Here is a 144,179-nt window from a genome sequence, read left to right as displayed (position 1 = left end):
GACACTTGTGAGCACCCTTAACTGTTGTATGTCATATTTTGTCATATTTCTACACTTAATCAGCTGATAGTGAAAAATTAAGAAGACAGAAATGCCACGAGAAAGTCAGAAAAATAAAATTATAGCTTCTTTATGTGAAAATCATGCATTGGCTCTATTAGGAGTTGAATCAAGTGAGTATTTGCATACATTTCTTCATTAAATACAAATATCTATACTTTGCCAGGTGACGAAGAAGACGAAGCTATTGAAAGTTTTTTGATCAGTATGAGCTGTTTGCTGTGTGCTAAGGAATCTTGACGAAAGCAGATTCAATCAGATGCTTCGTGTTCGCCCGGAGGAATGCGAACGTATCTTAGAATTAATTAAAAATGACGCTGTTTTTAAGACAAGTTCAAGTACTTCACAACTTCCAATCGAACTGCAACTCAAAATAGTGCTGTATCGGTTGGGATCTTCCGGCGATGGACAATCTGTTCGAAAAGTGGCTTCCTTATTTGGTGTGGATGATGGACGCACTATTAAAAATGTAACGCAACGAATTTTTACAGCCATATTGCGATTAAAAAATGAGTTTTTATACTGGCCCAATGAAAGAGAAAGACTGGAAATTGTGTCCGCAACTTCGAAAGAAATGCCAGGGTGTGTGGCTTACATCGATGGTTCCGAAATAAAATTAGCTGAAGCACCAGTTATGCAGCATGAAATTTACTATTCTCGTAAACGTCAATATTCTGTAAAACTACAAGCGATTTGTGACTATAAATTGCGCATAAGACAGGTGACGATTGGTTACCCAGGCAGTGTACATGACGCGAAAATATTTTCAAATTGTTCACTAGCAAAGCATCCGGAACGATTCTTGTCGACATCACAGTGGGTCGCGGGAGATAGTGCCTATCCACTGAAACCATATTTAATAACGCCCTTCCGGCAAAACAGTGTTGAACATAGAAAAGAAGAAAGGGATTTATTCAACGCGTATTTTTCCAAATACCGTGTACGAATTGAGAATTGTTTTGGACTTTTGAAAGAGAAATTCGGTAGTTTAAAGGAGCTTAAATTTAGAATGCTTTCAACGTCAAATAAGAAGGAATGCAATGACTGGATTATGGTGTGTTGTATTCTTCACAACATGTTATTCAGTTTCGATATAGATAATCAAAACAACAATGAAGTTTTGATGCCTCAATTCCCTTTATCATCAGAAAATAATATGAGAAATTGCTTGCTTCGTTATATACAAAATCAAAATATTAAATACTTATACACATATGTATGTATATGCATTTGTACTTTAATCATACAAGTTAATAAAAATGCATGATTATTTTGCTTAATTATAATCCAACTATATTTTTGATTTTGGTTCTTTTATTTTGGGTTAGGTACATTTATCATTTCATTTTCGTATTCTTCAAAAGGCACTAACTGTTAATATCACAACAAAACTTATAACATAAAAACTTCATTTAAAACATAAAAAAACATATACTTAATAATAAAAATAAATGTATAACAAAAGTGAACTAAAAATGTAGTGCATTGTAAAATTATTTATATTTGAGCCTAAGCTCTTCCATTGCTAACCTCTCCTGCTTTTGTAATTTCATTTTTTCAATTTCTAATGTCATTTGCAACCACATAAACATCAAAATATTTTCATATTTCATTTATATTCAACTTTGGCTAATTGAGCCTTAGTCGCCTGCCCCACACCACACCCACACCCATCACTAACACGCACACTCACCACACTCACCTCGACATCACCACACTCCACATCAACACCACCCACACGCGCGAGCGCAGGATCCACACACTAAAACACACACCACATCTCTCCACTGAAAAAGGGTCCGCTTTGCACAAGCCAGTTCAGATTCGACCACCTTTTTGAATCCACGTCGCTTGTCCGCCACCGCTACACAGCTCGATCCACCTCCATACTTTTAAAATCCGCAATTGACGTTTAGTTTAAGTTGAAATTGTGTTAGAGTAAAAGTGCATTTAGATTTGTTCAAAAAAAAGGGAAAACCCACAAATCCAGGGAAAATTTCGATTGTGAGAACGCCTACAAATCGAGTGCTACTATTATAATACATATAGTGTTAAGACACAAGTGTGAATCCCGATTTTTTTTATTTAAAAGGAAAGAAAGCGATCAAGTGGTAAGTGAAGCGGGCAGTGAACCCAACATTGGTCCTTCGAGCCGCAAAGAACGGCACTATTGAAAAAAAAAAAAAGAAAAAATCAAATTTGTGACATAAACATATAGACAAAAGGAGGTTAACTTACACAATTCGTGCAGTGAGGCGACATATACATACATACATACACATATACAAAATTTAGTGCAATTCACTATATACAAAAAAAAAAAAACAATTATTGCAAGTGAAATCAAAGTGCAGTGACAAATACATACATACATACAAAAAAAAAAAAAAACAGTTGAAAACGGATTATACAAAACGGTTTCGCACCGTTGCATCAAAATCAAAAAAAAAAATTTATATCAAAATCAAAATAGTTTTATGCTAATACAAACATTTTAAATCGCGGGTGAAACACAAAAATATAGCGTGTGAAATATATAAATACATATAAAATATTCTAAAAATTGTGCAAAAAACCACTAACGTGTAATTACCAAACCAACAAAACTAAACCCATAAAAGATTGTGTGGCAAAGGCCAAAAGTTAAATGAAAATAAAACAAAAAAAAAAAATCCTCAAAAACCAGGCGCGAAAAATAAAAGTGGCACAAATATCAAGACGGGCGCGTTTAATGATAGTGCAATAATCGGGCGCGAAAACAATAAAAACTTAATTTAAACAAAAAGAACAAAATTTAATAATAAATAATAAATAAATAACATTAAAAAAAAAAAGAGGAAAGGAAACCATCAGCGGCAACAGCGCAACAAGAAGCAGTTCAAAAACATAAAAACCGGAAGGAAACGGATCACAGGCATCGGCATATCATACACACATATGTATGTATAAATATTAATAAATATCAATTTCTACAAAATTGCACATATTCCAATGTGTACTTAGGTGCATACCTGCATCTTACCAATTTTCTTCTCCCGCGTCATTCGTATTGTAAAATCATACGTACAGACATACGGCATACAGTTTGCCTTTGACTGTATTTCCTACGTTTAAACTAAAACTATTTCAAACTTTCGGGAATTAATTTGCAACTTTAATAAAACTAAACGGAGCGCTAATTGCAATTACAAATATTTTAATTTAACCCCCAAAAAAAATATATACGGTCAAATCAAAAAAAAAATAATAATAATAATAAAAGACAAAACCAGCACATACTTTATATACATACATACATACGTGTTGGTATCTCTAATTGTTCTCACATACATATATCCAAAGGCCAAATCGGCATATTTCAAGCAATACCTCTTGTTCTTGCTAAAGCACAAGCAAGCAGGATTGCAAACGGAAAAAATCTTTTATATACAAAGGTCATTAACCCTTTTCCCTTTCCTTATTATCGCCCGTATACGCAATTATAAACGAACGAGTGCGAAGCAATAAATAAAATAGAAAGAAAACAAAACAAACTAATAGCACAACTATTAGGGATAACGAAAACGAAACACTCGCTCGTTAGTTCGGCCATTGCGTATACGGATACAACAAAAATACAATTTTATAATAAGGAAAACGAAATACGCGTTCGTTATTAGATACTTGTGTATACAACAACCATACAAACCGCGTATCTTAAAGATTCAAACGTATTTATTACTACCATAAATACACTGAGAGAAGTTTCTTTCTGTCTCATATTTTCAATTTTTACCTATTATCTAAATGAACGGATATTCTAAGGAATCTAAATCGATTCAATATCTAAAAGTACAAAAAATTATTTCTGAAGAAAAGAGCCCATGTACACCTGCTGAAGCTACACGCTCAAAGCAAGGTGCTACAAAGCAAAAAAAAAATTAAAGACATTTCATATACTAAGTTTATCGCTGAGAGTGACAGTTTAATTCGATACTGCACTCGATTTTCATCTTCACCGATTCAGGACAATTCTGAATCGGTACTAGAAATCAAAAAAGAAAATCTAGGCAATTTCTGGACACGTCTCCAAGCTGCGTATGACGCAATTCTAGAATCTGACGAATCAGATCTTCCGGAAAATTTTAAATCCTCGGCTTGCTCCAAATACGAAAACTGTTTAGACCAGTACGAGGAAACGAGAGCTATGATCTCTGATCAATTGAGATTAATAAAAGCAATTGCACCTACTCCACAACCGAGAGTAGAGCTGCCTCCAATTCAAAGCCAAGAGGCGAGTTCCGGCATTCACCTTAAAGTGCCAGCATGCGATACAGAAATATTTCATGGAGGTTATGAACAATGGCCGTCCTTCCGGGACATGTTTACGGCCGTGTACATAAAGCATCCTAAATTATCTCAAGCGCAAAAATTGTATCACCTCCGATACAAAACAAAAGGTCAAGCAGGCGCAATAGTAAAACAGTTCACTCTTAATGACGAAAATTTCAATTATGCTTGGGAAGCTTTAAAAGCGCGCTACGAGAACGAAAGAATATTAGTCGACAAACAAGTCACAATATTAATGAATTTACCAAAAATTCAGAAAGAAACAAGTGAAGAATTTATAAAACTTCAATCCACTGTTTCAAATTGCTTGTCGGTTCTAGCGACACAGAATATTCCCACAGACAATTGGGACCCCATACTGGTAAATATATGCTCCGCGGCATTACCGGAAAAATCTTTGCTTCTGTGGGAGCAATCGCTCTCCTCACGAAGAAAATGCCCAACGTGGCAACAAATGAATGATTTCTTAACTACCCAGTATGAAATTGCGGAAAGGGTAGATAAAAAAACGGTCAGAACTAAAAACGTTCAACACGACCTAAATCGAAGTTTTATTAGACCCCAAGCTAATAACAACCACAATTTAAACAGAAGCTTCTTTAAAAACCTATCGTTCACATCCGAACAATATAAACAAACGTCATGCGAACTGTGTAAAGGAGGGCACAAGCTGAAAGCTTGCGAAAAGTTTAAAAAACTTAATATCAATGAAAGGAACAAGTTTGTCAGAGCAAAAAGGCTCTGTACAAACTGCTTGTCCCACTCACATAATCTCAATAATTGCGAAAGCAAATTCAATTGCGTATATTGCCACAAGAGGCATCATTCAATGTTGCATTTCAATAACTTTCCTAGCACACCCCAAAGTAGCGCTTTCTCCAAAAGAGCCACGGGTTTAGTTGCAACCGCAACTCTCGAAACACAAAATCCCGAAATTTGCCAAGAGACACCATGCTGCTCAAAGGCTTTAAAAACACAAACGCTTCACAGCGAGAATCAAAGTAGGGTACTACTACCCACTGCAGTTATCTCCATCGAACACCGAGGAGAACTTTTCAAATTGAGAGCTCTAATAGACCAAGGATCACAACGATCATTCATAGCGTCTAGGGCACAAAATTGGCTAAAACTACCAACAAAACAAGCCAATTATGAAATTACGGGAATGGGCGGAAGAGTAGTACAAAACTCAAATAAAATCTGCCCCATTACCCTGATTTCCCCCCAAGCGGATAAGCGCATTCAAGCAGAAGCTATAGTCTTACCGCAACTTACGAACATGCTTCCAAGCTATCATATAAATAGCAAGCATTGGCAAAAGGTTACACACGAACTGCAACATCCCCGCTCAAATAGATCTTCTATTAGGCAGCGACCTTATACCTCAAATTATTCTAGAAGGGGTTGAAAAAATTTCAAACACCCTTCTAGCTCAAAATACTATATTCGGTTGGATACTAAGTGGACTAGTGACAGAATCAGTTACCACCATGACAACTCAAGTGGAAGAAATATCCAATGAATTTCTTAATTCACAATTAAGGAAATTTTGGAAATTTGAAGAACTCTCCCCCATTTCAATTACAACACCAGAAGATCAGTATTGTGAAGACTTTTACAAAGCCACAACTACTAGATCAGGAAATGGTCGGTATGTCGTACGACTACCATTTAAACAACAATTTCCAGATACACTCGCCATAGGTCACTCTCGCACCTCTGCAATACAGCAGTTTCTAAGTATGGAGAAAAACCTGCTTAGAAAAGGTGAACTCAAACAACATTATGATGGAGTCTTAGAAGAATAATATTTAGATAAGGCAAATATCACTCATTCTACTTGCCACACCATGCAGTAGTAAAGCCTGACAAAAAACCATTAAGGTTAGAGTTGTCTTTAATGCCTCGAGATCCACTAGCTCGGGGAATTCCCTAAATGATATTCTATTTACGGGACCCACACTCCAACCAGACTTAATGCTCCTCATATTAAATTGGCGTGTATACAAATACGTTTTCAATGGCGATGTTGAAAAAATGTATCGACAAATAATGGTACATAAGGATGATCAAGATTTTCAGCGGATTATTTTCCGAAAATCTGCCAATAGTCCATTACGCGACTTTAAATTAAAAACAGTTACCTTTGGCGTAAACTGTGCCCCATACCTCGCCATTCGTACACTCCACGAACTGGCAGAAGACACAAAGTCAGAGTTTCCTCTGGCAACACAAGTCTTAAAAACACATACGTATGTAGACGACATCCTATCTGGGAGCCACAGCCTCTCACAAGCATACGAGTCCTTATCACAAGTGATAAAAGCCCTCAACACCGCAGGGTTTCCTTTAAAAAAGATCACCGCTAATCACCCAAGTATCTTAAAAAATATACCAAAAGAAAATTTGTTGGACACTAATTTCCTTATCTTTGAAAAGGAAAGTATAACAAAAACACTGGGCATCCAATGGAATGCGATATCGGACCAGTTCTCATACACGACAGAGTCCATAACCGCATTATCCGCCATAACAAAGAGGCAAATTTTATCCTCAATGGCAAAACTTTTTGACCCCGCAGGATGGCTTGCGCCAATTATGATACAAGCGAAAATCCTGATTCAAGAATTATGGCTAGATGGAACAGACTGGGACGAACAAGTGAAACCTCTTCGCTTAGAAAAATGGTCCCAGTTCGCTAATAATCTGACCGACATTTCGCAGATACAAATTCCACGGTGGGTAAACTATTCCCCCGAATACAAAGTGGAGCTACACGGCTTCTGCGACGCCTCTGAAAAGGCATATTGTGCCACTATATATGTGCGCACACAAAGCGATATTGCAACAACAAGCCACCTACTAGTGGCAAAAGCAAAAGTTGCTCCTCTAAAAACCATAAGTCTACCACGACTTGAACTCTGTGGCGCTCTGCTACTAGCAAAGCTAGTTTCCATGGTGCAGACCCACTTAAACATGGCAAAATATGAATTATACCTCTGGTCCGATTCCGAAATAGTTCTAGCCTGGTTAGAAAAGCCACCACACGCGTGGAAAACATATATTTCTAATCGAACGTCCCAAATACTTGATCTAGTAGGATCAGCCACTTGGCGGCACGTAGCCAGTGCTGACAATCCTGCCGATCTTGGGACAAGAGGGTGCAAACCCCTTCATCTCGCCACCACCACCCTCTGGTGGAGTGGCCCCCGATGGTTAACAGAATCTCCCGATTCTTGGCCACAATCGCCAATGCGCAACATAATTGCCCCCAAAAGTCGAAAAATCGACACCTACCACACAATATTGGAGGATAATGACATCCTTGAACGATTTTCATCGTTCCCCCGAGCACTCAGAGTAGTCGCCTATATGCTCAAATTCATAGAGCAACTTAAACTTAAAGTTAAAGGAGTAACTTACACCCATTGCGATACATTGACGCACCAGGACTTACAAAAAGCAAAGGTCGCGCTTATCGCCTCAACGCAAACGCGCTACTTCAGTCGCGACATATCGTTACTAAGAGAATCGAAGTCAATTGACAAAAAGAGCTCACTCTTAGTACTAAACCCATTTCTTGACACGAAAGGTGTGCTTCGTGCCAATGGTAATGCAAGCCTGACTTACAACGAACGCCACCCCATCATAATACCTGAGAAGTCTCCTTTTGCCACATTACTCCTGAATTACATCCATATATTAATGTTGCACGCAGAGCAGCGCCTCATGCAACATATGGTACGCCAAGAGTATTATATTCCCCGTCTTAAGCCCCAGATCAAGAAATGCATTTTCATGTGCAAGATCTGCACTATGCATAAGCAAAAAATGCGAACTCAGATTATGGCAGCACTTCCACCTGAACGCTGCAATTTCGCTCTGCCTTTCACGACTACCGGTGTCGATTTTGGTGGGCCTTTTCAAATAAAGGCGTCCATGCTAAGATCTCCCACTCTCATGAAAGGCTATGTGGCTGTCTTTGTATGTTTCACGACAAAGGCAGTACACCTTGAGCTGTGTACTAATCTGACGACGGAGGCTTTTCTCGCGGCATTTGCTCGTTTCGTCGCTCGACGTGGCTTCCCCTCCAAACTCATGAGCGATAATGGCAAAACATTCATAGGAGCCCAAAGAGCCACAGAAAAACAGTTTGTGGATTTCTTAAAACAAGTGTCCCCTGATATCGTACAAAAGTACGCCCCTCAAGGTATCAATTGGCAATTTATACCTCCAAGCGCTCCTCATATGGGTGGTTTATGGGAATCAGCTGTAAAGAGCTTCAAATCTCATTTCAAGAAGCTAGCCGGCAGCTATAAATTTAACTATGAAGAATTCACGACGTTATTAGCTAAAATTGAAGCCGTTCTCAACTCACGGCCGCTCACAGCATTATCGCAAGATCCCTCCGACTTCACAGCCCTAACTCCAGGGCATTTCTTAAAAGGAGCACCCATTCTGGCCACACCTGAGCCAGGCGTGGAGTCGCTTTCCTTATTAAATAGATGGGAAAGAATTAAAATTCTCCATCATAATTTCAGTAGCCGATGGAAAGAAGACTATATAAAGGACCTCCACAAGAGGTACCGGTGGAAAAATATAGAAAATGCGCCAAAAGTTGGAGATTGTGTCCTGATTCACGACGATTGCCTGCCACCTACCGAATGGCGGCTGGGCCGCATAGAGAAGCTTTATCCAGGCTCCGACGGTCATATTCGCGTAGTCGATCTCCGTACGCAATCCGGAAAGTTAACAAGACCGCTCGTCAAGTTATGCTTCCTACCGATCGCCGATAACCGCGAAACGAAAACCGACAAACCGCTAAAATAAACCGAATATAAAAACAAAATTAAATAAAAATTTATATAAATACATATATACATATATACTATATTTAAAATCACTCACAAAAGTAGTCGATTAATCTAACGACCCACTCATGCCGCATAACGTGGCAGCCATGCTCATATGTCCTATATGCAACCAAATTCTAATTGAAATAACCCTCTTCCAAACAGATCAATATGGATGCAGACATGCCAGCAGCCCCGACACCAACCACTCGTTCGGCTGTCAATGTGCCACGCCAAGCGGCTGCCCCAGTTGCAGCGCCCCGAGTGCCTCGGAGTGGAACGGCCGCATTGCCGTCAACACTCGCGCTTGTCGCCGACCCACAACGCCGTAGATGTCCCCTATGTCGTCGACCCCACCGGCTGCCACAATGCGTCATTTTTAAGGGATTGTCACCTCAACAACGCCAGTTGGTCGTGCAGGCGCACGGCCATTGTCTCAATTGCCTGACGCCTGTCCACCAAACTCACGAGTGTACGTCGGGCAATCTGTGCCAAATTTGTATGCGCCCGCATCACACTATGTTGCACCGTACACCTCGGAATGACACCAGCCAACCTCCTGCCGGCCGCAACCGCGGCGCAATACAATGACCGCCATTAAGCCGGGATGCACGGCCCCGTCGAACCATAAGGCCATCGTCCTCCCGCGCCCGGCGGCCACATAATGGGGCGTCCACACGACACCAGCAACAACGACCGCGTCCGCACCGCACCTCAGGCCTCAGCAGCTTCGTAGCCACTCTGCAGCAGCTTCAGAGAATTCTAGGCTGAAATATTCGCCTAGGGGGGCCGGGATGGCTAAATGAGCCCTAGTCGCCTGCCCCACACCACACCTACACCCATCACTAACACGCACACTCACCACACTCACCTCGACATCACCACACTCCACATCAACACCACCCACACGCGCGAGCGCAGGATCCACACACTAAAACACACACCACATCTCTCCACTGAAAAAGGGTCCGCTTTGCACAAGCCAGTTCAGATTCGACCGCCTTTTTAAATCCACGTCGCTTGTCCGCCACCGCTACACAGCTCGATCCACCTCCATACTTTTAAAATCCGCAATTGACGTTTAGTTTAAGTTGAAATTGTGTTAGAGTAAAAGTGCATTTAGATTTGTTCAAAAAAAAGGGAAAACCCACAAATCCAGGGAAAATTTCGATTGTGAGAACGCCTACAAATCGAGTGCTACTATTATAATACATATAGTGTTAAGACACAAGTGTGAATCCCGATTTTTTTTATTTAAAAGGAAAGAAAGCGATCAAGTGGTAAGTGAAGCGGGCAGTGAACCCAACAAACTTAATTTACCTGAATATCGTGGTTTCCTTCCATATTAATAACGAAATTTATTAATTTCAAACACTTAAATGTCAATAATAAGAAAGTAAACAAATACAGCTGATAGAATAGCAAACTCAAGAAACATACCACGCAGTGTTGTATCAGTCATATTTTAATTTTGCATGTGAAACAACAACAGTGTTGATATGACAGTCATAAAAAAATATGACAATATGACGATATGACACAGTATGACACCTTGTGAATACGCTAATTATTTATTTTTTCATGGTCTGGAACTCCAGTTATGAAGCTGAATATACTGCCTCGGAAATTTAATGCTCGTTTGTGTCTGCTTGTTAATAACTGATCCTTTAGTGCTTCTATCCTTTGTATGAGCATCGTATCTGCTATTTGCTCATTGTTGTGGTGTTCTTTTATGGATGTTGTTATGGTTCATAATAGTCTAAGATTGTCGTTAAATTCACTATGTGGAATAAATAATCTTCTTCGTTGTATATGTAAGATGGGTCTGTTTGTGTTAGAATATATTGCTGTCTGCTGCTAATGTCCTGACTTGTGCGTTCGATGTTGAATGATGCACTGCTGTGAATATATGTTTAATTTGTAGCTTTTTCATTAGTGCTGTTGTGCCGACGCCGCTGAAAATATTTTCGTTATCTGTCATTAGTTCGGTACAGTTGGGGAATATTTATGTAATGACTTCTTCTATTATTTCGTGGAATTGTCGCTTCGTGTCGAGTTTACGTAAGAATGTGTATTTAGAGTAGCGACAAATGCTAGATAAGTATCTCGTGCCGCGTATTTGGAATACGAGTATGTCCATTTGTATAGATGTGCCAGCTAAATTGGGTATTGGCGTTGTTCCGATTACGTGTTTAATTGGTTTTCTTTCATATTTGTTCTTTTTTTAGTTTGCACAGTGTCTGACTATTTTTTCTGTATCTTTTCTTAGTATTGGCCAATAAAAAGTTTCTGTAATTTCTTGATAATTATTTTTAGCGTTTCTGTGCGCTCTGGTATGTGTGTATTGTAATATATTTTCTTTATCTGTTGGGTCTGTTATGTCTTTTAGTTTGTGTTGAGTAAACACTTTTGCGTATGTATCGAATGTGAGCTTTATGTCTTTCCTCACGTCGTACCATGTTTTTAGGTCTGCGTGGAAAGCTGTGGTTCGTTTAGGTTTCATTAATTTTTTTAATGTTTCTATTAAGTATTCTTTTGTTTGAAATTTAATCGTAAACCGTTCGTATTTGGGAAATGGCGTGTTCGCTTCTAAGTTATTTTCTTTTTCGTGAATTATTTCAATTTGTGTTTTAAAGGAATTAAATGGTGTTTTCACTTGTGTTATGTGTCTTAATTCAGACGATTCTGTAGAGGTCGTAGACGTATCTGATGTGGTATTAATTTGACCCGATAGTGCATCGGCTACGACATTTTCTTGTCCCGGTTTATATTTTAATTTCGCACCATATTCTTCTATTAGATTTTTCCATCTTTTCAATTTGGTGTTTGGGTTTTTTTCTGATATTGAAAAAATTAATGATTGATGGTCGGTGTAAATCGTTAAATCTGCTATACCGTACAAGTAGTTTCTTAGTTTCTGTAATGACCAAACTATTGCTAACATCTCCTTTTCATTCGTGGAGTAATTTTGTTCTGTTTTTGTTAGAGCTCGTGATATGAACGGGTTTTTTCCTTGGCTTAAAACTGCTCCTATAGCGTAATTGCTAGCGTCTGTGGTTAGGTCGAATCCTTTTTTGAAGTTTGGTTGGTATAATTCGATTTTTTATTTCTTTATTGTATTTATAGCATCTAGTACATTTTTATCTAGTTTTATTCTTACATTGGAGCTTTTATTCTTTGAAATGTTGCCGATTTCTCCTCTCAAATATATTGTCAGTGGTTTGCATATGTGTGCGAAGTTTTGCACGAATTTCCTATAATAGGAAGCTAGGCCTAAGAATGAGCGTAGGTCCTTTAAACTTTCAGGGGTTTTATACCTATCTATTACCTCTATTTTTTCAGGGTCTACTGTTATTCTACCGTTTTTTATTACGTGTCCTACGAATTCGGTTTGGGTTTTCGGGGGTGTTGAATATATTAGGACATCATCGATGTATACGTACGCGCATTTACCAATGTATGGTCTGAGAATGTCATCCACGCATCTTTGAAATGTAGATGGTGCATTTTTTAAGCCGAATGGGAGTCGTAAAAATTCATATTTAGCTCCGTTGATGGAGAAGGCTGTTTTTTCCCTATCTTCTTCCCTAATTAGAATTTGGTAGAACCCTGACTCTAAGTCTAGCGTCGTGAAGTATCTTGCTTCTCCTAAGTTTTGTAGAGTCATATTGATATCTGGTATCGGGTACCTATCCTCAATAGTAATTTTGTTTAACTTTTGGAAATCTATAACCATTCTCTTTTTTGGTTTTCCTTCCTCATCTAATCCTTTTTTAGAGACTGTCCATATCGGGGCATTGTATGGGCTTTTGCTCTCTTTTATTATACCGTTTGCTAATAATTTATTTATTTCCTTTTTTACGAAATCTTGATCCGCGTATGGATATGGATATTGCCTAACCCATACAGAATCATTAGTTTCTGTTCTAATTTCAGCTTTTATTGTAGTTGTATACGGTAAGTTTTCGTTTCTATAATTATTTTTCATTAAATCTTTTATGCCATTTTCGAACTGTTTCTCGCCTACTGTATAGTTTACTTTTGCACTTTTTGAGTGATTTGACACCTTAGTAAACATTATTGAATACTTGAAAAGATCTATCTTTGCCTTCATTTCCTTAATGAGTCATCTCCTAACAGGATATCAAAGTATTTTAATTCATTTATTTCTAGAAATTCTAAGTCGAATCCTACTAGATTAATTTTTCTTTTATGTGTTATTTTTGAACTACCATGAAGTGTAGTTGTATTAATTATTTTTCCTAATGGTATACTTTTTGCGTATTTATAATTTTTGCTTACGTAACTACTGGTTGCACCTGAATCGATCAGTATGTGCATGGACTTACCATCTGGTGCGGTTCTCTGGAGTGTTGGTAGACCGTGGTACCTTATAAAAAATGTTCTTCTTCAGTGCAGTTGCTGTTTGGTTCGTTGTAGAGTGACTGGATTTCGCTTCTTTCATTGTTGATTTGGTTCACTCGCTGCGCTTTGTTGTGGGCGTTAGTGACTGTTTCGTCTCTATAGCTTTTGAATTGGTTGCCAAATGTTTGGACTGCTTGTCTGAAGGGATTGAAGATTGGTTGCTGTCTTGGTTGGACTGGTCGGTTGTTTGGTAGTTGTATGTTTCTTTGATGTGTAGGTCGTCGGAATCGTGTTGAGGAATTTATTTCCATAGGTTCTACTCTGGGTTGTTGGATCCTTTGAGGAAATGTGTTCCTGTTGTTTACTGTATAATTGTGTTGCGGATGTGGTCGCATCTTGGGTATGTATTCTAGGTGTTGATAGCCGACATCATGTTGCATAGTTCTGGCTATATCGTGAGCTTCTGTGAGTGATGCACAGTATCTGGAGTATAATGCGTTTTTGATTGAGGAACTTCTAATGCCGGAGATGTATGTTCTCGTGGCTTTTAATTGTGCTTCTTTATTATGTGATGCTAGGACAGCTTCGTTTTTATACGTCATTTCTAACTTGGACAGGATCAGGTTTAACGCTTGATTCACTTGATCGTAGTATTCATATAGTGATGAATTTCCTTGTTGTAACCTTCTCATTTCATCTTCCAGGACATACAGTGGTGGTTGGTCGGCATAGGTTATGTCAAGCCGATCGATGATTGCATTAAAATTAGTTCTGGTGTTATTGTTAACCAGGACCTGTGATGCACTGCCGGTTATTTTCCCTAAAATTATGATCACTGCTTGAGCAAATAAGTTTGTTCCTCTGAATTGCATAATGTTATTCATGTGAGTGGTCACTATTTTTCTCCATGGTCGATATTCTTTAGGATCGCCGCTGAATGTTCCTATTAGTTTGAACATGTTTAAATCTATCTCCTGTGCATTATTGTATACACATACGTCGTCCTCTTCCTCCGCTTGAGGAGTTAATGTTGGATTAGCTAGTTCCATTGAAGCTATTTTTCGCTGTAGTTCGGTGACTATAGTATGGAGTGCTTGAATTTCGCCGTTAATTTTTAAGGTTTTAACTTGTTATTAAATTTTCACTTTTTATTTATTTTATTTGCGTTGACTTGAAGGATAAAGGTTATCCTTTTACTTTTTATCAGGAGCCACACGCGTAAGGATTTTATTCACTGAATCCTTTTTTGGTGTGTGTCCCACGTTGGGCGCCAATTAATAACACTTGGGTTATTTTAGTCAAAAAAATATTTTAGTTCTGCATTGACAGATGAACGTTCTTTATTTGGTAATCTTCAAAATACAAAAGACAAAGCGTGTATGGTTATGCTTCTATTTATACTAATGAGTAATCTACAATACATATAATTTGTTGTTCTTGATAATGGTGTTTAGTTTAGTGTTATCGCGTACTTTGGACATTGACCCATGTGATAGTGATGTGCTGTAAGTTACATGTGCTTTAACTCATGCGTGCACATTTTGAGGCAGGGATAATGGGATGCCCAACTTATTCCAGTGTGAGAGCGCCTCAAAATAAGCGTTTTTTATAACATTTTCCATTATGGCCAGATCGAACAAAATAAGATTTTTTGGGCATTTTAAATTAAAACACCCAACATTTATTACGATTGCAAATTATTATATATTGGACTTTTAATATATGACGAAACTACTTAAATCCTTTTTTATGGTTTTATGGTATATTAAAAAAACTGACTTTTGATCTTTCAATACTTAATAAGGTGAATTAAGCCTGTTAGTTCTCAATTATCAAATGTTGTTAATCATTTGTAATTGAAAATTAATTCTATTATGCATCAAATTACAAAACGTTTCATGAAATATATTTAAATTTCGCATTTTCTTTGATTTTCATTGTTTTAAATTTTTATTAGCCATCTTGAACAGCGGCAACAAATTCCTCCGTTTACATATTTTTTTGGTAAGATTTCAATCTGGCCATCGCTCGTTTCAATTGCTAAACGTCAAAACCTCCCCAATCCAGTCAACTGTCAAAGTTTAGGTGGTTTTGACGTTTAGCAATTGTTCTCTCACTTCCAGTGAGAAAGGAGTTGGACATCTCTTTATCTCTGTTTTGAGGGCTAACAATTGTAAAACTTCCTAACAATTGTAAGTTTCTTTATAACTACATACCTTAAATTAATAAAATGTAAGACAACTAATAAAAAGTTTACATATGCTGCCAGAGTTTTCCTGATATAAATACTTTTCCCCACATTCCATACTAAATTTATGTACTAAATTTTCTTTTTAAATTTTGGACACTGTTTTCACTCGCTGATAACATTTTCTGCAGATTTAAATTACAATAACTTCAGTTTATGAACACTGTTTCTTCGAACACATATGCACAAATGAGGGCTCAGCACACACCTATTAGCATTTGTATTCTATTTGTGTGCTTAGACACTTTCAATTAATAATGCCATACCGTGTACATATATACATATAATTTTACTTGATGAATATAAAATTTTATTTTTTTGAAAATATGTGTTCCCGAAGCTAATATACCCTACACAGGTGCATTTCTTTTAGTAACTATGTGTTCAGTTTGTATAGCTATATGCTATAGTAATCCGATCTGAACAATTTTTTCGGAGATTATATTATTACTTTAAGCAGTAATCCATGTCAAATTTCGTGAAGATACCACGTCAAATGTTTTCCATACAAGCCCTTGATTGCTATATATTTCTTCGTATATTACATTATTACCTTAGAAAATAACCTGTGTCAACTTTTGTGAAGATACTTTGTCAAATGTGAAAGTTTTCCATACAAGAACTTGATTTCGATCATTCAGTTTGTATGGCAGCTATATGTTATAGTGGTCCGATATCGACAGTTCCGTCAAACGAGCACTTTCTTGAAGAGAAAATTACGTTTGCAAAATTTCAGAACGGTGTCTTATAGCCCTGACAGACGAGCAAAATTAATGCGCCTTAAACAACGCTAAAGCGCATTGCAATTTTATGGTGACAGACGGCAGACTTGTGCATTTAGACAGCTGATAGTGAAATTTGTTCATTTATTAAAAAAAAAATGAAACAATAGTGTGCGATAAAGCTAAGAATATTGGAAAAATGGATAGCAAACTGTGCGTTGTTTATTTTCCGCCATCTAAAAATATTAAAATTTGTTTTTGTTAATATACTTGCACATAATTTAATTAGCAATATAAAAACTGTTTACCTCTGAAGCTGTAAACACAAACAAGGCGGCAGATTTCAAACGACATCTGTCAAACAATAGCAAAAATCTGTAATTTTTAACCAATGTTGCCTACTAAATACAGCCAAATGCACAAAATTCTTGTGCATTACAAACTTGCATTCACATGGGTCAAATGTGCAAATAAATGTAACTTAAGCCCGCTAATGCATATTAGCGCTGTCGTCTATCAGGGCTATTAAAAACTGAGGGATTAGTTCGTATATAAGTATACCGACAGACGAACGGACAGACAGACGGACATGCCTAAAATGACTCAGCTCAACATACTGATCTTTTATTTATACACTTTATAGGGTCTCCGACGCTCCATTCTGGGTGTTACAAACTTCGTGACAAACTTAATATACCCTGTTCAGGGTATAATAAATAATAATGCGAAACTGTAAAACCTGCAATATATTTTTATCTATTTTGTTCACACAACCGTAATATACCGAAATGAAGTAAATTTTCGTTCTTTAATTTGTGTACAAAGTCAGTATTTCCGCAGCCATTCTGCGATTAAAATCAAGTTTTGTAGGAATGTAATTTATTTCTTCGGAACTTTTTATGCCCTTCCTTCCCTAAAACGATATTCCCTTTATCTAGCCCTCGTTCGCACTTTGATAACTTTGCAGGCTAAAAATTTACCCATCCCTACGTTAAACTATTTGTTACTTTTGTTCAGAGAGTGGAAAAAAATTAACACATCGCCATTTGATGTTCAGTGAGTTTTCGCGGTAATCAATTGCAAATATGGCATGCTGTCACGCTATTTGGATTTTTCAAGGAGAAACGTGTCAGCTGATTGCTCTCTCACAACGCAGGGTTGCCAGTCTCGATATACTGCAGTAATTATAAAAATTGTCTTCAATATGTTTGAAATTTTCTTTAACTAACTCAAAATCAGTGTCGAATGCTACTGTTTACAAATATATAAACTATTTTTAATAGTTTGTTTTCAGTTTTGATATTTTATATTATGAAAAATGTAATAATGTGTACAAAACTATACATGCGTATTGAGCAATGGTATCATTGTTCAAATGAAAACAAACAAAGATGACTGATTTCTACGGGCTCAACTTTTGACACATTTTGCATCAGGAATAAAGGGATGTCCAACTTATTCCAGTGTGAGAGCGCTTTAAAATTAGCGTTTTTTATAACATTTTCCATTACGGCCAGATTGGACAAAATAATACTTTTTGGGCATTTAAATTAAAATACCCAACATTTAGTACGAATAAAAATTACTATGTAGTGATTAATTAAAATATATAGAGAAACTACTTTAATCTTTTTATGGTATGTTAAAACAACTGACTTTTGACATTTCAATACCCAATAAAAGGATTTAAGCTTTTTAGCTCTCAATCAATGAATGTTTTTAATAATTTTCTATTGAAAATAATACTATGATGCTTGACATTACAAAATGTTTCGTTAAATGCATTTAAATTTCACAAGTTCATTTAGTTTTCGTTGTTTTACATTTTTAATAAGTGGTTTTGAAGGATGCAACAAATCCCTCCGGTAACAGGTAAAGGTAACAAATACTCTTGTTAGTGAATAGGTTACACATAACATATACGTTTGCGAATAGATCACCTATGTGTTATACGTAACAAAAATATTTGTTACCCAAATTTCTGTTAGTCTTATTATTTTGGTTAGCAGTTTGTTACCTAAGTGTTATTATTAACAGCCATATAATAGGTTGTCAAAAAAGTCTTGCGGCATATTTATTGAATTTTTTTATTTATTTATTTGAAATGAATTTTTGATGACTCATGACCCAGCTCTTGACCGATGCTACAGCTGCTGCTATGCCGGTCTCTTTCGATCAATTCAGCGATTTTATCGCAATTTTCGACGACAGGCCTTCCGGAGCGTGGCTCATCTTCGACCACCTCTACACCAGAACGAAAACGTTGAAACCATCGTTGTGCGGTGGAAATGGAAACTGTATCGGGTCCATAAACTGCACAAATTTTATTGGTGGCTTGAGATGCATTTTTGCTTTTATCGTAGTAGTACTGTAAAATATGCCCTATTTTCTCTTTATTTGCTCCATGTTTGCGACGCTATAACTCACGAACGACTTAAAAGAAACAATCAATATCAATCAAACACATGTTAGCACGTGAAATGAGCTTTCCAAAAAGGTATAGCATGACCCGATGCGACGAATAAAACTATAAGTACGCGCCTTCAGCGCCAACTAGCGAAAATACCGCAAGACTTTTTTGACAACCTTATATATAACCTCGATACGTTGTTTTATTCTGGTAATTTGTTAGTTGATACTTCGTTAAAACAGGGGATGTTCGAGTGTCAATCACTGCGGCAATATTGCAGAGCATCATGTTCGACGCAAAAATGTAGCGACTTTTGCAAATGTCAAACGTTCGAGGGACTCAAATTTCGACATTTCTTGCGCGCAAAAGTGACAAAATCGGCATCAACAAAATTTATTTAAGAAATGAGGCAAGCGAAATCGCTCTTTATTTTTGTTTTTTAAATATATATCTGGAGGATAAAATCGAATTGTTTTAAGAAGTTTTGCGATTTTACGATTTACAGAGTAAAGCTTAGTACGCAGCTCTCAAGAAACGTAAAAACTTCATATAAAAAAACGCTTAAGAAACGGTCAAGAAACTTTTCTGCGATAAATTTACTTGTGCTAGTACGCAGCTCTCAAGAAATCTAGTACTAATTTTTAACGATTTTTTTCAGTAAAATGTGAATATGGCAAATCTGGTTTTGCGAAGAAACATCAAATCAACAATTGTTTCATGAACGAAATTCGAAGTAATCGTCAAATTCATCTTAAATTAGTTGAAATCATTATTATGAATTATATTCCATTTTGAAATGTTGTATAAAACCTACCAATCAGCAACATTTCTTAAATCTCAATGAAAATATTTATGTTACCATGCACATACACACATATGTACATATTACGCACAAAGCTTGTTTTCTTTGTTTATTTTCTCTTGTTCTTCTAATATAGATCATTCACAATGCGTAACCAGCTGTCAAAATTACTTGAGAAATAATGTATTTTTTTCTTGAGCAATTACTTGAGAGCTGCGTACCAACCTTAACGAATTAACAAAGCTGGTCTAAATACCCCTATTTATTACACTTTTGTTACTTCTAAGAGTAACGCTTTTGTTAATTCATAGGTTGGCCTATTGGTTACCGTTTTGTTACCATAACCAATATCAATTCTTATAAACAAAGTTCAGTATTTTTTATAAAATTTGCTTTATTAAATTGTAAAAACATATTTACTTAAACTAATTGGTAAAATTAATAAATACCATATATGTGTATATAAGGATATGTCGGAGCGCTACTATTTGTATTTTGTAGTCAACTGTATATGCATGCCAGAGCGTCATTTAAAATATGCGACGCATAGGTGCCATATATTTCGGTACTTTGGATTGTAAATGCGCAACTAATAAAGCCCATACACGACAAAAAAGTGCGTTCGATCGGTATGAATTCGTTTGCCCATACACGACACACAAATCCATTTTGCGTTCGTTCTTCACAGAGTTAACATGTGCGACAGGCAAGCGGAACATTTCTTCGAATTTATTTCTAATGTAGCACTTTCATCGATTTCTTTGTATTTCTATAATAAGTTATTCCAATTTTTATTTTTCTGAATTTTATTTTTGTATTTATCACTTTTCATTTGCCAAAGTGCCACTTCATTTTTTATAAGATCAATAAATTCTGATACGAAATTTTTAGAAGCTTTAAACAATTGATTTTTTTTTGCTTAAATCTCTTAAAAAATTATCTAAGAATATGTCCCAAAGTTATAGATGTTTATTCGAAATATTATAGAAGCTAGAAGGGAAATAGTGACCCAGCGTCTAGCAGATTTTAAAGCGCGATGTCTCAGTTTTTCATGTTTACGATTGTTCTTAATTGGCGGGCAAAGTTGAAATTGGGGCAAAATTGTGTTTGGCAAAAAATTATCTTCTATTTAAACGAAAAAAAAACTAAGAAAGTCAAGTTTGAACATACTTTTAAACAACATAAAGTAAAATTTTTTTGGTCAAAAACCCCTTTTTCAATTTAAAAAAAAATTGTAAAATTTTACTTGTTTTGAATTTTCTTAATTTAACTAGAAGATAAATGGTTAAAAAATATGAGCCTCTTCGAATTTTTTGTTTCCGATAGAAATTGCGACCTGCATCCTGCCCGCCGTCCGGAAAATGCACATGCGAGATGCAATGGGGCAATTGCTTCCCAAACGCAGAATATCACAGATTTCGTATGCAAAAAATTTGTGAAAGATGTTCAAATATCTATAAAGCCTAGAAATTTCGCTTAAATCAATTATTTCTTTCCCTCCCAAAAAAATCCTCAAAAAATTCGATTTTTTGAAACCTCTAAAGCAGGCTCCCCCCTTAACACTTGCCATTGTTGGTCCGCGATTTACACAGTTCGGCGACTCGAGAGAAATGAGATTTTGTGCGCTCACAACGCCATACACGGCACACATATGCGCGCACCGATCGTAAAAAAATCAAACATTTTCGCGAACATGGATCGGTACGCGCACAAGCCCATACACGAGTAAACCGCATGCGCACACATACCGATCGAACGCACTTGTGTGCCGTGTATGGACACTTTAAGAATAGTAGCAGGAATAGAGAAACTGTTACTAAGTGAAGTTTGATCGTATTCTGCGAACAAAGAGAAGACAGGCAGGAACTGTTAGGTACTTTTAGAGCAGTGGTCGGCATGAGAGGATCTGTCACTGTGTTGGTGAGCACGAAAAAAAAGTAGCCCAGTGAGAAATTGGAATTAAAATTAAGCATCTAATCTAAATAATCAATAGTATAATGAAAATTAACAAAATGTCTTTTAAGGATATATTCCCTATTATCTTTAAAACAGTGTTCGGCATTTCATAGCAAAATTTTGCAAACTAACTTCACACGTACGCTTACGCTCTATCGTTCAGTCGTTGTCGAGCCAGCAACGAATTAACATCACGCAAAACCAAATACGTCCTGCGAGAAATATTTTATGATTCTAAATGCCTTTGGTGCCATGCAATGCCTTTTATGTTGTTAATTTTCATTATACCATTGATTATTTAGATTAGATGCTTAATTTTAATTCCAATTTCTCACTGGGCTACTTTTTTCGTGGTCACCAACACAGTGACAGATCCTCTCATGCCGACCACTGTTTTAGAGTAAAGAAGCTATGTGTCCTCGCAGAATCAGTTCGAAAAGTGACATCGACAGAAGCAGAACTTACTGTGCTTTAGATTTAAAATGTATAAAGTGAATTTACTTTAGTAAAATAAAAGTGTAAGGTGCTATTAATTCAATTTTATAAATATATCATTTTTAACATAAATATATATAACTTTACAAGTTATATAAACAGAACACAAAACGCAGGTATAGGCATAACTTTTAAACAGTAACAATATTAATTTTTTTCCATAATTTTTGGTCTTTTCTACTACTGTTAGCTCTTTGTAAGTATCTGTAATACTTTTCTTAATTTTCTAGTTACATACACACATCCAAAAGCCATCGCGATCCTTTGCCATCTCAGCCAGAATAACGCCGCTGATAAAGGCCATATTTTTTCTTTGAAGTGGATCTTCAAGATGAATTTTAAATTTCTTCAATTTATAATATTCTTTACTTTTTTCTCTGTTACATTTTTTCATTTGCAACTACTTACCTTGTCCTTCAAATTCTTATTGCCGTAACACAATCATTAGCTTTGTACATTGTGAAAAAAATCACAGGGAAGTTGTAATGAAACTCCCAGCGTAAGCGATATTAAAAAAAAATATATATTTTGCTAAGTTGGTACTACTGTCCTTAATTACTATGCCACATAATGCCAAATATGACACCATTTTGTTTACAGCAGCTGCTTAAGTCGGTACACCTCGGTAGTGCATTGCGATTAATACAATGGATAAACAAAAGAATTTGTCTCAAATTTTATATTTATATTTTTTATAGTAGGAGGAAGCATCGGAAGCCCAAGTACGGAACTTTAATCCGCTAAACCTAACTCCCAACTCAAGAGTCTCCCACGTAAACACCGATTAAGTATTACTTCGGACAGGACATTTAAGTCTCCTCTATTGTGCGGACTGACGGTCGCCTAATCTGTTGAAAAAATCTTAGTTTTGTCACTATGGCTGCTGTCGCTTCGTTGACAGCTCTCCATTTACCAGTCAATTGACACATGAGTGTCGTTAAATTATCGACCGTAAAACTACCACCGAGTGTGGCTTTTAGTTTTTCCCTTGTATTTGAGAGTAATAAAGTAGTACATGTTCAGAGTCTTCTATATACTTTGTACACGTCGGACAGTACGGGCTAATGTCAGTGTGGAATCTGAAAAGGCAGTTTCTAAAACACCCATGTATTTGGGTCGGATGAAAGTCTAGGTCACTATGTCGTCTGTCTATCCACGTGTGGATGTCCGGTATAAGTCGATGTGTCCAGCGCCCATTGGATGAGGAATTCCACCGCTCCTGCCACATTTTAGTGCTCTTGTTCCTTTCCTCTGTCCTAACCGATACTCTTTTAGGCGCTGATAGCTGATATAATCGCTCTAGTTCATCTCCCTGGATGTCAATGTGTGGTATACTGGATAATACTTCTGCAGCGACGGTTGATATAGTCCGGAAAGTACTTATTAAACGAATCGCAGAAAGCACTGTGTACTGCCATTATTTGTTTACCATACGCTTTTATATTCATTGCCTGTATCCATACTAATGCTGCGTACAGTATTACGGAACTCATTGTTTTCGCTATTAAGAATCCGCAGCTGGAGTGCGCACAGCCTGTATTGGTCATCATTCTTGATAGAGCATTATAAATTTTAGTTGCTTTACTGGAAGAATACTCCAGCTGTTCCTTAAATTTTAATTTGGAATCCAATATTACTCCCAGATACTTCAGCTGCGGCTGTGAAGTAATCTCACACTTCCCTATAGTGAGCTCTATTTCTTCTTCTACCTTCCTGGTGCTTATGAGTAAAACTTCAGTTTTTTGCTCCGCCAATTCCAGACTCACAGAAGAGAACCAATACCGTAGATCATTTATGCACTCAGTGCTTTGTTTCTTTGGTCGACTAGTTGTTTTGCCACTGCTACCACCATGAGATCGTCCGCATATGCTATTACTTTCACATCTTTTGGTTGCTGCCTTCTTAGCACCGCGCCATACATGAGGTTCAATAATACCGGGCCTAATGCTGACCCTTGGGGTACTCCACTCGAGATATAGTAGCTCTTAGCTCCTTCGTTCGTATCATAAATCAGCCGTCTATTTTTAAATTAACTCGTTATAATGTTTATGAGGTATTCTGGGGCGCGATTACAATGGTAGCTGTTTCAGCATATTAGTTGTTCCGATATATTCTAAAATTTTAATGGTTATTTTTAAGATAATTCCAAAATTTTTTACAATGTTTTCATAAGTTTGGTTATTTATGACAGTATTATTTACAAATGTTAATAAATATGTTCCAATCAATGTTTGATTGTCTACAATATATTTTCCTGAAACTAATATCGCTCCTTGTTTTTTTCTTTTAATTTTTTACATTTTCCTTGTTTTTTGTTTAAAGTTTCTGAATTTTCTGTTTTACAATTTTGAATATTAAAAAATTTATTGTTACAATATGTTATGTTCTGGTCAATAATAAGCTTACCATCTAATTGAGCTATGGCTCTAAAATCATAGTACTTACATGTTGGTTATATTTTAAAGTATTTTATATAAATTATAATTATGTCCCCTTTTTGAGCTATTTTAAATTTAGAAATTCCTATTAAATCTGTTATGGTCATTATACCGTCTTGGTAATATGCCATATTTTTTAGTTCATCACAATGTAAAATTGTTGGATTTAAATTTCCAATTTTACCAAAAGTTAATAACATATTGATTTCGTTTTCCTTTAATTTTCCTGTTTGTGGTATTACCTTTAATATTATTTACTGTGTCAGTTAATTCTGTTATTATTTTAAAAACTTCTGCATTTGTTGTTCGTCCAATTTGTCATTAATTTATACAAAGTCATCATGGTCTGGTGTTCCAGCTATCTATTTCCAAAGCGTTTCCAATTCATTTATACTCCTTTTTTGCCTAAAATGGTTCTTTTTTAATTGTTCTAATAAAGTTTCAATTATCAAAATTTCAGATTCTGTGTCCTGTGTAATAATTCCTAGGCTGTCATGATTGTGTTCGTTATTACTACAAAAATTTCTATTTTCGTCTTATATTATATTTTCAAAATAAGATAAATTAGTAATACGAAATAGGTCCCCGTATTCCTCATAAACGGAAACATCTCCATTTTCGATAAGTACGTAGTCCTGTCGAGTATAGTCTATAACAGTGTTTCCCAAAGTGGGCGATAACGCCCCCTTATGGGCGCTGCAGGTATCAAGGGGGCCGGTAAGAGACCCAGAAAGAAAATGGGGGCGTTGTGTAGAGGCCTGGGGGGTTATTTGTAATTTTATTTAGCTAGGAGGCCTCTTAGACAACGACTACATGAGCTCTTGACTCTCAACAACAACTTGTGAACATCAACTAATATGAATTAAAAGATTGATCAAACTCGGTTCAATATTTCTCTCCGCGTAGTTCATATATCTATCCTATTTTATTGAAAATAGAAAAAATGAAAATCATGTCAATCGGTCGCTCCGTTTCATAACGGGGCATCTCGACAGGATAGAATTTATAGAATACTAACTGTCAAACGTATTGCTATTGCCATTGCCAAATCTGTATGTGAGCATTTGCTATCATAATATAATCATTTGCCCAAAGGTGTAGGGTAGGTAGGTTCGAGCGGATGTAGCGAATGCTTTGAGCTCTTTAATAATTTATTTTATCACTTGCGAAATGACGTCGGGTAGGTAGCTGATGTAACGCACGTTTTGGGCTTTTGAGCTCCTTAAATCTTTTATGTGGAAAATAAAAAAAGGATCTTTATGCTTTCTTACAAATGTATTTCTGGAAAAAATAAGATAATACGAAAAGGAAAAAAATCCTATTTTACAAATGTATTTCTAGAAAAAATAAGAATTCATATTTTTGGACTACTATATAATAATTGTGCTTAAGCATTCCTATATAAACAATGTAATATTTATTTTATATTCATTTGTGGTTTTGCGCGCAATAGATGAGCATTACTTACGCCTCCTTTACACTACTAGCGAAGTTAAACGTATTTCTCAAAGCAAAACAATGTCGGAAGTAAAAAAGAAGAGACGGCAATACTGTGTGGAATACATTAAATTCGGATTCATTGAAAATCCCACAAACCCATCCTCGCCTTTGTGTCTTCTATGTCAACAAACGAGGAAATAAAAATCAAGTTCAAAAATGGTTACCAAGAATTTTGGCTACAAAAACCGATCTCGCAATTGCACCCTGGATTGTGGTCAATCGTTCAACGATTCTTGATAGCATTCCCATCGTCATATTTGTGTGAACGTGGATTTAGTGCTGTGAGAACACTGCTTACTAAAAATAGAAATCGTTTGCTTGTTACCGAACGTGGCGACTTGCGACTGTTCTTGAGTAAATTGGATCCTGATATTAACAAACTTATTAAACATCATCAGATTCATCCTTCACATTAGTTTTTATATATGGATCGATTATTTTAGTTTTATTTTTAATAAAATATTCTCTGTTTTAATACTATAAAGTTGTGTTTCAGTAATTATTCTTATTGGCAGGTGGAGCCCGTAAGAGTTAACTTGAGACCTAAGCGCCGTCGTATGTTACATACTGCGCTTAGGTTTTAAAGTGCTGGTTATAGTAAAAGTTTCGTTTAGAATTTTCCGTTAATATACATATATATGTAGGTCACAATATTTAATTTGAAGTTATAGTGGTTTTTAAATAGGTAAAAAAAATGGGGGCGCTAAAAAAATATTTATTCTCAAAGTGGGCGGTAGACAAAATAAGTTTGGGAACCACTGTTTTAGATGATTGCTATTTTTGCAGATGTTTGTCGTTTTTGAGGGCGACATATTTACATGTGAACGCATATAATATTTGTGTGAGAATGTCACACGCACATACATATGTACAGATGTATGTACATATATGTAGAACAGCGCGCGCATACTATATTACTGATAAATGATAATCAGGGGTGATAGTTGTCGGAATCAGAATTGAAACCGATCAAAAAAAGCAGTAGGTGTCATGAATTCAGACATTATTGGTTTGATATTCGAAACAGAATTTATATCGGTTTTGGGTGTCACGGAAACCAATTTTATCCGTTTTGCTGTCAGAAACAAAGCAAGAAGATAATCGCACACAGATTTGAAATGCAAGTTAAGAAATCAAGTTATTTAATTGTTACAAATTAATTTATCTTTTTTTCTATAGGAGAAAACTTAAGAATAAAACACGTAATGTTTTAATTATTGAGTTTTGAAAAAAAATGCGGATATTTAAGGTGGGAGCCTGCTTTAGAAAGGCTAAAAAATTGATAATTGGTTAAAGCGAAATTTCAAGGGTTTATAGATATATATTTAAACATCATCCGAAAATTGTTTGGATACGAATTCTTTGATATTCTGCCTTAGGGAACTAATTCCTCGATGCATCTCGCATGTGCATTTGTCGGACGGCGGGCAGTTGCAGGTTGCAATTTCTATCGGAAACAAAAAATTCTAAGAGATTTGTTAAAAACTTATGTTCAAGTTAAACTAAGAAAATTTCAAAAACAATTGTAAAATTCTAAAAAATTTTTAAAATTTTAAAACAAGTGGCCAAAAAAATGTTACTTTATGTTGTTTAAACATATTTTCAAACTTAACATTTCTTAGTTTTTTTTAGTTTAAATAGAAGATAATAATTTAATGCCAAAGATAATAAACTTTGCCCCAAAAATCGTAAAAATGAAAAACCGAGAAATCGCGCGTCAAAGTCTTCGCTTTTTGCCCATACATTTTAAAGAGATTCAAGCAAAATAAAAATCAATTAGTTTGAAGATTCTAAAGCAGTTTTCTCCCTTGAAGAAGATTTACAAAACGTAATAAACGTAACTTAACACCCAAATGCCTCTTTATTCATTCACTAAATGTTATCTCTTAAAATCTTCCTTTAATTCGGAACTTATTAAAAACTTTAAAGAGATTGCTTCCAAATGTATTCATTTGCAAGTTTTGTCACATTAGTAAACAGCTGGTTCGAATATTGGTTTTGCGTATGTTCGAAAAGACGAAAATCCAATGATTCTGTGACACCATTGAAAATCAGAATTGGTTTGTAATTCTGACAGCTAAGCAATCCTGTCTTGGATTTCACAACACCCCTGGATATCTTGATTTGAACTATGTATGTACTTTCGTACATATCTGCAGGATAGATGTATATGAAAGTTTTAAATGACAAAATGTGTGATTTACATATATTATTATTGTAATATACTTATGTAATAAATTTTTATAGTATTATGATATTATGATAATATATCATACATATACATATATAGCATATATACATGTGTATGAAATTATATTACAAATATTATCAAGGATAAGAAATATTTAAAAACTTTCTTTTATTTGCACATTGTTTACAAATATTGCTTGGAGAATTGCATAATTTAATAATAATGTTATCAATGTTACATGAATTCAAAAAATTCGCAAAATTATATTCATATCAATTGATATGACGGCATGTAAACGTATAAAAATATAAGTCAAAAGGCCAACATGCGTCTGTAACAGCAATGTATATTTCTGAGCATAATTTTCATTGAATTCTCAGCTCTGTTCACTCATTTCTGTTAAAGTTTCTCCTGCCGAGCCAAAAGTGGTGAAATCCACTAATAGAAAATTCATGGCTCTTGACAGTTCACACGCTTGTCCGTAGTTGGACCTTCTCTATAATACACGTCGCTTACACGTTTGCTAATAGGAAGAAATGTTTAGCGTTGTTGTAGAATCGGAATCAGAATTGAAAACGTTAAAATAATGTAGTAGGTGTCATGAATTCAGATATTATTGGTTTGCTGTTCGAAACAAAAATTGCCACAGAAACCAAAGAAAATCAAGAGGATAGTCGGTGACAGATTTGAAATGTGAGTTCAAAAATTAAGTCATTTTATGGTTACAAATTAACCTATATTCATTTATTATACAGGAAACATAGAAACATTTTTTTATTTACTTTTTATTACTTTAAAACGATCGCAAATTTGGTGTGGGATTCGTGATGGGAGAAACATCGTCACCTAGTACTGTCATTCACCCGGTGGATGAAGGTCTAGCCACAATCCGCATCAAAGCGAAGTTCTTCAATATATCGCTGATTTGCGCCCACGCCCCGACGGAAGAAGAGGACGATGTGACCAAAAATACCTTCTATGAGCGCTTGAGAAGGTATCTTTGGCACAACAGTCGGTAAATTCAGTCTCTACGAGGAAGCATCCCCAAATTTGTTGAGGCTGATCGACTTTGCCGGGTTACGTAATATGGCAATCTATAGTACTAGTACAGCAAAGAAAAATCACCAAGCTACCTGGCCGTCTACGGATTGAAAAGCACCAACCACATCGATCATGTTGTGATAGGCGGAAGACACGTCTCCAGTTAGATGTGCGTGCGCTCCGAGGTCCTAAATTTGATTCGGACCACTATCCTGTGCAGCCAAGATACACACCCGCCTCTGACAAATAGCCGAACGATTTTATACTCCATTTGCACTACTGCTCTCTGAAAGTATTCAGCATGCTGTGGGACGGCACAAGCTCCTTACGTACATCTTCAACCGAAACTATTGGTTTTCGGAAAATGCAAAAGAACAGCTGGTACGATGAAGAGTGCTGTTTCGCAGTGGAGAGAAAGCAGACTGCTTACCTCGCAATGTTACAATCGACCAGAACACGTGCGGAATGGGATAGATACCGAGAGTTGAAGAGGGAAGCGCGATGCATTTGTAGATAGAAAACGAAAGAGGCCGAAAGGCAGAAAAAAACAAGGCATGAGCATGAAATGATGTGGCGACTAACAGAAGGTTTCAAGACTGGAGCTTACTCTTGTAGAACCCCCGGAGGTGATCTAGTGACTGATGCCCAGAGCTTACTTAAATTATGGAGGGAACACTTCTCCTGTCTGCTGAATGGCAAGGAAAGCATAACGCAGGAAAAGGCGAACTTCATCCCTCAATCGATGAGGATGGAGCAGACGATCCATTTCACGACCATGAAGAAGTTTGAATAGCAATTACCCGTCTGAAGAAAAACAAAGCGGCGGGGGCCGACGAATTGCCGGCCATACAATTCAAACACAGCGGCGAAGGACTGATAAGGAGAATGCATCAGCTTCTTTGTAAAATATGATCGGACGAAAGCACATAATCTGCGCCAACTACCGTGGGAACCGTATTGTGTGAAGGATTAAACCGTCAACAAACTGATTGGACCTTATCAATGTGGTTTTAAACCAGGAAAATTAACAACTGACAAGATATTCACCAAGGGACAAATCTTGGAAAAGACCTGTGAAAAGAAAATCCACACCACGAAAAGGAGCTGCCTTTATGCCGTGATGTCTGAATTTGGTATCCCCGCAAAACTAATACGGCTGTGTAAACTGACGTTGAGCAATACCAAAAGCTCCGTCAGGATCGGGAAGAACCTCTTCGAGCCGCTCGATACCAAATGAGGTTTTAGACACGGCAACTTCCTTTCTTGCAACTTCTTCAATCTGCTCTTGGAGAAAATAAAACGAGCTGCAGAACTAAATAGAGAAGGTTCTATCTACAGTCATAACTTGGAATTTGTAGGTAATTTCGTCTATCTTGAAACCAGTATTACAATATAGAATACAGCAACAATAATGTCAGCCTTGAAATCCAACGCAAAATAACTCTTGTCAACAGTTGCTACTTCGGACAAAGTAAGCAATTGAGAAGTAAAGTGCTCTCTCTGATGAGTCGATGTAACAAGTTTTCGAGAAAAACGTTCTGCGGAATATTTATGGTACTTTGCGCATTGACAACGGTGAATATCGCATTCGATGGAGAGCTGTATTAGTTATACGGCTACATTGACATAGTTCAACGAATTAAAAGACAGCGGCTACACTGGCTAGGTCATGTCGTCCGAATGAATGGAAACAATCCAGCTTTTAAAGTACTATATTCGACGCAGTACCCACTAAGGGAAGTAGAGGAAGAGGAAGACCTTCACTTCACGTTGGAGAGATCAGGTGGAGAAGGACCTGACTGCTATTGGTAACTCGAATTCGCGCCAGATTGCTAAAAGAAGAAACGACTGGCGCGCTGTTGTTAACTCTGCTATAGCCGCGTAAGCGTCGTCTACTTCAATAAAGATGTCAATTTTTATACTCTTGCAACCAGTTGCTACAGAGTATTATAGTTTTGTTCACCTAACGGTTGTACGTATCATCTAAAACTAATCGAGATTGATATAGGGTTATATGTATATAAATACTCAAGGTGACGAAAGATATTGAAATCCGATTGACTGTCCGTCCGTGCAAGCTGTAACTGGATTAAAAATTGAGATATTTTGATGAAGCTAGATGAGCGTAATCGAAAACCTACAAGGTGCCATAACTAAGAACTAAATTAGGATATAAAGTTGTAATTTGGTACAGAGGTTCGCAGTAGAATGGGGCACCTGTGGAAAGAAAATTTTGAAAAAGTGGGCGTTCTTATAAGTTTAATGTACATATCTCCTAAACCACTAAAGCTAAACAACCGAATTTGTTCAGCATGTATATTACAAGAATTCCTACCAACAGTGTGAAAATGGACGATCGGATGAAACACTCGTTCACTCCCCATATAACGGTACTTTTCAAAACAACTAAAAGCGTAATAAATAAATAACTAAATGCACCAGAGACCCAAAAATTTGCTGTCGGGATGGTATAACAAGGCTTTATAGGAACCGGGATAAAATTGGACGATCGGCGTGGCACCGCCTACTTTTTGGTGGAATCCCGTTTCTCGGGACTCGACTGACCGATTTCGACAAAATTTTGTATGTGGTATTTTTTCATATTTCTATAGCACAGTTTTAAATTCCACTTGATTCTTTTACTTTCCAGTACACAAACCAAGAAGCAATAAATATAATGGGATTAAACTTTGCACGAATAATGCTTTTAGTGTATGCCACCTTATGATGAAAAATTGTTCAAATCCAACAAAAACTGTGCCGAGCCCTTAGATACCGAATATTTGGATACCAGTTCCTATAGTTGACTTTTGATTAAAAATGTGTGTGATATATGTATATAGTAATTCAAATTCAAGGATAGTACTTCTCTGACAGTGGTATGTCTGTATGTTAAAAACGGCTTGAATCGGGACAATGCCTCCCACTGTCAGTATAGGAGTAATGTATATATAAAATGCTTGGATTTCGACCCTCAGGTGACGTTTTACACCCTAAAGTATTTCCCTGGCTTTGATTCTTGTAAGTTGCTAGAGTATAATATGTTCGGTGTCATCCTAAGTTAGGAATAGCTAATTTCGGGAGTAATCGAATATTTCATTCTTTCTAAACTTTTCAGAATAATAATATATTGTTTTTAAATTGGTAAAACTTTTACCGAAATGTTTCAATTGATGAAACAAGTTTATGGCGATGATTGCCTATCCCGTAGCAGAGTGCACGAATGGTTTCAACGTTTTCAAAGTGGTCGTGAGGACATATATGACGATCCAAATGTGGGCCAATCAAAACCTGTGATCACCGGAAACTGTGAGTGAATTCATCAATCAGCCGAAATCATCATTGAAACTCCTGGAAACGGAATTGAACATCTCCAAAATATCGATTTATCGCATTTTTACCGAACATTTGGGCTTACGAAAGGTGTGTGCACGGCTTGCACCGGCATACTGGCCAACGAGCTAGAACACTCATTCGACATGCTTTTTGACCGTGCAAAAAGCTGTATTGAAGCAAGGGACTATTTTGAATAAAATAAATTGATTTTGCCGAAAAAAAAACCATTTGTTGTGTTTTTTTTTTACTGTTTACTTTGGAACGCACCTTGTATATCTTCATATTAAGCCCTAAACCAGAAACTTTTTGAGAAAACTTGTACACTTTTTCCACAATTTCACTGATTTTTTCATTAAAAAAAAAATGCCCTTATTAGGAAAATACGCTCTCTCTATGTTATATATCGGCAAACATAATGGGTTGTCAAAAAAATCTTGCGGTATTCAGCGATTTTATCGCAATTTTCGACGACAGGCCTTCCGGAGCGTGGCTCATCTTCGACCACCTCTACACCAGAACGAAAACGTTGAAACAATCGTTGTGCGGTGGAAATGGAAACTGTATCGGGTCCATAAACTGCATAAATTTTATTGGTGGCTTGACATGCATTTTTGCCTTTATCGTAGTAGTACTGTAAAATATGCCGTATTTTCTCTTTATTTTGCTCCATGTTTGCGACGCTATAACTCACGAACGACTTAAAAGAAGCGACAATCAATCAAACAAGTGTTAGTGCGTGAAATGAGCTTTCCAAAAAGGTATAGCATGACCCGATACGACGAATAAAACTAGAACTACGCACTTTCAGCGCCAACTAGCGAAAATACCGCAAGACTTTTTTGACAACGTATTATGAGTTACATATATGATTATCGATCAAATTTGATACTGTGGGTGAGGTATATTTCGAATTCACCTACCTCAAAGGTTGGGTAAGAATGCCAAAAATATTTACATTAAGCGAATTTCTTTATTATAGTTGGAATGGCTTAGGAGATATGTACATTAAAATTTATACATATGTACATTAAACGTCATCCTAATCATTTATATAGCACTTTTTCTGGCAACACTGCGTAGTTTGCACTGCAGATTTTATGCTGTCTTATACCCTTGCATGAAACTGATAAGAACTGCGCATTTGAAAATTTGCATTTTACTCTCACAAACGTGTTATAGTATAAACGAAAGAAATTTATTAATTGGGAATAGCTTTAAAGTCAACCAGATTGTTCAAAAGTTTTACGCAATCTCTTTCCACTAGATCCTAACAAAAAACTTAAGAAATTAAAAAAAAAAAATACCGGTAAAAAATTACTTTGTAGAGTCACAGTTCTCGTCTTATTTTGGTCATTGCACCAAACGGACAACTATCGACTGTTACCTTAATTGTTTTTATGTTTTTATTCCACTTTTTATTTGCTATATCAATTAATTAAAATTTATCAGATGTCTTGATTACAAATTAATTTATTTACCATATACAATACATATTTAAATTAAAAATTATAATTCCTAAAACTCTTGTTTATCATTTTTTATCTGACATAAAAGTGAGGTAAAATTAATCAACTTTTACAACGCTATAAATCTTTCGTATAAAAAAAAAACACGCCATAAAACCTATCGTTCCAGTAAGTAAGAAGAAAAGGAACACCATAATACAAGTATAACCAAAGTACAAGAACATTGACGCACCATCTTTAATAGACAGTTTAGTTAAAAAGTAATGACAACAGTAAAAGAAAAGATAAGCGGCAGTAAATCCAGACGTTAAAAAAGATCGCCACCACCAGTGATAATCCTCTGCACAAAGATGAAAATAACATAGTAAAACTGTAGTTTCTGAACATGTTATAACCAATATTAGGAAAACAAGAAATAAAAAACCGAACATATAATACATTTGACTGGACCAAATTGAGCTAAGGATGAAAAATAACTGTATAAATATACATCCAAAAGGTAAAACTCCTCCCATGATAATTCCCGGAATTGGTTGTGTATAAATCGATTGATCTGGAATCTGACGTGGAATCTGATTTGTTCGAACCGGATGCTCCAAAGCCTAAAAGAATAAAAAAATATTAACTTCAATTTAAATTTAAAAAGATTTTGTATTAGTTCAGTGTTATTAATTCCATATAAAAACTATTACACTTTACAACACTGGGTATTGGACCAACTCACGGAAAATTCGTATCAAGAATTTCGTGTGAAATGTTCGAATTTCGATTATGATATTGGGAACTTCGGCAAGCTGTCACATATGGTTTTGTTTTCATTTGGTGGTATTGAAATTGTAAACTTATAATTATTTTTGGTTTTAATAATATATTTGATTGATACTTAGCGTTCAAGGTGTAGGGACGTGTTTTGTAATTCGCTCCGTGTAATCAAATTTTGCAAAAGTAAACAAATAAAAATAATAAGATAAAAACAAAAAATCTAATAAAAATCGGTGCACAAAAATTGTTAATAATAATATAAACAAATAGTGTACAAAACAAATAGATAAAAAACAAAAAAAAAAAATAATAATAATGAGTGCTTCGCAGCCTCAACAGCAAGGCCGTAGGCATTCCTTAAATGCCTACTTCAGATTTGTTGACCCAACAACTACTGGCAATAAAAAGGGTAACGGCGATGATGAGTCATCGCGACGATCAGCAGAAAAGGGAACGCAGCAAAGAACGCAGTCAGCAGAAGCAGCAGAAAACAACAGTCGGGCAACAACAGATGCGCTGACAGCAGCCAGTCTGCAGGTACCAGCAAGCGCACAGGCAACGAAGAAAATCACAACGCAAGGTGAGAACGTAATAAAAAAAAGGCCCGTCTGTACAAACAGGCATTGACGGCTACGTCAATATAAAAAGGAAATTAAGTCCTTCAAAGGCAGCGGTCAATCAAAGCGGCACACCAAATAAAAATAAAACGGAAGTTTTAAATGACAACAGATTTGCCCTACTAACCAATGGTTCAGACGACGATGCGAAGCGTACCACCACAGTCGTTAATGCCAAACCACCTCCAATATATTTGCGCGAACGTAGCAGTAATACTCTTGTTGCGAAATTAAGTGAAATTGTTGGCACCAACAATTTTCATATAGTGCCTTTGAAAAAAGGCAATATAGACGAAACAAAAATTCAGTCATACACTGAAAAAAGTTTCATGGAAATAGTTAAATTTTTGTCAAATAAAAACAAAAATTATTATTCGTATCAACTCAAGAGCTCTAAGGGCCTAGTTGTTGTAATCAAGGGTATAGAGTCCGCCGTAGACTCTAGTGAAGTCAAAGAAGCATTGGAAGAATGCGGTTTTGGAATTAAAACAGTTGTAATTGTATTTAATAGAAACAAAGTACCTCAGTCAATGTTTAAAGTTGAGTTGCCGAACTCAAATCAACTAAAAAAAAAATGAAATACATCCAATATATAATTTGAAATATTTGCTGCATCGTAGAGTAACTGTGGAAGAACCACATAAAAGAAACGGTCCGGTACAATGTACTAACTGCCAAGAATATGGGCATACTAAATCATACTGCACTCTACGCAGTGTTTGTGTGGTATGTGGTGATTTACATCCCACTTCTAAATGCACCCAAATGCACTAACTACAGGGGTTTTCCTGTATATCAAGATTTGAAATCGAAGTTGTCACAGGGCATTCAAGCACGTCGTAACCAAATGTTACAAACACCCCGTAGTTAAATTATAGCAACCTCAGAGAAAAGTTCAAATCCTATTACTTCTATCAATAATAATATGCAAGGAAGCTATGCTAATGTGGTGAAGGGCAACACTGTGCAAATGCAACTGCCGCAAAATCCTCCAAATGGAGGTATTGAAACTATGATTATAAATCTTACACAGTGTATGACACAATTTATGTCTAGCATGCAAAACATGATCCAGGATTTAATAAAATCACAAAATCAAATGCTGCAAAATTTATTAAGTAAAAAATGAGCTTACTCATTTAACAAATAAAAATAATTTCAATATATCGGGATTTAGACTCTATGTCACAAATCATCCAGATGGAAAAGCGCATGGTGGTACGGCAGTGTTGATTAGAAATCGTTTAAGCCACTATGCCCTAGAATCTCATGCTACACCACAGTTACAAGTTACAACAATATCACTCAAAAATCGGGGTTGTGACTTAAACCTTACGGCTGTATACTGTCCACCTCGTTTTAAAATTACAGAAATCGAGTTTAAAGACTTTTTGGAACACTAGGTCAAAGATTTCTTGCAGGTGGAGATTATAACGCAAAACACATGTCCTGGGGCTCACGTCTTATTAATCCGAAAGGACGACAGTTGTACTACACTATTATGAATAAGCACAATAAGCTGGATATAATATCTCCTGGTAAGCCGACATACTGGCCCAGTTAAGAAAAGAAGAAAAATACCAGACTTAATAGATTTTGCTGTAGTCAAAAATATTGATAGATCGCTTATAACAGCTGATACATGTACAGACTTATCATCTGATCATTCTCCTGTACTAATAAAGCTATACGAACATCCCATGATATTTGAGCCAAAAGTTTCTGTAATATTATATAAAACTAACTGGTTGAAGTATAGAAAGTATATCAGCAGCCATATCAATATACAGAAAGAGACATTGATGAAAATATAAGAGAAATCTGCTGTACGAAAGTTAAAAAAAGCGCTTAAACACTAAGAAGTACACAACACTGAAAATTATACCAAGAAATTGTGTCCAAATTCTAGCAAGCAAAACTCCCTTTGGAAAGCCCAAACGACTTTCAAGCCACCAGTAGATTCCAACATGCCTCTAAGACAGTTGAATAGTAATTGGGCACGTAGTGATGAGGATAAGACCAAATTGCTTTGCAAATCACTTAGAAAAGGTATTTAAACCCAATTGCCCAAGGAACAACTTTGAGTTGCCAACCTTGCCTAATACCGCAAACTAGTCGCATGTGTCTATCAGGACACTTCTGAAGTTACTCGAATAATAAAATAACTTAACCCATAAAAGTCACCAGGATATGATAATATTACCCCAAAAATGCTAATTGAGTTACCAAATATTGCCGTAGAAGTGCTCTCTTTGCTCTCCAATGCAATTCTTTATCTCGGACACTATCCTAATTCATGGAAAAGGTCGCAGATTATCTTGATAGACAAACCTGGGAAAGACTTAACACAGCCGTCTTCATACAGACCAATCAATCTTCTACCCTGTCTTTCTAAAATATTTGAAAAAGTGTTGCTATCAAAGATGCCTCCTTTCCTCCACGAAAATAATATAATACCAACGCACCAATTCGGGTTTCGTGAAAAACATAGCACGATAGAGCAAGTAAATAGAATTACTAACGAAATAAGAAAAGCATTTGAGCACAGAGAGTACTGTTCAGCTATATTTCTAGACGTGGCTCAGTCGTTTGATAAGGTATGGCATGAGGGCCTTTTATATAAGAATAAAAATATTTTACCTTCAGAATTGTATAAAACATTGGAGTCTTATTTAAAAAATAGAAAATTTATGGTAAAAGTGGGAGATTTCATATCTGATGAAAGACAGATAAGGGCTGGTGTACCCCAGGGCAGTGTTTTAGGTCCAACACTATACATCATATATACAGCAGATCTTCCAACAGCTAACAATGTATTAACTTCAACTTTTGCGGACGACACAGCAATAGTAAGCCGTAACAAATGCCACATAATAGCATCAAGAATATTAGCCAAGCACTTAAGGTTTGTCGAAGAATGGCTAGCCTGCTGGCGCATAAATGTGAATGAACAAAAGTGTAAGCATGTTACATTTTCGCTTAGACCAAAAATGTGTCCGGCAGTAAAAATGAATAATATTCTAGTACCCCAAGCGAATGAAGTAACTTATCTGGTATTCACCTAGATAGAAGACTTACGTGGAGAAAACATATATCTAGTAAAATAACTTGCATGAAGATAAGAGCTGCAAATTTAAATTGGCTATTAAATAAAAACTCCAAACTTAGCCTAGACAATAAAGTGCTTTTATATAAAGCGGTCATAAAGCCGATTTGGATTTATGGCATTCAACTGTGGGGTACGACTTATGCAACTAATATAGACATAATACAAAGGTCCAATCAAAAATGCTAATTAATAAAAATATCCATAAAGACCTTGGTATTTCTATGGTAAGGAAAGAAGTAGAAGACAGCAGAATTAAATATATATCTAAACTCCGTGATCACCCAAACCCTTTGGCTAATGCTTTGGTACATTCCTGCAATCAAACACGCTTTAAAGGAAGAGATATGCCCTCGTACTAAGGAGCAATGTATCACCAAAACAGCTCAATCACTTGTTTGAGCGTGTCTAGTTTTTAAATAGATTTAAGATTTTATAACTTATTGCTAGGCTTTTAAAACAAAAAGCAGATTCAATAAATAAAAAGACATTGAAAAAAAAAAATAATAATAATATATTTTATATATACTCTTTGATCGAATCGGATTTTCGGATGTACTAATGTATTTGATGGATTGAAAAAAACTTGAATGGCCTCATATTGGGTAGCAACTTGGAAATTGATAGTTACCTTTTTTCGTTCTGAAATTGATTCCGATTGCCCTTGCTTTAGGAAGAATGAAGTAATCATTCCAAATACATGCACTATATAATTGTTTTCTTTCACTAGTATATCCTCCTATTTTTGTAATTTCCACTTCGCCAAACATAAACAAAAAAATTTTCCATTCCAATCAATTGTTCGCAACTATGCTAAAAGTAAAACAGGGCCCGAATCGCGTCAGTCGTAAGCGAGCAAGTAATCGTATCGAGTGAAATTTCGTAACGTGTCGAGTGTACGGATCGTCGCACTCGATACGAAACGAATAGAAATTTTATGAAATAACTTCCCTGGTGTAGCTCTAAATGACATTTTCGAATAACATGAAATACGAAACAAAACAGGCGAAAAAAGTTTTTGAATTGGAATTGAACGTAAATATTCAAATTTATTATACGTTTATATATAAATTTTCTAAATTTAGTTTTTGCAGCAAAAAAAAAAAATAACCCTAAGCATATAATCAAAACAATGTGAAAATTGTCTGGTTTTTGTGTAATACATGCACTTATACAGCTACAAAATATACAAGTATTTACAGACATATTTACGTATTTTCTCAATTAACAGGAGATTTTGGATATTCTTTGGAACCATGGTGTTTGACACCATTTAGAAACCTTGAACTTGGTTCGTGCCAAGCACGCTGTATTGCTGAACGAACCATTGGTATACTGAAAGACCGATGGAAAATTCTCAGTAATGATACAAGAAGTCGGTATAGTAATACAATTTAAAAATTCGACAAATTGCAGATATTTTGTGAATGAAAACAATGAAACAGAAATAGATACGGAAAATGAGACTCAATTAACTAAAATTGGTCATCGAATTAGAGATCATATTACGTTGTCTTTAGATAATAATTGAACTAAACGTTCCAACAACATTTGAATTCATATTTTGCTTTAATAAACATATTTTCAATATAAACAGGAACTTGGAATTAACATATCGTATATATTGGTGTTTATTTCAGAACTTTTCTCTTTGAAATATCAAGCTCATGAGTTTTAATCTGCAACTCCACAGTTTTTTTTTTGCATATCTTTATTTGCAGCGATCTCTCCTTTTAAAGTAATTAGTTTTTCAATATTTTTATTGATTTGCGTTGCTTCGTATGCGCGTAAATTGGATTTCAAAAGAGAAAGCTTTTCGCTTTCGACAGTAGGCTTATTCTTCTTCCTCGCTATTAATAATCATCTCTACCAGCTCATTTAAAACTTCTTCTGACACTACATTTCCAAAAGATTAAACTATTGTCAACCCTTCTACTGCAACATCTATCCCCGTAGCTTGGAGGAGTTGCTCTTCTGCTACCTATACCTATTTTTGTATTTTATTATTATTTTAATCATCTATTATTTTATTTATTCAATTAATATTATATATTGATCTCACTTTTCTCCAAGATTTGGCATTTTTCATCGGTGGCCCGGCAGCGTTAAGTTTTAGCGTCAATGCATTCCATAGCTTATTTGCTGCAACTTTACCTTCTCCACAATTAGGGAAAATATTTTTTGTCAAGTCTTGATGCTGTAGTATAAAATCACTCATAAATTTTTTTTACGCATATTTATTCAATAAAAGAAAAATATCTCACATTTTGCCTCCGATTATTTTTAATTTAACTTTTTTTTTAATTTGTACTATAATGTTTCTCAGATAGCTAAGGAGTGAAATTCAATTGTTTCGTACAAACGAGAACACGTTATCGAATGAGAAAATTTCATATTTCGAAAGTGCGTATTCGATAGCGAGTACAACGATCCGAAAACAATATACTCGTACATACATATATATATACGAACTAGTCCTTCAGTTTTTCCGCTAATATCGGACTACTACTATATGGTAAACAAATTCCTCGATCAAAATAAAGTTCTTTTTACTTTCCAAAATTTGAACATATTTTCAAGTGAAACTACTTTTACTAGCTATTATCCAAACTAGGCTCTCAAAATCAAGTTCACCATTTTTAATTTGTCGAGTTATCTTCACAAAATGTTATACATATTATCGTCAAATGAATGGCTACTATCTCCAAACATATTGTTCCGAATGTTCTATAGAATAGAACCACTCTAGACTTTAGCTGCCTTAAAAACTGGCCAATTAAAAGCAAGTTGATGCACGGAAAACTTTTCTTTTTGAAAAGACATTTTCATTTGGCGTATACCCAAATCTAAAAATCTGAAAAAATTTTCAGATCGGAACACTATAGCAACTAGCTGCCATTCAAAAGATTGATCAAAATCAAGATTTTCGTAAAATATCTTTTTTCTTATTAAGGGTAAGGTTTTCATGGTGAAAAAATTACTCTTTGTGCGAATTTATTTCTTAAATATACGTTAAGTAATTTTATTCGGACCTTTTGTAATTTATTGAGCACTCTTTTGACAATATTTTCATTTCACTACTTAACCGATTTATTTCAAACTTTGTAGACATTTTTGGTATATAAAATACCTCCCTTCATAGTTTTTCAAATGTGTTTTTTACATTAAGGGTGTTTTCCACCAACAAAATGGCGGAATTTTTTAGTGGAAAATAGCAGTTTTCACTTTAGTCGATTTAAAAAAAATTATTGAACCAATCGTTACAATTCTTTAAAAACTTTCAAAATAGGCTCCTTCTGCGGCGATGCAGGGCTGCCAGCGCGATTTCCAAGCATTAAAGGCGTCACGGAATCATTGTCCGGAATAACCTTGAGAGCCGAGGTGCATGCTGCTTGGATCGCTTTTCATCGGCCTTTTCAGGCAAGGAAATAAAAGTCCGGGGCCTTATCTGGACTTGAGGGCGGCTGCGGAAGCGTTGGCATGCCGGCCTCGGTTAGGTAGCTGTTCACAAGAAAGGCGGCATCGTTTTCACTTTGTATTTGCTTATTTTTCCGGTCTTCATCACCGACCTCTTCACGGCCCTCCAGAAAGGCCTGGTGTCACCGAAACACACCACTTCTTGCTAAAGCAACATCATTGATCATATCAAACGTCTCTGTTGCGGATTTACCGAGTTTCACACAGAATTTAATCGCGTACCTCTGCTCTAATGAACGCTGCATTTTCGGCTTGCACCACTCACAGAAACACGTCGGCCGAGAATGTTTGTCCTACCTCTCCAGGTGCTCGGAGACAACTGACCAACATCTTGTTTCTTAGTTAGGAACGCACTCTCTACCGAATTCAGTTGGTGCGCGCACGCTCCGAAGTACAGCCGCGGCGGAAGAAAATCAGTTCTATTACTTTCCGTGTGCAATCCATCGAACGTGGCATAGGTGACCGCAGTAGGGGTGATGGTTCATCTCCCACGAATAGTGGAAAAAAGTAGCTGCGGGTGCGGAACGGGACGCTAAGTAGCAGGGTGTTAAACTACCGTCTGTTCTAAGAGAATCAGAGAGGTGAGTCGCTTTTCGAAGTCGTTATTGAATATATTGGAGGTCCTCGAACCACTCTAGCTTCAAACGCGATGGGACCTCAGATCTTAGACTGGGGGGTTCTAGAGGACCACTAAATCTCTGACCACAGGTACATTGCATTCAGTTTAAACGTTGCACGTCCGTATCGGACAACGTATAGGGACATTAGAATAACGAACTTGAACTTAATCTACAGAAAGCTCCGACTGGCCTTTCCAGGCGCGCCGGGGAAGTAATCCTTGCACTCTACCGACTCGGTGGATAAAAACGTCGAAGTCTTCAGCATGCTTCACTAGAGAACTCTTGTTCAATTACATTACCAAGCGGCAAAGGGAAACGTTTCTGTTGGATACTGGAATTCTCTTGCAGTCGTTTTTTCAACTAAGCCCGCTAAAATGGGACAAATAGCGAATGGGATTTGTACAAGGTTGGTCTGGTAATCATAACAAGTCATAACAATATTAACTTGCTCCTAGACACTCGCTTTCTGAGTAATCTTTCCCCTACCTTTGATTCATCGAGGAATGGGTAAGGAAGACATTGTTTGACGGTACGGCTGCAGGGAAGACATTGACAAAGGGTGCGGACTCTCACCAAAACCATAGTTAAGCCTACAATATTCTACGGTATTTTTGCTTGGTGTAAAACTCTGGAACTACACTCGCGAAAAAATTGGCGAGTGTTCAACGGGCTGTTCTCATCAGTCTTTGTGGTGCACCACGAACCACACTAACAATGACACTGAATATCGTGTTGCTTATAGTACCAGTGGACATAGCTACGACGTGTATAGCTGCGAAAACTGCTCTTAGACTCAGAGAATCTGGGTACTTAGAAGATTGTGAGCCTGGACACTCTGGACTCCTTGAACACTTTGATCTCATTCCAAAAACGACTCTTCTTTGCTTGCATACCTTCAAGGGAGGGAAGGACTCGCTGCAGAAGAGAAACAGTGAGCTTTTTTTTACAAATGGGTTAAAGAATGCGGGCAGAGTTAATGGAGGAGAATGTACAAAAGGTCCGTAACTACTCAATCCATATTTAAGAAATAAATACTATACACTGTAATAAACATTGAAACCGAAATTCAAATTATTACGGTCGCTACAGCATTTCTTCTAGAAAGAGAACAGAGTGGGGAACGAAGTAAGACTATCTTTAAACAAGCTTTTCTCAGATTGGTGGTTTCCACCCTGAAAGGAAGAATTTTGAAGATGTCTTGTTCCAATTTGGAGATAACATTTTTAACATCATTTTCTATCGCGCTATGGAAGTTTCTTTTCTATTTGAAATTTTCTTAACTTTTTCTACGAAAAACGGTCGAAAAAAGGGCCAAATTCGATACTTCTTGTTTAAACCGCCGCCAATTTGTCAAACTAAAAAAAAAATAACAACCTTTAAATATTTTTTTTTTTAGGTCAAAATTGCGGCCGCAATCGTGCACATCGTACAGGACCTTTTAGTGCCAATTTATATTTTTTTTTTACTTAAATTTCTTTCTTTTATTAATTCGTTTTCCATCTTTGTTCACAGCGTTTTGCGTGATCTTATTTTTCGTGTATCACAGTGCATCTCAAACTGCCCGCTGCATTGGTTGTGACCTCTGGTAGCCAGTTATTATCTTACTGCTTTTATTATTTATTTTGTATTTGAAGCCATTAGGCAGGAGCGCAATAATTTCAAGGTAATAGGCCGTTAACTAGAAACCCTATCAAATATTTTGGCATTATGAAATGTTGTTTCAATCATTTAAATACCTTAGTGACCAAGATAACCCAAAACCTTCCTCCAAACGTAAACGTCCATCTGATAAAGAGTTCACCGCATCTTCTTTTAAAAGAACGCCCCCTATAAACATTGACCACATTAATCTTTCTTTCCGGGTCTACAAGGAGACAAGCTTTCATCATCGCATGATCAGAATACAGATAAAGCTGTAACTGAAAATGTTAAATGAAAATCTTCTAAGGATCCGCCTCTGAATACCCTAAGTCTGTTACTAAAAATTTACTTGTAATACCACGAAAAAGTCAATTTTCATTTTAAGATTTGCTACAGTTGATGACATAAGGAATTTTATATCGTCAAAAAAACGAACGATACTAACATCCGAAAATTTAACTCCAAATACGACAGGAATATATCGTATTTTAAGATCGAAGTATTTATTATCAAAATTTTAGAGGTCTTAATACAAAAATAACTGAATAGTATTTAAATACCATTATTTGTAATTTTAAAATCATCGCTTTCACAGAAAATTGGCTAAAGCCGCACATTTTTGGTAATGAGATATTGAATAGGGAATTTGAAATCTTTAGATATGACCGGCTGAGCAGAATTTCTATTCAGCAGTGCCCTGTTTGCTGTACATTCTTTAATTGCATCAGAAGAAGTCGATATTTCTCATGCAGACTTTATTGAGCTTAAGTGCATTCGAATTGGCGTTAATAGTGGTCATATTTACTTAATATATCATATATACATACCTCCTCAGTGACTAATTCCTTGATTGTTTTGGGAGATTTCAATTTACCGCGTGTATCATGGAAAACTATTGATGATTACATCATTCCTTAGTAAACGCTTATGTTTTAACGAGTTTTTAGATGAAATGTCGAAGTTGGGTCTTAACCAAATTAATTTAATTTCAAACAAGTTTGGTAAGTTCTTAGATACTTTAATATTATCTGTCGTCCGATGTCATACTTTGTCTCTGGAAAAGGGACTCTTATCATAATAAAACTAATTTTAAGAAGATTAATTGCGAACTTTCTACAGTAACTTGGCCATATTACAGTGGCAATATTGAATTTTCTGTCTTCCATTTCAATGAAACTATTTTAAATTTATTTGAAAGGTATGTTCCGAAATGTGGTGTTACTCAAAGAATAAGTTCTAATTTGTGGTTTTGGTGAGCGTTATGTAAATTAAAAAAAAATCTCATGCTTTTGAACTAAAATAAAAAACTGGTTACTAGTTGACTAATCAAAATATTCTAAATTGTGTCACAATTTGCTGAACTTTACAAAGTATGTTATATTAATTAAATAAACAAAGCATAAATAATATTATACGTAATCCAAAATTGTTTCATGATTTCGTCAACTCCAAACGCAAGATTTCTACATTTCGGTCCGCTATGAAATATAAGCCTACCATGACCAGAGCCAATTACACAATTTCTAATACAATATGTTTGCTGAATTCTTTAACTCTAATTACTCTTTAAACTCTCCTTAAAATGTTTCGTATCAGCATTAGTTATGTCCGATTTCTGTAATTATTGCACTTACCATTTCCGAGATAGACGTCATATCAGTTAAATTTTTTTAAAACAATCACTTAATTATGGCCCAGATATGATTCCCCCATGATTCCTTAAAATATTTGTCAAATATTATGTATACCAATCGACGTCAGATTGTCGAGTATGGTGCTAAGCTATGTACTCGACAATCCAGCGGGTCCGCACCCGGAGTTTGACTCCTCTGAGACCCTCAGGGGCTACAGGGTCATCAAGTGCGCGGACTAGGCCTCCCTGGATTTCCTGACGGGTAGTGTTGCTAAAATCAGCAACGCCTTTGTAGGCCTCCAATTGAGGCTTATACCCGCCAGGGACATTCCAAAGAGACCTCATGCTCGCATTTGGTTACCCCCACTAGAGGAGCCAGGCGAAAAACTCCTGAGGTGTATCAAGCTGCAGAACAAATCTATACCTGGTATAGATGAGTGGCAGCTGATAAAGGAGGAAAAACCAAATATAGCCAGCAGACCAATACTAGTGGTCATTTGCGATGAGTCCATTGAGGCTCTCAAGAAGACTGACTACAAAATCAGCTTCGGTATTCGCAAGGCCAGGTTGAAAATCTTCCAAGGCGACAAAGCGGCTGACGAAGACGACACGGAAGAGGTCGACGACGCCAGCCAGTTGCTAAGGAATGTGGGCATCGAAGAAACCCGAGATGCCCAATAACAACCTTATATGCGTACAGATAAACCTGCAGCACTCGAAGAGTGCTACAGCGAATCTGATAACCCTTATGAACGAGGGCAGCATCGACATCAGCCTAATACAGGAGCCCTGGGTCAAAGAAGACAACATTAAAGGGCTAAACAGCAGCAACTATAACCTGTTTTACACACGGAACAAAGGTAAACCTAGGGCATGCATTCTTATCAATAACAGCATAAATGCATTTCTTTGTCCTAATTACAGCACAGCAGATATCATAGTGGTAAAGGTGGAACAGAAGGAAAAGCCCTTCTTCTTAGTCTCGGCCTACTTGGCCCATGACGAAGACATACCACCGACCCCGCTCGCCAGACTAGTAGAGGAGAACAGGAAAGAAGATGTCCTAATAGGGTGTGATGCAAACGCAAGGCACACTGTATGGGGTAGCACCAGCATAAACACCAGATGTGAGTCACTCTTGCAGTATATTCTAAATAGTAATCTAAGTATATGCAACAAGGGCGATAAGCCAACTTTTATTTTTCCAAGCTCTGATAGGTTTCCGGGGTGGAAGGAAGTGCTTGACCTCACGCTATCAACAGACACAGACAGTCTCGTTGTGGATAACTGGAGGGTATCCGATGAGCCTTCCATGTCGGATCACTCCTGGATACTCTTCAGCATCCGCGGGAGGTACAGTGCTCCTCTCACATACCGGAACCCTAGAAGAACAGCATGGGGAAAAATATACCAGAATAGCAACAAAATGCCTCGAAAAGGGAGGCAAAAAAAGTATCAGAAATCCTCAAGAACTAGATTCAGAAGTAGAGAAGTTGGAAAAAATCTTAACCATAACTTTCAATAAATCTTCTCCGCTAACAGTTTTGAAAAAGAGAAAGTCTCTCCCTTAGTGGAACAGTGAACTCAAGAATTTGAGAACACAACTAAGGAAAGCTTTCAATGAGAGTTTTAGAACCAAAATAAGGCAGCCATATAAAGATATTATGAAAAGATACAAAAAAGCAGTCAGGAAAGCAAAAAACGACTCTTGGCGATCTTTCTGCACATCGATAGAAAGTTGCAGAGAAACCGCTAGGCTGAGCAAAATGCTATCCAAAGATCATATTAATACTGCCTACATTAGGACGGAGGGAAGTGATTGGGCCTCCTCGGCAAAAGAGTCTCTGGAGGTACAAATTACAACACACTTCCCCGGGAGTCAGCAAACACCTTCAACGAGGGTTCAATCAGAACCACCGTTGAACGCAGCTGATTATCAAAGCCAAATAATAGACAAAAGCAAAATCAAGTATGCCATAAATAGTTTTGCACCATTTAAAGCGGCAGGTCCTGACGGGATTATGCCCATAATGTTGCATAAACTGGTAGAACCAATGGTTCAAAGACTTGAAAATATATACAAAGCTAGCATTCAATTATCCTACATCCCAAGAAGTTGGAAAAGAAGTAAAGTTGTGTTCCTTCCGAAACTTGGCAGAAGAACACACGAAAATGCCAAGGACTTTAGACCTTAAGCCTTACCTCCTTTATGCTGAAGGTACTGGAAAGGCTAATAGATCTACACGTAAGAACAATAATGGCGGAGAAGTTATCGAAGTCCCAACATGCGTACATAAAGGGCCGATCAACCGAAACTGCCCTTCACGAGGTGATAAGTGTAATTGAAAAATCACTACATCACAAACAATACACCATGGCTGCTTTTCTAGACATAGAGGGCGCCTTCAATAACATAGAAGTAAATGTGATAATTAACTCTCTGGCACATGGTGGCATAGATGACACTGAGAATAGGAAGATTATAGCTTCAAACGGCGCTGCAACACAAACAAGCTATGTGAGTAGAGGGACGCCTCAAGAAGGGGTCCTCTCTCCGCTCCTATGGGTTGTAGCGCTGATCGAAATACTACTCCAACTAAACGGTGGAGGAGTGAAAGCAGTGGCGTATGCAGACGATATAGTGTTGTTGGTATCAGGCATGTTTCCTTCAACAGTCAGCGAGATTATGGAAAAACCTATGGGCTAAAAACAATGGACTAGGAGTTAACCCGAACCAAACAGAACTGATGCTATTTACAAGCAGAACCAAAATACCTCAGTTTCAACTTCCGGTACTAAACGGTACAACACTCAGTCTATCCCCCACAGCTAAATACTTGGGGGTGGAGATCGACCCCAAATTGTCCTGGAAAATAAATATAGAAAAAAAATAAACAAAGCATACATGGCTTACTATACTTGTAAGAGAATCGTCAACAAGAATTGGGGCCTCAAACCAAGTATAGTCATCTGGATGTATACGGCGGTCATAAGACCTATACTTACATATGGAGCTCTGGTATGGTGGCCAGCGCTAAACAAACAATATAACATTAAAAAATTAAATGGTATACAAAGAGCAGCATGTGCGGGTGTTACTGGGGCAATCAGGTCATGTCCGACTGATGCGCTCAACGTGATCCTGCATCAACTACCAATGGACATTTTTATTCAAAAAACAGCAGCTATTGCGGCGCAAGAATGAAAGAATTGGGAGGTTGGAACCAGCAGAACTATGGACATAGTGTAATTCTAAACAAGCTCACCATTAATAAATCAGACTACATTCTCCCAAAGCTGGACTTCAATAGACACTTCCAGGTAAGGATACCATCTAGACGAGAATGGAGAAGAGGCTCAATAGAAGAGGAGGATGCCATCTCAGTCTATACCGACGGGTCAAAAATGGACTGCGGAGTAGGCACGGGGGTATTCTCCACTGATCTTGGCATATCTCTCTATACGTCTACCGAACTCGGCTAGCATCTTCCAAGCAGAAGTACTAGGCATAGAAAAAGCCTGCGAAGCTCTATTGGAAAACCACAGGAATATAAATAAAGCAACTATATTTACGGATAGCCAGGCGGCGCTCCTGGCCTTGTCTTCACCTATGACAAACTCCAGCACAGTACACAACTGCAAGAGAGCACTAAGCGCAATAAAAGACAAGCTCCAACTAAACTTAATCTGGGTTCCCGGCCACAGGAACATTTTCGGTAACGAAAAAGCGGACGAGTTGGCAAAGGCAGGAGCTTTCCTCAACGAATCCGAGGCGGAGATAATACCAAGTCCGCTAGGATCAATCAAAGGAGAGATCAATAGACAATTTCAACAAATTGCAAATAACAGGTGGAAAAACATCACAAAATGCGTCATAACTAAACAATTATGGCCAACATATGACAGGAAAAGAACCAACGAAAAAAGTATTTACAGAGTAACAGCTACCACAACAGGGCACTGGCCCTTTGGGGAACACGCATCCAAAATGGGTATGCCCTACAATGACATCTGCCGTGGCTGCGGAGTAGCAGGGAACAAGGAAACAATCATCCACTTTCTCTGTGAATGCCTCGCTCTAGCACAGATCCGACACAAAACACTTGGAATCCATCTAGCACCAAACCTTGAATGGATTTCCACTAAAAGCATATCGGACATAAGTAGTTTCATCGAAACCTCAAAATGGTTTGAAAGAGAAGGTGAAACGTAATAGCAGATACAGGAGGTTCTACGAACAGTGCATCAAAATGGCACATCAAGTGTTAATTGAGCCCGATAGGGCTGCACTCCTACCTACCTACCTACCTATGTATACCAACCCTTAACAAAACTATTTTATGCATCTCTTATAAAAGGGTTATTTCCATCAATATGGAAAAACTTATAAATAATTCCTTTGCGTAAGAGTGGATTCAGGACATTAATTGAAAACTCTGGGAGAATAGCAAAGTTGTCAGCAATACCTAAACTTTTTGAAGCAATTATAACAGACGAAATAATCTTCTGAATTTCTCTACCAAGTTTTTGTTCTCAGCACAGCAAGGAAATCTACAGTAACTAATTTGCTAGAATTTGTAACACATGTATCGGCGGGCTTTAGGGAGAATAAGCATACTGATATTATATACACAGATTTTAAATTAGAAATTCAATTAAAAAAATGGATCTTCTTGGTTTTCAATAAATTTATCTAAAATGTGTTGCTTCTTATCTTATTAATAGAACTCAACAAGTTATATTTAACGATACTTTTTCTAATTAAATTAATGTCCCTTCAGGGGTCCCTCTAAGTAACCATCTCGGTCCAATAATGGTATATCATCTGTTATTAAATATTCAGGAGTTTTATTATATCCTGACGATGTAAAACTTTTTAAATCATATACTTTAAATAGTGAAAGATGCCAGTTGCAAACAGACTTAAGCCACTTAGTTTCTTGGTGTGTTGGAATTTAAAACTTTAGCTTGCAGCAAGTTTGCAGTTTTGTTGATCTGGGAGTACCTATGGACACCAAACTCGTTACCATTAAAAAAATAATTGTATATACTTTTAATAAGTAGGTACTATCAGCAATGCTAAAGGATCAGTCATCTAACCTAACATGACTTATTTTCAATTAGCTCAGTTGATCTGTTATCATTTGAAAAAATAATTGTTTTCCATTTGTCGTTAATTTAAAGCTTATGTAAATAAATAAAACTAAAAAAAATTAGTAGGAAAGTATATTTCGTTGATACATTAAACTTAATCTTTGCTTTTTTAATGGCTATGACTACTATTATAAAACAATAATTTGTATTACATATTCATAAATATGTATTGCAATATAAGTATCGGTACACTGAAAAGAATAAAAAACATTATTGAATGTACAGGAAATTGTATTATTGTATGTATGTATGTGAAACTTGTGAGCAAGAAGAAATACTATACACCATATTGAATTAATTTTCATATCCGTTCCTAGAGTATTGTAAATTATATTAGCATATAAAAAAAAACAACTTCACCGAGTGATAGAGCATATGGGATGTCATAATAACGCTCAAAAAATTTCTTTAAAAAAACAAAGTAACCCACACTTTTCTCACAATAATACAAATGGTGTCGGTCAATATTATAATCTAAGAGCCAGTGGACGGAAGACCGCATGCATTTTACCTAAGCTGATATTTTGCTTAAAGATTCTCCCATACCTACCTTACATGAGATCGGGAGACACCAAGGCCAGTGGAGGTGAATATTTACCAGAGCTAACTTCACCCGTCGCCGATTCACAGTAAATCAAAAAATTTATTTAAAAAACAAAGTAGCCCACACTTTTCTCACAATAATACATGTACTGTTGGTCAAGAGCCAGTAGACGGCAGACCGCTTGTATTTTATCTAAGCTGATATTTTGCTTAAAGATTCTCCCATACCTACCTAAGATCGGGAGACATCGAAACTATTTTCAGAAAGATGTAGTTTGGTCATACTAATAAAGGGTAGAATGAATACAATGTCCAAAATTAAAAGCAGGCCATTTTGTTAGTTCTTAAATAGTGGCTGACGTTTTACAAGTTGGAAAAAATATTAAAAGGTATTTTAACTAATACGATATTTATAAATATTATTTTAATACGTTTCTCTGAAAACTACAACCAAAACTGATATTAGGTTGTCAAATATCTCCCTTCTGCTTTTTTGTTTCTTGAATTTCGCGGCTACATATAAAGCGTTACAGAGCTCGTATCTGGCAAAACTATATGTACATCTTTAAAAGGTCTTGACATAACCTACAAAACGGCGCTATGCATGATTAGTTTGGATATTGCGTCATAGTTATAGACTTGTAAACATGGAGTTCACTAATGCCGAAAATCGCGCTATTTTAAAGTTTTCCTTCGTTAAAGGCAAATCCGCTAGAGAAACTTTCCGTGAGATTAATGGTATTTTGGGGGATGGTACTCTATCACTTCGCACTGCGGATAAGCCAGCCGGCGGAAGACCTGTGACGACAAATACCGATCAAATCATGGAAAACATCGAGTTAGACCGGCATGTGGCATCTCGTGATATCGCCCAGAAGATGGGAGTTAGTCACCAAACCATATTAAACCATCAGTAGAAGGCTAGATACACAAATAGCTTGATGTTTGGGTGCCGCATGATTTTACGCAAAAAAACCTTCTGGACCGAATCAACACCTGCGATATGCTGCTGAAACGGAACGAACTCGACCCATTTTTGAAGCGGATGGTGACTGGCGACGAAAAATAGATCACATACGACAATATCAAGCGAAAATGGTCGTGGTCGAAGGCCGGTGAATTGTCTCAAACAGTGGCCAAGCGGGGATTGACGGCCAGGAAGGCTTTGCTGTGTTTGGTGGGATTGGAAGGGAATCATCCACTATGAGCTGCTCCCATATGGCCAGAGGCTTAATTCTATCATCTACTGCGAACAACTAGAGCGCTTGAAGCAGGCGATCGACCAGAAGCTTCCAGAATTGGCCAACAGGAAGGGAGTAGTGTTCCACCAGGACAACGCCAGACCACACACTTCGTTGATGACTCGTCAGAAGCTAGGGGAGCTCTGATGGGAAATTTTATCGCATCCACCATATAGCCCGGATATAGCGCGAAGTGATTACCACCTTTTCCTGACCATCGCGAACGCTCTTGTTGATGTAAAGTTGAACTCAAATGAGGCGTCTGAAAAGTGGCTGTGCGAGTTCTTCGTAAATAAGGAGGGGGGCTTCTGCGAGGGGGTATTATGAAGTTGCCGTCTAGATGGAAACATATTATTGAACGAAACGGCGCATATTTGAACTAAATCCGATCACTGTAACACTTTTTATAGAGCATTGAATAAAGAGCGAAAGGAAGATATTTGACAACCTAATATTTACCAGTTTATAACAATAAATGGTCAAAATAGTAATAAAAAAAACTCTTATTAATTTTCAAGATAATTTTATTTGTCAACACATACAGGGTTTTCCAATAAGAGTGATTTGATTTCTTTAAAAACTAAAATACAAATTTTAAAAAAATTTAAATATTTTTTTTATTTAAGGTATCGTCTCAATGTGAAATTTTCGAGAAATCGAAACATTCCTTCAAATTTTGAAATCGAAATTCAAATTATTACGGTCGGTACAGTGTTTCTTGTAGGAAAGGAACAGAGGGGAGAACATAGCGACTCCAATCTTTAAACACGTTTTTCTGTGGTGTTTTTTAAAACGGTTTCCACTCTCAAAAGAAGAGTTTTGAAGATGTCTAGTTCCAATTTGGTGAGAAGATTTTTAAGGTCCTTCGCTATCGCGCTATGGAAGCCTTTTTTACGAAAAATTGTCGAAAAAAGAGCTAAATTCGATATTTTTGTTCAAGCCGCCACCATTTTGTCAAATTAAAAAAAAAAAAAAAAGCAAAAAAAAAAAAAAGCAAAAAACAAAAAAGCTTCCATAGCGCGATAGCGACTTTCCTACAGATTAATATTCCTTTTGAATTTTTTATTTTAGATCAAAATTGCGGTCGCAATCGTGGACATCGTACAGGACCTTTTTTACGTGTCATTTTAACAAAATATTTAATTATTATATACCCAATAAATAAACATAAAAAATCTTTTTGTATTCGTCATGAATGTATTTATTTATAAAAAATGGGACCGATTATTTAATTTCAACATTAAAAAAAATTGCGAAAATCGCTGATTTTTCGGAAGGTCACACTGAAACGATCCCTTAAATTTCAGTCGTATGTCATGAATAGCACGTTCGATATTGACTTCTAAAGTTTGAACAGTTTGGTTTACTACTAAAGACCAATGACTTCAAATAACCCCACAAAAAGTAGTCTAATGGTGTTAAATCACAACTTCTTGGAAGACATTCAATGTCAAATTTTCTTGAAACAAGCGAATCTGCTTACATTTCTCGCAATAATTCGGTTGTTGCACTGCCAATTTTATGTACTGAATAATTTGTGGATTTTCTTCACACCAGAATCGGCAGTTTTGTTTATTTACCACACTACTCAGATGAAAGTTAGCCTTATCGGGGGTTCTTAAAAAAAAAAATCTTAAAAAAATCATTATCGTTTTCAACTTGTTCCAAGGAACAATTTTATACGGATGCAAGCCCAAATCTCTCACAATCCGACCGGTTGTGTAATCGAATCGTGCGCAATTTTGCTTCCAAAATCTTGGCAAGTAGTGGTTTATCGGTTTTACAAATTGCACCAATTTTCATAACATTGACCTTACTGATTTTTTGTTCCTTGAAATTTTCCACCCATTTTTTTTGAGTTTCATTTTTTAACTAGGCTGGCAAAATTATGAACACATACGATGAACACTCCAACAAAAATAGTGGGTCGGCTTTAGTATACCGTCCCAGGATTTCGGGAATAAAATGGGTATGGTCGGATAGAGGAGATTATCCAGATCAAGAATATATATAGTTATAGCCGCAGGAAGTTTGTAGTTTTCGAGATATTCGCGTTTAAAGTTGAAAATTTGCAATTTTTAATTACATATTTTCTATATATAAAATCAATTTTGCACTTATATTTTTCAATTTTATATACACTAACACATCACTAATTCATTTGTACACATTTATTTTATATAATACAGTGCAAAAATAGCTTTTAATATACATTTAACTTATTGTTGAATTATGATTATTTAAGAATAACAATTTAATTACAAACTGTCAAATAATCAGTGTTACCATACTAAAATATTTTACAAACTAACAAACATAATCGTTGATAAACAATAAAAAGTATATAAAAAACTTAAGAGGCCAATGTAAAAATGAGTTCTACGCGAAAAAAATTTGATACACCCCGGACCGACCAGGGTTATTTTTCTGAAGCACGGCCGAGGGCCGCCCACGCAAAAAGGAGTTCTACGCGAAAAAAATTTGATACACCCCGGTGCTGGACCGACCAGGGTTATTTTTTTTGAAGTGCGGACGAAAGCCGCCCACGCTAAAAGGAGTTCTACGCGAAAAAAAATTGATACACCCCTGACCGATCAGGGTTATTTTTCTGAAGCGCGGCCGAAGGCCGCCCACGCAAAAAAAAGTTTTATGCGAAAAAAATCTGATACACCCCGGTGTTTGACCGATCAGGGTTATTTTTTTTATAGGTTGTTGAATCTCGTATTTGGGGTATAATCTGTTTACTTTATTTCTTTCAGTTTATTTAAATCGTTGTTTTAGCCACCACTTACCTCGGCGCTAGGTCTTTCCGCACAAATTATTTAAAAATAGAATTTTATAAAAAAAACACAGCCTTTTCACCCACAACTAATTAAAAGCAAAACACAGTACGTTTGGGTTTTTTTTTTCTTTTGGTTTTTTTTCGATTTTATTGTCTTTTATTCACTGCCACTGCACTTTTGTAGACACTTCGATATAAAAATAATTGACGCTGCGGGATACGTTCGTTCGGTCCGAGATCAACGAAAAGAAGGGGAGATCGTCCTCCGGAGCGGTCGCTTTTGATTGTTTGATAGTGTAGAGTTGTGGTGTGATGTCAGCATGTGTGGTATATTCGTGTGTAGTAGTGTATGGTGTCTTTATTTGTGGATCGCGTAAGTGTGGTGTGTTGTTGTGTGGTGTGTTGTTGTGTGGTTGTTCAGTGTCGGATGTTTAGAGGAGAGAGCTAACTCATCTAGCCATCCCGGCCCCCCTAGGCGAATATTAGCCTAGCAGTCGCTGTAATTGCTGCAGCGTGGCAACAACGCTGCTAAGACCAGTGGAGAGACGATTTGTTGTACGATGTTGCCGACGCCGCGGGGATGCCTCATTTCGCCTTGCTCGGGACGATGGAGGAGCAACTAGCCTTCGGTGCCGACTGGGCTGCTGTGACCGGTTCGTGGCAAGCTGTCGCGCTACAGGCCGTTTTGGGGTCCAATGCAGCATGGTGAGGTGCGGCCTATTGCACAGTTGGCATAGGGTCACTGATGTGCACTCCTGTGTGGTATGTACCGTTGCCAAGCAGTTCAGGCAGTGCCCGTGAGCTTGAGCAACCTTCTACCGTTGCATGGGCTGCATGCTGCGGAAAATGCTACAGTGTTGTAGCCGATGTGGGCGCCGACATAGGGGACATCGGCTGCGCTGAGGTTCTGCTACGGGTGTTGAGGACGGTGGTAGTGGTCGCGTGCCACTACGAGGAGCGATAGCATTGGCGGTTGCCGCTGGAGTTCGAGGTGTTGGAGTTGCCACAGGGCGCGGCACGGTTATGGTTGACCTTACCGTTGGCGTTGGCACAGTTCTCATATCCACATCCATTGTAATATGTGTGAGAGGAGTAATGTGGTTATAAATGTATGTCATTAAAATGTGCATGGCGATTGTGCCACGTTATGTGGCATGAAAGGGTCGTCTCATAGATCGACCATTCCGTTAGGTTTCGAAATAGTTTAAGCGAGTTTTTTATTTGCGGGTTTATTACGTCGGGTTTTTGGTTATTTGATTTGCGTTACGATAGTATCGGCGGTTTTTTCGTTATTTGCGGTTTCGTCAATGTGTGGTAGAAAACATAGTTTCACGAGCGGTCTTGTTAATATACCGTTTTGAGTGCGGAGATCAACGACTCGTACATGACCGTCGGAACCGTAGTGTAGGTTTTCTATGTGGCCAAGCCGCCATTCGGTGGGGGGTAGACAGTCATCATGGATGATGACACAATCTCCAAGCTTTGGCGCCTTTTCTGGACTCTTCTTTTATGAAGGTCCTTTATATATTCTTCCTTCCATCGGCGGCTGAAATCGTGATGGAGAATTTTTATTCTCTCCCATTGATTTAATAAGGATAGCGACCCCACGCCTGGCTCAGGTGTGGCCAGAATGGGTGCTCCTTTGAGAAAATGCCCTGGTGTTAGGGCTGTGAAGTCAGAGGGATCTTGCGAGAGGGTTGTGAGTGGCCGTGAATTGAGAACGGCTTCAATTCGCACTAACAGTGTGGTGAACTGTTCATAGTTAAATTTGTAGTTTCCAGCTACTTTTTTGAAGTGGGATTTAAAGCTTTTTACTGCTGATTCCCATAAACCACCCATATGAGGAGCGCTTGGGGCGATAAATTGCCAGTTAATACCTTGGGGAGCATACCTTTGTACAATCTCAGGTGAGACTTGTTTGATAAAATCCACAAACTCCTTTTCACTGGCTCTTTGGGCTCCAATGAAGGTTTTACCATTATCGCTCATCAGTTTTGATGGGTAGCCGCGTCGTCCGACGAAGCGAGCGAATGCCGCGAGAAAAGCCTCCTTTGTCAGATTCGTACACAGCTCTAGGTGCACTGCTTTTGTCGTAAAACAGACAAAGACAGCCACATAACCTTTCATTAAAGTGGGGGACCTTAGCATGGACGCCTTTATCTGAAAAGGCCCAGCAAAGTCGACACCTGTAACTGTGAAAGGCAGAACGAAGTTGCAGCGTTCCGGTGGAAGTGCTGCCATAATCTGTGTTCGCAACTTCTGCTTGTGCATAGTGCAGATCTTGCACATGAAAATGCATTTCTTTATTTGGGGCTTAAGACGGGGAATATAAAACTTTTGACACACTATATCGAGCATTAGGCGATGTTCAGCGTGAAGCATGAGTAAGTGGATATAATTGAGGAGTAATGTGGCAAGTTGGGATTTCTCTGCTATAATTAGAGGGTGGCGTTCGTTGTACGTCAGCCTTGAATTAGCAAGCCTACCATTCGCACGAAGCAGACCTTTCGTGTCCAAGAATGGGTTAAGAACCAAGATTGAACTCCTTTTATCAATGGATTTTGATTCTCTTAATAATGAGATATCGCGGCTGAAGTAGCGCATTTGAGTGGATGCGATTAGTGCGACCTTTGCTTTTTGGAGTTCTAGGTGCGTTAACGTATCGCATTGGTTAGATTCTGGGTGAATTCCCTTAATTTTATTTTTGAGTCGCTCTACGAACTTTAGCATGTAGGCGATAACTCGAAGGGCGCGAGGGAACGATGAAAATCGCTCAAGGATGTCATTATCATCCACTGTTGCGTAAAAGCAGTCGATTTTTCGACTTTATGGGGCAATTATATTGCGCATGGGCGATTTTGGCCAAGAATCGGAAGATTCTGTTAGCCATCGGGGGCCATTCCACCAGAGGGTGGTGGTGGCAAGGTGCAGCGGCTTGCACCCTCTTGTACCTAAATCGGCAGGATTGTCAGCACTGGCTACGTGTCGCCAAGTGGCTGACCCCACTAGGTCAAGTATTTGTGACGTACGATTAGAAATGTACGATTTCCATGCGTGTGGTGGTTTTTCCAACCAGACTAGAACGATTTCAGAATCGGACTAGAGATGCAATCTGTATTTCTTCATGTTTAAGTGGGTCTGCACCATAAAAACCAATTTTGGGAGTAGTAGGGCACCACAGAGCTCAAGTCGAGGTAGACTTAGCGTTTTTAGAGGAGCCACCTTAGCTTTAGCTACTAATAAGTGGCTTGTGGTCGCGTTATAGCTTTGTGTGCGCACATATAAAGTGGCACAGTATGCCTTCTCAGAGGCGTCACAGAAGCCGTGTAATTCGACTTTGTGTTCGGGGGAATAGTTTACCCACCGTGGGATTTGTATCTGTGAGATATCGTTTAGATTGCTCGCGAACTGTGACCACTTTTCTAAACGAAGAGGTTTTACTTGTTCGTCCCAGTCGGTCCCATCTAGCCATAATTCTTGTATCAAGATTTTCGCTTGTATCATAATTGGCGAAAGCCATCCTGCGGGGTCGAAAAAAGGCGGATAATGCAGATATTGACTCGGTAGTGTATGAAAACTAGTCAGATATCGCATTCCATTGAATCCCCAGAGTCTTTGTTGTACTTTCCTTTTCGAATTTAAGGAAATTAGTATCCAACAAGTTTTCTTTCGGTATGTGTTTTACTATATCTGAATGATTTACAGTAATCTTTTTCAGTGGAAACCCTGCGGTTTTAAGGGCTCTTATAATCTGTGATTCGTATGCTTGTGGAAGACTGTGACTTCCAGACAAAATGTCGTCAACATACGTTTGCGTTTTTAACACCTGGGTTGCCAGAGGGAATTCTGACTTGGTGTTTTCTGCCAATTCGTGCAGTGTCCGAATGGCTAAGTATGGGGCACAGTTGACGCCAAAGGTAACTATTTTAACCCATTTGGCGCCTCTGTACCTGATCAGGTACAGCAAAAATATTGAGGGTATTTGAAAAACTTTTAAAACTATTGTTGTTTGGTTCCATTTATTTTAATACGACATATGTACATACATACATGGTACGCTAAAATAATAGGAATTTAGGAGAAAATATCTACAATATCTATCAAAAAGTGGGTTATGGGTTATAATTTATCAGTCTGAACGCTTATAAAGGTAAGCATATAATTTAATTATTTTTTTGTTGATCTACATGTCTAATTGTTAATTTATGTATGTTATTTTGTTGTTTGTCCCTATACTTGTAATATAAATAATGAATAAGAATATTACAGCACATAATTACAAAAAAATCGTAGTTTAAACTTTATTGTACCTGGTTAGGTACAGCGGCAGAATCCATATAAGTTTTTCACTTGTTTTTTAGGGTTTCGTGACAATGAATTCAAAACGTTTTAACTCTTCTAACTGCTATAACGGCTTAGCAGAAGCCGTTAACGCCATTTTAGAAGACAGTGACAATGACGGTGATTTCGACTTCGCGATCATACCACGAGAACCTAGCGTGGTGACGGATGAAGAAGAAGGTGCCGATGAGGATATGGTCACAGCCTCTTTACCACAAATATTTAGATGTGACGAGGACTCAGTTTCCAGCAGTGACAATGACAGCAGCAATGATGAGCCGTTATCCGAAAAGGCGAAGAGAAGTCGTCGTCAGCTGCCAGATCAACCAATACGGCGTAAGTGTTCACCAACATATTCTTCTATAACTTAAGAGACAAGTTATGTCACCGAAAGACAAGAAGAGGTAAAAAAAAGTGTTTGAAAATCTCACACCAGTTGAAATATTTGATGAAGACGTCATAAGCTTGATCATAAATAATACAATATTATACGCTAATCAAAATAACAGACACACATTTCAATTAGATTCTGTCGATTTGAAAAAGTTTATGGGCATATTGATACTATCAGGATATCATAAACTACCAAGAGAAGATTTGTATTGGTCTTATGATGAGGACGTAGGTCTTGAAATAATATCGAAGTGTATGCCGAGGCAAAGATTTCGAGATATAAAAAGAAACATTCATTTTGTGAATAACGATGAAGCTAGTACATCGAGGGATAAAATGTTTAAAGTTCGTTCATTAGCTAATATTCTTATGAGCAAATTTCTACAGGGGGGTGTAGTGCACGACCATATTTCAATAAATGAGTCCATGGTGAAGTATTTGGGTCATCATTCTGCTAAACAGTTTATCCGTGGAAAACCAGTGCGTTTTGGTTACAAAAATTGGGTAGCTGCAAGTTCCACAAGATACTGCTATGTTTTTAATTTTTATTGTGGAAAAGCCGTTGAAGCTTCTACTGAACCCTAAGGATCAAGAGTTGTTAAAACGTTACTTCAAAGGTTGCAGACTGATCCATCAAGGCACCAGGTTTTTTTTTGATAACTTTTTTACTAATTACAATCTCTGGTAGAACTCAAAAAAGAAAGATATCGTGCAACTGGAACGATAAGAGAAAATAAAACAAAGAAATGTCCCATGAGAAGTACTAAAGAGATAAAGAAAGAAGACCGTGCCTCGTATGATTTCAGGTTTGATAAGCAAAACGAAATTCTATTAGTGAGATAGAAGGATAATAGTGTTTGCACTATGGCGACAAATTATGACACTATTGAACCTTTGGGACTTGTCAAGCGATGGTCGTCTCTGCAACGTGATAAAACAGATGTAAACATACCAAAAGTGTTTCAAACTTATAACAAACACATGGGTGGGGTGGATGAATTGGACCAATCAATTTCTCTCTATAGGATTGCAATTCACGAGAAAAAGTGGTGGTGGGTTTTATTCACATACTATATGCTAGATATGACAATTGCAAATTCTTGGCGTAAGACTCGGTCTTCCTCTTCATTGGTCCCAGGTTTGCCTCAAGATGGTAAAGGACACTAACCACAAAAGATTGAAAAACCATTACGGTGTGTTATGCGTCACGCTAGAGTTCGGTGGCAATGCCTAATTATTATTTTTTTTTTGTTTTTCATACTTACGTGTTTATTTTGATTTTAAACAATAGTAAAATAAATATTTTGCAAAAATTACGTTCTTCATTTTACTTTGGCGGTTAATGGGTTAACTTAAATTCGCGTAGTGGACTAGTGGGGGATTTTCTGAAAATAATTCGCTGAAAATCTTGATCGTCTTTATGTACGACTATTTGTCTATACATTTTCTCGACGTCCCTGTTGAAAACGTATTTGAAGATACGCCAACTTATGATAAGCAGCATTAGGTCTGGCTGAAGCGTGGGTCACGTAAATAAAATGTCATTTAGGGAATTTCCTGAACTAGTGGATTTTGACGCATTGAAGACAACTCTTACCTTTGTGGTTTTTTTGTCTGGCTTTACTACTGCATAATGTGGCAAATAAAACGAGTAGTATTTACTTTGTATGATTTTTTCGCCAGCGCTGACTTCCTCCATATGGTCTAAAAGGAGGTATTCTTCTACGACCGTATCATATTCTGGTTTCAGCTCGCCTTTTTTAAGTAGGTTTTTTTCCATACTTAAAAATTGTTGGATAGCAGCGGTGCGGGAATGATCTAAGGCGAGTGTGCGGGGAAATTCTGGCTTTAGTGGTAGTCGTACGACGTACCGGCCATCTACTGATCGAGTGGTTTTATAAAAATCCTCACAATACCGATCTTCAGGGGTTGTGATTGATACGGGGGGGGGGGGGGTAGTTCTTCTAACTCCCAAAATTTTCTTAATTGCGTATTGAGATATTCGTTGGAGATTTCCTCAACTTGAGTTGTCATCGTGGCAACTGGTTCCGCAACTAGTCCACTTAGGACCCATCCGGAAATGGTATTTTGCGCTAGAAGTGTTTTTGTAATTTTCTCAATACCTTCGAGTATTATCTGTGGTATGAGATCGCTGCCTAATAGAAGATCTATTTGAGCGGGAGTGTTGCAGTTGGGGACTGCTAACTTAAGGTGTGAAACCTTTTGCCAATGCTTGCTATTTATATGATAGCTTGGAAGCATGTTTGTTAATTGCGGTAAGACAATAGCTTCTGCGTGTATGCGCTTATCTGCTTTGGGGGAAAAGAGGGTAATGGGGCAGATTTTATTTGAGTTTTGTACTACTCTTCCGCCCATTCCCGTAATTTCAAAATTGGCCAGTTTTGTTGGCAACTGTAGCCTGTTTTGTGCCCGAGACGCTATAAAAGATCGTTGTGATCCTTGGGCTCTGAGTTTAAACAGCTCTCCTCGGTGTTCGATGGAGACGACTGCTGTAGGTAGTAGTACTCTACTGTTGTTTTCGCTATGTAGCGTTTGAGTTTTTAACGCCTTTGAGCAGCATGCAGCTTCTTGGCTGTTTTCTGAATTTGTTGTTGCAACTAAACCTGTTGCTCTTTTTATGTTTGCGTTGTTTGGGGGTGAGCTGGAATAATTGGTAATGTGTAACATCGAATGATGTCGTTTATGGCAATAAACGCAATTAAATTTGCTTTCACAATCTTTAAGCAGGTGTGCATGTGATAAGCAGTTTGTGCAAAGTCTTTTTGACTTTACAAAATTGTTTCGGTCAATTATATTTAATTTCTTAAATTTCTCGCAAGATTTAAGTTTATGTCCCCCTGTGCACAATTCGCTTGACGTTTGTTTGTATTGTTCAGATGTGAACGTTTGATTTTTGAAGAAGCTTCTATTTGAATTGTTGTTGCTACTGGCTTGGGATCTTTGAAAACTTCTATTAAGGTCATGGGAAAAATTTTTGGTTTAATTATCTTTTTATCAACTCTTTCTGCGATTTCATACTGGGTAGTTAGGAAATCTTGCATTTGCTGCCACGTCGGGAACTTTTTCCTTGATGAGAGAGATTGTTCCCATAGCAATAACGATTTTTCTGATAATGCGGCGGTGCATATAGTTATCAGAATTTGGTCCCAATTGTCTGTGGGAATATTTTGTGTCGCTAAAACCGACAAACAGTTGGAAACAGTGGATTGAAGTTTCATATATTCTTCACTTGTTTTCTTTTGAATTTTGGGTAAGTTCATTAATATCGTTATTTGCTTATCTACCAGTATTCGTTCGTTTTCGTACCTTGATCTCAGAGCTTCCCAAGCCAAATGGAAATTGTCGTCATTTAATGCGAACTGTTTTACGATGACGCCTGCTTGACCTTTTGTTTTGTATCTGAGATGATACAACTTTTGAGCATTTGATAATTTCGGATGGTTTATGTAAACAGCTGTGAACATGTCCCGGAAGGACGGCCATTGTTCATAACCACCATGAAAAATTTCAGTGTCATAAGCGGGCACCTTGAGGTGGATACCCGAACTTGCGTCTTGATTTTGAATTTGTGGCAGCTCTACTCTCGGAGGTGGAGTAGGTGCAACTGCTTTAATTAATTTTAGCTGATCTGCGATCATAATTTTTGTGTCTTCATACTGGTCTAAGCAGTTTTCAAATATGGCGTAAGCAGAAGATTTAAAGTTTTCTGGTAGATCTGAATCGTCAGTGTCTACAATTGCGTCCTATGCAGCCTGGAGACGTCCAAAAATTTTCAATTGTTTGGCTTTTTATTTCTAGCGCAGATTCAGAATTCTCTTGAATCGGCGAAGAAGCAAATCGATTGCAATATTTTATTAGACAGTCACTCTCAGAAATAAATTTAGAGTATGATATGTCTTTCCCCCTTTTTTGTTTCGTAGTACCTTGCTTCGAGCGTGTAGCTTCTGCAGGTGTACATGGACTTTTTTCGTCAGAAATCATCTTTGGGACTTTTAGTAACAGACTTGGTTTAGAGTCTTTTGAGTCAGAGCTCATTTAAAAAAATGTGACGAATAAAAAACAGAAATTTTCAATAAAAACTTGATTGGTATTATCAAGTTGTAGATGCAATTTCGAAAAGAAGACTCTTTTGTAAGTAAGAGTTTCAAAGAAAATCGATAAACAGATTTTTTTTAATACTGAATTTATTGAATTTCAACACAGATTTCGTATATATCTATGTATGTTCAGACGAGAACTCTTTTACGTGAATAAGAGTTTTTGATTAAATTAGTAAACCAAAACGCTTTTAATTGCCGCGTATAATCGTGATTTTTGTGACCGACAACTCTTTTTAAGGTAAATAAGAGTTGTTTTATTTTTGTTTCGAATTATGTACTTTAAAAGTATTCAATTTGAATTTCGATTTAATTTTATTTAATTATTTGTTATTAACCGCAAACACAAATAATATTTTTTGTTGTATGTATATATTGGTATATGTACGTATATATTTTATGGTTATTTTATTATGTGCAAATGACAGCTCGTTTTAGAGATCACTGCACTTTGTACATATGCATGTATGTACATATGTATTGCGCTTTATTATGTTTTACACAATCCTGCTTGTTTTTGTTGATCAAAAATTAAGGGGTATTGCGGGATATATGCCAATGTGGACTTCGAAGTAATATGCGTATTTACATAAGTGACGATACAAGACTGTACAAAATTTTAAGTATATTATTATTAAAAATTTTCACCGCTTGAATCGTACTAATGTTGTGGTTAGTATTAAATTTTTGACGATTTTTTTTTTTATTTAAATGGTACCCGAGTAAATGGAGTATATATTTTCCCAGAAAAGTTTCCGCGTATATTTATATATGTACAAGCAGAGAACGTATATTATAGAGAAGGTTCACGACGCCGAGAATTTAGGGATATTTCAATTTTGGGATATTACCTGTTTTGGATGGGTGCATTTCACCACAGAAAATTATTAGCGCATTTCACCATTTAACATCAGGGGCACGACAATAACAGAACTGAGTAGTTATTAGAGCCAATGGGAAAAAATATGTTAATTTCAATGTTTAGAAATGTACGCTTACAGATTCCCTTTTCTACTATGCGCAAACGATGCTGCATATAATTTATAGATCGGTATACATATGTACATATATTTGTTATGGAAGCACATAAGTGTGTACATACATATGTATGTATGTATATATTTTAAGATTGAGCTATTTTATGATGAATTGCATTAAATCTTTGCAAATATATAATTCAATAAGATTTGTATTACCAGAGAACGTATATTATAGAGAAGGTTCACGACGCCGAGAATTTAGGGATATTTCAATTTTGGGATATTACCTGTTTTGGATGGGTGCATTTCACCACAGAAAATTATTAGCGCATTTCACCATTTAACATCAGGGGCACGACAATAACAGAACTGAGTAGTTATTAGAGCCAATGGGAAAAAATATGTTAATTTCAATGTTTAGAAATGTACGCTTACAGATTCCCTTTTCTACTATGCGCAAACGATGCTGCATATAATTTATAGATCGGTATACATATGTACATATATTTGTTATGGAAGCACATAAGTGTGTACATACATATGTATGTATGTATATATTTTAAGATTGAGCTATTTTATGATGAATTGCATTAAATCTTTGCAAATATATAATTCAATAAGATTTGTATTACTACCTAAATATGCATTTTATATAGGTTTGGTACGACATACATATGTATAATTATATACTTAAATAAATATTTGCTTTGGTCATTAAACTTTTCGATATCATGTTAAAAGACCAAGCGGTCGCACATTTGTCCATATATAATTATGTGTGCATGTAAACAAATATGACAAACCATACGCATAATGTTTGTAAATTTGTCTACATGCAACATATGTACACTCAATGCTTCATGCGAAATCTACGTTGACGCGGACAACCAATGGCGAAGCTCATATTTTTTGCTTTCATGTCAAAGAATCAATGTGTCGAAAGAATGACGCGACGACAAAGCTTCACAACATTGTGTTGTTGGTAGAAAATCCGAGCTGTGCCGAAAACACAAACGAACGATCGCCAATTGCAAACCAGCGTAGATATATATGTTTGTGTGTGAGCTTGCATACATATCGACGCAGATTTTTGCGAGTCACGGAAAAATATTTTAGACAAATATTGTAAATAGACAACGGCTATGTTGCCACTTTTGTCACTTCTTTCTGTGAAGAATCATCAGGAAGTTGTTCAATTTATGATTTTTAGCTTTTGCCATCGTTGCGAAAAGACGCTTGTTGGCAAAGGCATGCTCGGGGAGATGTTACGGCGTCTGTTTTTATGAATGAAGCAAGTTTGCCTGTTGGAAGTGTGCTTGCGTTCATGAATGAAAATATTGTTGTTGTGTGTTCTTCTACAAATTTGGGCATCGATTTGGCTGCCATATTGACTTGTGACGCTGCTGATGCTACTTGAAACCATTGTGGTTTTTGTAGAGCAATATTCGTAGTTTTTGCGGGTGACATATCTACATGTGAACGTATGTATAAGTATGTATGTTGTGTATGCATTATTTGTGTGGGTATGTCATGCGCACATATTTACATGTGTACTCATATTTGTATGTCGGTTGGTATACATTATTTGTTCGGCAATGTCGTACACATATGCATGTACAAACATATAGAGCAGTGCGCGCACACTTTTTACTGATAAATGACATTACGATTTGAATTTGAATTGTACTTACATACATATGTGCATATGTAATTATGTATGCGCTGATATGTAGATGCGTATGAAAATTAATTGACATATTATTGTAATATGTACATATATTAAATTTTTATGATATTATGATAGTATCTCATATATGTACATATTCATACATATGTATATTATATTTACAAACATATTCATATACATATGAAATTATAATATATTCTCAAACATAAGAAATATTTTAATAAATAACTTTTAATTGCACATTAACTACAAATATTGTTTTGAAAATAGCATAATTTAATTAGAATTACATAAATTATGCATATATTCATAAAAATACGCAAAATGATAGTCACATCAATTAACATGATGGCATGTGAGCATATAAAAATATAAGCAAAAGGCCAACATACGTCTGTAATAGCAATGCATGTTTCTGAGCACAATTTTCATTAAATGCTCAGCTCTGTTCACGCGCCACTGTTAAGATTTCTCCTTCTTAGCTAGCTGTGGTGAAATGCACCCATCGCATTTTGTTAGCTTTTGACAGTTCACACGCTTGTCCGCTGTTGGACCTTCTCTATAATATATATACGTTCTCTGGTACAAGTACATGCTGTTATACTGTTATAAGTATATGTTAGTGGCCTCTTCTGCCAGTTCTTTCCTTTGGTGTGGTGAATTTTGGTGGGATGGTGGTATTGTTGTCAAAATTTTATGTTAGTTTTGTATTACTTCGCGCCCGATTGCTGGTGGTTATTAATCTAAGTATGTATATTTTTGTTTTTTGAACCGGATTCGCGCCCGCTATGTCATTTATTTTTTATTTCGCGCCCGCTCTTTTTATTATATGTATATGTATGTGTTTTGTAGTTTGCACATTCGTTTTCTTTTGAGGGCCAATGTTTTCCCTTTTATTCACACTTATGTAAATTCATGTACATATGTACATATGTTTCGCCACTGCACTGCACTCTTATGTGGTCACTGATCGTTAATGTCTTACTTTTTTTTGTTTTTTTTTTTTTCCACTGTATAATTTTTGTACTCGTATAATTTTGCTTATAAAAAATTGTTTTGTTTTTTCCAAATCTGTTCACTCGGTATAAAAAATATGCACTTATGTGTCACTGCACAATTTTTTGTTTTCGCCAATAATTTTTATTTTTGCACTTTTTTTTTATTTTTCCATAGTGCTTTTCACTATGACTCGAAGGACCAATATTTAATCGTTGTTTTTAGCCACCACTTGCCTCGGCGCTAGGTCTTTCCGCACAAATTATTTAAAAGTAGAATTTTATAAAAAAACACAGCCTTTTCACCCACAACTAATTAAAAGCAAAACACAGTACGTTTGGGGTTTTTTTTCTTTTGGTTTTTTTTTTTCGATTTTATTGTCTTTTATTCACTGCCACTGCACTTTTGTAGACACTTCGATATAAAAATAATTGACGCTGCGGGATACGTTCGTTCGGTCCGAGATCAACGAAAAGAAGGGGAGATCGTCCTCCGGAGCGGTCGCTTTTGATGGTTTGATAGTGTAGAGTTGTGGTGTGATGTCAGCATGTGTGGTATATTCGTGTGTAGTAGTGTGTGGTGTCTTCATTTGTGGATCGCGTTAGTGTGGTGTGTTGTCGTGTGGTTGTTCAGTGTCGGATGTTTAGAGGGGAGAGCTAACTCATCTAGCCACAGTTATTTTACAAATGATGTCGATAAGGTAACACTGATTATTTGACAGTTTGTAGCTCTTTCGTTATTTTTAAGTAAATAAATTTTAACAATAAGTTAAAAATTGAATTAAAACTGTTTTTCTAATATATAATTTAAAATAAATGATTACAAACGAATTAGTGAAGTGCTAGTGGATATAAAAGTGAAAAATATAAGCGCAAAATTAATTTTATATATAGAAAATATGTAATTAAAATATTTCAAATTTTCAACTTTAAACGCGAATATCTCGAAAACTATAAGCTTCCTGCGGCTATAACTATATATATCCTTGATCACCTTAATAATCTCCTCTATCAGACCATATCCTTTTTATCCCCGAAATGGGACGGTATACTAAATTCTTCCCAAAATAGTTATTATTAGCAATTTTTTCAACGTTCAAAAGAAATTCTTAGACTTGACTTATTGCAGCTTTACCAGAAGCAATATTATTAACAATTTATCTGTTGGCAACTCAAGCGGGTTCACGTATTGATCAAAGGGCATGATAAATCTGTCTAACTATTCTGAGCTTTTCTTTAATATTATGTATTTTCAACTTTGCAGTAATATCTTGCTCTTTGGTCAATCCAATAAGTCTCCAAACATGGGAAATAATGGTAGAGCGGATAACGTACATACATATGTAACTGCTAGTGCAACGTTGACGTGCTGAAATTGAATCAGTAAATCGACTTTTTTGTTCTCTTTATTCCAAAAAACAATGCCTTTGTCCCTTTAAATAAATTATAATAGTACTAGACCGTCCATCGCACGCAATTTGGGTGGTTAAAAATAAAGAACAAGTAAGTTATTTGCGAATACTTCTGTTTCCCCTTCAGAAAGCTCTATACTGATATACTTATAAGAACAGTAGACAATCATCAATAATTATACCCCGAACAGGGTTTGTCACGAAGTTTGCAACACCCAGAAAGAAGCGTCGGAGACCCTACAAAGTGTATATATAAATTATCAGTATGTTGAGCTGAGTCGATATAGCCATGTCCATCTGTCTGTCTGTATATATACGAACTAGTCCCCCAGTTTTTAAGACATCATTTTGAAATTTTGCAAACGTCATTTTCTCTTCAAGAAGCTGCTCATCTGTCGGAACTGCCGATATCGGACTACTATAATATATAGCTGCTATACAAACCGAACGATCGGAATCAAGTTCTTGTATGGAAAACTTTCACATTTGACAACGTATCTTCACAAAATTTGGTGTGAGTTATTGTTCATAGAAATAATGTAATATCGGAAGAAATTGTTCAGATCGGCTCACTATAGCATAAAGCTGCTATACAAACTGAATAATCGGAATCAAATGCTGGTATGGAAAACGTTTGCATTTGACAAGTTATATTCACGAAAGTTGGTGTAAATTATTTTCTAAGGCACCAATGTAATCTCCGATGAAATTGTGCAGATCGGCTTACTATAGCATATAGCTGCCATACAAACTGAACGATCGGAATCTAGTGCTGGTATGGAAAATTTTTGCATTTGACAAGATATATTCACGAAATTTGGTATAGATTATTTTCTAAGCAACAATGTACTCTCCGAAAAAATTCTTCAGATCGGATTACTATAGCACAGGGATGGGCATATTTTTAGCCCGCAATGTTAGTAAAGTGGACACGAGGGCTAGATGAGGAGAATATCAGTTTACGGAGGGAAGGGCAAAAGAAGTTGCGAAGAAAAACAATTGCATTCCTCCGTAACTTAATGTTCATCACAGAATGCAGGAATAATTGGATGCCCAACTCCTCTCTCACTGGAAGTGAGAGAACAATTGCTTAACGTCAAAACCACCTAAACTTTGACAGTTGACTGGATTGGGGATGTTTTGGCGTTTAGCAATTGGAAATGAGCGATGGCCAGATTGAAATCTTACCAAAAAAATATATAAACGGAGGGATTTGTTGCATCGTTCAAGACCTCTTACAAAAAATGTAAAACAATGAATATTAAATAAGTTTGTGAAATTTAAAGATATTTGATGAAACGTTTTGTAATTTGAAGCGTTTATTTTCAATGGAAAATGATTAAAAACTTTTAATGATTGAGAGCTAACAAGCTTAAATCCTTTTATTGGGTATTGAAAGGACAAAAATCAGTTGTTCTAATATTCTTTAAAAAGATTTAAATAGTTTCTCCATATAATAAATAACCACTATTTAGTAATTTTTATACATACTAAATGTTGGGTGTTGGGTTAATAAATGCCCAAAAATTGTTATTTTGTTCGATCTGGCCATAATGGAAAATGTTATAAAAAACGCTTAGTTTGTTATAAAAAACGCTTAGTTTTAGAGTTTCGCATTAATATTGGTTTTTATTTACCTTTGCATAATGGAAAATTCTAATCACTATTAGGAAAACAACAATAAAAACTAAAAACAATTTTATTTAATAAGAAAACAGCACATTTTAAAACTTAACAACACCTTATGGTTGTTACTATTTTGTTCACACCACTGTACATGTGATAGAACAGTTAATGGTGGTGATGCCAGTTGTAAAAATTAATTTTAGCTACAATTGGGAAAATTTTTCTCAAGTTGTGGGCTTTTGTACGTACATATGCAAGGCAGTTTTATATATCTGCATATATAAAAAAGAAAATATACTTGTGACCATAACATATATTTTGTTTAAATATATTGCAATTCCATTTAATGAAAATGCTTATAGTATACTATAAATATATAATTTGTGATATTTTCAGTTTGGTTGTTTTATCAAAATATTCAAAGATTTGAGGTTCTTTTCTATTATTGTTTTGTTAAATTTTAAAAATATCAGTTGCCTCTGGAAATGTATTAAAATAATACACATATTTTCAAAAATATAAAAAATCATCAAATAAAAATATATTTGCGCGGTATGGCATTATTGATTGAGATTGTATCCACTCGCTAATGGCAGAAACATAGAATTTCGTTTCTCCTTTCGCTACGAGCGGCAAGCGTTTTATTCTCGTTTTCATTCGAACAATGTTGCCATTACTCATATGTAGTTTTATACATATCTAACTTTTCAATCATAATTTTTCATAATATAAAATATCAAAACTGAAATCAAACTAATAAAAATAGTTTTTATATATTTAAATAATAGCATCGATTCTGATTTTGAGTTATTTTAAGAAATTTTCGAACATATTGAAGACATTTTTTATAATTACTACAGTATATCGAGATTGGTAACCCTGCGTTGTGAGAGAGCAATCTGCTGACGCGTTTCTACGGGGAAAACCCTAAATCGTTGGAAATTCTATGGTAAGCGGGCGGTAGAAGCGGTGTTGGCTTATCATTCACATTGCGCTCTCATAAGATTCATTTGGGTATATGTGTTTGAAGAAACAGTAGCTCATAAACTGAAGTTATTATTAAAATTACTTTTTATTAGGAAGTTTAAAGAAATAACCTGGTTTGAAACTTTTTGATTCGAAAATTATATCTATGTTTGGAAGCACCTACACTTGTGAATAATTTTTTTCAATAATGAAATTAAACAAACATAAAATAAGAAGTAGGTTAGCTGATTTAAATTTTGGTACAATAATGCGTGTAGCTACAGCAACATAGAAATTATTATTTGAAATAAACTAAATGAAATGCTGTTATAAATACATATTAAAAAAAATGATTACTAAAATAAAATATTTATTATATTTTTTGTTATTTGTCTTACATTTTATAAATTTATACTAATTACAAAGAAACATAAAATTGTTAAGCAATTTTACAGTTATTACCCACAGTTCAACTTCCCATATATGCGCGCGCTCTCATTTGTTAACATGGTGTGGTAAATACGTTGCTCTCATTTGTAAATATGGAGTGGTAAAATACTTATCTCTTCATGTTTGCCCGCGATGATCCCCTCATCTAGCCCTCAAAATGTGCACTCGTGCCCGAACGGGCAAAATGCCACTGAGGGCTAATATGGAGGCTGCTATATATATTTCTGGCCTAGGCAACACTAAGTGTTGCCAGGTGCAATCTGACATTTCCATTGGAAAGTTTGACATTTTTTAGCATAACATCACTCAGAACGTTTTGTCATTTAATCGTGAATTGTTTTATTTACAAGGAAATAAAAAATTCATATAGGCCAAAAAATGGAATTAACTCGTGAACATTTTCGTGCGATCATTTTTCACAACTTTCGACGTGGATTACACGACAAGAGTGCATCGATGAACTAAAATCTTTGTATGGCTATGAAGCACCATCCTATAGCACTGTGAAAAACTGGTACAACGAATTCAATCGTGGCCGACGCTCGCTCAAAGACGAATTCCGTGAAGGTCGTCTGAAAACAGCCGTTGTGCCAGAAAACATCGATGCCGTACGTGAACTGATAATGCAAGACCGTCATGTAACATACCGTCAAATAGAGGCATGCCTATGCATTTCTCCCACCAGCATACATTCGATATTGCATGAACACCTTGCCGTAAAAAAGGTTTGTTTTCGTTGGATCCCGCACAATTTGACAATCGCTCAAAAAAAGGATCGTGTGGATTGGTGTAAAGAAATGCTGAAAAAATACGATCGCGGTGCTTCAAAAGACGTTTATAAGATCGTCACAGGGGACGAATCATGGATCTATGCGTATGAGCTCGAAACAAAACAGCAATCGACCATGTGGGTCTTCCAAGACGAGCCAAATCCAAAGAAAGTTGTTCGTGGAAGAAGCACTTCGAAGCAAATGGTCGCCTGTTTCTTCGGCAAAACTGGTCATGTGGCGACTGTTTCGCTTGAGCAACGTAGGACCTTCAATTCTGAGTGGTACACCACCATTTGTTTGCCTGAAGTCGTCGGAGAAATTCGAAAAACGAACAAGAGAAGACGAATCATTGTGCACCATGACAATGCGAGCTCTCACACATCGGCTCTGATGGGTCATCCGCCGTACAGCCCTGACTTGGCACCCAATGATTTCTTTTTATTCCCACACATCAAGAAAATAATGCGATTTTCGTCGCCAGAAGATGCTGTTGAAGCATTCAAAAACCATGTTTTGGAGGTGTCTCAATCGGAGTGGAAAAAGTGCTTCGAAAAATGGTTTGAGCGCATGCAAAAGTGTATAAATCTTGATGGAGAATATTTTGAAAAACAATAAAACCATTTTCGTTGATAAATATCCCTATTTTCATTATTAGGCCAGAAATATATATAGCAGCCCTCGTACCAATACCATAGTAAAGGTAAAGGGGTCATGGTATTCTGTTTACTACGTTGATGACACACATGGCAATGTAATGTAGTAAATTCAAAGCAAATTCAACTAGCTTTGTTTCATAGGCATGGAATATTAAAAAAAAAACTTTTAAACAATATATATGTAGTTGTGTGTTATGGAGAAATAAGTACAATTATTTAAAATACTCTACAGTTAATATATTTTCATCGCGAAAAAAACGGTTTGGTTAAAGACTGCCTGAAAACCTCACATAAAACAAGGCCTTTCTTACTTTTCCGCAAAAAAAATGTGAAAGTGTTTTGTTTTGCATTTCATTTATTAAATTTTTAAGTCATTTTGACAGAATATTTCGAAGAGCTTTTGTGTTAAATGTTTTAGCAAAGTTTGTTACCTTTTTTAGCTGTGTTTATTGAAATACCACAACGAAACATCATAGTATTGTTACCAGCAAAAAACTACATTGCTCATATGGTATTTTAATAGTATAAGGTGACACACATATGGTATTGTTTCTACATGTCTGTCAACCGAACATTTTATAGTAAAGTCAGTCGGATGTTCGAAAATCCTGACATTAGATATTTAAGTGTTGTCGCTCAAATTTATCTCGTTTAGGCACAAAGATACTGTGAGTAAAACACGCTCTTTAATTTTCACTGAAATAACTCACATTCGAATGGCAACTCTGCTTGATAAAAGAGTGAGTAATTGTGCGTGCTAAAAAAAAATTAATTAATTTCGGTGGAAAAAGGCAGAAAATTGGCAAAATATGCTTATCAATCCGGAGAGTCCAAGGCGTGGTGTTCAGATGTAGTGGAGTGCAGAAGCAGCGACTTACAACCACTGATTGGTTTTGATTGGAAGGCTTGCTACTTCGCCGATATCACTTTTATTGGACATAGAGGAGAAAAATATCAACTGTTTTGGAGATTTTTTTGGCGCCACAAAAAATTACTTATATTACCTTAGCCTAAAAGTATACCAAAAATTTAGATCAATAATTATTCAGAAGGCAACTGAGTTAAAGGGTTGCCAAGAATTGTTTATTTTATATTTATAGTTTTATTTATTTATATGAATATAATTGTAAGCAAATATTAAAATCAATTATGCCAATTATCAACACCCCAACTCCAGGAGGGGGTAAATTAACTAAAACTGCCAAAAAAGATGTCACAATCGAAGAAGTAACAAAAAAGCTAGAGGAAATGGAACAAATGTGTAAAAAACTCTCGCTGGAAGTAAATTCTTTAAAAGCTGAAAATATAAAGCTCAAGTAAACCGATGCAAAGAAAATTCTGAATTTGAAAATAAGGTTGAATTCTCAACGGATGAAGAAGAACTAGCTAGAGAAACGGAATGGATTCTTAAAAAAAGGCCAGCCAAAAAACGAAAAGCGGAGTATTCTCCTGATCTTCCGGAAAAAGAAGACAAAGCCATATCAAAACCGATTACCCCAAAAAAATAGTTCGCGGCCTCCACCAATTATGGTGTCTGGAGATGCCAACGGCAGTAATTATCAGCAACTAGGAGGCAAAAAGCAATTTTACCGTTAAACTCTTAAGTAATGGAATATACAAAGTAAATACTTTCTCCATAGAGGACTACAGATGCATAGGTATCAAAAGCACTTTCGAGTAGAAATATACATATCTTGGTATAGCTTTGAGAACAAGCAAACGCGGTCAGTTAGAGTTATTGCAAAAATTTGCACAATTCTTATGATCCAAAATCGATTATTGATGACTTAAAATAGCAAGGATTAAATACGCTGAGAGCTGTCAATCGTCTTCAGTGGAAAACCAAAACTCCCCTCGACATGTTTTTGGTAACATTCGATCCCATGGAGAACATAAAAAGATTTACGAAACCAAAACTATATTAAATTCAATTGTTTCTATTGAACCGGTAAAACTGCATAAGATGATACCACAATGCAAACATTGCCAGTCATTTGGCCACACACAAAACTATTGTGGCAAACAACCAAGAGGCGTTAAGTGCGCCGGTAAGCATAAGACATCTGAATGTTCGAAATCAGAGAAGCAGCAGCCTAAATGCTGTAACTGTGGCGAAGCACATCCAGCCAACTATCGAGGGTGCCTTGTTGCCAAAGAATTACAAAAACCACGAGATAACACAGTCGGCCACAAAAAAGGTGATGGCCTAGCCCAAAAGGTAGAAGGTCCTGTAGACTTCGGGAAGAAAATCAATAAACATCATCAACAAGAAGATCCTAAAATTACAGCTGAAACACACGCAAATTATCCTTCTGCTTCCAGTCAAGAAAGCGAAGAAATCTCAAGTTGCACAAGCAGTGAGCTAAGTGAGGAAATCAAAGATTTGAAAAACAATAAATCTCCCGGTTACGACCTGATTACTGCCGAGGTCCTAAAACAGCTTCCTCAAATAAGTATAGTAAAAATTACCAACGCGGCTTTTTATCTTAAATACGTGCCAACTTATTGGAAAATTGCTGAAGTTATCATGATTCCAAAGCCAGGAAAACCAGGATATGATGTATCTTCTTACAGGCCCATATCACTTCTACCGATAATATCGAAGCTTTTTGAGAAAATTCTCAGAAAACGTCTCAATAAAAACATAGAACGAAAAAGCATAATTCCAGCGCATCAGTTTGGGTTTCGAGCCAACCATTCTACGATTGATCAAATCCACAGGATTACACACATTATTGAAAAAGCCTTTGGGGAAAAAAAAAATTCTGTTCTGCCGTGTTTTTGGATGTTGCAGGACTCCTTTCGAAACTGAAACTGATTTTACCGAAACAGCATTATGACATCATAAAATCGTATTTATCAGATCGCTACTTTCGCGTTAAACCATGAGACAAATATTCTATTCTTAGGGAAATAAAAGCAGGAGTTCCACAAAGTAGTGTGTTGGGCTCTCTTCTTTATATTCTATTCACGCACGACCTGTCAGTAGACGGCAATTATACAACAGCAACATTTGCAGATGATACCGCGTTGCTTGCTGTTGGTAGTAGTGAACACGAGTTCACCGCTAATCTCCAAAAAGCTGTGAATAAAGTCCTACAATGGGCAAAAATGGCAGGTAAAACTGAATGAAGCTAAGTCTGTACACACTGTTTTCACACACAACAAGATACAGCACTTACCAATTTTCATAGACGGTGTACGAATACCATACTTTAATTCCGCTAAATACTTAGGAATGACGCTTGACTCTAAGCTACAGTGGAAAGTTCACGTAAAAAATAAACAAAACAAAGTACTAAGACTAATTGTCAAAGCGCCTTGGTATTGTAGATGTGCTGATATAGAGCGTGATCTAGGCGTGAACTCGGTTAGCGCAGAAATATTAAAAATTGCAACAGCACATAGCGCAAGATTGCTACAGCATTGTAATGAAGAAGTAGCCATGTTAACTTCTAGAGATGGACCTCCAAGACGACTCAAACGCCTCAAACCCAGCGATCTTTTAAATTAGCCAATATTCTCATAGTAGTTTTGTAATTTTGTAATTATACGTTTAAGTCATATTCAAGTTGCTTGTTAGTTCTTTCTTATTTGAACTAGTTGTAATGTATAAATTAAATTAAAAAAAAAAAGTTTTGACCGATATATGCGGTCTTTGTACCCGGAAGAAAATCTTTATATTAGGTATAATATACATATGTATATAGGCTAAGGGAAGTATTGGCCCGATTGAATCCATTTTTGATATACAGACATACCAATATCACAGAAAGATTATACCTGAATTTTCTGTCCATCGGTGTCACTTTCTACTGCGATCTTTTGTACCAAACTACAGTTTTATATCTTAATGTAGTGCTCAGTTTGGGTACTTTATATATTTACGGTTAATGGCGATTTGTAGGCGTGGCAGTGGTCAGATTACGCCTTTTTACGAACTCGTAATTTTTTAGTACTAAGAAGTCTGATTACCAAGTTTCATCAAGATATCAAAATTGTGAGGACGGACAGACAGGCAGTCATCCGGATTTCAACTTTTCTCGACATCCTGCTTATTTTTATATACATAACCCTAGATCTATCTAAACTATAATACTCTGTAGCAACAGGTTGCAAGAGTACAAAAATCATATTTGTTAAAGTACCCTTCAGTTTATTTTTTTAAAAAAACGTTTGCCACGATGTAAGAACTAACAAAACTGTCCGCTACTAATTTCGGACGTTGCATTCATTCTACTCTTTAATATCCAAGCTGTAATTTTGTTAAAATACTTTCGAAACTGTTCTAATTTACGTACCTGTATTGCCTTAGTGACGTTATAGCTTCCTTTGATGGGCTTTCAATCTGCTGCCCTTTGAGTCTTAGACTAATATTATCAGTTTATATTAACAATTATTTTTCACTGTTTGGTTCGAAAAGCGTTTTTTAACTATATTTATACTTTCCTTTGCAGTTTAATATGCTTTAGAATAATGATTTTTAGTTTTTTAAACCCTTTTTTTTTAAATAAACATACGTGATGCCACTGAAAAAAGTTAAAACATACAGGTGAATTTTCAGGTAGTTTAGTTACTCCCTGTTAACATAGCTAACTTTCTAGTTAATTATTAAAAACTAAAATGATAATTTTATACTCCAAGATCGAAACACTTGCAATTTCGGAATTAACACCTAATTGTGTAGGACTAATGTAACTTGTGCTGGATACTATAACTGGATTTTGCTTTCGGGATGGCTACGATTTAAAGTATTTGAAACTATTGCTTAAATTTGTGACAGGAGATTAGAAGTGAAGCAAAATGAAATGGGAAATTCATTGAAATCTGTAATCGTCGTTTATAACAATTTGTACGTTCGTTATGAAATTATCACTTTTTTAAATTGGTTAGTACTTCTCCAACCTGCTGAATGGCAGCGGGGCCGATGGATTTCCGGCCGAGGTATTCAAATATGGCGGCGAAAAACAGATAAGAATTAGCTTCTTTATAGAATATGGTGCCCGACGATTGGAATATACATAAGGATGCTCAGCCCAATCCACAAAAAGGGAGAACCCATAATCTGCTCCAACTACCAAAGCCTCCTCAACATGACATATAAGGTTCTATCGAGCATACTGTGGGAAAGATTAAATAACGTCAACAAACTGACCAGATATTCACCATGCGAGAGCAAAAAGAAATATCTCCGGTCATCAAAGAAATAGTCGTCGTGGCTCCCACTTCACTGTTGACTGTCATAACTTCGAAGTCGTAGATAATTTCGTCTATCTTAGAGCCAGCATTAAACCAACAACAATGGATTCCAACACAGAATAACTCTTGCCAACAGGTGCTACTTTGGACTGAGTAGGCAATTGAGAAGTAAAGTCCGCTCCGAACAAAGACCAAAGTCTACAAGTCACTCATCATCCCCGTCCTCTTTTATGGTACAGAGGCATGTACGTTGACAACATCTGATGAGTCGGAGCTACGAATTTTTGAGAGAAATGTTTGGCGAAGGATTTATGGTCCTTTGCCCATTCCCAACGGCAATTACCGCAGTCAATGGAAAAATGAGCTGTACGAGATATACGACTACATGGACATAGTTCAGCGAATTAAGAGAAAAGAAAGAACGACTTGCACGCTGTTGTAAACTCAGCTTTAACCGCGTAAAAAAAACAAGAGTTCGGTTTCAACGAAGCTAAAACACCCTTCACAAACATAAAACATTCCTTAAAGGACTTTGATCAATCAATTTGTTTGACAGCTATCTGCTATAGTGACTCGATTTAAACGATTTCTTCGGAGATTGCGCCGTTGTTTTGGACTTTTTTTCGTATAATTATCTTTTTAAATGAATACATTTCCTTACGAGTTCTGGGTTCTGATCGAAAGGTTTCCTGAGAAGAAAAGGACGTGTGCATAAACTCTGATTAATATTTCTAAACTTTGGGACAAGCGTATTCACAGAGAGGCGCACATGGATAAATCAACTCAGTTCATCATACTGATGATTTATTTATAAATTTTTAGGGCCTTAGACGTTTCTGAATATTATTGATTTTTCAAAGTATTTTAAGAGGAGTACATAATCATTATTGATTGATAAGCATGTTACATGTATTGATATTCAATAATTAAACTATTACGAAAACAATAACATATTTCTAAAAAAAAAGTATTAACAATTTATCAAGAGAAAATATTTAAACTTTACCCTTTTCCGAAATCCCATGTAAGCTCCGACAAAAGTCAAGGGCACTGATACTCCGAACCAGAGGCCGAGCAAAGCAACAAGTGTACTGAATGGAACTGCGCCTGAACTACCTTCGTGCCAAAGGACTAAATTCATTACGAAAAAAAGCCCAAATACAATCCTAATAAATAAATATATTAAACAGTGAATAAGTTTAAAATAATCGTCTTACCCAGGACATACAACAGAAGTAAGAATTACATTACTTTTCCATTTAACTCCTCCAAAACTTTTGTAAATTCGCGATGATACATATCCTGCCGGCGTTCCAAGGGAAACAAATAAAACCATCGAGCAAGTCATTAATGCTCCCCGATTTGCTGGAGAAAGAAATCCTAAGCAAGCAAATGCCAACGTAATTAAAGTCATGCAAGTTACTTGCACACCGGATCCGAGAAAAATTGACAAAAGCATGCCCTTCCTTGGTGGCCTAAATACATCACCATGTACTAATTTCCAACCAAATTCTTCTTGGGCATCTTCTCCACTATCCATTTGATTATAGCGTGCAATATCTTTATGTAATGTTCGTAGCATAATCATTGCCACCATTCCTGACAAAAATAGTACTATAATAAGAGAGTTGAGGATGGAGAACCATTGAATATTTGTGTGAGGCATTGATTCTAGAATGTAATCCCAGCGTGATGACCATTTAACTGAATTATCCATATTAAATTGGACGCTATATGTATAAGAAATTAACAGGTGCTCTCCTCGAATTGGCGAATTGCTTTTTAAAGCAAGTGGATCAGTATTATCACAGTCTATTTTTGAAGAGCTTATGTGATTAATCGAACGAGGTATAACTTTAACAGAAATAATACGGCCCCCATTTCCATGAAATCCAACGCCTTCTTCAGGTTGTCCGCTGTGGTACGTAATTCGCAGATCTACATGATTAAAAATGTAATAAAATCCTCGCCTATTGTAATTTGGATTAACAAGACAGGCTTCATCGCTATCCGGCCGGACAAAACAACCCATTGGGAATCCTGTACTACAGTATTGTTTGTCATTATCTAACGGATAACACCAAGTCACGGGCATATTATCAACAATCCAATGATGTTGATAATTTAGACTTATCCCTTTTTTAAGCAGCATGATGCGATGATCACTTTCTGGATTGTCACCAGTATAGTTTTTAGTACACACCTGAAAAAAATATATTAGATAATGAGATTATTTGTACATACCTTTTTAAGAAATATAGCACATTATTAGTTATTGGTGCACTTAAATGATACCATACTTAAAACGTAAGAACGGGGTATGTTCGGGTGCAGCTACACATATTTACTCCAGCTGTTTTTAAGAATCAAAGGTGGAGAAATAATTTCAGGTGCTGATAGCACTTAATATCTTTTTATATTAAAATATCAATTTGGTAGTGCTGAATTCAGGAACATGACAAAAAAGCGCTATAGTAATTTATGATATTCTCAAAAAAGCTTAATATTTCGAAAATGTTTGTTTATGCGCTACTAATCGTTTTTCCCCAAGTGGCCGCGTGGTTCGCAACAATACACCCATAAAAACTATTCAAAAATGCATTTGCAAAAATGCCCTTAGAAAACAGATAATTATGTCAAGGGAAATGGATATATCGACCAGGTCAATGTCAGGATATTTTCGAGACGATTTTCACATGAAAGTCTAACCTCGGTAAACTTGCCACCTTTTGATAACGTGCTTGAAGCTGCTGTAATGGTTTGGTGAAAAGACTCCCGTAAAAGCGAATATCTCTGATATTAAAAAAAAAGTATTTTACTTAGTTTGTAGGACTGTCCTAAATTACATCAAATATTAGCGCGGTCTATCAACCAGTTTGTTTACAGCAGCTGCTTAAATCGGTACACCTCAGTAGTGCGTTGATATTTATACTTCTTCTTCTTCTTTACTGCCGTAGAAACCGTTTACGTCCCATCGAATGCGATATTCGGCGTGGCCAACGCGCAAAGGCCAATGACATCAATATCATCAGCATACGCCAGCAGCTGTACACTCTTATAGAAGATTGTACCTTCTCAGTTTAGTTCTGCTGCTCGAATTATTTGTTCCAGAAGTAGGCTGAAGAAATCACCCGGAAGGGAGTCGCCTTGTCTGAAACCTCGTTTGGTATCGAGTTCGGTATCGGAGACGTAATTCCCGATCCTGGCGGAGCTTTTGGTCGTATTAGTTTTGCAGGGATACCAAATTCAGTCATCGTGGCATAAAGGCAGCTCCTTTTCGTGCGGTCAATGCAGCTTTGAAATCGACGAAGAGATGGTGAGTGTCGATTGTCTTTTCACGGGTCTTTTCCAAGGTTTGGCGCATGTTGAATATCTGGTCAGTTGTTGATTTGCCAGGTCTAAAGCCACACTGATAAGGTTTAATCAGTTTGTTGACGGTGGGATTTAATCTTTCACACAATACGCTCGATAGAACCTTATACGCGATGGCGCAGATTGTGCGTTATTCCTTTTTGTGGATTGGGCAGAGCACACTTAAATTACAATCGTTGGGCATGCTTTCGTCCGACTATATTCTACATCAGTCACTAGATCACGTTTGGGGGTTCTACAAGAGTATGCTCCGGTCTTGAAACCTGCTGTCAGTCGCCGCATCTTTTCGTAGAATTTTCGAGCATTACCCCTGTCGGCCAGTTTTTCAACCTCTTCATACTCACGCATTTCGGTCTCTCTCGTTTTCTATCTGCAAATGCGTCTCGTTTCCCCATTCAACTCTCGGTATCTATCTCATCCCAATGGTTTCGGTTGCAGCTGTATGTAAGGAGCTTGACTGTTAGTAATTTACCATTGGGGGTCATTCCCAGTGGAGGGGATATTTCGCTTTCTCACTTAGCTCGCCTTCAAACGGATGTTCTTTGGCTACCCAGACGATACATGGTCTAGGACCGGAAGTCGTGAGCTGCTTGAGCCATATGAATCGTTTCTGGCCATTCCCAAGTGAAGGGCAATCAGAGAACTTTCCTCACTTGCGTGAACTTATAAACATGACTCCATCCTATTTATGCAATGGATACAAATATCGAATAAAGAATTTATCTCAAATTTTATATTTCTACCCAAACTTTGCGTACGGAAACGTTGCGAGTGTTGGAAAAGGGTTACGGTGATTCAGTTTGATCAAAAACACAAGCCTGCAAGTGATAGAAAGCCTTCAAAGACGGTGGAGAGATCGTTGAAGACAAGCCTTGTTCTGGACGACCTTCGACTTCTTTAACTGATGAAAATATGAAAAAAGTAAAGGATATGGTGCCTGAAAATCATCAGGCAAGTGTTACAGAGAAGGCAAGAGAGTCTATCTCGAGAGTCCGGTTTAATGATTTTTGTGGATATTTTGGGTATAAAACTCGTTTTTGCTCGACTCGTCCCGATAAAGATGTTTATTTTTTAAAAAGAGCACCGAAATAGGTACATTCATGAATAGCATTATAACTGCCGATGAGACATGGGTTTATGAGTTGGACAAGCAAACAAGTCAACAATTACGGGATGGAATCCGTTTTCAGTTGAACGAAGAGATAAAACAAAATTCGCTGTAAAAGTTGAAGGTCAACCCATAAAGTTCTTATGAAAAGTGTTTCGACGACTGGAAAAGTCGTTTGCATAAGTGTATCACATCGGATTGAGATTATTTTGAAAGCGACAAGAAAAATATTGATGAATAATTAAATATTTTGCGTTTTATTTTCAATTAACGGGTACTTTTTTGTCACAATGTATAGCTGCAAATGCTTGGCCGTCTTTAACTCCGGATTCCAATTCATTGGAAAAATATGGAGCCTCAAAAGATTTTTGATTCGATCAGCGTTGTCAATACCAATATAAATACATACTGGCCGATATATTCGACAAAAAGTCTGCTAGTAGAAAGGAAATCATTATATGAAATATATGGAAGCTGAGGAAATTCATGGACCGATTTCACAGATATTCGAAAACGCACCATCACTTTTGTAGACTGATCAATTAAGGGGTCAGTAGGGTAATCTTTTTTCCAATTTTTTTTTTTTTTTTTGCATTTTCTGTTCACTTACACCTTTAGAATTAATGTAGAAACCCACTTTACCATTGGAAGGTTTCGAAAAAGGCCCAATAATAATAATGCCGCTCGACGTTCGGAGCGCTCGGAGTGCACACCTCAAACTTTACACACACCTCAAAACACACTTTTTATAACTGGCGGATTTTGTGCTCGTGACATTTGGTTTCAACAAGACGGCACACATAGCACCAATCTATGGATTTATTGAGAGAACAGTTCGGTGAACAGATAATTTCACGTTTTGGGCCGGTTGATTTACCACCAAGACTTTTTCCTGTGGGGATATGTAAAGTCTAAAGTCGTTATTAGAAGAGCTTATTGTGAAGCCTATATTTCTACCGTTAGCGTTGAAAGTGATTTATTCGCTTTAAATTAACTTCACTATGTTTTTTTCAATGAATCACGAATGAGGTGACGATTTTCGAGAAAATTTTTACTTAAAAAATTGTGGTCCGGCTTACACAAATTTTAGACGTGAAATAGATTTATCTCTAAGAAACCTAAGTGAGAAAAGTTCTATGGTTACCATCCGTTTTAAGGCGAGCTAAAGCAAGAAGGCAAAACATACAGCCTCCATATTTGCAAATTATTTGAATCGTTCAATTATAGATTGAAATTTGTCATACATTGGTGCCCAAAGCAATGCTGGATTTACTGTGCTGAGTGGCAAAAAAGAGGTTTGCTGCACGAGTTAAGGAACGTATTCCTTATAATAGTAACAAACATTAAAACAACCTTTTGTTTCAGTAAACAAGCAATATATATGTAAACACACCTAAACAAATAATATAATCTGTATCTTAACAAACTATTAACTAGTAATAAGTAAACATACTAGTTAGTATAAATAGAAGTAAGAACCATGTAATAAGTTACGTCTTAAGAGTATAAATAAAGAGTACACATTTCGGTGCAGCTCAAAATATATTCTTTTGACTCATTTTTACTTATGGTAAAAATTAACTCACGCACAAATTCTTCTTTGGATGGTGTATTCTGATCAAATTTATGAAATCATTTCTGCGGAAATTCCTGATACGAAGTGGTGAAAACCAATATGGTTCATGGACCTCGCGGACACCACAATCCCACTTCGGTTTGTATGTCTGACAATAAATGCACGAAACACTATCCACGTGCTTTTCTTTCGGAAACGCAAACTGGAAATAATGGATATCCACTGTATCGGCGTCGCTCACCAAACGACAATGGCAGAACATTCAGCATTCAATTTAGAGAAGTAAATATCGAAGTTGACAATACATGGATCGTACCATATTCGCCATTATTGTTTAATTTACATTCAAAACTCATATCAATGGTGAGTATTGCAGTTTGGTGAGATCGATCAAATACATACGTTTGCAAGCACGTTACCAAAGAAAGCAACATGGCGGTTATTGGTCTTGAACGAGATGAGATCAGCAAGTATCAAATGGGTCGATAAGTGTACTTCAATTAAGCGTTTCGTAAGAAATTTACTTTTGCAATTGATGAACGTTTTACGACTGTTGTGCATCCCGCAGTTCATTTCGAAAAGGGCAAAGAGTGTATTTCAACCCAGATAATACAGTACAGCCAGTGGAAACACATTGTTCTATTCGCAAATGCCTTGATATTATACATGGAATGCCTCGCTGAAGAAAAGATAACGCAGAAAACAAGGTCAAGTAGTAGATGAACATCCAAGTGTGTTCTCAACTAATGCAATAGGACGAATTTATATAATCCAACCGAAAAACGATGATTGCTTCCACCTTCGGTTGCTATTAATTAATGTACGTGGTTCAACTTTAATTGGGTCATTGCGTGTTGTGAATGGTACGGTGTGTGCGACTTTTTCAGAAGCATGCCAGCAATTACAATTGCTGGAACATGATAATAACTGGAATCAAGTTCGCACACTTTTCGCGAAGATCACTTCGACATATCAGTTAATTATAAAAATAAACAAATAGTGCACGAAACCAAAAGTAAAAAACAAACAAAAAAACAACAAACAAGCAATAATAAGTGCTGCGCAGTGTCATCAGCAAAGCCGTAGACATTCCCTAAATGCCTACTTCAGCTTTGTCGAGCCAACAATAAAAACTCCTGGCAATAAAAAATGTAACGGCGATGATAAGTCATTGCGGCGATCAGCTGAAAAGAAAACGAAGCAAAGGACGCAGTCAGACGAAAACAGCAATCGGGCAACAACAGATGCGGTGACAGCAACAAGCCTGCAGGTACCGGCAAGCATTCGGACAGCGAAAGAAAGCAAAATGCAAGTTGAAAATATACCTAGGAAAAAAGGGCCGTCTGTTAAGACTGGTAATGATCGCTATATAAACGTAAAAAGGAAATCAAGTCCAATTAAATCAGCGGGAAATACCAGGAATTTAAACCAGGCAGGCCAAATAGTAAAAAAGCCAAAAATTTTAAATGGCAACAGATTTGCCTTACCCGGCAAAGAACCTAACGACGATACAAAGGGTACCACCACAATCGTGAATTCCAAACCCGCTCCAATCTATTTGCGTGAGCGTAGCTCAAATGCACTTGTCTCCAAACTAATCAATTTAATAGGCACAAACAATTTTCATATTGTGCCCTTGAAAAAAAGGTAACATAGATGAAGCAAAAATTCAAACATACACTGAAAAAAGTTTCATGGATGTTGTAAAATACTTGTCTAATAATAACAAGAATTACTACTACTACTACTTGTTGTTGTCATACATAAAAGGTATAAAGTCTTCGGTAGACTCTAACGATGTTACAGAAGCACTGGAAGAAGGTGGTTTTAGTATTAAATCAGTTGTAAATATTTTTAACAGGAACAAAGTCCCACAACCAATGCACATAGGAGCATTTTCCTTAAAAAACCAGACAAAAGAGAGAATTACAAACTTTAGCAATGGTACTCAAAATTTGTTTTTTTTTAAGTACCTAAGTAACTGTACTACAATGAACCGATTAAATGAGTGACCTTCAGTGCGCTATATTGCCACACAAGTAGTCGGAACCTAGATTTCGTTCAGTACGCACGTCCTTATTCGCGATACTCTCTATTGTTCTCGAATTTGCAAGTGGTTTTTTGTGTTGCGTGAAGTGAATTTTGGAAAATATTTTTGTGGATTCTGGACAACATGGTATGTATTTAATATTAATAATATAAAGATTAAATTAGTTAATGTATTATTTTGATTTTTTTTGGAAAACAATGAGTCATTAAAAAAAACTTTATTTTTTTTAGAAATTAGTGTTTTTGTTATAGTGTCGGGGAAGTCGAGCTTTGAATTATTTTTCTTAGTTAACTACAGGGTTTCTACATAACATATAAGCTTAAAAATTTGCCCCGTCTAAACAAATAAAGAATTAATTAATATAACGAAATAATATTTTGCGGTAATAATTCCCTTAAAGTAAGCCACCTTTTGACAAATAATTGTCCAAAACCAACAAAAACTGTTCAAGCCCCTAGGTACCGAACATGTACCCACATGTACCCGATACCAATACTCGACTTTGGACCGAAAACATCGTTCAATGTGTGATATATGAAATTGAAATTCATACAGAATCTCTTTCTGGCAATAGTATTTCATTGTGTCAAAAATAGGTTGAATTGGGTCAATACTTTCATGAATCCCTATATACCTAATATAAAGATTTTAGAACTTCTAGGTCACTTTATGGTGGATATATCCGCCAATATTTGAGTCATCTCAATGAAAATTGTAGAATATGTTTTATTCACAACAGTGTATCTTTGCGCCTAAAATAGATGCAATTGCGTGAAAACTTGAATGGCTGCGTGGTGATTTAAATTCTAAAACAAAATGTACTCATAATTAAAGCGGATTTAAATAAAAAATGTAGTAATTGTGGGGGAAATCATACGAAAACTATAGAGGTTGCCCTGTATATAAAGATTTAAAAACGAAATTGTCTGTCGGAATTAAAACACGTCGCAATCAAAAGACAAATATGTCTCCTTACGAAAATATTGAAATCACAAAGCCAAATGTTTTACAAACTTTTTTAAGTAAAAATGAGTGTATTAAACATTTGTAGATGGAATGCTAACGGTGTTAACCAACATAAAGTGGATTTTAGTAGATTTCTTGATGAAAATAATATAATGCTATTGCCAGAAACTCATCTTACGAATAAAAAAAATTTCTTTATACCGGAATTTAGACTCCATGTTTTAAACCACCCAGATGGAAAGGAACATGGTGGAACAGCAGTGTTGGTTAGAAAACGATTAAACCACCAAGCATTAGAATCTCATGTTACAGCGCAGTTACAAGCTACAATATCTATAAAAAAATCACTGCGAGGACGAGGTGACGAAAAAAAGCCTAAAGGCTAATTCCTAGAAAAGGAATTTCAACCTAATAGCCCAAAGAACAACTTTAAGCTGTCAATCTTACCCAACACAGCTAATGAGTCGCTCAAGTTTTTTAAAACGTCACCTTCTGAAATTATTAGAATCATAAACGAACTTAATCCAAAAAGTCGCCAGGTCATGATAATATTACCCCAAAAATGCGAATTGAGTTACCAAATACTGCTGTATCTGCTCTTCAATGCAATTCTTAGTTTCGGATATTTTCCAATTTCATGGAAAAAGTCACAGATTATCCTGATAGATAAACCTGGGAAAGACTCAACACCGTCTTTTAACCTGTCTTTCTAAAATATTTGAAAATATTATATAATACCAACGCACCAATACGGTGCTCGTGCTAAACATGGCAAAATAGTAGTAAATATTAGGTTGTCAAATATCTCCCTTCCGCCTTTTTGTTTTTTGAATTTCGCGGCTATATATAAAGCGTTACAGAGCTCGTATCTGGCAATAGTATACATCTTTAAAAGACCTTAACGTAACCTACAAAACGGCGCTATGCATGGTTAGTTTGGATATTGCGTCCAACAGTTATAGACGTGTAAACATGGAGTTCACTAACGCCGAAATTCGCACTATATTAAAGTTTTCCTTCGTTAAAGTCAAACCCGCTAGAGAAAAGTTCCGTGAGATTAATGGTGTTTTGGGTGAGTATACTCTATCACTTCGAACTGCGGAGGAATGGCTCCGACGATTCAGAGTGGCTGAAAACGACACCATGGATAAGCTAGCCGGCGGAAGACCTGTGGCGACGAATACCGATCAAATCATGGAAAACATCGAGTTAGACCGGCATGTGGCATCTCGTGACATCGCCCAGAAAATGGGAGTTAGTCACCAAACCACTTTAAACCATCTGCAGATATACAAAAAAGATTGATTTTTGAGTGCCGCATGATTTGACGCAAAAAAACCTTCTGGACGGAATCAACACCTGCGATATGCTGCTGAAACGGAACGAACTCGACCCATTTTTGAAGCGGATGGTGACTGGCGATGATAAAAGGATCACACAGGACAATATCAAGCGAAAACGGTCGTGGTCGGAGGCCGGAGAAGCGTTCCAAACAGTGGCCAAGCCGGGATTGACAGCCAGGAAGGTTTTGCTGTGTGTTTTGTGGGATTGGAAGTGAATCATGCACTTTGAGCTGCTCCCATATGGCCAGAGGCTTAATTCTACCATCTACTGCGAACAACTAGAGCGCTTGAAGCGTCCAGAATTGGCCAACAGGAAGGGAGTAGTGTTCCACCAGGACAACGCCAGACCACACACTTCGTTGATGACTCGTCAGAAGTTAGAGGAGCTCTGATGGGAGGTTTTATCGCATCCACCATATAGCCCGGATGTAGCGCCAAGTGATTACCACCTTTTCCTGTCCATCACGAACGCCCTTATTGGTGTAAAGTTGAACTCAAAAGAGGCTTGTGAGGAGTGGCTGTCCCAGTTCTTCGCAAATAAGGAGGCGGCGTTCTGCGAGCGGGATATTCTGAAATTGCCGTCTAGATGGAAACAAATTGAACTAAATCACTGTAACACTTTTTATAAAACATTGAATAAAGAGCAAAAAGGCGGAAGGGAGATATTTGACAACCTAATAGAATTACTAACAAAATAAGAAAAGTATTTGAGCACAGAGAGTACTATTCAGCTATATTTCTAGACGTGGCTCAGGCGTTTGATAAGGTGTGGCAAGAAGAACTTTTATAAAAGATTAAAAAATATTCGAGAATTTTATAAAAAATTGGTAGTCTTTTTTAAATAATAGACAGTTTATGACTGTGTTTTAGGCCCAATTCTCATCACATATACAGCAGAGCTTCCAACAGCTAATAATGCATTGACATCAACGTTTGCGGATGACGGATGACTTTTGTGAGCAATAAAAACATAACAGCATCAAGAATATTAGCGTGGCACTTAAATTATGTAGAAGAATGGCTAGCCAACTGGCATATAAATGTGAATGAATGTGTCCGGCAGTAAAAACTTACAATATTTTAATACCCCAAGCGAATGAAGTAACTTATCTTGGTATTCACCTAGATAAAAGACTTACATGGAGAAAACATATACATATCTAATAAAACAACTCTCATAGCATGAAGATAAGAGCTGCAAATTTAAATTGGCTTTGAAATAAAAACTCTAAACTTAGTCTAGACAACAAAGTGGTGTTATATAAATCGGTCATGTAGATCAGTGTTTCCAAAAGAGCTGCAAATTTAAATTGGCTTTGAAATAAAAACTTTAAACTTAGTCTAGACAACAAAGTGGTGTTATATAATGCGGTCATGTAGACCAGTGTTTCCCACAGTGGGCGATAACTCCCCCTTGTGGGCACTGCAGGTATCAAGGGGGGCGGTATGAGACCCAGAAAGAAAATAGGGGCGTTGTGTAGAGGCCTGGGGGGTTATTTGTAATTTTATTTAGCTAGGAGGCCTCTTAGACAACGACTACATGAGCTCTCGACTCTCAACAACAACTTGTAAACATCAACTAATATGAATTAAAAGATTGCTCAAACTCGGTTCTATATTTCTCTCCGCGTAGTTCATATATCTGTCCTATTTTATTGAATATAGAAAAAATGAAAATCATGTCAATCGGTCGCTCCGTTTCAAAACGGGGCATCTCGACAGGATAGAATTTATAGAATACTAACTGTCAAACGTATTGCTATTGCCAAATCTGTATGTGGGCATTTGCTATCGTAATATAATCATTTGTGCAAAGGTGTAGGCTAGGTAGGTTCGAACTGATGTAGCGAATGCTTTGAGCTCTTGAATAATTTATTTTATCACTTGCGAAATGACGTCGGGTAGGTAGCTGATGTAACGCACGTTTTGAGCTTTTGAACTCCTTAAATCTTTTATGTGGAAAATAAAAAAAGGATCTTTATCCTTTCTTACAAATGTATTTCTGGGAAAAATAAGATAATAAGACAAGGAGAAAGGTCCTTTTTTACAAATGTATTTCTGGGAAAAATAAGATAATACGAAAAGGAAAAAGATCCTTTTTTTACAAATGTATTTCTAGGAAAAATAAGAATTCATATTTTTGGACTACTATATAATAATTGTGCTTAAGCATTCCTATATAAACAATGCAATATTTATTTTATATTCATTTGTGATTTTGCGCGCAATACATAGATGAGCATTACTTAGGCCTCCTTTACACTAATCGCGAAGTTAAACGCATTTCTCAAAGCAAACCAATGTCGGAAGTAAAAAAGAAGAGACGGCAATACTGTGCGGAATACATTAAATTCGGATTCATTGAAAATCCCACAAACCCATCCTCGCCTTTGTGTCTTCTATATCTAAAAAAATTTTCGAATGAAGCAATGAAGCCTTCAAGACCGCAAGATCATTTGAATAAAATGCATCCAGATAAGAGAGACAAGAATGTAGCAAATTTTCAAGACCTCGAGAGGAAGCATAATACTCAGACAAGTGTAGCAAAACTATGTTCGGCGGCTGCTAAGCGAGTTTTATTAAAGATGAGAAAATATGTGAAGAACTATTATTTGATAGAAATTTAGAAACAAAAGGCGAAACCATATTCAATATATTGGAAAAGTTTTGCGATGAGAAAGAAATTCCTTTGAAAATGACAGGGTGCGATAAAGGCTTCATAGCGTACTTAAAAAATAAAATTCCAGATGTCCTTGGTGTACATTGCGTTATTCATAGACAACATTTAGTTGCTAGAAACTTAAGTGAAAAACTATTTCAATCACTGCAATATGTCATCAAAGCAGTCAATAAAATCCGCAACAGCTCTTTGAATGATAGATTATTTCATCAGCTTTGTGTTACTAATGACGAGGATTTCAAGACAAGCTCATAACATCAAAGAATGATATAGCTTAAATGACAGACCTGTATAAATTGTTCAACGACATGAATCTCCAACTGCAAGGCGATAAACTAAATTTAATTAAAACAAAAAACGTCGTTGCTGCTTTCGCCGCCAAACTGCTTATACACAAAAAGAATCTGGGCAGACGTGAGTTTCATAATTTTCCGAATTTATCAGTATCATGCAGTAACGACGAATTGTTTGCCTACTGCCAACATTTGGAAAACCTCCACATTGACTTCACCGAACGATACCAGGACATTTTGAACTTGGAAATACCAGACTGGGTGTTGGATCCGTTTTCAAATGTCAACTGGAGCAATGTCACCACAGCTGGAAGAAGAACTTATAGAATTGACAACAAGGAAATAAAAATCTAGTTCAAAAATGGTTACCAAGAATTTTGGCTACAAAAACCGATCTCGCAATTGTACCCTGGATTGTGGTCAATCGTTCAACGATTCTTGATAGCATTCCCATCGTCATGTTTGTGTGAACGTGGATTTAGTGCAGTGACAACACTGCTTACTAAAAATAGAAATCGTTTGCTTGTTACCGAACGTGGCGACTTGCGACTGTTCTTGAGTAAATTGGAACCTGATATTAACAAACTTATTAAACATCATCAGATTCCTCCTTCACATTAGTTTTTATATATGGATCGATCCTCTGCGAATGGTAGGCACCTTGCCGCGGTGCAGGGTCTTAGGCGCAAGGCATACTCGGCATCCCCCAACCGGTGTGGGTGGTGCCGACAGGCACTGCCCAGGCAGGATGTCGGCTACCACCTCCTAATCCAGGGTGTTATGCGACTCCCGTGCCCATTGGATGATTTGCAGCCAGGAGGTTAATTCGGCTGTAGTATAACGGAGCCTCCCCAACACCGGGCCAAATTGGGGAGTAACTGTGGCCTTACCGCGTCAAGGGGCTCTGGCGTGGTGGACCTTCTAGTTCCCATCAAAATAGCAGACCCGACAGCTCACCCTGTTGAGCCAAGGGTCGTAAGGAAATGATGTATACAAATAACCCTCATGCAGCGGCGCTCGCCTGGAGAGAGGACTTGACGACGAGGAAGCAGCAACGAGCGCCGCCAAGATCCTCGCCAGAAGGCGTAGCGGGTCAGCCTCGGGTGAGTCACATCGGGCGGAGCCCAACGGCGCTCGCAGTGGACGGAGGAGGAGGCGCAGAAGAGGAGGGCAACGCCCTCTCCGAGAGCCTGGCAAACCTGGCGGATGTGACGATCCGCACAGGAAAGGTATGAGTGGTGCCAGTATGAAGTGGTACCTGCGCTACCTCCGAGAAGGAAGGACCCCCGAGGCAGCGGAGGCGATGGCAAAAAGCAGGAGCAAAGGGAGCGACGCATCCCCAGAAAAGGTGCGTGGCAAGACCGTGGCCCGGTCAGTGCTACACTGTCAGCAAGACGTGGCGGTGATAGCGCAGCGCCCTCGGACACGTACGCTCAAGCTGCAAAGCGAAAGAGCGCCAAATCACGCCGCAGGAGCCCCCCAACTCCAAAACACTGAGGGGCAGCAAAACAAAGGTAGCCGGAGGCCAACCTTCCGAATCGGCACCCCACCGGGTGGAGGAGGGGCGGCGCAGATATGCGGATGCTGTCAAAGGCATCCGCATGGCTGTACTGCTTCAAAACTACCCAGCGGAGCTCCTAACACAGGAGGAGCTTACCGCACTCCAGGACCTCTTTATGGAAGAGGTGTTCAGGGGAGCTGAATACGCGGCATCCTTCCTGGTAGTAGAATTCAGAGGAGGAATGATACAGGTGGACTGCAAAGACGAGAGGTCCGCAAACTGGCTGCGGGAGTTCGCTCCAAAGCTGGGGGACTGGAAGGGTCCTGTCCTCTGCGTGAGGAGGGCGGAAGATTTGCCAATCATGCATAGCATGACAATGTTCCTCCCTCGTTGCGGGGACAAACCCTGAGTTTGCCTTAGGTCTGGTGAAAAATCAGAACCTGGGCCTCAGCATATCGTCCTGGCGCATCATCAGCAGCAAGGTGGGAAAAATAGGCGATATGATAGGTTGGAGATTGCACCTGTATATCGATGACGAATCGTACAAGTACGTCCGGGCAGCGAGCTTCCGCCTGTACTACAGATTTAGCACGGTGGTCATGCGGCCAGAGCTACCCTCCACGCAGGAACTCCTCGAAGGGTTAGGAGACCCATTGGACGGCAGCCTGATTGACGGCGGGGAAGAGGATATACCCCTCCTCGAACCAATATTATAATGGCCGTCAATACGGAAATTGCCCAGGTGAACCTGCACCACGCGGCGGCAGCTTCGGCTGTCATAGCGAACAGGTTCACAGCGGAGAAGCTGGGCATACTGCTGATCCAAGAGCCTTGGGTCTATAGAGGAGAGGTCAAAGGCCTCAAAACGGAGTCAAAAAACGTAATCTGGGATCTCTCTAGCGAGAGACCCAGAACTTGTATAGCGGTCAGGAATAATATTGAATTCTCCTGTATTTCAGAGTTCCTGACGCAGGATCTGGTGGCGGTGCAAGCCAGAGACTTCGAAGGCAAGGACTTCGTCCTGGCTTCAGCCTACTTCCCAGGGGAGGTACCTACGGCACCCCCGGAGGTGGTGGAAAGGCTGGTGGAGCATTGTAGAAGGCACAGGCTTCCCCTTATTATTGGGTGCGATTCAAACGCCCACCATGTGGAATGGGGCAGCATCAACTGCAACCCAAGAGGTGAGTCCCTTTTAGAATATATAGTAGGAAGCAACCTAGTGATAGAGAATGTGGGGTGTGAACCCACTTTCATAACTATAAACAGGAGGGAGTTGCTCGACATCACCTTGAGCAATGAGCCTGCGAATGGATTGGTCTCGCAATGGAGAGTCTCGACGGAGCCCTCCATGTCAGACCACAGGCGAACTGGGATGCCTTCAGGGATATACTAAGCGAGGAATTGAGCAGGAGGGGGCAGACTGATAACAGCGTGGAGATTAGGCTATCTAAGCTATACGAGTCTATCATTAACGCTTATCATCGTAGCTGCCCCCTACAAGTGACCACAGACAGGCGAAACAGTCCCTGGTGGTCAAGGAAACAAGCAGACCTCCGGAAAAAAGTACGCAACCTATTCAACAAAGCGAAACGTACGGGGGTCTGGGAAGAATATAGACTATCTCACTTTATACAATAAGGAGATAAGGTCTGCAAAGCAGGCTAGCTTCAGGAGATTCTGCGAAAATGTTGCCTCGACACCAGAGGCCGCCCGGCTACATAAAACTCTGGCCAGAGGCACAAACGACGCAGTAGTAGCAATCAAAAGAGGAGATGGGACATTCACGACCAGCGCAGAGGACAGAGCGACGGAGCTTCTGCGGAGACGGTTCGGGAAGACTAGTGTCTACCCGTGATCGATCACAGGCCATCCCGCGAGGATTGGAGTATCGCCAAACAGCTTTTTACGGCGGACTCGATCCGGTGGGCAATGGCCTCGTTTGAGAGATTCAAGTCTCCGGGAGGGGATGGTATTTTTCCAGCGCTGTTACAACAGGGGGAGCAGCATTTACTGCCTCACCTGATTCGGCTGTTGAGGGAAAGCCTCTCAATGGGGTACATCCCTGAAGTATGGAGGACATCGAAGGTGATCTTCATACCCAAGGTGGGTAGGAAAGACTACTCATTGGCGAAATCCTTCAGGCCAATCAGTCTAACGTCTTTCCTACTAAAATCCATGGAGAAGATCGTGGACCATGAAATAAGGTCGACAGTGCTGAAGAGAGCACCCCTGCATGCGGCTCAGCATGCCTACAGAGCGGGTAGATCCACCAATACTGCTCTGTACCAGATAACCTCTGAAATAGAGAGTTCACTGGAGCATGGGGAAGTGATGCTTTGCGCGTTCTTGGACATCGAAGGTGCCTTTGACAACACGTCTCAGAAAAGAAATGTGGCAGCACAGGTGCGCAGGTAGATCGAAGCCGTATTGCGTACCAGAGTTGCTGAGACCACAGTGGGTGATAAGAGGATTCGTCTCGGGACAACAAGAGGCTGCCAACAGGGAGGTGTGTTATCACCCCTGCTATGGAGCCTAGTCGTAGACGACCTGTTAGTACTGCTAACGAACAATGGGATCCGCTGCCAAGGGTATGCGGACGACATTGTAATTATAGCAAAGGGCAAATACGAAGACACTCTCTGTGACCTAATACAAAGAGGTCTAAACCTGGCGAAGATGTGGTGTAAAGAGGTTGAATTGAACATCAATCCCTCCAAGACGACCTTAGTCCCGTTTACGAGACGCAGGTCCTTACCCAGTCTCAGGAATCTTACACTTGGGGGCAGAGAGATAGGAATGACCAGCAGTGTCAAATACCTAGGTCTGATGCTAGATTCTACTTTGCGGTGGAAGCAGCGTGCAAACCTGACCTTGGTGAAGGCAACAAAAGCTTTAATGGTGTGCAACCGGCTGGCGGGCAAGTCCTGGGGCTGTAAGCCAGGGATCCTCAGGTGGTTGTACACCATGATAGTGCGACCAATAATCAGATACGGAGCGGTGGCCTGGGCCTCAATAGCGTCGCAGACTTCGGTTAAGACCAAGCTATCGAAGCTGCAGCGGCTAGCCTGTGTCTGCATGACGGGCGCAATGCGCACCTGTCCAACGGCAGCACTGGAGGTTCTGACGGAGCTTACCCCGCTTCACTTGGTTATTGGTCAGGTAGCCAAGCACACAATTCTGCAAATAACGGCAGAGGGGTGGGGCAAAGGTAGGGTAATCTCGTCCCAGAGGATGGAAAAGATAAGTGGCGATGTACGATCAGCCCTCCTCCCGCGGGATAGCACTACCAAAACAGTCATCTTCAAGAAGAAGTTTAAGGTCACCCTCGGCAGCAAAGACGAGTGGAATGATTCCAATCTCGAACTGATGCTGAGGAATAGTACGCTGAGGTGGTACACCGATGACTCGAAAATGTCGGAGGGAATCGGTGCGGGGATCGCGAGTCCACGCACTAGGCTCTCCATACCCATGGGAGAGTTCCCAAGCATTTTCCAGGCAGAAGTCTTTGCCATAAGTCGGTGTATAGAAGTAAACCTCCAACGCAACTATGGTAATAAGAGAATAGCCATTCTCAGCGATAGTCAAGCGGCGCTAAAAGCGATCTCTTCTTACGAAATCAAATCGCTATTAGTGCAGGAGTGCAGGGAAAGGCTGAACAACCTTGCAGAACGTAACCAGGTACACCTAATCTGGGTGCCTTGTCACAGAGGTATAGCCGGTAATGAACTGGCAGATGAGCTAGCCCGCTCCGCAGCCTCCACCAAGATGGTGGGACCAGAGCCCTTTATTGGGGTAGGTCCACATCAGAGAACTGCAAAACTCACTTTTTCCTTAAATCAGCTCATACGCAAAAGTTTCTATTCAAGTCCAATCACTGAGCGAAACACAGCGTTGAGTAAAAATCAGCTCATGTTGCCGAATCGCTCATTCGCGTACAATGTGAGCCTTCGGTCCGAAATGCTTTGCTCACGTTTGCTCACTTCACGAAATATTTAGCTCATGCTCGCTCACTTTACGAAATGTTTAGCTCACTTTCGCTCAGCGATTGGAATTGAATAGAAACTTTTGCGTATGAGCTGATTTAAGGAAAAAGTGAGTTTTGCAGTTCTCTGGTATGTACAGTGGGGAGCAAAACCGTCAACATGTTTACTGAATGCGACTAAAGGTCCTTATATCTTTTTTTCTACTAGCAGTATCGGCAACATTTATACACCAAAATAAAGATAATAATTCAATTAATTAAAAATAGAAAACAGAACAGCTTTTATTTATTCTTGAACGAAAATGTACGATAAATTCGATTTACAAGTCATTTTGACAGTTTTGCACCACTGTATAAGTATGCCATGAAAGTCCCGCTATATTTACCGGAATGGCTGGGTTCGGTAATTCAATGGAAGTTCTGAGTAGAGACGGAGTTAACAATTTATATTAGTAACGTTGTGTCTGTCGTGGCGATTACTAAAAATTTTTCCAGGGGTTTTTTGTGAACCAAAAAAAAAATCCGAAAGTTACTGCGAGACGTCAAAGATAAAGTTATTGTTTTAATTAAAAACGGCTATTCAGCTAGGAAAATTGACGAAAAGTTAAAAATAAGTCGACAAACGGTAATAAATGTGAAGAAAAGACAAAATATTGTCCAAGTTGTAAACGCTGGAGGCCGCCCGCGAAAGCTTACCGATGGTGATGCCCGTGCTGTTGAGCGATTATTACGCAAAAATGAATGTAGGACTCCTCGAGAAGCTGCTGCTAAGTTAGAACTTCAAGCGAGTACATGGACAGTTCGACGCTCTTTAAATAAAATTGGTATGGTTGCTGCGGTTAAACAAAAAAAACCTGCTTTATCTGAACGAAATGTTAAAGCTAGACTTCATTTTTGCCGAGAACGGAAAGATTGGACAATTGAGGACTGGAAAAGAGTTATATGGTCAGATGAGACGAAAATTAACAGGTATCAATCTGATGGTAAGGCATATTTTTGGCATCGTCCGCAAGAAAAGCTTCAGCGTGGACAGGTAAAGCAAACTGTCAAATTCGGTGGCGGAAGTTTGATGATTTGGGGTTGCTTCACGTGGTGGCATATTGGTCCTTTGTTTAGAATAAGTGGAATAATGAATAAGGAGATATATCTGCATATTCTAAATTCACAGTTGCCTGACTTCGTGGACGAATGTGCCTATCCAGCGGAGGAAATAATTTTTCAACAAGATGGCGACCCGAAACATACGGCGAAAATTGTCCAAGAATGGCTCCAAAATCAAAGTTTTAAAACTTTCAAATGGCCAGCACAAAGTCCCGACCTTAACCCGATAGAAAATCTGTGGGCATACGTTAAGCAGCAGCTGGCTAAGTATCGAAATCCGCCTTCCAACATGGACGAACTGTGGAGTCGGGTACAGACGGAGTGGAGAAATATACCCCACTCAATTATTGAAAACTTGGTTGAAAGTATGCCCAGACGCATAAAAAGCGTAATAAAAAATAAAGGTCTATGGACAAAGTACTAAGCCCTGTGAAGAACTTAGGTCTAAGTGTATAAGTGCAAAACTGTCAAAATGACTTGTAAATGGAATTTATCGTATATTTTCCTTCAAGAATAAATAAAAGCCGTTCTGTTTTCTATTTTCAATAAATTGAATTATTATCTTTATTTTGGTGTATAAATGTTGCCGATACTGCTAGTAGAAAAAAAGATATAAGGACCTTTAGTTGCATTCAGTAAACATGTTGACGGTTTTGCTCCCCACTGTATATAGTTTTTGTATGCTTTGTTCGCGATCAGCTTATGTGTCACATGCATTGCACTAAGAATTTGGTACACAACTTATATTTTAGTATGTATTTGTCATCCCGTCGATATGGAGCAAGAAGATATTTTAGAAAAAATACGTACAAACGCCTACACATTGTCAGCCCGACATAAGGGAAGGAGCCATGTTTGTAATATATTATCTGAAATTATTAAAGAGAATGGCACTATTCGGAATGGATTTACATATATACTGCCAATTCTGTAACAATATTTTAAAATATTTGCCAAAAAATTCTTCAAATTTAAACAGACATATGTATGTAAGTGCTGCAAATCGCTTAAGGAGACGGCGCTTTTATTCAAGCACAGTGAGTTTATTCATATGCGTTGAGTTTGCTCATAGGCGTTGAGTTTGCTCTTTTGTGTTTTTGTTTTCATTCAACACGATCATTGTTGAGCCGAATGAGCGAACGCTTGAGTAGAGCTGTTTCAACACGAGCGTGAATAAACTCAGCAAGCAAACGAATTTACCGCAATTAAGCTGAATTTACCTCAGTAGCGAAAACATTCACGAATGCCATTTTGAGCGCTTGAGCCGAATATGCTGATGGTTCGGGTATTGATCGTGCATGAAATTTTTGCGCTCAACGGAAGCCGTTCTCTGGTCCACATACCATAAAGAAGCTACTTCGCAAGGAAGAAGGAGTGGGCCGGGAGGAGCATTGGCGGCAAACGCGTGGTATGAGACATGCCAAGTTGCTAATGGGAGGATACAATTTGAGTAGGTTCAAGGTTATAATAAACCTCCCCAGGAACAAACTCAGGCTACTGGTCGCATGGTATACCGGCCACTGCAAGCTGAATAGGCACCTGTACAACATGGGCCTATCCTCTTGCGTCAACTGCCGGTTCTGCGACTTGGAGCCTGAAACCCCAGAGCACCTGCTGATTGACTGCGCAGCAGTCTGTAGACGCAGGACTAAGGCCCTAGGATCAATGTTTCCAGATAGGGATCGCATAGCCTCACTAGCGCCCGGAAGTCTATTGAACTTCATCAATGCGTTGGGGCTAGATGAGTCTATGTAAGTTAGGAGAGGGCACAATAGACCAAAAGTCGCGGTGCATTCCTCATATTGAATTAAACAATCAATATGGACCGATTATTTTAGTTTTATTTTTAATAAAATATTCTCAGTTTTAATACTATAAAGTTGTGTTTCAATAATCATTCTTATTGGCAGGTGGAGCCCGTAAGAGTTAACTTGAGACCTAAGCGCCGTTGTATGTTACCTACTGCGCTTAGGTTTCAAGTTGCTGGTTATAGTAAAAGTTTCGTTTAGAATTCTCCGTTAATATACATATATAGGTCACAATAATTAATTTGAAGTTATAGTGGTTTTTAAATAGGTGAAAAAATGGGGGCGCTAAAAAAATATTTATTATCAAATCACCAGTGAAAGCATAACACCAGGAGATGACAAACTCGATATTCCCCAATCGATGACGATCGAACAGACAAAGCGGCGGGTTCCGATGGATTACCGACCGAGCTATTCAAACACGGCGGCGAAGAACTGATAAGAGCATGCATCGGCTTCTTTGTAGAATATGGTCGGACGAAAGCATACCCCACTGATTGGATTTTAAGTGTGCTCTGCCCAATTAACAAAAAGGTAGACCCCACAATATGCGGAACCTATCATAAGCCTTCCATTCGCACATAAGGTTCTATCGAGCGTATTGCCTGAAAGATCAAAGCCTACCATCAATAAACTGACCAGTCGTCTTGGCTCCCACGTCACTGTTGACAGTCATAACTTTGAAGTCGTACTTTCGTCTATCTTGGAACCAGTATTAACACCAACAACAATGTCAGCCGCGAAATCCAACGCAGAATAACTCTTGCCAACAGGTGCTATTTCGGACTGAGTAGGCAATTGAACAGGACAGTCCTCTCTCGACGGACAAAAACCAAACTTTATAAGTCTTTCATTATTCTCGTCCTGCTATATGGAGCAGGGGCATGGGCGATGACGACATCTTATGAGTCGACGTTACGAGTTTTCGAGAAAAATGTTTTGCGGAAGATTTATAATCTTTTGCGCATTGGCAACGGAAAATATCGCATTCGCTGGAACGATGAGCTGTATGAATTATACGACGACATAGTTCGGCTACGCTGCCTAGGTCATGTCGTCTGAATCGATGAAAACGCTCCAGCTCTGAAAGTATTCGACACAGTACCAGCCGGGGGAAGCAGGGAAGGAAGAAGACCTCCACTTCGTTGAAGAGATCAGTTGGAGAAGGACCTGGCTGTACTTGGTATATCGAATTGTCGCCAAATAGCGAAAAGAATAAACGACGTATCTAAACGAATAAAGAAGATTAAACCCAGGCATAACATCTTGAGTTTAAAATGTATTGTTTCTTTACCTTTATATGTGGATTGGACAGGATAATAATCCGATTTAATCTATTTTCACGATTTTGGAAGGTATGTACAAAGAATTTGTTCTGAACGAATGGGAGATATATAGTATTGTAACAAAAATTTTTTCTTTGTCGCCTTCACGGTAATCCCCTCTAGATGTAATGCAGTTATGCAACCGATTTTTTCTAGTCCTCGAAACACTTTTTATAAACACGTTTTGGGATGGCCTTCAGCTCTCTCAGCGAATTTAATTTTATCTCTTCGATGAACGTCATTTCATCATCTGTCCTTGCGGAACAAATTCATGATGCACCAAACCACTAATATAGAAAAAAACAATGAACATCAACTTAATTTTTGAATGACTTTGGTGTGATTTTTTTGGTTTCAGCTCGTTCTTATCCCTCCATTCCAATAATTGTTGACTTATTTGTATGTCGAACACATAAACCCATGTCTTATCGTCAATTATAATGAACGCGTTTCGTACCCAAAATATCCAGCAAACTCTTTCGAATGGACTCGCGAGAGATGTTGAGCTCTCTTGCCAACTCTCTAACACTATTCTCTATTTTCATCAATTAAAAAGGTCGAAGGTCGTCCAGAACGAGGCATGTCTCCAACGATCTCTCGACCGTCTTTGTACCGACTTAAGTAGCTGCTGTAAACAAACTGGTTTACAGATCGTACTTATATTTGGCATAGCAATTAAGGACAGCCCTACCAACTTAGCAAAATAATTTTTTTGAAATATAATTTTCCCGGGGAATTTAATAACAATTTTCGGGTGCTTTTTTATCGCAATATATGTACAGTGATGAACAAAACTCTTGGCATAGCAAGAACCTTTAACTTTAGAACTGCTTTTTCGAAAAAGTCTTTTCGTATTCTGTCAATAGATGTTGACGCAGTCGTACATCTCTAGTGCTACCAATCACATTGTGTCATACCATATACATAGTGTTGAAAATAAAAAAATAAATTCGGGGAAGTTGAAAAAAGTTACAGCTTTTCACAAATGAGTGAAAATAATGACGAAATTCGCTATATTTTGAATTTTTTTCTGGAAATTTCGAAATTTCGATTTAAACTGATAGAAAAATGTCTGCCATTTTATTTACATTTTATTAATCACGAAAATCATTTTGTAAAGTACCGTTGTGTTTACTACATAAGCAACTGCGTTGTTGTAAAAAGTCAAGCTTTAAACATCTTTGCATGTTTATTTACGGTTAATGTTTTATTTTTTTTTAAATTGAGCAGCAAAAAATGTGAAACGAACGAATCTCATCGGAAAATAACATTATATTTGCTACTCTGATTATGCATCATACGCTGAGAAGCCGAAATATCATTCGGAGTATTGTTCAACGGTTCAAAGGTGCTGCATTTTTGCAAAGCGTAAAACGAACTGTCAAGAAAGTAAAATATGAAGCGCTGAAGGAAAGGTAACCAAATGAAGCTTTTAGATTATGTGAAAGGATATCTAAGCAAACCAAGGGTCTTTTTAGGTAGTGTACTCTTCTCAGATGAAAGTAAGTTCAATATGTTTCCACCTGATGGTCGGCAAAGTGTGTGGATAAAACCTAACACCGACCTGTATATGGAAAACCCTGCCGCTACTGAAAAACATGGAGGCGGAAGAGTAATTGTGTGATGTTGTATGTCCCCTGCAGGCGTTAATCAGTTGGAATTCATAGATGTCATTACGATCAAGAAATATTATATGGAAATCCTGAAGAGAAATGTACAAAAAAAGTGAATTTTAAATTGCCAAACTCATAGTCCTTATGATGTATGTACGTATGTATGTGTCTCGCATATCTTATTAAACATACATTACTGCATCCGCCTAAATCGCCTGATCTTAACCCAATAGAGCAGTTGTGAGAAGAACTAGATAGGCGCGTTAAGAAGCGAGCAATATTATCAAAAGATCGCACTAGTGGCGGAATGGCAGAATACAGGGACAGAAATGATTAAAAAATTGGTTTTATCACTCCCAAACTGCTACAAAATATTGATATCATATAGTTATTGTTTTCTTTATCTCTTTATGGAATGTGCCAATAAGTAATTTTGCTTCGCTATAATAAATACTTGATCATTTATTATTATTACATAAATAAAAGGGATGATTAATTAATTTGTCCTAGCTTATTGATAAGACGATTAGACGGACGGACATACTGTTATCCGGATATCTAGCTCGATTAGTTTCAGGTGATAGAAACAGCCTTTAGGTGAACAAAACTATTACTCTATAGCAACATTTTGGAAGCGTATAAAAAAGAAAGAATATAGAACCATAAGGGTTTAGAGTCCACTATGTTACACTGTTCACAAATTATTCTACATTCCAATTTTCACCGTGCTCGCTATTCGTAGAATTGTTTAAAATTTCCTGCGTACATTTTCTTTACATAATGCGCAAGTGCAAAGAAAACAAAGAACCGTTCGAAGTAATGAAAATATTGCTGCCATTTAGGTAAGTGTTGCTGTAGATTTCAAGGCATTCTCAAGAATTGGGGCTGTTTCTAACCACAACCTGGCGAATTGTGAGAAAAGATTTGGGCTTGCATCCGTATAAAATTATTCTTACTCAAAAACTGAAGCCATCGGACCACCGTAAATGTCGTGAATATGCTGATTTTGCCTGGAGCAACTTGAAAGCGATAACGATTTTTTAAGAAAATCATTTTCTCCGATGTGGGTCACTTTCATCTGAGTGTTGCGATAAATAAACAAAGCTGTCGATTCTGGTGTGAAGGAAATTATTCATAAATAACCATTACATTCATATATGTTGACAGTTTGGTGTGGTTTTTCGTCTGGTGGAATCATCGGCAAAGTGCTTTGAGGAAGTTTTTGTCAGAAATTAAATTAAACAATATCCGTTATTTTGTTATACGGTTGTAAATGTTTCTGCATTTAAGTCTGCCCCAGCTATTTTTTGACCATGTTGAATGTTTCGGTACTATTTTTCGGATCATTTTGATATGAAATTCACTGTGTAGATCTGAATTGCGTATGTACCATGGGGCTTTTAAAATTTTACCAAATCTTTATTTAGGAACCTTTGTGGAGATCGATATACATATGTATGTATGTATATAGGTGCAATGCATTTCGAGAGTTAAATTCCATACGTCCAGGTTGATATAAAAATATACATGTATTAGTATTCTACTCTAGAATTTTGAAAAATTCGATTTTTTTTCATATTTTAGACCCTTAAGAACATATCCTCCAAAGGATTTTTAAAAATTAAAATTATTTTAAGAGCTACAGTTACTTTAGTGACGCAGTACCTAGCCCGGTTCGGCCGTATCGAATTTTTTAAACGCGTTTTTCTCGAAACTACTTTTTTCCACACGGTACCGGCATTATCTCAAGTTCTATGCAACCGATTTACTTGAAATTTTGTGTGAACCTTCTTTATGTAATCCTTTATCGTTCCTACCAGCAACGTGTCAAAATTTTTGTTTTTAATATTTTAAAAAAATTCAGGAATTTCAAAAAAAAAAAGCGTAAAAAATGATTTTTATTTTCAGGCAGTCGCCATTTTCAAAAAAAAAAAATTTTTCGTGTTCCCTGAAATAGGGATTACTGATTAAGAATTTCTTTTGATTTTTTTTTTCAGACCGCCAGGAGAGTCAGGATCAATGTCACCAGAATGCGCCATTTTTTTACACCTGTCTCTCCCTCCCCTCTAATTATTTTAATTTTTAATATTTTTTTGTAAATTTTTTTTTCTGTATTCTTAAATATCAATAAAAACACCATAAAGAATGGATAATAAAAATATTAATTGCCTTTTTTTACGACACTTTAAAAATTACCTGAAATTCATGCTTCTAGAATAGAATACCCCCTTAAGATTTTATTTCGTGTTGTTAACGGTGATCTCTTTCCGATTAGCGATATTATTTTGTTATATTTTAGTTTAGCTGTTTAACTTTTTTATTTGGGTCTTAGGCTTTGCATTCAGAGTCATGCCAACAAATTTTGCCAGGCGGAGTACGGATTACTTCACTTTGAATATATGTATAAGAGATACTTTTACACTTTTGTTAGGGTAATTTGTCTCGTTTAAGGTTATGCACGATCTCAGTGTCAATTCCACTATTTGGTAAATTGATAATGATGCAAGTAGTCTTAATTTATATAACAATCCATGATGACACATTCTACGCCTGAAATACGTCTAAAAAAACAGCTGTTCTTATTTGCCATCGCATCTTCTATTATGGTTGTTAGTTGATGTAGTTGATCGACTGTAGAATGTTGAGACGTAAATCCAAATTGATGAATTGGTATGAAACGCTTTTCTTCAACTATGTTTTCAAGTTTTCTGTTAATGACACCTCCAGCTGCGGTAAGCTACCATAAATCCCGACTAGACTAACTATTTTAGCTAATGTCTCTGAAAACCGTTCTTCGCCGCTTTTGGTCCACGATTATGTTGGAGTTTCTTATAATTGGTTTTTAAATATTACTTTCCAAAAGAAGTAGTCTGTAACTTTATTTGGTATAAATTTCTTCATATATCTAGTGTGAAATGTTTTTATTTTTGAATTATTTTCGTTGTTGAAAAGCTTAGTAAAAGTGTTCATTTATTGCGAGGGTATTGCGTTAAAATCACCATCAATGACGAGTTTTCCGAGATGCTTTAAAATTAGCACTGCAGATAAATCCGTTTAGATCTTATGTTTAGGTTGGCTATACGCTTTGCAGTTATACTTATTTTTCCAAGATCGGAGTTATGGTTAATATTATCTTTAACTATCCCCCTCGTGTTGTTATTTGTGTGCTTGAAGCAATATGTTTTGTAGTTTTTGTACTTAAGGAAAGTTTCGTTAGTAAAATGAGTTTCTATGTTTCAGTAAGCCATTAGTATTCCATGTCATCATTTTTATGGCTTTCATTTTACACCCACTTTTTAATTTTCTGTCGCTCTAGTTAAGTAAGACATTCGTAAATAAATATTTTTTTTATACTTTACTTAACAAGCTTGTTGTGAATCAACGAAAGATTTCCTGTAGTGTCATCAACGACCTTCGGATTTTTTGGATTTTCAGGCGTACGTTGGGAAGCGAAATCGGCGATTAACAGTCAAAGGTCTTACTGGCGTCGTTGGAATATTGAAAGGATCAGTAAAAACTAATTTTAAAGACCATTTGGGCATAAGAATAGTGAAAGCACGACCGGTTCCAAAATTACTAAATTTTTTCGAAAAATAGCACCGCATTAACGCCTGTGAAACTATGCTTTCCGACTACCAGGATGACATGTATGTAACATATTATTACTGGTAACGGATCTATGCTTACGAACCAAAAACAGGCGATCAATCGAACGAATATCGTGGAAAAGATGAGCTAAAGCTACGCCAAAGCAAGTTAAAAATCAATATTTATCGATGTGGGGGGCACTCCGAATATCTTCCGGCCGGCCAAACAAGGCAAGGAGTACTATATGTGTTATGCGACCGATGATGCACCGTTACATACTTCATTGATTCTTCGTGGGTTTTTCGTAAAATTTTCAACCAATATTGTGCCGCAACCACGGTATTCGCATGATTTTTCTCCGTGTAACTTCTGACTATTCAGCAAATTCAAACTACCGCTCCGGGGAAAACGTTTTGAATCAATTGAAAACATTAAATGTGAATCGCTACGCGCATTAAAAGATATTCCAGAAATTGGCTCTTACAACAGTTTTTTTGGATGGGAAAAACCGTTGGCACAACAACTTTTCGCAAGTTTTTGTGTTAAAATGTTAAAAATTCAATACAAAAAAATAGTGAAGAGTGATCCATCTTCGGTGGTTGGTGATTTCTTGAAAGGTCATTCAGAATTTACTGTTTTGCGTTGTTCTAGTGGAATGGTTGTTACATGTCGTTTTTCCAAAAACAGGCAAACATTTTCTTGAAAGTGCTTCATGCGAGAATAACCCCTGTTTTTAATTGGCAAATTTGGAAAAATCCACATAGTTTTGGGGTCACACGAGTAAACCCACGATTCATCACCTGCCACCATGTCATAGACGTGTTTCGAAGCACCGCCATCGAATTTTGTTAAGATTTCTTTCGACCAATAGACACGAACTTTTTAAACGTGAACAAATTTTTTTGCAGTCAAATGTATGCTAGCCCCATTAATAGCTTTCGGAAAACAACTGATTTTGAACGTCCCTTGACATCGATTGGATTCCCCATACCATCGATATACACGGGTTCTTGATGGAGCTTTATCGCAAAAAATTTAAACAAACCATCCACAAATCGTATTAATCGAATAAAACTAGATGTTGACCAATTTACAAAAGAAAATTCAACAAGTTTCTTGAAATAATACTCTGGAGATAAAGCAGAGAAATAAAAATCTAATCTAGGAGAGTTACGTCGAAAATGACATCAAACACTCTCACCACTTGACAAAACCAACCTTAATACGGCAACAGCTGAATTGAAACGAGTGATCACTCAAATTTAGAATGAATCAATACACAAATCTTTTTAAGAAAAAATATGAATACTGGCTTACCAAATGTTTTAAATATTCAACATGTCACGAAGGGGCATTAAAAATTATCAGTAATACAAGGGCTAGAAGTGATTGTGCTAAAGCAAATTAGAGTAGTGAAATTGCGTTCCCCAGTAATGTTCAACCAGATCATGAAGATTGCCGAGATTAACCTCCATTTGTGAAATTAAAAGGATGGAGTCATGTGTAGAAGTTCACGCAAATGAGGAAAGTTCTCTAATCGCCATTCACTTGGGAGTGGCCAGAAACGATTCTTTTCCTCAAGCAGCTCACAACTTCCGGTCTTTGACCAAGTATCCTCTGGGTAGCCTAAGAACATCCCCTCTGCAGGGTTCTGCGCTGGGTTTGGGACCCGCCACGTAAAAAAAACACCCACAATGAAAGATTACCGACTGGCTCGGATGAGAGACCCCCCTTTTGATGACGACCATGGCAAACGAAATAAGGACTACGATATTAGGGCATGCACCTGGAATGTCCTTACCCTTAATTGGGAAGGTGCCGCTGCCCAGCTGGTTGATGTCCTCGTGAAAATAAAGGCTGACATCCCCCCCGTCCAAGAAATGCGATGGACGGGACAAGGACAGAGACGAGTAGGTCCTTGTGGCATTTACTACAGTGGCCATATAAAGGAGCGCAAGTTTGGTGTTGGATTCGTGGTGGGAGAGAGACTCCGTCGCCGAGTACTATCATTCACTTCATTCATACTCCGGTGAAAGAACGTCTAGCCACAATCCGCATCAAAGCGAGGTTCTTCAACATATCGCTGATTTGCTCCTCCACCCCGACGGAAGAGAAGGACGATGTGACCAAAGATGCCTTCTATGAGCGCTTGGAGCGCGCTTATGAGAGCTGCCCCCGCCACGATGTCAAAATCGTGCTTGGCGACTTTAACGCCAGGGTGGGCAAAGAAGGTATCTTTGGCACTACGGTAAATTCAGCCTCCTGGACGTAACATCCCTAAATGGGTTGAGGCTGATCGACTTCGCCGGGGCCCGAAATATGGTTATCTGTGGTACTAGAATCCAGCACAAGAAGATACATCAAGCTATCTGGTTGTCTCCGGATCAAAAAGCCACCAACCAGATCGATCATGTTGTGATAGACGGAAGACACGTCTCCAGTGTTCTAGACGTGCGTACGCTCCGCAGTCGTAACATCGACTCGGACCACTATCTTGTTGCAGCCAAGATTCGCACCCGCCTCTGTGCAGCAAAAAACGAACGTCAACAAACACAAGGAAGGTTCGACGTCGAGAAGCTGCAATCACAACAGACAGCCGAACGATTTGCTACTCGGCTTGCACTCCTGCTTTCTGAGAGCACTCGTCAACAACTCGGTATAAGGGAACTGTGGGACGGCACTCCAAACTCCTTACGTACAACTGCAACCGAAACCATTGGTTTTCGGAAAGCGCAAAAGAATAGCTGGTACGACGAGGAGTGCCGTGTCGCAGCGGAGAGAACAGTCTGTTTTCTACCTCGCAACGTTACGATCGACCACAACACGAGCGGGATGGGATAGATACCGAGAGTTGAAGAGGGAAACGAGACGCATTTGCAGACAGAAAAAGAAAGAGGCCGAAATTCGTGAGTACGAAGAGCTTGATAAGCTGGCCGAAAGTGGCAATGCTCGAAAATTCTACGAAAAAATGCGGCGGCTTACAGAAAGTTTCAAAACCAGAGCATACTCTTGTAGAACCCTCAAAGGTGATCTAGTCACCGATGCCCAGAGCATACTTAAATTATGGAGGGAACACTTCTCCAGCCTGCTGAGTGGCAGTGAACGTACAACGCCAGGAGTAGACGAACCCGATTCCCCAATCGATGACGATGGAGCGGACGTTCCATTGTCCGACCATGAAGAAGTTCGAATAGCAATTACCCGCCTGAAGAACAGCAAAGCGGCGGGGGCCGAAGGATTTCCGGCCGAGCAATTCAAACACGGCGGCGAAGAACTGATAAGTAGCATGCATCAGCTTCTTTGTAAAATATGCATGCCCAACGATTGAAATTTAGGTGTGCTCTGCCCAATCCGTAAAAAAAAAGAGGCCCCAGAATCTGCGCCAACTACCGTGGGATAAGTCTCCTCAACATCCCATATAAGGTTCTATCGAGCGTATTGTGTGAAAGATTAAAGCCCACCGTCAACAAACTGATTGGACCTTATCAGTGTGGCTTTAGACCTGGCAATCAACAACCGACGAGATATTCACCATACGCCAAATCTTAGAAAAGACCCGGGAAAGGAGAATCGACACACACCGCCTCTTCGTCGATTTCCAAACTGCTTTCGACAGCCGAAAATGAAGCTGTCTTTATGCCGCGATATCTGAATTTGGTATCCCCGTTGAGCAACACCAAAAGCTCCGTCAGGATCGGGAAGGACCTCTCCGAGCCGTTCGATACCAAACGAGGTTTCAGACAAGGCGACTCCCTATCGTGCGGCTTCTTCAACCTGCTGCTGAAGAAAATTATTCGAGCTGCAGAACTTAATCGAGCAGGTACAATCTTTTATAAGAGTGTACAGCTGCTGGCGTATGCCGATGATATTGATATCATCGGCCTCAACACCCGCGCCGTTAGTTCTGCTTTCTCCAGGCTGGACAAGGAAGCACAGAAAATGGGTCTGGCAGTGAACGAGGGAAAGACGAAATATCTCCTGTCATCAAAAAAAAAAAACAGTCGTCGCACTCGCGACTTGGCTCTCACGTCACTGTTGACAGTCATAACTTTGAAGTTGTAGATAATTTCGTCTATTTAGGAACCAGTATTAACACCACCAACAATGTCAGCCTGGAAATCCAACGCAGGATTGCTCTTGCCAACAGGTGCTACTTTGGACTGAGTAGGCAATTGAAAAGTAAAGTCATCTTACGACGAACAAAAGCCAAACTCTATAAGTCGCTCATAATTCCCGTTCTGCTATACAGCAACCGATGAGTTGACGTTCCGAGTTTTCGAGAGAAAGGTTCTGCGAAAGATTTATGGTCCTTTGAGCATTGGCCACGGCGAATATCGCATTCGATGGAACGATGAGCTGTACGAGATATACGACGACATTGACATAGTTCAGCGAATTAAAAGACAGCGGCTACGCTGGCTAGGTCATGTTGTCCGGATGTGGTTGGAAAGTTGCTAAAGTTATCATTGCTTCTAAACCGGGAAGGGATTCTCATATAGTACAACTTCACTACTTTCACATATCTCCAAACTTTTTAAAAAATTAATTACCATCACAAACACCTATTATCGATGAAAAGCAGTCTACTCCATCGCATTAGTTTGGCATCAGAAACAAACATTCAACATTCAAAAATCCTTTGAGGAAGGAAAAGTATTCTCAGACGTGGCATGAAGGCCTTGTGCAAAAACCAAAATTAAGAATATTAGTTAAGTATTGTGCTTTCCTAGAATCGCATATCACCCTAAGATTTCTCCTTGTAAAAGAGGGAAAGAATTCTTCAAACTAAAAGAAATTGAAGCAGGCGAAGCGTAGGGAAATATTATAAGTCCACTTTTGTAGATTCTTTATGAAAAGTCTTACCGTTAGCACCCAACATTGTAACTGCCAACGCAATGCTATGCGCCGAAAACACAGAAAAAAATGCGGCGCTAAATCTGCAATATGCAATCAACCCCATAATCAAATTGACTAAGAAATAGGGAATAAAACTAAACGATGAATTTTACTAACAAACGAATCACTAACAACCTATAAATCCTCTTGACGTCTGCATAACATGCCAGTACGGTCAAATAACATGGCATTACACTCGATGCTTAATTACGGTTGAAAGATCACATTAAGATGAAAAGGATTGAACTTAACCTGCAATTGTCAAAAATAGAGTGGCTAGTCCATACATAACAAACTCATATAACTTAATCAAGTTGGTGGTTAGAATACTAATGCATTGCGAATTTCTTTTTTATCTTTTAAAATTATTAACATCAAATTTTAAAACTAACTGTAGTTGATAGCACATTGTTATTGTTTCAAAAATGTTTATGATAAAAATTAAACACCTATCTGTCAGAAATTGTATACGTTTGGGAAAAACGATCAATAGTGCGGTAAACAAACATTCACGAAATATTAAGTTTTATGAGAATATCATAAATAATGGGTTGTCAAAAAAGTCTTGCGGTATTTTCGCTAGTTGGCGCTGAAAGCGCGTAGTTCTAGTTTTATTCGTCGCATCGGGTCATGCTATACCCTTTTGGAAAGCTTATTTTACGCGCTAACACGTGTTTGATTGGTTGTCGTTTCTTTTAAGTCGTTCGTGAGTTAAAGCGTCGCAAGCATGGAGCAAAATAAAGAGAAAATACGGCATATTTTACAGGACTACTACGATAAAGGCAAAAATGCATCTCAAACCGCCAATAAAATTTGTGCAGTTTATGGACCCGATACAGTTTCCATTTCCACCGCACAACAATGGTTTCAACGTTTTCGTTCTGGTGTAGAGGTGGTCGAAGATGCGCCACGCTCCGGAAGGCCTGTCGTCGAAAATTGCGATAAAATCGCTGAATTGGTCGAAAGAGACCGGCATAGTAGCAGCCGTAGCATCGGTCAATAGCTGGGCATGAGTCATCAAACCGTTATAAACCATTTGAAGAAGCTTGGAGTCGCTAAGAAGCTCGATGTAAGGACCGTATCGACGCATGCGAATCGCTTCTGAATCGCAACAAAATCGACCCGTTTTTGAAGCGTATGGTGACTGGCGATGAAAAGTGGGTCACTTACGATAACGTAAATCGCAAACGGTCGTGGTCGAAAAGCGGTGAAGCGGCCCAGACGGTGGCCAAGCCTGGATTGACGGCCAGGAAGGTTCTTCTGTGTGTTTGGTGGGATTGGCAGGGAATAATCCACTATGAGCTGCTCCCCTGCCAAAATGTTACAACTAAGCGAAAAAACATCAAGATAAGGAAAAAATACTGACACATACGAACGCCAAACCCTTTGAGGGTTTTACTATACTGACCTAGTACCATCACTTTGACTTGGAATTTCTCACCCCCCAGATTAGCTGTTATACTGTGTTATCTATTATAACAAAAATTTCCTCGAATTTGTCCTTGCTGTATGTATTGTAAACTTTGTAACAGAATTTATGAAAAGACCAAATAATTTATTAGCAAATGAAATGAAAACACTTACCAATTCGCAGTTAATTTCCCTTAAGAATTCAATGTTATAAGGACCTGGTCGTATGCGTTCTCCAAAAACGACTTGTCCCAAATTTTCAACAGGTGAGTTCTTTTCATTGCCAGTACAAAAATCAAAATGATGATACTCATATGGGATTACGGATTCTTCTGTGTTTAATCGATTAACATATAGAACTATTTCTGACTATAATTAAGAAAAAAGTAAAGTGATTTATATAAGTTTACAACACAATTTTTATATTTAGTATATACATCATTGTTTCAAACAAATAAAGAAGCGCTAAGCTCGGGCGTAACCGAACTTTTTATATTTATCAAATAACAGGGAACGAAGGCAGAAAAATGCTTTTAGGTGTTGACAAAACTTTATATTAAAAAATGTTGTGTAAGAATTTAGCCTTGATTTTTCGACGAAATCATACTCATCATTGTTGGAGGCTAAAAATATAATTTTATTTACTCAATAACACCCTGTTAACCGAAAAATTCTCATTTAATTTTGTTGAGGCATTTTCTGTTAACGTATAGATAGTATTCGATATAAACTCAACGAAATGGACAAAATTTAACATATTGAGTATAGTCAGCGAATATAATTATATTAGTTTTATGGGGTTACCTCATAATCATCATCGATTTAATTTATATTCAACGCTTAACTATATAATTATTTACTTTATGATGATAAAGTACACGGTGATTCGGCATAAATTACTATATTTGGTATAAGGGAGCTTTCGGCATTAAAACTGTAGACTGTATTAAATATTTTACACTCAATTTTTAAAGATATCTTACATATTGAAATTGACGGTATGGCTAAATGGGCTTCTAAGCCCAGTAAGATTTTGGTAAAAATCAACTGGAACGGTTCTCGAAAATTTTACGTTGAAGCTGACAGACGTAGCATTCGGCGACTTTAGTAAGCGGAGTGAAATCTTGCTGAAATGGCTTGCCGGCGAATGCCTTCCGTCCCCACTAAAACCCCGGCAAGGCCTCAAGGTACGTTCGATGCTTGCCGTCATTGAGTTGGCGCTGCAATTTCGGTTGAGCGTTGCTCCCGATTAACGCTGATCTGGCACTGAACTTAGGTGCCCATAAGGACTTAAGTCAACCCTTGCGTGACCTCCCTGCACTGCAAAGATAACCACGGGATCATCACAGCGATTGCACATAGCTAGCAGAGATAGCGGCCTTGAGGGGGGACCCAATTAAATGAACACCACAAATTATAATAATGAGACCGAATTTAAAAATGTAAACGAGCACATGGCCTTTAGGCGAAGCTCAAATGTTATGCGAACACCGCCGCTGCATACCAACCACGAAAGCAGCATAGCAGCAGGGGCTGAACAAGACAAGCAGCAAGAAGTAACTCCTATGGCGAGGAAAACAATTACTGGAGGAAATATGCCAGCCTTTTATCAACTCGGGGAACAGATTGGCAATCTGGTTGCAATGCTTGAGGATGGAAAGAGACGATGTATCCACCAAGCTATGAGGGACACCATAGGACGGATAACCTCATTGTATGAGCTAGCTGCCCCTAAGCGTGCTACTAAACCAAACTCCTGTGAAAGGAGGGAAAACACGCCCCAAACTTCGCCGTGGTTTTTGATTGCAATGCAAGCGAAGAGGAAGCTCGAAAATGGGAAAGAGACGTCAAAAAGTAAGAGACGAAACGACTGTGTTGAAATGCAACAAACGAAAATACCTGTAAGTGTGGCATCTCCCCCGGAAAAACAGGCAACTGAATGGGAACTGGTGAAAAACAGACGTAATAAACCGGAACTGAAAAAAACAGAACCAAAGATGCCAAAACGGAAGCTGAAGCGCACGGAAGCTCTGGTGATTTCGAAGACCACCGACATGTCTTACGCAGATATGCTAAAGAAAATGAAATCAGACCCCAGACTTCAAGACCTCGGTGATAGCTTGAGCAAAGCAAGGAGAACAGCTAAGGGTGAACTTCTGCTAAAGCTCAAAGCAAAAACGAAGGAGCCTTCTAAAAAATTCAGGGAACGCGCAATAGAGGTCATAAAAGATATGGCAGAAGTCAAAGTACTAGCACAAGCAATTACACTAGAAATTGAAGACTTAGAAGAGGCAACGACAGCCGAGGAAGTATGTATGTCCATAAATGACAAATTTCTTGACGAAGAAAATCTAGAACATAGTGCCATCAAATCCATGATACGGCTTAAGGACGAAACGCAAATTGCCATTATTAGTGTCCCTTTGGCAATACCAAAAAACTCCTTAACGCAAATAAAATAAAAATAGGTTGGGTTAATTGTAGGGTTCGGGAAATTACAAGACCTGTCCGATGCTTTAAATGCTTTGAGTTCGGTCATATATCGCGCAACTGCAAAACCAGCAAAGATCTCATCGGCTCTTGCTATAGATGTGGACAAAAGGGGCATGTCGCAAAAGGATGCAGTAAAGAGCCACTATGTCTCTTATGCCCACAAGGGACTGATAAGCACCCGACTGGTAGCTTTAGCTGCCCAGCTTATAAAAAGGCCGCTGGAAAACCGCAATGATGAGGTGTCCCCAGTTAAACCTCAACCACTGTTCGGCAGCCCAAGCACTGCTGACAAAAACTGCCTCGGACCTTAACACAGACGTACTATTACTTAGTGAACCGTATAAGACATCAAAACATTACAAAAACTGGATTAAAGACTGTTCGGCAGCCCAAGCACTGCTGACAAAAACTGACTCGGACCTTAACACAGATGTACTATTACTTAGTGAACCGTATAAGACATCAAAATATTACAAAAACTGGATTAAAGACAAAGATTCAAAATGTGCGATATGGACCCTTAACAATGTTCCTTTCGAAAGTACTCAAACAATTAAAGAAAAAGGCTTCGTGTACGCAAAGATAAAGGGCATACATTTCTACAGTTGCTACGCCGCTCCTAGCCTATCCCTGACAGAATTTCAGGATATGCTCTTTAGGCTCACATCGCACGCAAGAGGAAAGACACCGCCAGTCATCGCTGGTGACTTTAATGCACGGGCGGTAGAATGGGGGAGTATGATCAGTAACGCGAGGGGCACAGCACTTCTGTCGTCGCTTGCAAATTTTGATCTTATACTCCTTAACAACGGACACAAGCCAACGGACGGAAAAGACGGAAGAAACAAAGCCCCGCTATACCGGTAGTCTGAAGAAATCGTGCAACTGAGAGCTGAATGTCTCAAGTTTCGACGTAGACAGCAACGTGCTAGAGGAAGAGGTGATTTCGCGGAACTTCTTATAAACTTTCGGAAAAAAGGAAAGAACTGCATAAGGCCATAGCCAACAGCAAAAGAAATGCCTTTAACCAACTTATCTCAGAAGTATATAACGACCCTTGGGGAAAAGCCTACCGAATTGTAATGCAGAAAATAGATAGATCGAGAACACCACCTATATCTCCCGCAATTTTACGTAAGATAGTCCATAGTTTATTCTCATGATGCGAACCTATGCAAGTGCCAATTTTCCAAATTCATCTGGATGAAATCGCTGAAGTGTCCCACGACACCATCGCGGTGAAAAGAATCAAGATTGGCAAAGCACCCGGCCCGGACGGAATACCCAACTTCGTAACTAAGCGTATCATCCAAAGAAAGGCAACATTGTTCCAAAACGCATACACAAGCTGCTTGAAGGAAGGGATCTTTCCCAAATGTTGGAAGCGTCAACGCCTCGTTCTTCTTCCCAAAGGTGATAAATCTCCAGAAGAACTCTCGTCATATCGGCCCTTATGTATGCTTGATACGGCAGGAAAAGTTTTCGAATCAATTATTTATAAGCGGCTAGAGAAATATACCGAAGGAGACTCTGGGTTGAACCCAATGCAGTTCGGTTTCCGGAAAGGACATAGCACAGTAGATGCGATAAATGCGGTCACCAAAATAGCGGGGAAAAGCACTGGAAGGGAGTAGATGGCGTTGGGGTGACAAACAGTACTGTGTTGTCATTACCCTGGATATAAAAAACGCTTTCATCGCAGCGAACTGGCCTCTAATTATTAGAGCTCTGGCAGAGTTAAAGGTCCCGGACTACCTTATCCGAATTGTGGCAAGCTACTTTGAAAACAGTGTATTAGTGTACGAGACAGAATACGGACCTGAAACATATAAAGTAACAGGCGGCGTTCCGCAAGGGTCAGTCCTCGGCCATGTACTCTGGAACGTGATGTACAAGGGAATTCTGAGAGTCGCGATGCCTGAGGCGGTAAAAATAGTAGGATACGCGGACGACATTGCGGTCGTAGTAGTAGCGAAAACCCTAGACAAAGCGAGAAACAAGTGTACTGAAACCATTAACCATATTAAAAAATGGCTCGAGACAGCTGGCTTATAGCTAGCTGCACACAAAACTGAGGTGGTTTTAATGAGCAGCCGAAAAACAGTGGAATCAATTGAGATATGTATTGATGGGCATACCATAAAGTCAAGCCCACATCTCAAATATCTTGGAGTAATCCTAGATCATAGACTCTAGTTCAAGCAGCACCTAAAGGCCACACACATCAAAGTGGCGAGATCTGTGTCGGCAATAGCAAGAATAATGCCCAATATGCGAGACCCCAGACAACTAGTCAGAAAGCTGCTGACAAGCGTCAGTAGCTCCATCATTCTGTACGCGGCGCCAATTTGGATATCTGCTATTAGACATAGCTCGTATATGAGAGGAGTTGCTTCGGTACACAGACTGGCGTCACTGAGAACTTGCTGTGCATTCAGAACAGTATCGGAGGATGCACTCCATGTTATATCGGGAAGACTCCCCATAGACATAGCAGCTGAGCGTTGCTCATCAATCCGATATATGAGGGCTAACATATCACCCAACCAATATAGACAAGAACTGATAAAAATCGACGAGAAATGCCTCCGGAAATGGAAGGAGAGATGGAATAACTCCACGAAGGGATGGTGGACCCACTCTCTGATACCCAATATCAGAGAATGGGTTACGCGGGATCATGGGGAGGTGAACTACTACCTTACGCAGTTTCTATCTAGCCACGGCTGCTTCAGAAGCTATTTGCATAAATTCAAGCATGTGGAGTCTCCTCTCTGCATGCACTGCGAAAATTATATTGAAACAGCAGACCACGTACTGGTGGAATGTGTCCGCTTCCAAAAGGAAAGGAAAATACTTTCCAATAAACTAGGAAAGCCCCTACCCATACGTTCAAGGGACGTAGTAAGTTTTATGCTAACTTCCCATCTACCATGGGATATCGTTTGTGGGATAATAGCATATATTATGCAAAGGGTTCGAGAAGACGAAATCGCTGTAAGACCGAGAGTGCAGTCCCGAGATGCCTATTACACCACACAAAAAAAAAACACCACACACATCATACACACCAGAGAGCTGCAACGAGTACGATAAAATCAGAACACACAGTCCTGCCAAAAACACAATCAAAGCAATTCAGTTCAGCATAGACAACATTGTTAATCAATTCGAGTAGCCGCCAGCGTCAACTGACCTGATGCAACACGAACAATCTGTTCTTCGGCTACCACGATCGTGTAACCGGTATGGCTGGCTTTGGTTGCAATCGTATCATGTCAGTTCATAGCGTTGCGACGATTGTTTGAATTGAAGTGAAACTTTGGGTAAACTATAAGTAAATCTATGGGTAAATTTATGAATACAGCAAACAACAACAATTTTCTGCTGAACTGATTTGAATCATGTGTGGCAAAAACAATTCAGGTATAAGCTAAGAGTAACGTATCAGTACTTAAGTATAAACAAAAATTTATTACTCGTTGCAGTTCTCTGATACACACCATCTCTTAATCACACACTACACATATCATACTCAACACATCGGCATCATGTGCACACCTTCATCCCACAATGGATACATCATATTCAACACATAGGCCTTTCGAATTCGTCAAAACGTGAGTGCCGGATTTTTTTTATTTTATAGAAAAATATACATGGTCCTTCGAGCCGTACCGGACGGCACTAGCGGTGACACAAATTAAAATAAAATATAATTAATCACCAAAAAAATAAAAACAACAAAAAATAAAATTTATATACAAAAACTCATATCCATATGAACATAAGTATGTATATTGTTAACATATGAAAAAGTGAACAAAGTGCAGTTACAAAAATAAAAGTGAGGTGACAGAAAGTGCGGTGCTAAACATTACAAAATTATGGTGCGTAAACTGAAAAAATACTATCTTTTATAAGAGTGTACAGCTGCTGGCGTATGCTGATGATATTGATATCATCGGGCTTAACACCCGCGCCGTTAGTTCTGCTTTTTCCAGACTAGACAAGGAAGCAAAAGAAATGGGTCTGGCAGTGAACGAGGGCAAGACAAAATATCTCCTGTCATCAAGCAAACAGTCGTCGCACTCGCGACTTGGCACTCACGTCACTGTTGACAGTCATAACTTTGAAGTTGTAGATAATTTCGTCTATTTAGGAACCAGTATTAACACCACCAACAATGTCAGCCTGGAAATCCAACGCAGGATAACTCTTGCCAACAGGTGCTACTTCGGACTGAGTAGGCAATTGAAAAGTAAAGTAACTCTATAAGTCGCTCATAATTCCCGTCCTGCTATATGGTGCAGAGGCTTGGACGATGTCAACAACTGATGAGTCGACGTTGCGAGTTTTCGAGAGAAAAGTTCTGCGAAAGATTTATGGTCCTTTGCGCATTGGCCACGGCGAATATCGCATTCGATGGAACGATGATCTGTACGAGATATACGACGACATTGACATAGTTCAGCGAATTTAAAGACAGCGGCTACGCTGGCTAGGTCATGTTGTCCGAATGGACGAAAACACTCCAGCTCTGAAAGTATTCGACGCTGTACCCGCCGGGGGAAGCAGAGGAAGAGGAAGACCTCCACTCCGTTGGAAGGACCAAGTGGAGAAGGACCTGGCTACGCTTGGAATATCCAATTGGCGCCACGTAGCGAAAAGGAGAAACGACTGGCGCGCTGTTGTTAACTCGGCTATAATCGCGTAAGCAGTGTCTACGCCAATTAAGAAGAAGAAGAAACAGAAAAAATTTAGACAAACACAGTGCTGTGAAAACAAAAACTCCAATTGAGACAAAAGAGGAATCTGGAAAACCCAACAACAACACCAGCAGCAAAAGGACCGGGGAAAAGAAAAACAGGCACAAGCACAGGCACACGCAAATCAAGACATACACTCATACAAGTATTATCCCCAAAAGCCCCTGGCGGAAATCAAAGTGAATTGTATTGTTTCCTATCAATATTTATATTTTATATACATATAAGTATGTATGTTTGAAAATCAAAAAATTAAACTTGCGGTTCTGACCAAAATTCCGGTCGAAAAAGAAGAGAAAGCCATTACCAAACTGTTTTCGGTATTCGGTTTATTTTCCGGTAAAAACTGAAAACCCGCTAACAAGGCAGTTTAATACTGTATATAGCAGATTATTGATTGCCGGTAAATGCTTACCGTTGTGTTATAACGCAAAAACTATCCCAAAAACAATAAACCATTCAAGTATTTACTTGCAGAAATTTCCAGCAATACCCCTTATACTTAATCGAGTATAAGCGGATTGCTTAAAATAAGCTAAGGCAATCATAAGCAAAAAAAACAAAAAAGCATATGTTAAAATAACATCCTTTATATTATACATACATACATATATGTCGCATATTACATATTTATATAACATACAAAGAGCATAACTTGCTCATTTACTACTTTAACCAATTTAATACGTATATTTTTAACAATACTCAGATCTGTATATTTAAAAATATATGCATATCCGTTATTTCCAAAATTTGTTTCTGAGTCTGCAGCACCCTTAAAATTTTTAGTAAATGCCCTAAAAGAATTTATGAAACCCATATGAGCTCTTAATATTGATAATAACCCGTGCCGCAACGACGATTTATTTCCCATTTAAATAACATGGGGTTTTCGTACTTTTCGCAATTAATTTTTTCTTTGCGAAACCAATTGATACATTGCTGCGGCACCGAATTATTTTTGTAGGAAAATGAACGTTCTACAAAGTTTCTCTGAAATTTTTCAGCTGCCCCCGCCACGATGTCAAAATCGTGCTTGGCGACTTTAACGCCAGGGTGGAAGACCTCCACTCCGTTGGAAGGATCAGGTGGAGAAGGACCTGTCTACGCTTGGAATATCCAATTGGCGCCACGTAGCGAAAAGAAGAAACGACTGGCGCGCTGTTGTTAACTCGGCTATAATCGCATAAGCGGTGTCTACGCCAATTAAGAAGAGAAAACTTTTAACGAAACGTTTCAATCGATGAAACAAGTTTATGGCGATGGTATTCGCCTGATATGGCACCGTGACGTAGAGGCCAATCAAAAGGCTTGCACCGGCATACTTGTGGTCACACCGACCAACGAGCTAAAAGACTCGTTCGACATGCTTTTGCACGTGCAAAAAGCTGTATTGAAGCAGAAGGAGACTATTTTGAATAAAATAAATTGATTTTGACCACTTGCCCTGTTTTATTTTAAAGTCCTGTTTACTTTGGAAAGCACCTTGTATTTCGCATAATCAATACCCGCTGTTGTTGTCGACGTCATCTAACGGGAGGCCCACGAAACATGCTGTTTCGACGGGGTCGAACCAAAGGGAAAAGGGTGTTAGATGGGTGGGGTTGGTAGGGCGTGCAAAGAGGTGGTCAGTGTCATGTCATGGGCTAGGGTCACTCGCGTTTCTCGCGGCAACTCGAGCTCTTCGTCTGCGATTGGTGATGGTTTGACTCCAAGAACGCCATTCACGGGAAGGGAGTCGGTGAAGGTGTTGATGGCTCCACTGTGAATGGCGGTCAGTACCTGCCGAAAGTCAGTTGCGTCCGAAGTCCGGTAGGCGTACTGTACGACGTCGTCGACGTAGTCAAGGAATGACCTCTTGATGCTCCTAGGAGGCGGCCCCACTCCATGCAGATGGCTGCAAGGGTAATTTCTACGAAAACATCCCAGCAGGAAATGCTTGGAGAGGAGTTCATTATGCTCCTTAACTGGGAGCATAAGCGTCTCGCTATGAAGGTCTTCGATGGGAGACATCAAAAGGCATCCCGTCGTCCAGGCAACTATATTGATGCTGCGTAGTTGAGGACCGGCCGGCCGATTGCCTTTTCCCCATGTGCTGCCGGCTAGCGACTTGAGAATTTTGTTGCGGCTTTGTACCTTGGCGATAATCGCGGTCGTATGGGGAGCGAAGGAGCATAGACTATCGAAGGTTACACCTAAAATCTTAGGGTTATTGACAGTCGGAATTTTGACACCATCTACTGCAATATTAAGTTCAAGTCTATACTCCTTCGTCCAGTTCGTAAAAATGGTCGCTGTGGATTTGGTGAAGGAAAGTGTGAGGTTCCGTGCAGTGAGGAAACGAGAAAGGTCTTAGAGGTAGTTGTTTACTTTCGAACACATACCATCGATTCCATTGCCCGACGCCAATATCGTGCAATCATCTGCGTACGAGGTTATGGAAACCCCCTCTGGTGGCTGTGGGAGTTTCGAGATGTAGAAGTTAAACAGTAATGGGGAGAGGACAACCTGCGAAACCCCCTGTTTAATTCTTCTCAGTTTAGATGTTTCACCTCGAAATAGTACGGATGATTGACGACCGTTCAGGTAGTTCATGGTCCACCTCTCCAGTTCTGGAGGAAGCGTGGTTTTCTCAATGTCCTACAGTAGCGTTGTGTGGTTGACTGTGTCAAAAGCTTTTGACAAGTCCAACGCTACGAGGATCGTTTTCTCACAGGGTGGTTTCTGGTTGAGGCCACGAACTATCTGAGCGTTTATGACGCTAAGTGCTGCGGTGGTGCTGTGCACTTTTCGGAATCCATGCTGGTGGCTGGCTAGGCTCAGGTGGTGAGTGAAGGTCGGGAGTAGCGAGGCCTCAAGTGTCTTCACTACTGGGGAGAGGAGAGTCATCGGACGATAGGATTCACCTTTGTTGGCGGGTTTCCCAGGTTTCAGGTTCATCCGACTTTCCACACATCGGGTATTTGAAGAGTGGTCAGCGACAGCTTTAGCATTATCATGTAAATTCCATCAGGGCCAATGGATTTAGAGTATTTTGATTTGTTGATGACACTCTGAACCTCATCGGTGAAAGTAAGTGGCGTGCAGTCGTTTGGCATTTTGTGCAGCCGTCGGTTAACACATCGTTTGGCTTTGTCTACGGAAGGGTGCAGTGTAAACTGCCAGCTAAAATAGCTCGCGCACTTCTTCGGGTCCGAAGAGGCATGACCATTGAATTGAACTTCAAGTCGGTCGTCATATCTCTTCGGATTAGACAAAGCTTTGACAGTAGCCCAAAGCTTACTCACACCGGTGGAGAGGTTGCAGAACTTCAGGTGCTCCATCCATTTCGTCGCTTATGATGATTTACCATACGCCGAATCTCCAAATTGAGATCCCTTATTCGGGGATACCCGGGATCGGCATGGCGTAAGGTGTCGCGCTCGTTAACTAAAACGGCTGCTTCGGCTGGGAAGTTGAAGCGAATTTCCGCTATTCGTCCAGCCGTGATGAATCGAGCGGTAGCTGCTGCGAACACCTTGCGGAATCGACGTTCGCCAACGCATACGTCCGTAGGAATGGGTAGAGCGTTGAAGGTGCTCTCAGTAAATTCTGTGAAGCCGATCCAGTTAGCTTTGTTAAAGTTAACGAAGGTACGGTTGTCCACAGAAACGGAATCAGGAGGTTTCTCGATCGAGATAATTATGGGCAGATGGTCTGATGCGAAAGTTAGCATAGGTCGCCAGGTTATGTAATATCGGGCAAAGTGGGGGTTTCGTCATTCATTGTGCAGAATGTCGAATCGTTAACCTGTTCCACCAGCTGGATTTCCCTACGATCGTTTGACATGCAGGAATGCCAAAGATCATGGTGCGCGTTAAAGTCGCTGAGTACCAGACGGTTTTCACCACGAAATAGCGTAGGGCAACATGTAACTGGGGGATGTACATATATAATATATTAAATATTTCGAGCTCGACATCGCTTGACCGGATAGCTATACCCTGACATTCTAGCGGCCGATGTCTTCATAAATTAGACGATACTGTATGGTGTTGTGCAATATGAAGGCTAGGCCACCACCATTATCTCGCTCGCTATCCTTACGTATGACGTTGAAACCGGCACAACTCAGCGGCTGTTTAGTTGGGTTTCTTGGACCGCAGCTATCGATACGCGTTCCCGATTCATAAGTGCAACTATCTCCTCGATCTTACTCTGGAGTCCTCTGCAGTTAAATTGAAGTACACGGGTTTGCCGCGGGTGTCCGTGGGTGATCCTGGGGATGAGGGAGTGACGTGTAGGTGGTATTTGTTGCAGCTGCAGAGCCCGCTGGGGCGGTTGTCACGCTGGGGTGTTGGTTGTCGACGCCACTGTTATGTGTTGCGGGGCAGACTCCTGCAGCATGGGACAACGTACGACTCACTCCACTCACGTGTGGTGCGCAGGCTGGAACACGCCGGGAAGTGACATCAGCCAGTGCAGGAATTGCACTTAACTGATGGAATTTTCCGACGTATGACGCTCTGACACGCGGAACAGACTGTGCGAGGAACAAAGAGTTGCTGATTGGTTCTCGCACGAGGATGTGGCGGGATGAAAGTTGGGAGGGGGACAAGGCAGAGTGGGAGCTATGTTGCTTGTTTGAGCTCCTGGGGACCGTGGAGGTCCTCTGTTGGCCGCTCGGGGTGAGTGGCGGCGCAGCGCGCGAACTATGTGCAGATTGCACAGCCGTAAAGGCTAGTGTCGCAGTACTGCGTAGGCAACATGGGTCCACGTAACTCGTGGTCCATTCCCTGTAAGTCTTAAGGCTTGAGCAGTTCTTAAGATGGCTCCAATTATTGCATGTATTGCACCTGACCAAGGTGAAGTTTTGATGGAGCCTTTTGCGTTTCTATTAGCAGGCACGTAGGAGTCATGGAGGATGGAGTCATGTGTAGAAGATCACGCAAGTGAGGAAAGTTCTCTGATTGCCATTCATTTGAGAGTGACCAGAAACGGCTAAAGCAGTTCACGACTTCCGATCTTAGACCAAGTATCCTCTGGTTAGCCAAATAACATCCGTTTGAAAGCGAGCTATAATGAGAAGGCGAGAAGGGGATGCCCTCACGTCTCAAAGACACGTCTTCAGTGTTTTAGACCACTAATTGTTGCAACCAAGATACGGCCACGCCTCTGTGCAGTAAAAAACGCATGTCATCAAACACAAGGAAGCTCCGACGTCGAGAAGCTGCAACCACAACAGACAGTCAACAACTCGGTATAAGGGAACTGTGGAGCGGCGCTCGCCGGGCGAAAGGACCTGACGCTGCGGAAGCAGCAACGAGCGCCGCCAAGACCCCCGCCAGAAGGCGTAGCGGGTCGGAATCGGGTGAGTCATATCGGGCAGAGTCCGACGGCTCTCGTAGTAGACGGAGGAGGAGGCGCAGAAGAGGTGGACAACGCCCTGTCCCAGAAGCTGGTAAACCCGGCGGATGTGACGACCCGCACAGGAAAGGAATGAGTGGTGCCAGTATGAAGTGGTACCTGCGATACCTCCGAGAAAGAAAAACCTCCGAGGCAGCGGAGGCTATGGCAAAAAGCAGGAGCAAAAGGAGCAACGCATCCCCAGATAAGGTGCGTGGTAAGACCGTGACAGCTCGCGCGCAAGACGGCAGAGCCAGCAACCCCTCCAGCTCCAAAAGACTGAGGGGCAGCAACACAAAGGCAGCCGGAGGCCAACCCTCCGAATCGGCACCCCACCGGGTGGAGGAGGGTCGGCGCAGATATGCGGATGCTGTCAAAGGCATCCTGAGAATAGAGAATGTGGGGTGTGAACCCACTTTCATAACTATAAACAGGAGGGAGTTGCTCGACATCACCTTGGGCAATGAGCCTGCGAATGGATTGGTCTCGCAATGGAAAGTCTCGACGGAGCCCTCCATGTCAGACCACAGGATTTTAAGGTTTACGCTAAAGGTAGAGGTCAGGAAACTCCCCCCCAGACGCAACCCTCGGAGGGCGAACTGGGATGCCTTTAGGGATATACTAAGCGAGGAATTGAGCAGGGGGGGGCAGACTGATAACAGCGTGTCAGGCCCAGGCTTGGAGATTAGGCTATCTAAGCTATACGAGTCTATCATTAACGCTTATCATCGTAGCTGCCCCCTACGAGTGACCACAGACAGGCGAAACAGTCCCTGGTGGTCAAGGAAACTAGCAGACCTCCGGAAAAAAGTACGCAGCCTATTCAACAAAGCGAAACATACGGCGATCTGGGAAGAATATAGGAGCTATCTCACTGTATACAATAAGGAGATAAGGTCTGCAAAGCAGGCTAGCTTCAGGAGATTCTGCGAAAATGTTACCTCGACACCAGAGGCGGCCCGGCTGCATAAAGCTCTGGCCAGAGGCACAAACGACGCAGTAGTAGCAATCAAAAGAGGAGATGGGACATTCACGACCAGGGCAGAGGACAGAGCGACGGAGCTTCTGCGGGCGCACTTCCCGGAGACGGTTCGGGAAGACCAGTGTCTACCCGTGATCGATCACAGGCCATCCCGCGAGGATTGGAGTATCGCCAAACAGCTTTTTACGGCGGACTCGATCGCTATTAGTGCAGGAGTGCAGGGAAAGGCTGAACAGCCTTGCAGAACGTAACCAGGTACACCTAATCTGGGTGCCTGGTCACAGAGGTATAGCCAGCAATGAACTGGCGGATGAGCTAGCCCGCTCCGCAGCCTCCACCAAGATGGTGGGACCAGAACCCTTTATTGGGGTAGGTCCACACACCATAAAGGAGCTACTTCGCAAGGAAGGAGTGGGCGGGGAGGAGCATTGGCGGCAAACGCGCGGTATGAGACATGCCAAATTGCTAATGGGAGGATACAATTTGAGTAGGTTCAAGGTTATAATAAACCTCCCCAGGAACAAACTCAGGCTACTGGTCGCATGGTATACCGGCCACTGCAAGTTGAATAGGCACCTGTACAACATGGGCCTATCCTCTTGCGTTAACTGCCGGTTCCGCGACTTGGAGCCTGAAACCCCGGAGCACCTGCTGATTGACTGCACAGCAGTCTGTCGACGCAGGACTAAGGCCCTTGGATCAATTTTTCCAGATAGGGATCGCATAGCCTCACTAGCGCCCGGAAGTCTATTGAACTTCATCAATGCGCTGGGGCTAGGTGAGTCTATGTAAGTTAGGAGAGGGTACAATAGACCAAAGGTCGCAGTGCATTTCTCATATTGAATCAATCAATCAACAGCTGCAACCGAAACCAATGATTTTCGGCAAATACAAAAGAACAGCTGGTACGATGAGGAATTCCGTGTCGCAGCGGAAAGAAAACAGACTGCCTATCTCGTAACGTTACGATCGACCCCAACATGTGCGGGATGGGATAGATACCGAGAGTTGAAGAGGGAAGCGAGACGCATTTGCAGACAAAAAAAGAGAGAGGCCGAAATTCGTGAGTACGAAGAGCTTGATAAGCTGGCCGACAGGGGTAATGCTCGAAAATTCTACGAAAAGGTGCGGCGAATAACAAAAGGCTTCAGGACCGGAGCTTACTCTTGTAGAACCCCCAGAGGTGATCTAATGACTGATGCCCAGAGCATACTAAAATTATGTAAGGAACACTTCTCCAGCCTGCTGATTGGCAATGAAAGTATAACGCCAGGAGAAGGCGAACCTAATCACCTAATCCCCTAATCGATGACGAGGGAGCAGACGTTCCATTGCCCGACCATAAAGAAATTCGAATAGCAATTACCCGTCTGAAGAACAACAAAGCGGCAGGGGCTGATGGATTGCCGGCCGAGCTATTCAAACACGGTGGTGAAGAACTGATAAGGAGCAAGCATCAGCTTCCTTGTAGAATATGGTCGGACGAAAGCATGCCCATCGATTGCCCAAGCCACAAAAAGGGAGACCACACAATCTGCGCCAACTACCGTAAGATAAGCCTCTTCAACAAGGTTACATGTACGTATTGTGTGGAAGATTAGGCCTGACGAATCAACAACTGACCAGGTATTCACCATGCGCCAAAGAGAATTAACACACACCACCATTTCGTCGGGTTCAAAGCTGCCTTTGACAGCACGAAAAGGAGCTGCCTTTATGCCGCGATGTCTGAATTTGGTATAAACTAATACGGCTGTGTAAACTGACGTTGAGCAACACCAAAAGCTCCGTCAGGATTGGGAAGGACCAATCTCCTCAAGCCATTCGATACCAAACAAGGTTTCAGACAAGACAACTCCCTTTTCTTGAGATTTCTTCAATCTACTGTTGGAGAAAATAATTCAAGCTGCAGAATTAAACAGAAAAGGTACAATCTTCTAGAAGAGTGTACAGCGGTTGGCGTGCGCCGATGATATTGATACATGGGCTTGAAAAACCGCGCTGTTAATTTTGCTTTCTCCAGAATGGAGGTCGGCTTTAGTATACCATCCCAGGATTTCGGGAATAAAATGGGTATGGTCGGATAGAGGAGATTCTCCAGATCACGAATATATATGGTTATAGCCGCAGGAAGCTTATAGTTTTCGAGTTATTCGCGTTTTAAGTTGAAAATTTGCAATATTTTAATTACATATTTTCGATATATAAAATTAATTTTGCACTTATATTTTTCACTTTTATATACGCTAACGCATCACTTATTCATTTGCACACATTTATTTTATATAATATAGTGCAAAAATAGCTTTTAATAAACATTTAAATTATTGTTGAATTTGATTATTTAAGAATAACAAATTAATTACAAACTGTCATATAATCAGTGTTACCTTATCGACATAATTTGTAAAAATAAATGTGTCAAATAATCAGTGTTACTATGGTAAAATATTTTACAAACTAAAATAAAAAAAAAATATAAAGAAATACTAAATACAGGAAACATAATCGTTGATAAACATTAAAGAAAAATATAAAAAACTTTAAGTGGCTGCCAATGTAAAAATGAGTTCTACGGGAGAAAAAAAATGTATATACCCGGTGATGGACCGACCAGGGTTATTTTTTTTGAAGCGGGGCCGAAGGCCGCCCACGCAAAAAGGAGTTCAACACGAAAAAATTCTGATACACCCTGGTGTTGGACCGACCAGGGATATTCTTTTTTATAGGTTGTTGATTTTCGTATTTGGGGTATAATCTGTTTCCTTTATTTCATTTAGTTATTTTACAAATGATGTCGATAAGGTAACACTGATTGTATGACAGTTTGTAATTCATTTGTTATTCTTAAATAATCAAATTCAACAATATTTTAAATGTTTATTAAAAGATATTTTTGCACTATATTATATAAAATAAACGTGTGCAAATGAGTAAGTGATGTGTTAGCGTATATAAAAGTGAAAAATATAAGTGCAAAATTAATTTTATATATCGAAAATATGTAATTAAAATATTGCAAATTTTCGGGGAATGTTTAGTTTAGTATCTCATTTTGAAGAGGTTTTGCGCAAAGGGGGAGGGGGCTACCCCCCTCATTTGAAAGGTAATGAATGGAGCTTTTGAATAATAGCACCCTTCCCCCCCTAGGACCACGGGGGGCTCTAGGGCAGCCTCCTGAAAATGGTGTAAAATCGCAGTTTTTCCATACAATTTTCACTAATTATTATAAAATGTATGTATTTTTACGCATAGAGTGACTCTATGTTTATTATTTTTATTATTTCAATGAATTAAAGTGGAAATCCACTTTATTTAAATAATAAAAACACTGAAAATTAAAAATTGTATATGTATCGGTAATACCAAGATAACCCAACCAACCATTTATACAAGACCCTGAAGAGTGGGCAATATATTACGTCCATATAACGAAAATTTTGAATAAAAAATCGCGCGATTTTCAATATAATATATTACATTGAAACAAGTGCCGCAGGCGAAAATTTGGAATAAAAAATCGCGCGATTTTTTATTCAAAATTTTCATTATGTTTTCAGTATAATATATTACATTGAAACAAGCGCCGCAGGCGAAAATTTGGAATAAAAAATCGCGCGATTCCTTCGATCCGAAACGAGTCCTATGTAAAGTAACCCAAATGTATATAAGACCAACCATTTTGATTCGTTGGGTTATTACTGTCTTCCTTTTGTGCTCATTTTCTTCGTCGTTTGACAGTTCAAATTCAGTAATTTTGCTTACATTTAAAGGAACAGTATAACACATAATTTAAAGCTGTTTTATTTATGAAATTGTACATAAAATTGCAACTTAAAATTCATAATTTATCATTAATTCAATTAAATATATTTCAAAGAATGTATGTGTGTTAAATTGGTTAAATTTTTTGCAAGCAGTGCAACAAAAACTTCAAAAGAAGAGAGCCATTGTTTGAGCAAATGTGAAAATGTGCGTTTTTTGCTTACTTATATCTAAAAAACAAATTAACATTTAACAATAAATTTACGGTAAAGGTTCAGGAGAGCGGCTTTTCCGAAAACGTGCATCAATTTTCACGGGAAATGTCTTAAAATACTCGTTTTTAGTTCTACTTTACGAATATGTTAGGCGCGTGCTGTTAAAAACAATATTTTCTTTGTTTTAATAGAAAAACATGGTATTTTCCGAAATCAAAAATTCACTTTTGCACTTTACACGCCTTTAAATGTTAAAAATATATGTTCTATCAATTATATACACGTAATTATTGATGTTCTTTAATTAATTAATTAGAGAAATGGTTTTTATTGTTATTTTTATAAAAATATGTAAAACTTTACAATTACTTCACTTCAACGAAAATGGCAAGGTTATGTTCGAAATTATGGCATCGCTGTTGTAAATTCGAATCTATTGATTTATGCACTGATCGTTTTCGAATTATCGATACTCTCGATATTTGAGTCTGAACGAGAATTGGTTGAGAATATAATTAATTCATTATTATTGCAGAAAGAAGAAGAAGTTGGACACAGAAGAATTATGAACGCCGGGGTGTTGGACCGACCAGGGTTAATTTTTTTCGGTCCAACACCCCGGCGTTCATAATTCTTCTGTGTCCAACTTCTTCTTCTTTCTGCAATAATAATGAATTATAAATTTTCCAATTACGTATTTCTCCTTTTAACCAATTCTCGTTCAGACTCGAATATTGAGAATACCGATATTTTAATTTAGTTCTATTTTTCCAACTATTATTATTTTTCTATTATGTTTCTCTCATTTTTATCAATTCTTGTTTAGTCTCTAATATCGAGAGTATCGACATTTCGAAACCGATCGCTGCTTGTATCACTAGTATCCAATTGAATTTCGAACAGTGATGCCATTTATAGCGTAAATATCGTGCAAAATCATAATTTTTCTTTTTGTTTTTACTACAAAAAAAACATAAAAATAGATAACGCGCCGTATATATTCGTAAATCGGAATTAAAAACACGAATTTTAAGACATTTCCCGTGGAAATTGGTGCACGTTTTCGGAAAAGCCGCTCTCCTGAACCTTTACCAAATTTACATTTAAACCAAAGTTTAATTCATTGGCTATCCGTGCTATATAAATTTAAAAAAATCCGTGCACGCATTTAAGAGGAATAAGCAATGAAAATGAGATACTAAAGTAAACCCAACCCAAATTTTCAACTTAAAACGCGAATAACTCGAAAACTATAAGCTTCCTGCGGCTATAACCATATATATTCGTGATCTGGAGAAACTCCTCTATCCGACCATACTCATTTTATTCCCGAAATCCTGGGATGGTATACTAAATTCTTCCCATCGCGGTAACAGCCCGAAGACCTATGCTGTCACTTAATACTTTCCCTCACAATACTTTCCTCTAACTCGACTGAGCAGCTTTAAGTCATTTTCAAAGTTACCTTTCAGTTCAGGGCTCGATCGACCTCCAGGAAAATAGCAGCAGTGGAGCAGAATTCCCTATGCCCGATATTAATGCCAATGCATTCTAGGGCTTTGGTGTTTGGCAATTATTGGTATTATTGTTAGTTGTATCACATCTGTATATATAATATGCATTGTGTTTTTTATAGAAATTTTGTAATTTAGACAGGTTTCGGTTAGTAGACAAATATGCTACACCAATGATGAAAAACTAACTTAATCTAAAACTCATTTCGTTTATAATTGGACAATTAAATATAAAATAAATAATTAGAAACGAATTAGTGAAGTGTTAGTAAATATAAAAGTTAAAAATTTAAGTTTAAAATCCATTGATAGTTGAATTCTTGAGCTTTAAATGCAAATATCTCAAAAACCATAAGTCAGCAACAACTACACATATATATTTTCTTGATCTGGAGGACTTCCTCTATTCCCCGTAATCGGGGAATGCTATTCTAAAATAAATATATACACGCAAAAGCAGCGATCGGTTTCGACATACCGGTAGTCCCAACATTTTATCACGTAAACAAAAACAAAAAAACAGCCGCTGTTCAGCCTCTGCAAGAACAACACCAACAATAGAAATAGGTGTACAATTCCCTTCTTTGTGACAAAACATCTTCAGCTAATACTACCAGCTTTAGTTGCTTCAGTCATACCTGCTATTATGCTTGCAAATAGTTGCAATTTAATATATTTAAGATATACAGATATTTCGTTTTTAAAAATTTACATACTTTGCACGAGCTCGATGATTCAGATTTAACGCAATAATTTACAGGTGCTAATCCAGGCAAATAGAAGGACCAAACAATTTTTGCTGTCAATAACAACAAAATACTTAAATTTTTCCAAACAATTTCGCAAAATACCGTCATTATTTTATATTAATAATTGTTTTAAACACGTTAAACTAGAACTAGTACTTTATTTGTATATAACCATATATTCCAATGCTGTTGTGGCTATTTAATAGAAATGTCAATAAGTTGTCGATATTTGAAACCTCGCGATAATTTGAATTTGGTGTTACCATAGCGAAATAAAGTTTTTAACAAACATCCCCTGCAAAACGGGTATCTGTTTTCCAACATATGGGCATTTTCACAAAAAGGTCCACCACGCGTGCAAAATTCAAACAGTTCTTGAAAACTTTCTGTTGATGAATAATAAATCTCAAATGTGTTTATTTTATAAATATAAAGTAATTTTTATTTTCTTCTAATTTTGAGCCGAAATATATAACGAATACACAAAATTTACAAAAATCTGACTTTTCTGACCAAATATACCAACGTTTTTCCTTGTTATATTCCCTAATTTAAAGTAATACTATGATGTTTTTATAATTTAAAAATCTTCTGCTGATAGTAACATAATGTTCAACAAGCAGACAGACTGAGTGGAGATCGAATAACGGTAGTTTTTTGTGTATGCTTCTGCTTATATTCGTATGTCGCGTCCGTTACCGAAAAACAGCATTTATTGTTCTCATTAGTGAACAAAGTGTTGAAGTGTAAATTGATTTCAGACTAAAAGCAGATACATCATTTCACTTAAAAAAAGTAATAATTGGCTCTCGGCAAAAACGATTAAAAAAATTTATTGGTGTTTGAAATTCGTCGCGTCCGTTACCGTAAACCTTAAATATTAAATAAAGTTGTAGAAATTGCATAAAACTAAAATTATATTGATGGCAAAAACGGCGAAAGAAACAAGAAAAGCAATAACAATGAAGTATAGAGAGAAAATGAAAGAAAACGTCGAGAAATGGCAGGAATACAAGAAGAAAGAAGCAAAACGAAAGCAAGAGTACCGAAAAAGATTATCGCAAAAAATGAAAAGTGATTGCAATTTATTAGAAAAGAAGAAAGAAAAGGACCGTGTTAGACAGCAAGTTTTGCGGCAAAAAAAGAGCATAAATAATATTGACAATTTGAATTGCGAAATTTACAGCTGTAAACAAACGATGGGAAAAGCAATTAAAAAAGTTGAGGCTGCGCTACCTAAAAACCTGAATAGAAAAATAGCTATCCTCAAATCTTTATGCAATAAATATATTAAGCCAACAGAAACGATGAATGAAAATACAACCAAGTCATCAAAAAGCCAGATGCGCGAAAAATTAACTGAACAATTCTTTTTGCAAGATGGAATCAGCGTTCAAGCTCCTGGGAGAAAGGATACAATGATAATCAATGGGAAAGTAGCCTCAAAACGTTTTATGCTTATGACCTTAACAGAAGCAATCAACTTTTCAAAGCCAAATATACCGAAGAAAAAGTCTGCAAACCTATTTTTATTCGTTCTAAGCCAACTTGCATTCAGTTAATCAATAATTTACGACACAATATGCGTGTCTGTAAGTACCATGCAAATTTTATTTTTCTTCTAGAAGGCTGTGCAAAGATTATACCGCAGATTCCTGCCAAAGCTGAATTATTTCTTACATCAGTTTGCTGCGACGTTATGAATGAAAAGAGCATGGCTAATAATTGTGACAGCTGTGTACGCGATATTAAAGACGATCTAGTTCCAATACAGTTTATTAATAAATTTAATACGCAAATCAAATGGAAACAGTGGAGAAAAGTAGATGATCGCATAACTTTAAACTACACTATTGGTCCATTAATCGACTTAATTCATGATATAGAGATTCAGCTACCAGCTTTTAAAATGCATTGTTTTGTTAAACGTCACCAACAAAATTACTTTGAAACTAAAAAAAAAAATGTAGCAGCTAATGAAATTGTTATGCAAGTTGATTTTGCTGAAAACTATCGCTTGACATTCCAAAACGAAGTTCAAGATGCCCACTTTAGTTATAGCCAAGTAACAGTGTTTACGTGCGTAGCTTGGGTTCTTGGGGAAACCAACTCTTTTGCTGTTATCAGTGATAGATTGACCCACAGTAAATTCGACGTTTATTGCTTTATTTCCAAAATTTTCAATATATTACAAAACCAGTACAAAGGAGTTACCAGCATTTATATTTTCTCTGATGGAAGCACTTCCCAATTCAAAAATAAATTTATTCTTTCTAGTTTTCCAAGACTTGCAACTGAATTTAATTGCGGAATCTTAGAGTGGAATTTTTTTGCCACTTCACATGGCAAAGGTGCTGTAGACGGAATAGGTGCCGTAGTTAAACGAAAAGTCTGGCAAATCGTTAAAGCAAAAAATATTGTTCTCGGTGATGCTTCATACTTCTATGAATGTGCTAAGAACAACATTCATGGAGTTAACATTTTGTATATCTCTGGAACACAAATTGATAGTTTTTGTAATCAACTGTCAGAGTTATGGCAAAATATTCCAAATATCAAAGGAGTTAAGAGTTTGCATTGGTTTTCATATTTCGACAGTAAATTTATTGAAGTTGCTCGGACCGCCTATTCATTAAAGAAAATAATTAAAATAGACCATACTAAAAACTAATAACTTTCTTCTTAATTTTTTAAGTCATTTTTACTAAAATGTTACTTGAATTTTTAATTTACGTCATTGTTTTGCTTAATTTTCAATAAAATTGAAGTGTTATAATGAAAAAATTGTATTTCTTTGTTCTTGGAAGATTTTGTCGCGTCCGTTATGTCGCGTCCGTATTTCTTCTATACTCAATTAAAAAAAACTAAGGGAAAATTAACATATTTCATAAACCTACGAATAACAGTCATCTGTTCGCATTTATTAATATATATATTTATATATATATATAAATCCTTAATTTGCTGAATTTTGTATATTTCTGAATGCGCCTCAAAAAACTTCTATTTTTTGACGCGTCAGTATCACTTTATAATTGCTAATAACTACGTAATTATTTGTAGTAGAACCTTCCCGTATATATTAAAATCTAGTACTCCGTCAGCCCTTCAAAACAATGTCAATATATATAAACTTTTCCTTTGTCTTCTTTATTTTGGACGCACTTAAAAGCGTACGAATGTTGCGTCCGTTACCGTGAAAATGCCCATATGTAAGTATTAGCTAGATGTTACACGTCACTTGTGTATATAGAACCGATGTTGAACTTTTACTCCTTTCAAGTGTCTTTATTCAACTAACTCTTTACAAAAATTCTTATTAGCTAAAAGCTTAACTATTTTAAAGTAATATTAATGAGTGTAGGAGAGAGAAGAGGTAATAATGTATGTTCGGGAATACGTTGTATGTGTGTTTAGTGTGGGGGCGAACGTGTGAGTGTAGAGTAGGAGAAAGTATGTAAAGTGTGAGTGGGAGTAGTTTAAATAAGAGCAAGCATAGGTAATTAAATATAAGAGTAAGACTACGTTAGAATCAAGAGTACGATTAGAATAAGAATAGGTAAAGTATATAGGGCTATTATATAACAATATGTTGAAAAATGTATTGCTTTTGTGTGGCCCATTGACCCTTGGACATGGATAAAATAATACGAAACTCTCGCATTGGCTCTCATTTTTCTCTCAAACGCGTTCCCTGATTATTTGACAGTGATGGAGATCAGGAAATTTCGAACAGCTGATATAAGAAAAGGCGGGATGCCATAAATAAACCGCTATAATTAATTGACAAAATTAGTGTGAAATTAAATTTCATTGAACTGTGCGAACATATTTTGATAAAATAAATGTTTATGTAAATTAATTAATGATTTTGCATTTTAACAATTATATATGCACTTTCAAAGTGTTTAATTTAGTGTTTTGTATAATTTATCGAAAATGCCAAAAATAAAGAAATGTGTCGAAATATATATATAATATATACATATGTAAATATTACTTTAAGTTATCGGATATAAGTATATATAAGTTAATACAACAAATATTTATTTCGGCATAACAACATTCATTGCAACAATGTCGTTGTTAAAGTTCAACAACACACAGAAATTTTGTTATTATTTTGTAAATTCTGCTGACCATTCAACATCCGCTAAACTCTGCCGTTAAGAACGCCGACGTCGCTGTCGTTGAACCACAGCTAGTTTAGGGTATTTTTAAGATACTATTGTTCTGTTACATTTCTTAACTCAATAAAGCAAAACTTAACTGGCGCCCGAGCAGGGACCAACGAGGCTAGAAAAACTTAAAAGTTGAACTTCGTTGGACAAATCGGTGGACTGCTTGTCAGGTAAGCCCGCAGCACACCCTCTACATTTGTATAAGCTGCAGGATCCCTAGTAAGAAGCAAACGGGACAAAATCCGAGTAACCAGGAGGAGCGACCACATAAAGTTCCCTAATGTAAGTTAGAATTTAAGTAATTATGAAACATAAATGAATTGAAAAATTAAATTTTGACATTTGAAATTGAAAAGAAAAGAAATAAATAAAGTAAGCCAGAATTTATATCCAAAATGTTAAAAACTTATGGAAAAAAATACAGGTATTAAATTTAATTGAAAATAAAAATAATATTTGACAATCTTAAATTGTATACAAAATTTTATATTAATCCTCAAAACATAATTATTAAGTGGAAAATTAAAATTTTATATAAATACTTCATAAAAATATTTAACCTAAGTGAAAGTGAAATGAATTAATTGAAATTGTGAAATTTAAGTGCATATAAAATTACAAATAATTACAAGGGCGTAAAGCAAAAATAACAAGCACTGCTTTTGCACAAAAAAAAAAAAAAAATCCTTTATCGAAATTTTGTACGCAAAAGCAGTACAAATGAACCCAATTCTGCGATTCCTACCCAAAGGACCCTCCAGGATAAAAGGGTAAAACCAGCTACTGGTTTTCAAAAAAAAAGTCAATAATCTATATAAATAAAAATGAATCGCCAAACTGTATGTACGCTCATAACTTTCATACGACTGAACCAAATTTGATCTTTTTAAATGTTCGCTGAGGTTCAAGGATGGTTTTTACGGAGAGAAAAATTCGAATAATTGTCAGAAAACCCCTAAAAACAGCCCTTTTCTTTTTCCCATACAAACGAATGAATGTTTGTTTGTTAGTAACGCTAAGAGAACGGCTGAACCAATCTTAATGAAATTTTCAGAGGTTGTTCGTAGTGGATCAAGGAAGGTTTAGAAATAAAAATACCTTATACTTTTCATGAAGAAAAGTCGGAAAATTGGATAATTCCAAAAAGTACAAATTTTTTTTCAATTTTTGTTTGTTTTGTTTTTCAATGTTTTGATTTGTAAATTATTTGAATCGTTCAATTTCGGTCGCTTGCTTTTTATTCCGGCTATTCAAAAGAAAAATTATTGAAAATTATTCAGTGAAAACTTTACGTGTGTTTTACACAAAGAGGTCAATTGCAGATTGAACTTTGTTACAAAGCCACGAAGAAGCCCTAATATCGATCGGCGTTCTCTTTGCCATCAACGTATGGCAGCCCAAGGCAAGGCAAGGCAAGAAGTACTTCCAGGATGCGGTGACAAACGTGCGGAATTATGGATCGCGGTCAATCAGCAAGCGATCGTCACGATGTCACAGCATGACTTTTCAAACAACAGTTACGATGTTTGATTGACTTTATCTTAAAGCAACGTATGTACATATATGTGGTGCGGTTAGATGCTAGATGTACTTTGTTGAGTGGCAAAAAAGAAGTTTTCCGCATTCTTCTTTTGATGGTGGTTACACCAGATCAAATTGATGAAATCATTTCTGCGGAAATTTCTGATGCAGAGATAGATCCAGTATTATATGAAGTGGTGGAAACCAATATGGTTCATCTTTTCGGTTTGTATGTCTGACAATAAATGCATGAAACACTATCCACGTGCTTTTACTTCGGAAACACAAATTGGAAATGATGGATATCAACTCTATCGGGGTCGCTCACCAGATAACAGAACATTCAGTAATCAACTTACAAGAGTTAATATCGAAGTTGACAACACATGGATCGTACTATATTCACCATTATCGTCTAATTCGCATTCAAAACTCATATCAATGTTTAATATTGCAGTTTGGTGAAATCGATAAAATACGTTTGTAAGTACGTCACCAAAGGAAGCAACATGGCGATTATTGGTCTTGAACGATACGGTCGATACGTGAACTGCAATAAAGCGCTTTGTAGGGTATTCATGAACGTTTTCCGACTGTTGTGCGTCAGTTAATTTGGAGAATTCAATCCAAAGAATACGGTACAGCCAGTGGAAAGAACAAAATTAACATTGACGAGTTTTTTCTCAACTTTCGTCAGTGATCCGTTTGCGAGAACATTGCTCTATTCGGAAATACCCTGATATTATACATGGAATGCATCGTCGAAGAAATAGTTGCGCAGAAAGCAAGGCCAACCAGTAGATCGACATCCAGATGTGTTCTCAACTAATGCATTAGGACGAATTTACACAATCCACCCGAAAAACGACGATTGCTTCTACCTTCGGTTGTTGTTGATTAATGTACGCGGTTCAACTTTATTTGAGTCATTGCTTACTGTGAATGGTACGGTGTGTGCACGTTTTGGAGAAGTAAGCCAGCAATTACAATTGCTGGAACACGTTAATCACTGGAATGAAAACGAAGTTCGCACACTTTTCGCGATAATCATTTCGACATATCAGCCTTCAAATCCGCGTCAATTATGGGATACGAACAAACATGACATTGCCGAAGACATTTTACATCGCCTTCGCTAAAAATTGGAAATGGTACAATTTCGGTTGATACTTCCAGTGGTTCGATATCAATTCCATCTTCCCTTTATCAATTCACGAAAGATGAACTCATCACAAATGTTCGGACATTGGCCAAATTATCGTAACTATGATTCCTTAAGTGCACGCGCAATGTTAGCTGCCAAAAATACCGATGTTGTTGACTTAAACTGGAAGATTTAAAGTCAAATTCCGGGAGACTTGTGCTCATACAAATCGATCGATCATATTGAAAATGAAGACGATGCCGTGACGCACGTATTCCGTTTTCAGTGAAAATTGCATTTAAGATGACAATCAACAGGACATAAGGATAGTCTCATAGTGTGTGCCATAAATTTGGAAATGCTATGTTTTTCACACAGCCAGATATACGTGGCGTGCTCACGAGTTGGAAAACCATTGACATTGACAAAAAAAAAAAAAATGAAATGATAAATTTAACTTTCTTTTCATTTCAAAACACATAATTTCACGCAGGACAACGGCTGCGTAATAATTAAAAATAATGATCGAAAAGGTTGATTAAGGCGAATCAGTAATAAACTTGAGGAAGTTAGAATACTTCAATTAAGTTAACAATACAAAATTAAATTTTTGAAACGAATGGCCAATCCAAACAATTTGATTAGACTAGACCTCCAATACTTAATCTTGAAGAAAATCCCCACCAACGGCAAAGACAGATACAGAGACAAACGACATTTCAAAATAATAGAATATGACCCAACCTGGCGATTTAACAAATGCCTTTCGCAAGTTTTATGTGAACAATTACCAATTTTTTTGCAACAGACTCAAAATCAAACATTTGATTTTACTAATGTAGAGAGTCAAGGAATTGACTAAGAGCATCAAGGTAATTTAGGAGAATTAGACAAAGGGCCCGATATAGTAAAAAGTTTAGGAGAATTTTCCGGTGACCCAGCCGAGTTTGGCTCATGGAAAAAAGTGTAGACAGAATGTTAAGAACATACGAACACACAGTTGGTACGGCAAAGTCCTGTGGTATTTTGCATACTATTCGCAATAAAATAACTGGTAACGCAGACACTGCGTTAGAATCGTACAACGTACCTTTAAATTGGAGTGCCATCTCCAAATGCCTTACGCTACACTATGCAGACAAAAGGGACTTGAGTACATTAGAGTACCAAATGATCACCATAGTACAAGGTGTTAACCAGTCTGTTGAAGAATTCCATCAGGCCGTCTAAAAACATTTATCGTAAATTGTTCCTTAGAAACGGCATGAGTATTCCCACAAAATAGAAAAAATTTGATTCAGTAAATGCAATTATACCCATATTAGAGCATCTTACAAATTGTCAAAGAAAAGAATTAAACCGCTTACAAAAAAATAAAAAAAACCTGATGACAAACTGACCCATACCACTAACGTTAAAGCCGAAATATGCACAAGTACAGACACACCAGTATATTCAAAATTCTATCGGTACCCCATGGCTTTGAAAGACGAAGTCAACAAGCAAATTAAGAACTTTTAGATAACAATATAATACGACTTTCCCTATCACCCTACAATTTACCTGTGTGGATTGTCCCCAAAAAAATTAAATGCATCAAATACAAAAAAATACAGTATGGTCATTGACTCTAGAAAACTAAACAGTGTTACAATAGCTGACAGATACCCTATACCAGACATTAACGGAGTACACAGTTAGGCAACAATAAAATATTTTCTGTGTTAGACCTCAAGAGTGGGTTCCATCAGATCCTCATGAAGGATATTGACATAGAAAAAACAGCGTTCTCCGTGAATAACGGAAAGTACGAATTCACTAGACTCCCCTTTGGGTTGAAAAATGCCCCCTCAATATTCCAATGCGCCCTTGATTGTATACTAAGGGATCAAATAGGTAATATTTGTTATATTTACATTGACGATATTATTGTCTTTAGTAAAGATGAAGAAACTCATTACAAAAATCTTGACCTTATATTCAAAAATCTAAATGCAGCTAATAATGTATTAAATGCCAACTAGACAAATGCGAGTTTTTCAAAAACAAAGTAGAATTTTTAATTATTTGTTATCTCAGACAAAGGAATAGAAACAATTCCGGCAAAGGTAGAAGCCATAGCCAACTATCCATGCCCAAAAACTCTTAAAGAACTGAGATCATTCCTTGGACTATCAGGATATTATAGAAGGTTTATAATGGGCTATGCTGCAATAGCTAAACCACTAACGACACTACTTAGGGGAGAAGACGGACGCATATCAAAAAGGGCTGACAGACTAATTGCGTTTATATCGAGAACTCTATCAGAAACTGAAGAAGGCTATGAAACAGCGAAAAAATAAATGATAGCCATATGTTGGGCAGTAAAGACTTTTAAAGGCTATCTTTATGGTGGTTCCAAAGTAAAAATTTATACAGATCGCGAACCACTTACACATGATTGTAATTGGAAAGGTGGAATAGCGATTAAAAGATGGAAGTCTTACCTGGATGAGTACAATAAGGAATTACTTTATAAACCAGGAAAAGAAAATATTGTAGCAGATGCATTGTCTCGAGTACCAAAACAATATGAAATTAATTCAATAACAGAAACCTAACACAGTGCTCAAAGCTCTTCTCATAATCTTATTCCCAGCATTGAGGTACCGATAAACGCTTTGAAAACCAAATCTTTATTTACAAATAACATCCTCTTGACTACAAGTTTACCATTCCATTCCCTACATTCCATAGACACACTGTTTTTCAACGAACTTATTCTGATGATGATCTAATGAAAATATTGAGAAAGTACTTAAACCCTTCAGTAATAAATAGAATATACACGACAGAAGACATAATGGGAAAGATTCAAAGACTGTATCCAGAAAATTTCAGGTCCTTTAAAATCAGATTTACTCAAATGAAGGTAGAAGACATAACAAAAGAAACAGACCAGGATGAAATAATTTTACAGATTCACAACAGGGCTCATAGAAACGCTCAGGAAAACAAACTGCAACTATCAAAAGAATAGCTACACTGGTAAAACAATGCCAGGTATGCAAGGAAGAAAAATATGATAGGCATCCTCCAAATCCAGCAATTACAGAAACCCTAATACCTGAGTTTCCTGGACATACACTTCACATAGACATATTCTCAACTGAAAAAAATTAGTCTTAACAGCAATAGATAAATTTTCAAAACTTGCACAAGTAAGAATAATCCAATCAAAATCAATAGAAGATATAAAAAACCTTTGCACGACATTTTATTTTATTATGGAGTACCCAAGTGCGTTATAGTAGATAACGAAAAGTCTCTAAATTCTGTAACTATTACTTTCATGATGAAAGATCAGCTAGGTATAAATGTTTTTAGAGCTCTGTAAACGGACAAGTTGTAAGATTCCATTCCACCCTCTCAAAAATTATGAGATGCTTAAAAACAATACAGGTACATCGGACATTTGACGAATTA

At 37.9% G+C, this 144,179-nt stretch overlaps 1 protein-coding gene and 1 pseudogene across 2 annotated transcripts; one reads left to right on the top strand and one right to left on the bottom strand.

Moving 5' to 3' along the window:
• The first annotated feature begins 1 nt into the window (after position 1).
• LOC120767209 lies at positions 2-533 on the top strand (annotated as a pseudogene).
• A 33,665-nt stretch (positions 534-34,198) lies between these two features.
• Positions 34,199-134,063, bottom strand: LOC120767859 (transmembrane 9 superfamily member 2). Of its 2 annotated transcripts, XM_040094167.1 has the most exons (5): positions 133,833-134,060; positions 114,168-114,362; positions 80,599-81,584; positions 80,388-80,547; positions 34,199-34,814 (listed from the first exon to the last, which is right to left on the bottom strand). In XM_040094167.1, the coding sequence occupies exons 1-5, from the start codon at positions 133,971-133,973 to the stop codon at positions 34,311-34,313; spliced, it is 1,986 nt and encodes a 661-aa protein (XP_039950101.1). In that variant the 5' UTR covers positions 133,974-134,060; the 3' UTR covers positions 34,199-34,310. The 2 variants fall into 2 exon arrangements, with proteins under 2 accessions (XP_039950101.1, XP_039950102.1); XM_040094168.1 differs by lacking the exons at positions 80,388-80,547; positions 80,599-81,584 and having other exon boundaries at positions 133,833-134,063.
• Positions 134,064-144,179: the final 10,116 nt, after the last annotated feature.

This window comes from Bactrocera tryoni, chromosome 2 (genome assembly GCF_016617805.1).
Source record: "Bactrocera tryoni isolate S06 chromosome 2, CSIRO_BtryS06_freeze2, whole genome shotgun sequence".
NCBI lineage: Eukaryota > Metazoa > Arthropoda > Insecta > Diptera > Tephritidae > Bactrocera > Bactrocera tryoni.
The sequence above is the reverse complement of the archived record's forward strand: the minus strand, read 5'-3'. Positions and strand labels throughout refer to the sequence as shown.

Bases quoted from the DNA above. Each gene is read 5' to 3' on its own strand.
- LOC120767859 (XM_040094167.1), bottom strand. From the start codon at position 133,973: ATGACGGTATTTTGCGAAATTGTTTGGAAAAATTTAAGTATTTTGTTG. The intron at 80,548-80,598 runs GTAAGACGATTA...TTTATTTATTAG, and splicing joins ACTTCTGTTGTATGTCCTGG to GATTGTATTTGGGCTTTTTT. The intron at 34,815-80,387 runs GTAAAGTTTAAA...TTATTCTTTTAG, and splicing joins ACATGGGATTTCGGAAAAGG to GCTTTGGAGCATCCGGTTCG.